The sequence below is a fragment of the Melanerpes formicivorus genome, unplaced genomic scaffold (assembly GCF_026170545.1).
Source record: "Melanerpes formicivorus ecotype bairdi unplaced genomic scaffold, bMelFor1.0.p_v2 SCAF_14, whole genome shotgun sequence".
Lineage (NCBI taxonomy): Eukaryota > Metazoa > Chordata > Aves > Piciformes > Picidae > Melanerpes > Melanerpes formicivorus.
The window spans coordinates 86397-203346 of record NW_027142366.1 but is presented as its reverse complement, the minus strand read 5'-3'; the positions used below and the strand labels follow the sequence as shown (position 1 = coordinate 203346).

The 116950-nt window shown below is 57.1% G+C and overlaps 5 protein-coding genes and 4 long non-coding RNA genes across 16 annotated transcripts in view; 6 read left to right on the top strand and 3 right to left on the bottom strand.

Moving 5' to 3' along the window:
• Window positions 1-1184: 1184 nt before the first annotated feature.
• Window positions 1185-34624, bottom strand: LOC137445061 (caskin-1-like). 3 transcript variants are annotated; one of them, XM_068146462.1, is made up of 22 exons: window positions 34388-34624; window positions 19464-19515; window positions 16390-16487; window positions 16138-16283; window positions 15949-16044; window positions 15551-15681; window positions 15361-15469; window positions 14996-15104; window positions 14793-14887; window positions 14591-14708; window positions 12556-12771; window positions 9920-10027; window positions 9637-9755; window positions 8679-8766; window positions 7020-7117; window positions 6477-6587; window positions 6058-6159; window positions 5462-5600; window positions 4732-5373; window positions 3271-4629; window positions 2770-3169; window positions 1185-2159 (listed from the first exon to the last, which is right to left on the bottom strand). In XM_068146462.1, exons 1-22 carry the CDS (start codon window positions 34479-34481, stop codon window positions 2063-2065), a joined length of 4527 nt encoding a protein of 1508 aa, XP_068002563.1. In that variant the 5' UTR covers window positions 34482-34624; the 3' UTR covers window positions 1185-2062. The 3 variants fall into 3 exon arrangements, with proteins under 3 accessions (XP_068002563.1, XP_068002561.1, XP_068002564.1); XM_068146460.1 differs by having other exon boundaries at window positions 3271-5373; XM_068146463.1 differs by lacking the exon at window positions 12556-12771 and having other exon boundaries at window positions 3271-5373.
• Window positions 34625-37241: 2617 nt separating this feature from the next.
• Window positions 37242-46588, bottom strand: LOC137445058 (hexosaminidase D-like). 4 transcript variants are annotated; one of them, XM_068146454.1, is made up of 15 exons: window positions 46548-46588; window positions 41115-41341; window positions 40810-40906; window positions 40420-40657; window positions 40166-40275; window positions 39775-39862; window positions 39528-39692; window positions 39252-39435; window positions 38963-39034; window positions 38653-38857; window positions 38490-38572; window positions 38220-38298; window positions 37889-37990; window positions 37666-37755; window positions 37242-37561 (listed from the first exon to the last, which is right to left on the bottom strand). In XM_068146454.1, exons 3-15 carry the CDS (start codon window positions 40902-40904, stop codon window positions 37342-37344), a joined length of 1731 nt encoding a protein of 576 aa, XP_068002555.1. In that variant the 5' UTR covers window positions 40905-40906; window positions 41115-41341; window positions 46548-46588; the 3' UTR covers window positions 37242-37341. The 4 variants fall into 4 exon arrangements, with proteins under 4 accessions (XP_068002555.1, XP_068002554.1, XP_068002557.1 ...); XM_068146453.1 differs by lacking the exon at window positions 46548-46588 and adding an exon at window positions 44391-44479; XM_068146455.1 differs by lacking the exon at window positions 46548-46588 and adding an exon at window positions 44391-44479 and having other exon boundaries at window positions 37482-37561; window positions 37674-37755.
• LOC137445059 (target of rapamycin complex subunit lst8) lies at window positions 46573-53475 on the top strand. Of its 2 annotated transcripts, XM_068146458.1 has the most exons (8): window positions 46575-46895; window positions 47181-47232; window positions 47335-47497; window positions 47588-47663; window positions 50366-50518; window positions 50683-50807; window positions 51761-51924; window positions 52748-53475. In XM_068146458.1, exons 1-8 carry the CDS (start codon window positions 46767-46769, stop codon window positions 52864-52866), a joined length of 981 nt encoding a protein of 326 aa, XP_068002559.1. In that variant the 5' UTR covers window positions 46575-46766; the 3' UTR covers window positions 52867-53475. The 2 variants fall into 2 exon arrangements, with proteins under 2 accessions (XP_068002558.1, XP_068002559.1); XM_068146457.1 differs by having other exon boundaries at window positions 46573-46895; window positions 47181-47497.
• LOC137445060 (BRICHOS domain-containing protein 5-like) lies at window positions 53468-59524 on the bottom strand. Its single transcript, XM_068146459.1, has 6 exons — window positions 59489-59524; window positions 57640-57771; window positions 56654-56806; window positions 55626-55733; window positions 54423-54576; window positions 53468-53714 (listed from the first exon to the last, which is right to left on the bottom strand). Exons 1-6 carry the CDS (start codon window positions 59522-59524, stop codon window positions 53620-53622), a joined length of 678 nt encoding a protein of 225 aa, XP_068002560.1. The 3' UTR covers window positions 53468-53619.
• A 2904-nt stretch (window positions 59525-62428) lies between these two features.
• On the top strand, window positions 62429-78829 carry LOC137445057 (uncharacterized). Its single transcript, XR_010988327.1, has 9 exons — window positions 62429-62585; window positions 63825-63903; window positions 71498-71659; window positions 71753-71831; window positions 73563-73724; window positions 73818-73896; window positions 75628-75789; window positions 75883-75961; window positions 78183-78829. It is a non-coding gene; the product is annotated as an uncharacterized lncRNA (long non-coding RNA).
• A 1655-nt stretch (window positions 78830-80484) lies between these two features.
• Window positions 80485-89909, top strand: LOC137445540 (uncharacterized). 2 transcript variants are annotated; one of them, XR_010988423.1, is made up of 7 exons: window positions 80485-80565; window positions 82833-82911; window positions 84643-84804; window positions 84898-84976; window positions 86708-86869; window positions 86963-87041; window positions 89263-89909. It is a non-coding gene; the product is annotated as an uncharacterized lncRNA (long non-coding RNA). The 2 variants fall into 2 exon arrangements; XR_010988422.1 differs by lacking the exon at window positions 80485-80565 and adding an exon at window positions 81410-81600.
• A 2601-nt stretch (window positions 89910-92510) lies between these two features.
• On the top strand, window positions 92511-101010 carry LOC137445539 (uncharacterized). The gene is made up of 7 exons (XR_010988421.1): window positions 92511-92701; window positions 93934-94012; window positions 95744-95905; window positions 95999-96077; window positions 97809-97970; window positions 98064-98142; window positions 100364-101010. It is a non-coding gene; the product is annotated as an uncharacterized lncRNA (long non-coding RNA).
• Window positions 101011-103541: 2531 nt separating this feature from the next.
• Window positions 103542-112757, top strand: LOC137445056 (uncharacterized). Its single transcript, XR_010988326.1, has 8 exons — window positions 103542-103678; window positions 104911-104989; window positions 106721-106882; window positions 106976-107054; window positions 108791-108952; window positions 109046-109124; window positions 111346-112118; window positions 112642-112757. It is a non-coding gene; the product is annotated as an uncharacterized lncRNA (long non-coding RNA).
• A 974-nt stretch (window positions 112758-113731) lies between these two features.
• LOC137445517 (uncharacterized) overlaps window positions 113732-116950 on the top strand; it is a 6190-nt gene continuing 2971 nt past the window's right edge. Inside the window, exons 1-3 of the mRNA XM_068147364.1 lie at window positions 113732-113773; window positions 114935-116072; window positions 116430-116525. Of these exons, the coding sequence (XP_068003465.1) occupies window positions 113732-113773; window positions 114935-116072; window positions 116430-116525 (1276 nt within the window). The remainder of the gene's footprint in view (window positions 113774-114934; window positions 116073-116429; window positions 116526-116950) is intronic.

The following is a 116950-nucleotide window of genomic DNA, read 5'->3' as shown; positions in this document are numbered from 1 at the left end:
AGAAAGTCTCTTTTTTTGCTATTTAAAGCCATTTTTAGTCTTTTTAATTTTTTTAACCATTTTTTATTTTTCAAGTATTTTTTATTACCTTTAAGGTCTTTTTAAAGTATTTTTGGGGTTTTTTTTAACCTTTTTTAATTTTTAAAGTGTTTTTTTTAATTTGAAAAGTCTTAAATTATTTTAATAATTTGACTTTTTAAAGTATTGTTTTGGTTTTTTAAAATCTTTTTTTTTTTTCACTTTTAAAGTCTTTGTTTGTTTGTTTGTTTTAAAACTGAAGTATTTTTTGTTGTTTTTTCTGTTTGTTTTTAAAAGAAATGTCAAAGTTGTGCCAAACACATCTGGATCAGCGACCACAGCAGGGAAGGAAGAGAGAAAGGGGGAAAGGGAGAGGAGAAGGAGGGAGGCGGAGAAGAGACCAACTCTGTACACCTCCAGAAAAGAAAGGAACCAGCAACACTTTGGAGTTTGGAAACCACAAGCCAAAAAAAGAACACCCCCCCCCAAAAACTCCAAACCTAAACCCAAACCAACCTGCACTCATCAGGACTGGAGTGATTGAACCGGACTGGTTTACACAGGAGCCTACCACAGGGCACAGTGCCCGCAAGGATATGTGCCCGCACCCTCCAGGGCACAAAACGAGACCCACGCCCAAGAGACACCAAAAACTCCTTAAAGAGTAAGAAGCTAACCCACCTCTTCCCAACCCAAAGATACCCCAAAAGAAATGAACACCTCCAGGTGAAGAATTGCCAAAATAAACCAAACCAACCACAACAAAAGCCCAACCCCAAGCTTCCCTAAAACAAGGCACATCCTCTTGAGTTCTTAAGGGTGTTGAAAAGAAAAGACACCAACAGTGAATCCCAGGGGAAAGGGAACCTCTTGCACCCTACCTTCCACCCAGAGACAAGGTGAAATATTGTGCTACTCTCAGAGTGAGTTTGCCACAAGACACACAGCTTAGTTATACTCTAATAATCTTTGTTTTCTCTCTTTGTCTTTTTGTTTTCTTTCTCAAGCTAAAATCCAGTTTCTTCTTGATTTCCTTTAAACCTCTTTATATATTCACTAATATTTTTAACTCTCTTTTTTTTAAATATATATTTGTTAAAGTTTCTTTTTATTATTTTGGTGCTAAGGGAGGGGGAAAAAAAATCTGCTTTATATCTTAGTTTTGTGTTATTTCTTTCCCCCCTCCAATAAATTAATACATTTTTATAGCTTTTCACTGTCCTCTCCTACCCAGGCAAGGAGGGGACTGGGCAGGGGCACAGCCTGGTACCCCCCTGACCTGCCCCAAAACAGTGCATTCGCTCCCCAAATTTGCAACCAACACAAACAAAATCTCTTCCCCAGCCCAAGGCTCAGTCCCCACCATGAGGACCTTCCAGCACCATGGGGATCTCCCCTGCCCCCAGTGGCCAGCAGCCCCCCAAACCTGGTGTGACACCGCAGTCGGACCCCTGTGCCTGGCCCTGCCCACCCCCAGCCAATGATGATAGAGGAAAAAAGAAGAAAAAAAGAAAAAGTACCAAGGAAAATTGAAAAAAAGGAGAAAATAAACCCAAATGCAGTTGCCCACCTGGCCCTGCCACCGGCATGGCCATGGGCCACAAGTGGCCACTGCCAGGGCCACCACATTGGGCAGGGCTTGTGCTACATTCACAGCCACCCGTGGCTCCAGGGCCAGCAGGGCACAGGTGTGGTGGCCGTCAGACAGGTAGGTAAAGAGGACGCACCCCACCCCCCACCCCCCACCCCCCATCCTGGAGCCCTAGCAGCTGGTGGGGGCTGTCTGGTGTTGCTTTGTTTCTTCTGGTGTTGGAGTTGAGTACTATTTTTTGCTTCTCAAAGGGAGTTCTGCCGGAGCCGAGTCCGTGAGCACAATCCTGAGGTATCTTCTTCTTTGTGCAAACCCCGAGGGGACATCCAGGACGAAGGGACGGTTGTACAAAGGGGACAAGGAGGAGGAGGGCAGTGGGGCAGGGTGGGGGTCGTGGATCGTTGTGCCCTTGTGCCCACGTAAGCCCTGAGGTTCGCGGGGCCCTGCTGCCCCTCACTCCAGCATGGCATCCAGTTGGTCTGCCAGGTCATCAAACATGCTGCCAATGTCGTCCAGGATGCTCACGGTGCTCTTTGACTCCACAGCCGAGCTGGGAGAGGGGCAGGGATGGGTCAGAGCTGTGCATGGGATGGTGGCACCACACGGTCCCCTATGCCCTGTGCCACAGCCTGCATGACCCCCTCTGTCCTGCAGTGCTCAGCAGCATGTCGCCAGTGTCATGTCCCCCCTGCCACCACACAGCTCCATAATGCTCTGGATCAGTTTCCCCAAGACAGGTCCCAGCACACCTGCATGCCCGTATCCCCTTGCTCGTGCTGCTGCAGCAGGGTGTCTCCCAGGATCCCCTCCCCTGTCCAGGTCTAGCCAGAAGCTCACAGACTGGTTGGGGTTGGAAGGGATCTTAAAGATCATCTAGTTCCTAGTCCATGCCATGGACACCTCCCACTAGCCCAGGCTGCTCAGGGCCTCATCCACCCCAGCCTCATCCACCCCCGAGGAGGGGGCATCCCTGGCACATCATCCATGATGCTCTAATATCTCCCCAACATCACCCAGCACAGCCTCACTCCCACCATGGTGACACAGCCCAACAATTGCCCATGATGCTGGTGCCCTCCTGACCCACCCCAGGCATCGTGGTGGCACAGCACATATCTGTACCATCCCCAGGGACCACAACCCACCCAATGCCCACTTACTCTGCCGCTTGATTGTCCTCCTGCTTGATCTTCTCCTCCACAGCCTGCAGTGCAGCAGCCAGGGAGGCGCTGGTCTCCTCCAGCTTCTGCTGAGCCAACTCAGGGCCAGCGGTGTCAAGGGAGGGTCCAGCCATGGCTGAGCGTGGCGGCTTCACCGGCACCTGCTGGGGCTGGGCGCCGGGCGAGAGGGGCTTGGCGGGGCTGGAGCAGAGCGAGGGGGGCGTGCTGGACGGCTTGGTGGCGGTGGTGGCACCCAGCTGCCGGGCAGGGGATGGGGCCGGCGTGGAACTGGCACTCACCGACTGCATGGCAGCGTGGGGCTTGGGGGGCTTGGGGGCCGTGGGAGGCGGCACGGGCTTGGGCGACACTGGGGGTGGCGTGCCATGGACCCGCTTCACCTCTGCAGAGAGAAGGGAGATAGGCAGAAGGGTAGCAGGGACAGTGGGACCTCTCGGGTCCACCCAGGGCAGGTCACATCCTGGGGGTTGGTGGGGCACCTACCTGGGCTGCCAGGGCTTGGGATGGGCACCTTTTTGGGGGTGGGTGCTGGTTGCCCAGGGACCTTCTGGGGCGGTGGCGTCAGCACGGGCTTAGGAGACACCGGTGGCTTGAAGGGCTTCTTGGCCTCGGCAGGCGGCGGGGTGTAGTCGGGGCCATCGGGGCAGGCGGCAGGTGGTGGGGTGGGGGGTGGTTCAGCCCCGCTCAGCTCGGAGCCTGGGCGCCGCTTGACAGTGCCAGTGCCGTTCTGGTAGACAATGAGCGGGGCCGGCTCCAGCGCCGGTTCCTTGTCCTTGGCCTTGGGCCGGCGCTTGACAGTGTCAGACTCAGTGAGGACAAAGCGGACGCCGTCTTGTTGGCTCTGCCTGGCCCGGATCCGCCGCTTGAGCGTGGCGCTGGCCTCCACCTTGCCCAGGTCCCCTTGGCGGTGGGTCGGGGACAGTCCCTCTCCCGAGTCCCCCCGGGCTGGGCACAGGGGCCGCGGTCGCTGCTTGATGGTGAGGTTGCCCTCCTCAGCAAAAGGGATGCCATCAGGGGAGCCACCGCGCTCGACCCGCAGCCGTTCACCGGGGCCGTCGGTACCCGGCCCCGACCGCACGCTGTCAGCTCGCTCGCGGCGAGCGGCGGCCACCAGCCCAGTGACGGGGCCGCTGATGGTCCGGCGCCGGTTCACCACCTCACCGTCCAGCCCTATGGCCTCTTTGTGCTTGACAGTGGCCAGGACAGTGGCCACACGGGCACGCTCGGGGCTGCCCGCAGGAGCGCCTGGCTGCAGGTAGTAGCCATCGGGTGCCTTGGTTGGCCCTGGCCCCACAGCCACATGTGGCTTCTGCAGTGCCAGCGCCCGAGCACCGCCACCAATGGAGGACATCTCCAGCATGGCAGCAATGCTGCGCACACTGCCGGCACTGCCCGTGTCCACGCTGCCACCCAGGTCACTGGCACGTCGCTGCTCCTGACGACTCTCCTCAGCGACAGGTGGCCCTGTGGCCACCTCACTGTCACCCTCCTTGGGGAAGTCCTCGGCCATGCCAGCACTAGAGATGGCAGAGCTGGAGCGTTTGGGAGGGGGTGGTGGAGGGCCTTTCTTCTTGGGGCGGACAGCAAAGGACTGGCTGCGGTTGACGTTCTTATCACTGCCGGCAGGTGCCCGCACCGAGTGGCTGCGGCCCACGCGCCGCTGGACGGTGGCATAGGGCCCTGCGTCGGGCACCAGCAGCTCGTCCCGTTCCTGCTCACTGTCGGAAGCAGCGTAGCGGTTCAGGCTGTGTGCCCGCTTCTTCGGTCTCCCTGGCTCCTCCTCACCCTCGCCTGCTGGCGGTAGGCACAGCACTGGCACTGAGACAGGCAGGACAGGAATCCCTGCGGGTGTCCCCTCACCCTCAGCAGGCTGCGGCAGGACATAGGCGAAGCCACGGTGGGTGGGTGACTGGGGCAGGGAGCGGGGCGAGGCGGGACGCTCACCTGGTGGCAGCAGCTGTGGGGTGGGCTTCACCTTGGCAGTGGCGTGGGGCACCAATGGGCCCTGTGGCGAGGGGGGCCGTGGCTTGCCAGGGGTTGGTGGCGGTGTCAGCTGCCCAGTTGCAGGTGGGAAGGGCTGCCGCGGTTTGCCAGGCACTGGTGGCACGCTGGCACGCTTCACAGGGTGGCCATGCCGAGGTGGGCGCCCCTCCTTGGGTGGTGCAGGCGTGCCCTCACCAGCTCCCTCTGCCAGGTACTCCTGGCTCTTGGAGATGGCAGTGGCTGAAGGTGCCCGTGGGCCATCACCCAGCAGCTCCTGTGAGCTGCTCATCATCCTGGCACGGCCGCCCAGACCCGGTGGTGAGCGGTAGCCAGGGGCCACGGAGTTTGCCACCTTCTCGGGGGCCTCCTCGGGGGCTTCTCCTGTCATGGCCACCTGCAGCTCGCTGCTGAGCTCACTGTCCTGGAAGGTGGTCATCTTGGGTGACTGGCACTCAGGTGGCTCTGGTGGCGGGGACTCAATGGTCAGCACCTCCGGGCCTGCTGCCCCTTTCCTCTTCAGTGTGCCCGGCTCGTACTTGCCCAGCTCTGCGCGCTGCAGCTCTGCCAGCTTCTTCACTGCCAGCATCAGCTTCTTCTGGTGGCCTGGGGATCATGGGATGGTGGCATGGGACATCAGCACTGCCACTGGGGGCGGGGGCCACCACAGCCAGAGCCTGGCACAGGACCTTACCCAGTTTGGTGATGCCAATCTCCTGCAGGTCCTCCCAGGTGATGTCGGTGATGAAGTCGATGTTCTCGTAGCCATTCTCCACCAGTACCTTGTAGTACTGGGACAGGCCGATCATGGAGAGCCACAGCGCCAGGTTGGCCTAGGGAAGGGGCAGGGGGCACAGCTCAGTGCCAGCTGGCAGCAGGGCTTGGCTCTGGCACCTCAGTACCCATGCCATGTAGTGATGCCACTTTACTGGGGACAACCTCAGATGAATCCCCTTGTCCTGACACTGTTCCAGTGCTCCATAAACACCTGGGGTCATGCTCAACCCGATTCCCATGGGAAGCTCCTTGCTGTGCCAGCCAATGGGGCAGGAGGGATGTCAGGGGACACCATTTCATGCCCACGAGGTGACAGTTTGCACCAGCATGATGGTCTACAAGCTGCCAGGAGGGGACATGTTGGAACTGCTGGATGTGGAAATGATCTGTCCACCATGTGCCAGCTCCCATGCCCACCCCTTGTGCCACCCCCCTCTGGAGGGGACAGGGCACAGGGGACTAGTTGCCACCCTGGACCTGGCTTTGATGTGCCCAGTGCCACAAGGCTCTTACCGGCTTGTACTCGGGCAGCCACTCGGGGATGCTGAGGTTGTTGATCTCAGAGGCAATCTTCTTCCTGTGCCCTGGCTTGGTGACACCGATGGCCGTCAGGTCCTGGGGCAGAGAAGGGAGTCAGTGCAACCCAGTGCTGGCTGTGCCTCCCTTACCATGGTATCAGCCAGCCTCAGTGTCCCTATGGGTTGTTGCCCCATGAAAGGGCTCTCGGGCTCTGGCACAGGGTGCCCAGGGAGACGCTGGAGTCCCCATCCCTGAAGGGGTTTAAAAACTGCTTGGATGTGGTGCTGAGGGAGGTGGTTCAGTAGTGGTGGATCAGCAGCAGTGGTGGGCTGTGAGCTATGGGAGAATGGTTAGACCTGAAGAACTCAAAGGTCTCTTCCCCTCTCGACAGCTCCACGGTGCTTTGGCCTCACCTCGGGCGTCATGCGGCTGATGGTGGTGATGTCGTAGCCAGCGTTGAGGAAGTTGGGCGCATAGAGCTGCAGCTGGAACTTGCAGAGCCACTGGTACACGGCCTCCGAGCTCTGGGGTAAGAGGGATGGCAGCTTGGGGTGACCCTGAGGACAAGGAGCTATCCCTTGGGCTGTCCCCACATCTATCCGTGTGCCAGCATCAGGTTACAGCTAGAAGCTGGCGCTGCATGGGAGCATGGCCCCATGGCTTGGGGCACCCTGCACATATCTGTCCTCTGGGGAATGCAGGGAGCTGGTGATAGGAAGCTGGGGAGTTGTTGGCTGTAGGGATGATTCATGCCACTGGCTCATCACATGGCACCGCATCCCATGGGCACTGCCATTGTGGCTAGAACCCAGAACCCTACCAGACTTGGTGGCCATAGCATGAGGCTGAGGCTATGGCTGCAGAGGGGTGGCCCCACTGCATGGCTGTGTCCATGCCACCCCAACACTATGCTCCACCATGGGGGCTCTCAACACCACCCCAGTGCTCCCACTCACCTTCCCCTCTGATGGTGGCTCCATCTTCTTCAGCTGGGGCTCAGCGGGGGGCTGAGTGGCATAGGGGGAGCTGGCCATGCTCTGTGATCGTGATGAACCTGCTGGAGGGGCAGCAATCAGCAGGGCACAGCCATGGCCCCCAGGCTGGCGGGGCCAGGGCAGGCATGGGAGAGGGACACCTGCCCCAGCACAGCAGATTGGAACACCTTTGGGTGCTCTGGACACCAGGAGTGATTCCCTGGGATGAGCAGGGGTAGTGCAGGGCACCATGCCCAGGCACAGCCACCAAAGTTGTAGCCCCCATCCCTGAGTCCTGCAGAAGCTGGCCACACTGGCATGGGGCTCTACTGGGTCTCCACCATCATGGTCTACACAGCTCCTAGATGCCATGGCACTACTGAGGCAGCCTGTGCTGCTGCCATGCCTACCCACCCAGAGCCTGGTAAGTTCCTAGTCCTGGCAGGGTGCCACAATACCCTCCATCCAATGTGGCCCCAGATGGAGTGACCCAGCCAGACGTCTCCTCTGGAGCAGGTTTCCTGACTGCCTCCCTGGCCAGGCAGCACCTGCCCAAAACCCTGTCCCCACTCCTCCAGCTGTGCCATCAACCCATGCCAGGGCTCACCCACCCACTGTGCCCAGGAGAGAGAGCCCCAGCTGGGGTGGGAAGGCTGGCATGAGCTGCCTCATCCCTTGGGACTTTCACACAGAGCACCCATCCTCCAGCTGGTGCCTTTGCCAGACATGGCAGGGATGGGTGACAAGGGCTGCACAGAAATTTGTCTTGTATTTCAGATCAGAACCAGTGAGAGCAGCCCCTGCCCCCCCTGACTACTGCACCCTCCATCTGTGCACATCCAATGTGTCTGTGTGTCTTCCCCCACTGTGTGTGTGTGCATCCTCCTGGCACCTGCAGCCTGCTTGTGTGGGCATCCTCCTCTCATGTGCCTCCCTCTGCCATGTGCATCTCCCTCACATCTGCAGCCCACTTGCATGTGCACCTCCCAAGCATCTATTTGTCCCCCCCACAAGCCCATCAACGTGTGCAAACCCCTCCCCATCTGTGCATCCCTCCTTTCATGTCTGCATCCCCCTCGTCCCTGGCTGTGCATGCCCCTCCTCATGTCTGCACCCCCTCCTCATGTTTCCATCCTTTCTGCCTCTGCATCTGCACAGCCCAGGCATCCTCTGCACCGTGAACATTCTCCTCTTGTGCGCATCTCCAATCTGCCAACCCCCCTACCCAGCGTATGCCACCCCCTCAGCATGGGCAACCCAAGTCCCTCACCCGCAGTCCCCTGGGTGGTACTGGTGGCAGTGGGGGGACCCCCAGCTCAGGCTCCGGTGAGGCTGGCAAGGTGCCAGGGAAGGAAAGGGACTGGGGAGGAGCGTTGGCGGCCCCCTCCTCAGCTCACCCATGCCAACCACCCCCCATCCCCACACCCCTCCGTGGGGTCCCCACTAACCGAGGCAGGAGAAGGCCTGGCAGCAGCTGAAAGGCGAGAGAGTCATTTTTTACCCCCACGTTTTCTTTCTGGCGCCGGGTGCCGTGGCAAAAATAAGGGAAAAAAAAAGGACAAAATCCCTGGATCCGCAGCTGGCCCCGTGGCAGTGCCAGGGCTGCTTGCTGGCTCCCGGCAGCCGGCTGGTGGCACCCACCTGCGGGGATGTCCTGCGCCTTGGCCGGCCCATCGCCCACGGAGGACTCTTGCGCAGAAGCCTTCTGGGAGAGAACCGTTGCCAGCAGCTGAAAAACACCCCGGGAATGGGGCGGGGGGAGAGAGAGCAGCAGGAATGAGGCGGGTGGCTGGTGGGTGCCAGGGTGCCCAGGGTGCCAGGGTGCTGCGGTGGGTGCCGTTCTGCCAAGGCAGGCAGCAGAGTCGGTTTGCAGCAGGCAGAGCGGGAGCAGCACAGATGGTGTTTTGCCGGCAGCAAGAGCCCACAGCACCGCGGCACCCCAGATCCAGCCTGGCGCATGCCTGGCATGGGCTGCCAGGATAACCTGCAAAGTAGAGCACGCACCCACCCACCCATAAAACAAAGCCCCCCATGGCCATCAGCACAGTGTTTGGCTCATGGGGAGCCCAGTGCCCATCCTACACTGGCATAGGGCAGACAGGATGCCAGGGAAGGTGGGCTCATGGGTGCTTCAGCCTGGGCACAGGACTGTAGGTAGGGCAGAAAGAGCAGAGGGTTTCAGGGAGCAGTGGGCAGGGTGCAGGGTATAAAGAGCAGAGGGGGGCAGAGTGCAGGGGGCTGTGTGCTAGCAGACAGCAGCAAGCAGCATGCTGGTGGCAGCGTGCAATGCAGTGGCAGCATGCAGTGCAGTGGCACCCTGCAAGCAGCAGCAGGGACATTGGCACACAACCTTGGTTGGACCATAGCCATGCTCATGGGCAGCTTGTGCCCTGCTCTGCAGCCTGGCAGGACGCTGTGTCATGGGCTGAGCCTGAAGGGGACATTCTGGTGGCCACTGTGACAGCCACTATGGTGGCACACTGGGTGCTGGGAAGACCTCACAACACCTGGCCCACCATTACTCCTAGCAGAACCCTGTGCCAAGGCAGGACCCAAGTGTCACCAGAGAGTGGCATGGCTACCTCAGGGCTCATCTTACCTTGACACCTTCAGAGCCAGCATGCAGAGCATGTGCCCCGCTGCCCACGCTCTGCCCACTCCCTGAGCTGCGGGCAGAGGCCACGCTGCCCGTGCTGCCCAGGCTGCTGCGGTCACCACCTGTGCAGAGAGAGAGGAGATGCCATTATGACACCCAGCCCCATGGCCAGGGCTGGAGGATGCCTTGGTGCAGCCACAGCCCACCAGAGCCGCCACTCCAAGGTGTGACTCCAAGGCACAGGAGGGTGCCAGTAGCGTGTGCCAGCAGCGTGTGCCAGCCCTACCTGCAAAAGGTTTCCGCAGCACCCAGATCTCCTCGGCAGGTGCTGGCACAGCCGATCCACTCTGCGGCGGCGAGATGTGGGATGGGCTTGTGTCGGCCCCACGGGACCCTTGGTGGCAGAGCAGAGAGCAGCCATCAGGCATGGGGCCTCTGCATTGGGGTGGCACAGGGCAAGGTGACCCACAGCCCCCCAGCGCCTGTCAGTGCTGCACACATGGAGAACCCCAATGCAAAGGTGTGAGGTCCCCAGTCACAGCCATGCCCAGGGATGCCAGCACTGTCCCAGAGGTCCCAGGAAGCTGGCACAGGGTGACAGTGAGCAGGCCTGGCACCCCATGCTGCCACCTACCAGTCAGGGATGGACCCATGGCAGAATGTCCCAGTGTCCTGGCTCAGCACTGGAGGGGACGGGGACCTTGTCGTCCCCGTGTGGAGCAGGATGGGGACACAACCCAGTGTGGGGGAGGGAGCAAAAGGAGTTGGGCAAGCTCAGGCAGTGGGCACTGGGGTCCCCACCCTACTGTGCCACATCCAAGGCAGTGCAGGTCATGTCTATCAGCTGCCTGCAGCCATCTCGGGGAGGACACAGGGCGATGTGGTGCCAGGCACCAGCTGCTGAACCCCCAGGCTCCCCAGGATGCCCCATGGGTGACACAGCAGTGTGTGAGAGGACCCAGCCCTATCAGTGGGGTACAGCTTGAGGGTCACCCCTGAAACACTGCTCCTTCACCAGCTCACACTGCTGCCCACCATGTCCTGCTCCTGCACAGCACTGAGCACAGGGCTCAGAACAGTACCAGATGAGGTGGACAACAGACCTGTGAGACCTGGCACTGCCATGGCATTAACACAGCACTGTCATCAGACACCATGCAGCCTGGCTTAGCACCAGCCATGGGACACCATCACCTGGTACGGGGCATTGCCGCCCTGCTGCTGCCCAGACTGGTTTCATCCTGTTAATAGCTGGATTGTAGCAGGGGGTGGATGAAGCAAAGTGAGGAGTGCCACCACAGGAACGGCCATGCCACCATCGTGCTGGGATGTCCCTGTGCCCTGTGTGCCATGGTCACACCAAAAGGAGCCCATACTGCTCGGGCTGCTGAGTGACTCAGCGAGGAGAAACAGCCCCAGGGAGAAGCTTTGCTCCCTCATGCCCATCACCAGTGTGGCCATCCCAACGCTTTCCCAACACACCCACTGCCCTATCATCACCAGGGCACATGCAAAGACCTCCAGTCCCACAGAGGTGGTGGCAGCCCCTGCGGGCATGGCACAGGCTGCACCGCTGCCAACCCTCTGTCAAATATCTGCTCTCCGGGAGCTCCCAACACATAGACCTGCAGCATTTGTCACCTGCCTGTGCCATGGGAACAGTCCATAGGGTTTAGCTGGGCACTGCCAGCCCCAAGAGCATCCCCCAGGAAAGCATGTCTGGCATCCCAGCCCCTTTCTGAGCCCTGACCGAGTTAGAGCAGCTCGATGGGCATCAAACCATCAAGTGCTGCCCAGCCCTGCCCCATGGCACAGAGCCTGGAGGGTATTTTTTGGGAGTTCTCAGGCAGTCAGAGCAGGGAGAAGAGTAGTGACTGTGGGCAGAGCACAGAGAGCCAGCAGCATGGTGTTGCCCCACAGCCAGGGACAGCAGGGTGGTGAGGATGGGATATTGGTTACCCAGAGGTGGTTGATGCCCCATCCTTGGAACCATTCCAGGTCAGTTTTTTTGGGGTGCTGAGCAGCCTGGCTAGTTGCAGTTGTCAAAAAGGTGTTAAAAAGATGAGTATATGTGGAACTTTGGGACATGGTCTGGTGATCATGGAGGTGTTGGGTAGAAGGCTGGACTTGATCACAGAGGTGCTTTCCAACCTTAATGATTCTACGTCCCTGCTCACTGGACTAGATGACCCTTAAAGGTCCCTCCCAATACAAACCAGTCCCCTTCCTGGAGGTGTTAAAGGCCAGACTGGATGAGCTCTTGAGCAGCCTCGAGTAGTGGGTTGTGTCCCTGTCTGTGGCAAAGAGTTGGAAGCCGATCTTCTGTAAGGTCTCTTCCAACCCAAACCATTCTAGGAGTCTATGATTTTGTGATTGCAGGATTTTGCACTAGATGACCTTCAAAGGTCCCTTCCCACCCAAGCCAGTCCATGATTCCACGATGTGCTGGTGGCAGAGCCATTGGCCACACAGCTCTAGAGTGGTGCAAGGGAGGGGGCTGATGGCATGCAAGATGTGCATGCCCCTGCCCACCCCGTGTGCCCAGAGAGGTGGGAGATGTCCCCATACCTGGAACCATCCCAGGTCAGGTTCTCTGGGGCTGTGAGCAGCCTGCTCTAGTTGCAGATGTCCCTGCCGACTGCAGTGAGGCTGGACTGCATGACTCTTAAAGGTCTTGTCCCCTCCAAACCAGTCCATGATTACAAGGGGGTTGAAGCAGGTGTGCTTCAAAGGTCCCTTCCAACCCAGCCCAGCCCAGCCCATGACTCTGTGGGTCCATGCACACACATGCATGCATAGCCTGCAGCCAGACCATGGCAAAGGCAAGGGGGGTGGAGGGGTAGGGGGAGGGGGAGGAAGAAAAGACTCAGTAAAGGCAAAGAAAAGAAAATGCCTGGGGGCACGAAGCGAGCGGTGAACTACCTTGTCCGTAAGGCGGCTCGTTGGCACTGCTAGGGGAGAGCCTGTGATAGCCAAAGGAACTGAAAAGAGTCTGATGGGAATGTGGTGGTGGAGGTGGAGGTGGAGGCAGGGAATGGAACGGATGGGACGAGGCGTCACCGTTTAGCACAGCAGCCCCGAAAGCCGGGAGCGGGGTCTTTTGGTAGTGGTGGGGGATTGTTACAGTCTCCCACGAACCTGATAAATAAAACAAGAGACAAAATGAAAAGGGTCCAAATGATAGAGACAACGCTCAGCGCCACCAAAAAAAGAGAGGAAAGGGAGGGGGTAAGGAGAGGGAGGAGGGAGAGGAGAAAGAGGAGGCAGTGGGAGGGGGGAGAGGGAGAGAAGGGGAAGAGGAGGGGAGGGGAGGGGAGGGGAGGGGGAAAGGTTCGGAGAGGAGAGGTTCGGAGAGGTTCGGAGAGGTTCGGAGAGGAGGGGAGGGGAGGGGAGAGGAGAGAAAGAAAAGAGAAAAAAAAGAAAAGAGAAGAAACTAAAAAAGCAAAGAAGAGAAAAGGAATGGGGAAGCAGCAAACAAACCAAAACAAGCAATCAAAGGAAGGTGGAGAAGCCAGAGCCGAGACCCAACCGATGCAGAGCGGAGGAGCAGCAGCTGAGCTCAGCACAGCCTGGGACAGTGTACAGCCCATGGGCACATCCCACAGACCCACCATGGCACAGACACTGGGACAGCCCCATGCTGGAGGCAGCAGCAGCTTGTGAGGCTCCCACAGCCAGGCTGCTGTGGTCCTGCTCCCCCCCATCAAGGCACATCAAGGGGCTGCAGGCACAGCTGAGTTGGGAGCTGCAGTGCCAGCACCCCCTATACCCAGCTGGCCAAGCCCTGGTGCAGCATCTGCCTCCAGCCCATGCTGCCACCCTGCTTCACAGGGCCCAGGGCTTCAGATGATGGAATTGCTACCAAACCCCACACCCTGGCAAGCACCACTGCAGACCCACAGATCTCAGCCCTGTGCTACCAGCACACAACCCACACGTGGAGGGCAGCTCTACCCCTGGCCATGTGGCACATGGCACCTCCAAAGCTTCCACAGCCAGTGTGGTGGTGCCCAGCAGCCAGCAGGCCTTCATGGGATCCCCTAGGATCTTGCCCAAGTGCTGCCATTCCCTGCCTGTGCCCCAGCAACACGTGGGACTAGGCAGCATGTGGCTGCTGAGGAAAGAGATGGGTCACTGTGAGCACCAACACAGCTCCTGGTACTGGACACAGCCATGGACAGCCCTGGGGGACCATGCACCCCACTGGGAGCCCACAAGGGTGGGAACGGTGACAGGGACAGGCACTGCAGGACAGGGGAGCAGCATCTGATCCCTGAGACAGCCCCTGACAGGGAGAGGGTCCCTGTGAGGCAACTCCAGGTCCCTGGTATGGGTGCCCAGCCCCCATGCTCAGATCCTGAGCACCAGATCTTGTGGCCCCACCACTGCTCCATACTCCTGAGACCCCAGTGACACCCCCAGCTGTCCCCATGCACCGACCTCCCAGCACCATAAATGCTTCCCCCAGCCCCAGGGATACCCTGTGAGCACCCTCGGGCTGCTGCCACTGATCCACATGGGTACCAGGTGGGCAACAACCTCACATGCACAATGGGAACAGGGACCTCACACACTTGATGGAGACACCAACCCCACGTTTGATGAGGACACCAGCCCCACACGGACAATGGAGACTCCAGCCCCACACACACCATGGGGACAGCAGCTCCACACAGAAAATGGAGACAGGGTGACCCCCCCGCATGCCTGATGGGGACACCAACCCTGCACACTCCATGGGGAGAGCAGGGCGTTCCATGGGCACCTACCCCAAACACTCAAGAGCACCATCCCCATGCCCATGGGGAGGACACCAACCATGCATGATGGGGGCATCACCCCCATTTGGCTTCACCCCATTGACACCCTAGACCTAAACGGGGGGGCCCTGTGGGGTGCAGGTTTGTGAGCAGCCCCTCAGGAGGAGGTGGAGGTGCAGGGGACCAGGATTATTTGCCTGTTCGTTTGCTTATGGCCTCCACCAAGCTGGAGGGGAAGTAGCCCACACGGTCGTTGCCAGTCCGGTTGTCGTGGATGCAGCCCTTCCAGCGCCCGTCTGCATGCTGCTCCAGCACCTGTGGGCAGGAGCCAGGGTCAGGGGCTGGCAGTGCCAGCGGGGTGCACCCGGTGCCCATGTGTCCCCCAGCAGTGGCACTCACAGTGATGATGTCCCCAGCTCTCACGTTGAGGCTTGTCAGGTCATAGTTGTTGCAGTAATCCTTGACAGCCCGGACCTGCAGCGCGGCCGAGGCGTCTGCGGGGACAGAGCGGGAGTGTCACCGCTCATTCACCGCACAGGGCATTGCACTCCCCAGCCTGGCATCCCCACCCCAGCTTCCCCATGATCCCCTGGCCCCCCTACCCCGCAGCATCTGCTTGATCTCCTTGCTGGCTTGGCTGGTGGTGAACTGGTTGACGATGTCCAGAGCTGTCTGGTTGTAGGTGTTCCTGACATGGGCATTGATCCCGCTCTGCAATGGTGTGGAGAGGGCTTGGGAAGAAGCTGCCCCTCAAACCCCACCACCCCAGGACCCCCAAGACCACCCCACACTCAGCAGCTGAAGGGCACAGCTCATTGTCTTGGTGTGCACCAACCTTGGGACCCTCACTCCATTTCCTGGGAGAGGGGCACATGCTGCTCCACAGGCCCCAGCCATGGGCTCCCTCCCTTCCCATAGCCCCACTGTGGTCTGGGGGTATCTAGAGGGGTGTCGGGGGGGCTCTTACATCCAGCAGCAGCCGCACCACATCCGTCTTGCCACAGAGAGCTGCCTCATGCAGTGCTGTGCCCGCCTTGGTTTGTCGGTTGATGTCAATGCCAGCCTGCAGCAAGAGCCTGCAGGCAGCAGTGGAATCATCAGGGATGGGAGGCTGGGGGATTCCTGGCACTGCCCACCCCCCTGCCCGTGGTACCCACCGGATGATGTCAATGTGGCCGTTCTTGGCGGCGAGGTGCAGGGGGCTGGTGCCATTTGGGTCGGTGGTGTCGCCCGGCTTGGGCTCCAGCAGCGCTGCGCACATGTTGCTGTTCAGGAGCAGTTGGACCACCTGGCTCAGCAAACACAGAGCAGGGCTGCAAGGGTGCCTCTGCCAGGGCTGTGTCCCCACTGCCCACCTCTCCTCCCTGCTCTTGCCCCTCCTCCCAGAGCTGGAGCTTCCCAGCAGTGCTGGCATTGCAGGTCTCCAATGCCAACCCTCCCAGCAGCTACCCCATGCCCACCCTAGGCTGTTCCAGGAACCTTGCTGTGCCCCCAACCCCTTCCCAATCTCACTCTTGGGTCAAGGTGGGGATTTCATGGCACTGTGAGGGCTTACCCCGACCCGGCCGAACTCGCATGCCAGGTCCAGAGGGGTCTTCCCCGAATTGTCCATGATGCAGGGGTTGGACTGGTGCTGCAGGAGCATCTCCGACTGCAGAAGAGGGAGAGACCAGCTCGGTGAGGGCAGGGGCAGGGAGGGTGGCACAGCCCCCTCCATCCGCTGCTGCCACCAGCCCCACCATACCACATCATAGTGCCCATGCTGCGCTGCCAGGTGCAGGGGGATTTGCCCCTCATCTGATGGGATGTTCACAGAGGAACCTGCTTTCAGCACCATCTTCATGGGCTCCCTCTTGCCTTGCCAAGCTGCGTAGTGCAGGGGCCGCATTCCTGCAGGTGGACAGGATGGGGACATCATGACCACTCAGGCACACCAATGCACCCAGCCAAGGCCTATAGAGGGGTGGGGGGCCACAGCCAGGACCCTGGGACTCACCTTTGTTGTCCTTGATGTCCACTGCAGCCTGTGCCTCCAGCAGCAGTGAGATGAGCTCTGTGTTGCCGTTGAGTGCTGCATGGTGCAGAGCTGAGAACCTGGGGAGCAGCCATGGTGTCAGGGGTCCCATGTCCCTGTCCTCTCCAACAGCCCACGCCCAGCAGCATGGCCACAAGCCTCTACTCACTACAGCACCTCAGGGCACCCGCTCTGCCTCCTGCAGCCCCCCAAATGCCAGTGTCCCCAAGATCCCAGGGTCACAGCAGCTATACATCCCTGCCACATGGGCACAGGATCAGCCACAGCATGCAACAAGGGCCAGAGGGTGGGATGTGCCAGGGTGGACATGGGATTGCTCCCCAGCCCCACTTTATTTGGCTTTCTTGGGGGGGGCTACAGCCACAGGATAGACCCTCCCCTGCAGCCTGTGTTGGAGGAGGCAGGGCTGGGGATACCCCTAATGCCACAGGCCCTGAGGTGCTTTTTCTTGGTGGTGGTGCACCCTCAAGCTTCCCAACCTGCCTCATGCAACCAGTTCCATCCCATCCATTTGATCATGTTCATGGGATGGAGATGGCCCCAAAGGACCCTCAGCTTTCACTAGGGCAGGCGTAGATTGGACATTAGAAGAAATGTCACTGAAAGGGTTCTCAAACCCTGGAACAGGCTGGCCAGGGAGGTGGTTGAATGCCCATCCCTGTAGGTGTTTCAAAGAGGCAGAGATGTGGTGCTGAAGGCCATGGCTTAGCACCAGCCTTGCTAGAGTTAGAGAGTGGTTGGACTTGATGATCTGAAAGGGCTTTTCCAACCCAAACCGGTCTGTGATTCTATAAGCTGGGAGCATAGGCTGACCTGGAGATGCTGGTGCAAGATGGATACAGGGGGGTTGGACTGGATGATCTCCAGAGGTCTCTTCCAACCCCCACCATGCTGGGATTCTGTGAAATGCTCCCTGGAGATGCTGGGACTCCCTGGGGCTGGAGGTGATGGGATGAGCAAGTACTTGGTGGGGAGGTCCACTGAGGGTGGGGGTGTGCCAGGGTGCTGCTCTTCCCAGTGACCCACTTCTCCCAGCCTGGCTCCAGCAATATGACCAGAGGCACCAGCACAGGGGAGCCCAAGCTGACAGATGGAATCCCCCAACCCCACACCCCACTCTGGGATGGGCCAAGCCAAGAGGCTCATGACTAGAAAGCAGACCAGGAGCTGACCTACTTGCTGCTCCCAGCAGTGGCATCCACCACACGGCTGTGCTTGTGCCTGTCACCTGCTGCTCCAGGCCGCAGTCACACACAGCATCCCTGTCCCATCCCCTGGGCCACCTCGGTGTCACCAGTGCATGGGAATGGGCTGCAGACCTTAGGTGGAACCTCCCACAGCTGCCCCGTGCCCAAGAGAAGGAAGGTGGGGTGGTGTTTCATCTGTCCCCCATCACTGGGACACTCAGCTGATGGGGAACACATATCCCAGCTGGGGAGCATGATTTGGCCACCACATTCCCCTGTCCCCCAACACTGGGACACACAGCCAGGCTGGGGGAATGTGCCAGCTGGGGAGCAGGCTGCAGCCGCCACGTTGTCCACAGAGCTGGCAGCATGGAGCAGCGATGTGAGCAGACAGCTCAGCACAGAAGGCTGATCCCCAATGTCTGCCTGGGAAATGTCAGCATTTTCTGCTCCAGCACCCTGCTCAGACCGACTCAAGATGGTGCCAATTGCACCCTGCCCCCGCTGGGCTGCCTCAGGGGCTTCCCCTGGCACGGCACAGCCAGGCACAAAGGCCAGGCACTGGGCAGGGCACCATTCCCTGGACAAGTGCAGGGACTCCAGCGTGGCATCCACTAACCAGGCCAGGAATCAGTGAGCAGAGCAGAGATAGGGAAACAGGCAAAACCCCTGGGCTGGCTGAGCTGGCACAATGGTGGGTGGTAGAGCAGAGCACACGTGGAGTGCCCCACACATATGCAGCATGAATCCTCTCCAGGAGCAGCAGTGGAGGTTGCCCCCCTGCTGCAGAGCTGCTCCTGCACTCCCAAAAACATCCAGGAGCTGCAAGGATACAGAATCCCATCATGGTGAGAGCTGGAAGGGACTTCTGAAGATCATCCAGTCCAACCCCCTGCTCAAGCAGGGCACCCACAGCAGCTTGCTCAGGATCACAAGGTGCAGCTGAGGTTGGAAGCTCTCCAGAGAAGGGGACTCCACAACCTCTCTAGGCAGCTGGCTCCAGGGCTCAAACAACAGGTACAAAGAAGCCAACCCAGCTCCAGTCTGTATGCTCCCATCTCTTGATCTTGACACTCAGTTCAGCATTTCCTCAAGAGAAGCTAGGCCACAGTAAAGCACTGCTTCACAAGTTTGCTCTAGAAGCCAGAGGGTCACCTCTCATTTCCTGATACATTTCATAGAATTATGGACAGGTTTGGGTTGGAAGGGACCTCAAAGACTATCCAGTTCCAACCTCCTGCCATGGGCAGGGACAGCTTCCACCAGCCCAGGCTGCTCAAAGCCTCATCCTGCCTGGCCTTGAACACTTTCAGGGATGAGGCATCCACAACCTCCCTGGGCAACCTGTTCCAGTGTCTCCCCAGCCTCACTCTAAAGAATTTCTCCCTAATGTCCAATCTAAATCTCCTCTGCTTTAGTTTCAAACCATTTCCCAAAAGTCACCACAAGCCTTTACCAGAAGTCCCTCCCCAGCTCTCCTGTAGCCCCTTCAGGTACTGGAAGGCTGCTCTAAGATCTCCCTGGAGCCATGTCTTCTCCAGCCTGAACAGCCCCAACTCTCTCAGCCTGTTCCCATAGGGGAGGTTCTCTAGCCTCTGATCGCCTTTGTGACCTCCTCTGGACCCTCTCCAGAGGAGACAGTTCCAGGTCCTTCTTTCTGCTGGGGGCCTCAGAGCTGAACACAGTGCGCCAGGTGGGCTCTCACCAGAGCAGAGGAGCAGAGGGGCAGAATCACCTCTCTTGACCTGCTGGCCATGATGCTTTTGACGTAGCCCATTTTGAGCACCCCTTACCCCTTTGCACATGCCCCCTTTTTTGTGCAGACACTGACACAGGGCTCCCACTCACCCATCGGTGTCTTGGAAGTTGACATTGACTTTCTTTGCTGATCCGAGGAGTTCTGGAAGAGAGGGAAGGGGACAGCAGATTAAGAGTGGCACCAGAAGCAGCCACGGCACAGACCTAGAGTGTGCCAGGGAGATGACAAGGCTGCAGATCCAGCCCTCCCTTCCTACCAAGGACTGGGCTCCTTGCAGCTCTGCAGCTGGGGCACAGCATGGTGCCATGCAGAGCTGCCTGAAGGAGGAGGGCTTAGGCTGAAGGGGCCCTGCTGATGGTGGCAGGGCCCAAGGACCTCTCTTGGCACCAGGATCCCCATCTACCCAAGCTGTGGTGGGTTTTCCTGGGGCTCTCTTCCAGCTCTTTTGTCTTGTTGGGACTCCAGTATTGCCCCAGTGCCACACCAAGCTGCCAGACCAGGCTGTTTCAGCAGAGCGGGTAGCCCCAGCATGTCCCTGAAGCCCCTTGCCTGGCATTGCCATGCTCCCACCCCACATTTGCCACCGTGGGAAAATAAACCTCCTCAGGGCAATCCAATTAGCACCAGGAGGAAGGATGGAGCCAGATCTACAGAAGATTTACCTGAAAAATGCCACTCAGGCTTTGCAGGGAGCCTGCACTTCTCGCAGCGGGGAGCCTGAGCAGTAGGAAGAGGAGGGTGGCAGCATCATGGCAGAGCCCTGTCTTGGGGACTCATGCAGCTGCCCCTGTGCCCACCACAATGAATGGCACCATCACAGTCCTGAGCCTGAGTGTCAGGGGAAGAGGTAGCAGTCCTCACCCTCACAACTCAGCTGGATGTGTCGAGGGGACAAGAATGTTTGGGACAAGCATGCTGGGGGCAAACATGCTAGGGACAAGCTGGTTGGAAGGGGCTACTTCAGGCAGGGAAGGGAGATCCAGGACCAGAAGGATGCACAAGGAGGGGGACCAGGACCCCCCCAGTGTCTCCAAGGCATGGGGAGGGACAGGGCCACCACAGGGTCCCCTGGCCATGGGGAGGGACAGAACCACTGTAAGATCCCCAGGGTGCAGGGAGAGACATGGCAACAGGGGGACTCCTGGGCATGGGGAGGGAGAGGACCACTGTGGGGTCTCCAGGGCAAGGGGAGGGCCAAGACACCACAGGGTCCCCCCATCTAGCCCCAGCTGACCTCTCTTCCAGCAAACAAACTGCCACCAGCCCTCATCCCACGTGCCAGGCAGCCTCCCCTGCCCTGTCACCCTGTGCTCTTCATTGAACACATTAACAAACCACCCCAGCAACAAAACCCAGGCAACAACCCCCCACATCCCACCCCAGAGAAGGACTGGACGTTACTGGTGGGCAGAGCCCACATCCCCAGGACTGACCGCAGCAAATGGTGCCAGGCAGGTCCCCACCATCCCTGAGCTCTCAGCAGGGTCCCCAACAAAGGTGCCATTCAGTGGTGGTGGAGAGGAGCCCAGGGCTGCTTCCGCTGCTACCCAGCGCCAAGAAGCAGCTCCCAGAAGGGGGTCGAGCCACCCCCCAAGGATACCAATGCCCAGTGGACAAAAGGAACGAACGGGCGCAGGAGCGGCACCATGCCCAGCACTGGCACCGATCTCCGGCCCCCAAACAGGCCCCACTCCAGCTAACAGACAGACAGACGGATGTCAGCAGGTCTTCAGTGCTTGGCCTTTCCCACGGGTTGCTGTTGGGATGGGACAATGCCTGGGGATCGGCATCGAGAAGCGCTGTCAGCGTCACCGCTGCACCCCTCAGTGCCGATCCCCAAGGACACAAACTGGCATCAGCAAATCTCTCCTCCCTGCACCTGCAGGAGAGGCTGAGGCTGCCAAAATCTCTTTAGCACTTCCATCACTACCCGTGCCAAGTGCTTAGTCAGTGACTTCCAGCCACACAGAGGTTTTGACTTTCCTTAAAGCACTGCCAGTGGCCACCAGCCTGCTCAGTGCCCAGGTAGGGCTGCAGTGAGCTCAGTCCTCCAGTATGGCTTCAAAGTTCTGCTGGGAACAGGTTTTTTGGGTCTGATGGGATCCCACAACCCACTCTGGGGAGCAGTTGGGTGTTCTCATGGCTTCCTGGGGGCAACATGGTGAGGTGTGAGTGGTAGTATGCATGGTGGCATGGTGGTTGGCACCCCCATGGAGTGAGGCCAGTGCCCCAGATGGTATAAACTGCTGTGGCACCATCAGAGATTCAACCCCATGTCTGTACCAGCACCAGAGCCGTCAAGAGGTGGTGGCTTTGCGTGGGCAGTGGGTAGGCCAGAGAAGGCAGCACTTGCCATGCCAACCAGCACCACCAAAGCTTATGAGGGGCTGCAAGCAAAACCCTTGTGCCATGGCCCCAGTAATTAACCCCCTCCTGTAATGGCAGCCTGGCATGGGGTGCAACAGAGCTATCTGTTCCAAGGGTGCAGCACCACAACTGGAGCCTGGAGACCAACTGGGCCCTTGGCATGGCCCTGCTGGGTGCTCATGGACAGAGAGAGCGGGATGAGCACCCCAATATACCACTGGATCCAGAGCCATCTTAGCCCCACTGCTGCCATGTGGGACTTGCAGCCTGTCTGGAAGAGCTTGGTAAAGGCTGGGAAACACCTCAAAAAGTTTCCCACTAACAAGGGAGTGAGGGAAGGGAGCCAGGAATGCTGCCAATTAACAATACCAGCCACAAAAGGAGACTGGCACAGCAGGGAGGAGAGCAGGGGTCCTGCACTACCATGCTGCCAGCAGGCATCAAGCATGTCCCTGCTCCCTATTGGGATCACCAAAGGGGTGAAGGAGGGCACTGAGCACCATTAAGCACCTAACAGTACCCAAGGAGAACCATCCTGCCTGTGCAGACGTAGATGCCAGGGCCACCAGGCAGACATTGCAGCACAGCAATGGTGGTACCCCTAGCACTGGGGCACTTGCTCAGACCACTTGAACCTCATCATTGACCTCAGAACAGCCTAGTATCATAGAATGGGTTGGGTTGGAAAGGACTTTAAATTTCATCCAGTTCATAACCCATGCCATGGGCAAGGCCACCTCCCGCCAGCCCAGGTTGCTCAAGGCCTTATCCAGCCTGGTCTTAGACACTTCCAGGGATGAGGTGTCCACAGCCTCCCAGGCAACCTGTTCCAATGTCTCACCACTCTCCCTGGAAAGAATTTCTTCCTCATCTCCAGTCTCAATCTGCCCTCTTCCAGCTCAAAACCATTGTCTCTCATCCTGTCACTCCCAGCCCTTGTCCAAAGTCCCTCCCCTGCTCTCTGGGAGCCCCTTCTGCTGCTCTAAGGTCTCCCTGGAGCCTTCTCTTCTCCAGGCTGAACAGCCCCAACTCCCTCAGCCTGTCCCCATAGCAGAGGTGCTCCAGCCCGCTCATCATCCTTGTGGCCTCCTCTGGATAATCTCCAATAGCTCCATGTCCTTCTTGTGTCAGGGGCTCCAGAGCTGGATGCAGTGCTCCAGGTGGGCTCTCAGCAGAGCAAAGGGTCAGAATCTCCCCCCCCTTTTTGCTCTCCACGGGATGCTCAGGTGAGGGTTGTGCCACATGGGAGCACCACAGCCCCGCTCACAGGGTTCCCCGTGGCTCCTGGAGCACCCTACACCCATTAAAATCCAAAGTGGCCTGATGGTGCTGAGCTGGGTCAAGCAGGATCACATGACCAGACCCAGCCAAAGGGGGACCTGCTGTGCAGTGGGATCCAGTGAGCCCCAGCACCACCAGGGCTGGATCCAGCTCCTGCCTGCTGCAGACACCGACCAGAAGCCACATCTGCCACGGGTGAATGCCATTGCAGAGAGCTGGGCACAGCCACTGCTCCCAGAAAAGCCTTCTCTGAAACTCGAGGAGCGGAGTGCACGCTTGAGTTCAGCATAGCACAGCAGCTACTCGCCTGCTCCCTCAGCCCCTGCCACGCACCAGCCCCGGGCGGACACTGCCGCACAGGCGATGCACGAGCTGGCTGCACGTGCAGGAATAGGAATGGATGGGGAAACTGCTCTACATGACCCCAGGGGCTGGCCATGTATCACCCTGACCCCCCTGTAATCTGCCTGCCTGCTGCTCTGGGCATCCTAGGGCACCCTATTTGGAGACATCCCATGCCCAGCTCTGGCTCTGGGCATCCAGAGCATGCTGTAGGGAGACTCCAGTGCCCAACCATGGCTCCAGGCATCCCAATGCACTCTTAATGGAGATCTCAGTGCCCAGACACTGCTCTGGGCACCCTAGTGCACCCCATGGGGTGACTTCCATGCCCAACTGCTGCTCTGGGCACCCTGATACACCCCATGGGGAGACCCCCATGCCCAGACACTGCTCTGGGCACCTGGTACATGTCACAAGGAGACCTCCATGCTCAGCCACGGCTCTGGGCATCCTAGTACACATTATGGGGTGACCCTTGTGCCCAACCATGACTCTGACACATACTAGCGCATATCCCAAGGAGACTCCCTTGTCCAATCACAGCTCCAGGCATCCCAGTGCCACGAGATCTCCATGCTCAGCTGCTCCAGCCCTTCCCTTGCACTCATGCCCAAGGCCACAGCCCCACATGGTGGGACCCCTCTTCAGTGCTTCCAAAGCTCCTGGCTGGGAGCTCCTCTCCCCACACAGCACCAAGTGCCAGACCCCAGCATCTGCAGCCTGTGCAGCACCATCAGTGATCGATACCCAGCTGGGGCTCGGGGACTCCTGGCCAAGCCCCCGCTGACAAAGCACATCCTCACCCAGCTCCCCACCGGGCAGTGCTGTGCCAGCTCAAAGGGAGCAGATGGCTCCAGCCTCCACAATAGCAACATATACTTAATGAAGAGAAAACCATCTCTGACCCACCCCCCCGCCACAAGCTTGGTGGTGGTGAATGAGCCAGGGCAACACCACCACCCCCCAAATACTCCTCCCTATCCCTTCCATCACCCCACACATCTCCAGCCCCACCATCCTTGCTGCTTCCCCCATCCCATATAGGCAGCAGGATCCCTGTATGTGCCCCTCCTCCCTGCCAAAGCTTGGTGGCAATGTGAATGAGCCAGGGCAACCCCAACCCCACCCCCACATCCTCCTCCTCATCTCTTCCATCATCCCACTGTGGCGGTTCCTCTCCTCTCCAGCCCCATTATTCGTCACCCCAAGCCCAACACAGACAGCAAGATCCTTGCATGTGACCCCCCAAAACCCCACTGGGACACCCCCCTGCAGCAAGTAGGATGGCACCACGAGGAAGACATTGAAGGCTTTTAGAGGAGTAAGGAGGGGAGGATCCTGCAGTGGCATCACCGTGAGCTGCCGGATAAAGGAAGCATCCAAAATAGCTGCTCTTAATTATATCCTTGCTGACGAGCTCCACACAAATGATAGCCTTGTTCCTTACAGTGGAGATGTTGGGGGGTGGGATGTCCGCACTTTGGGGGTCTTCAGGGTAGCATGAGGATGGGCAGAGCGCATGGCCATGCCACCCTGGAGACCCCCAAGGAGCCTGGGTCAAGTGCTAATGCCCAGGTGATGTCTGGACGCTAACAAAGCTGTTGTCATCCTTGCATCAGTTGGGAATGGATAAATAATGGACTGGGAAGAGGATGGGCTATACCGGGAAGTCCATGGGATGCTGGTTGCACCGAGAAGGCATTGCCTTGGGTAAAGAGCTGGTTGGGATGGGTTGGAGATGTTGAAGACCAGTGTCCACCACAGACAGTTATTTCAGTGCTCAGTATCGCTGGATACTCACGGTCCATCACAGCTGGGCACACATCACAGCTGGGTATCGCAGTGCCCAGCACAGCTGGACACACACTGTTCAGCACAGTTGGACACCCAATGTTAGCCACATCTGGATACCCACTGTCCACAATATCTGGATACCCCAGTGCCCATCACAGATGGATACTTGCTGTCCACCACACCTGGACACTCCAACAGCCATCATAGCTGAATGTCCACTGTCCAACACATCTGGATGTCCTGGTGCCCAGCACAGCTGAATATCCACTGCCCATCACATCTGGATACTCCAGCACCCATCACAGTTGGACACTCCATCAACCCACCACAGCTGGATACTCCCTTGCTCAACACAGATGGACACACACTGCTCACTGCTGCTGGACATGCCAGTGCCCATCTCAGCTGGATAACAACTACCCATCACATCTGGACACCCATTCTCATCACAGTTGAATTCCCACAGCTGGATACTCCATTACTCAACACAGTTGGTGAACACACGCTGCTCATCACATCTGGACACACATTCCCATCACACCTGGACACCTCCTCACTCATCATCACATCTGGGCACCCACAGCTGGCTGCCCCACTGCCCATCACCAGCCACTGCCCCAATCCCAAGGCTGTTTTGGGGGTGCTGGCCCAGTGCACCAGCTGGTGCTGTGGATACTCCAAACACATGCCCCTCATGACCAGAGTCTCCCCAGGGCAAAGCAGAAAAACCTGCACTCCAGGCTGGCTGAGCAGGCTGAGGCAGCCTGAGTCACGGTGCTGCAGCAGCGTGAGGTTGTCCCCTGGGGCCAGCATCAAGACACTTAAATGCAGCTTTCAGGAGGCAACAGGGACTCTGTGATTTCTTCCTTTGAAAAACATAAAGAAACTTCTCCAGCCCAAACAAGGATGAGGGGCTGACCCCGCAGGCTGCAGGGGATCATAGGAAACATAGAATGGTAGGAGTTGGAAGGGACCTCTGGGGATCATCCAGTCCAACCTCCTGCTGAAGCAGGGCACCCACAACAGCTTGCCCAGGAGCGCAATTGCCAACTGGGCTGGAAGCTTTCCAGAGGAGACTCCACAACCTCTCTGGGCAGCCTCCTCCAGGCCCTAAGCACCCTCACACCAAAGAAGTTTCTCCTCATGCTCAGGTGAAACCTTCTGGATTGCAGTTTGTGCCCATTTGCCCTTGTCACAGGACACCATTGAAAAGAGACTGGCCCTTTCTTCTTGACATCCTTCAGATACTTATAAATACGTTCTGAATGCTGGTATGGGGCACATGGGTGCACCTCATGCAGAGCTAACCTAGTAAATAAAGCCTGGGGCAGGAGCTGGCCAAGAAACCCAGCACCCCATGGTGCTCACCAGCAGCCTCCACGAGGGTCCCTACTCTCTGTATGCTCACCTGACCTTTGCCACATGGTGCCCACCTGAGCACCAAGCAGATTCCCTCAGTGAAGCCCCATCCCCCCAGCACTGCAGCGTCTCCCCCAATCCTGGTCTGGGCTCACAGCCCCCCAGATCTATAGAAGTGAAGACCCCAGACCTCCTGCCAAAGCTGCTGACCCCTGAGGAATGCCACACTGCAGTGCCATGCGAAGGCTGCCAGTGACTCAGTCCCTGCAACCAGGGATGCAGGGAAGCTGGCAGCAGGAATAGACATCGGCTCTGGCCCCACAGGTGGGATCAAGGTGCCATGATGTTACGGTCACTGCCAGGATGGATGAGCAGTGCAGGGATGTGCAGCCAAGCGATGCTGATGGCCTCACACTGCTCCTGAAAGCATCACTGCAGGGGAAGGGCATGGCTGACAGGACCCACCCCATGGTGGGCACAGGGAGGGGGCTGGCAGATGCAGCACAGGATCACCTGCCCCATCCCCAGCAGGAGCCAGGGCTTAAGGAGAGGCATCCCCAGGATCAGCAGCCCAGAGATGAGCTGCAGAGCTCACAGCCCGGGAAGGTGCCACAAACAGCCCATCTGCAATGCAGGAGCTGGGCATCCACTGCTTTGTCTGCTCCATCAGCCATTCACCAGAACCCACAGATACTTCAGTGAGAGACAGCATGAAGCTGAGCTCCCAGCAGCCACATCTGGAACAGATCAGCCAGCTGCTGCCATTGCCACCACTGCCAAGAGTCATCCCAGCCCCACACCAGGCTGGGCACCAGCAGTGTATGGAGATAGCCACCAGCATATGGATGCACAGGGAGGATGCACATGGACACACAATCCACACGGGCATACCCATGCACACAGATGCACAAGGCACACCACACGCATGTATGCACAGGGCATACAATGCACGTGGGCACATAGATGCAGAGGCACACAAAACATGGATGCTCAGGGGTACATGCATGCACACGGGCACATGGACGCACACAAGGGCATGTGGATGGAGAGGGGCACACACAGGTATGCTGACAGAGCAACTAGCCACCAGCACACACAGTGCTTGAAGAAGATATGCCCATGGCAGCCTCTTGGGCACCACCTGCAACCTACTCCATCTCCAGCTGAGAGAGACCATGGCAAGGCATGGAGATGGGGTCTCATCATCCCACTGTACCACAGGGGCACCCCAGCCCCACAACCACCTCGATCCGCTTGGCTCTCACCACGCCGCCATCAGTGACCTTGGGTGAGGCCCAAGGAGACCCTGACAGAGCCAGTACTCCCACCAGCCCCTCTCCCATCCCACCTGATGCTGCCCTGGCTGGCTGGCTCATGCTGGGCACCAGCATCCATCTCTCACCAGAGCAGGCCCAGCAGCATGGGGCTGTCTGGCTGTGCCAAGGCATACACTGCATCCTTCAGTTCCCATTCCTCAGGCTGATTGGTCCTGTCGCTGCAGAGCCCAGCGTTAAACACCTCATTTTCTACTCCCATCTTCAGTTGGGAAAATACTATTAACATTTCATTAGGGCTTAAAGATCCCTCTCAGCTTGGCACCAAGAGCTGCCTCACTGGCAGGATCACTCCTGTGCCAGGCAGCATTGCTCCTGCTCTGAGGAAAGGGGACCAGAATGGTTTGTCCCACGTGTCCAGGTTGTGGGACAGGATGGAAACCTGAAGTGGGCATCAGTGCTGCATAAACCTCAGTGATCAGCCCTGCACAGCTCATCCTCATGGCACACCTGGCCACAGGCAGGGCACAAAGCGGCGATGGCACAGCAGATTGGCGCAAGCCCAGATGGGTTTTACCTCTCAACACCTTTCCCTCACCCAGCAGGAACAATATCAGCTCCTAAATACCAACACTCCTTGGAAAGGTGAAATGGATATAAACTACAGCCCAGGAGATTCCACCTCAGCATGAGGGTCACAGAGCCCTGGAGCAGGCTCCCCAAAGAGGTTATGGAGTCTCCTCCTCTGGAGACTTTCAAGACCCACCTGGATGCATTCCTGTGCAACCTGGGCTGGATTCTATGGTCCTGCTCTGGCAGGAGGTTGGTCTCAATGATCTTCTGAGGCCCCTTCCAAACCCTAACTCCCTGTGAGCCCATGAAAGGCACCTTTTGCTGCTAGCCGGTGAGGCACAGTGAGTGGGGGGCAGGGGCTGGTCACAGCCTTTCCCAGCACCTGGAAAGGGGAGGCAATGGTTAATGGGATCAAAGAGCAGGGGAAAGGAGCCAGACATCAGTTTGGCTACTAGAAACCACCATGGGCTGGCAGTGAAGAGGCAGCTGCAGAAGAGGGCTCAGTGCTCAGCACCCAGCCCTGCTGCACCACTGGCACCCTCAGGTGCAGCCTGGCCCTACTGCACCTCCATCTGCTCCCTGGGAGCATCACCCCATCACAGTGCACGGGTAGCAAAGGAGCACCCTAAAACCTGGCAGCAAGATCCTCGTGCAGGAAAAGGCTGGAGCTGATGGCACCAAGAGAGCCTTGGGCACTAGGAGCCACCCACTGCTGGCAAAGGGCTATTTGATGTCAAAGCAGGTCAGTTTGGGACTACCATGAGAAAAATGAGGCCAGCAAGTGTGGCACTGGGAGCAGAGATGCCAGCCCATAGTCCCACTGTTCCTCAGTGGTACCAACAGCTCTGGGTCCTCTGCAGCACCCTTCAGTGGGCAGGGACCACATGGCTGGGTGGCAGGGGGCAAAGGAGGGTTTTGCACCAACTCCAGTGCAGTTTGGAAAGAGGCAAGAAAACATAAAGAAAGGAGATATCACCCCAGGCTGAGCAACAATCCCCCTCTGGAAGGAAACTTGGCACACGCCAGCCTGTGCCAGCCTGCCAAGTCCTGCTGGGAGCAAGCTTCACATGCGGGCAAGAAACTCCAGTAGGAAGTTCAGAAGGGACCTGCTGAGACACCGTTCGTTAAGCGTGGCAGTGGTGGGAGCTACTCAACCCTGACCACCACCACTGACAGCCCTCAGGCCCCATGCCTGGGACACACCAACAACGCTCCATGCCAACATTGCCCGAAGCCAGCATCACCCCAGCACATCCCCTTGTCATTGAGCCATTAAACCATGCCAAGAGAATCAAGGGACCTGCAGGAGCAGTGCCTGAACATGGAATGGGGGATGTGTGGGGACTCAAAACCTCTTTGCAGCCCCCCAGCCCTTTCCTCCCTCTCCAGCCACCCTGCCTGGCACTGACGGCACAAGAGGCTGATTGCACTCTGGGGTTCCAGCATCCTAGTGAGCACCATCTGCTCCCTGGGATTCCCTGGCATCAAGAAGGGTGCTGCCCCAGCTCCCATGACCATGGCACAGCAACAGGAACCATGAGAGGTGGCTGCCATCCGGGGAAGTTTCCTGCATTAGCAGAGGGCCGGGGCAAAGCGGGCAGCTCTGGCAGCTGCCAGCCACGCGTGCCCTGGGCACTGCACCACAATTGGATTTGCAGCTGCCCTGCCTTTTACTGCATGGAAATTGAATTGTGAAATGTCAAAGACATTTCCTAACTGCGCCATATTAGCTCTGTTTTATTAAATACTGTTATCAGAGGAGATTATTAATGCAATCAAGTGTAGGCACAAAAAACAACAGCCCCAGAATGAACTGGGCACTGCATGGCAGAGCACATTGCAAGGCAGGGAGCCCATGTCCCCACGGGGGCTGGTTTCTGCATCCTGCTACCCCTGCATCCCACTGTCCATGCATGCTGCTGCCCCTGCATCCTGCTACCTCTGCATCCTGCTACCTCTGCTTCCAGCTGCCCCTGCATCCTGCTACCTCTGCATCCTGCTACCTCTGCTTCCAGCTGTCCCTGCATCCTGCTACCTCTGCATCCTGTTACCTCTGCTTCCAGCTGTCCCTGCATCCCACTGTCCCTGCATCCCACTGTCCCTGCATCCAGCTGCCCATGCATCCAGCTACCCCTGCATCCTGCTACCCCCACATCCTGCTACCTCTGCATCCTGTTACCTCTGCTTCCAGCTGTCCCTGCATCCCACTGTCCCTGCATCCAGCTGCCCATGCATCCAGCTACCCCTGCATCCTGCTACCCCCACATCCTGCTACCTCTGCTTCCGGCTGTCCCTGCACCTAGCTGTCCCTTCATCCTGCTACCCCCTGCTACCCCTGCTTCCAGCTGTCCCTGCATCCCACTGTCCCTGCATCCCACTGTTCCTGCATCCTGCTACCCTTGCTTCCAGCTGTCCCTGCATCCAGCTGCCCATGCATCCAACTGTTCCTGCATCCTGCTACCTCTGCTTCCGGCTGTCCCTGCACCCAGCTGTCCCCACACCCTGTAGCACCACCGAAGCAGTGATCCCACCTGGCTGCTGTGGCTCCACTCACATCCCAGGCTGTGGCCAGGGCAGTGCCAATGGTTCCAGTGGGGCTGGGGTACCTCACCATGCAGAGCAGGACCCACTCCCTGAACACAGCAGCAGGGCCAGGGCTGGCTGGGATAAGCCCCAAAACGCCAGAGCGGCTGCCAGCAACACACAGGATGCAGAGCACTGTGCAAGTGGCAACCCAGGGCAAGGGCATCCCTTGAGCTGCCCATACCTTGGTGTCCACACCTCCTGGGCCACAGGCTGAGGTGGGTTACCTTGGCATGGCAGGGTGCAGAGGGTGCAGGGCTCCATGCCCAGCTCCTGAGCACAGCCAGGCAGCATGAGTCACCCAGCCCCAGGCACCCTGGAGCGAGGTATCCAGAGCTCCAGTGGCACATGAGGGCGCAAGTCCAAGCAACAATCCAGGACGCCAGGATGGCACTGAGGACCAGGCACAGGGTGGGCAGCACAGCTCCACGGGACACAGCCCCAGCTCCCATCCTCATAGCCGGGCTCTGTCACACTGCGTGCTCACCTACCACTGTGGTGCCACATGCTGGGACATCTCCTTTGCCCCATGAAGCCATCATGCATGGAAGCACTTTGCAAAGCCCTTCAACCTGATGGGAGGAGAAACTGGGGCAGAAGAGCCTGGCCCTTGGGTTGAGGTCCCTCCCGTGGCACCACCCTCCTGTGGTGCCATGGGAGCTGTCTCTCAAGGAGGCAAGCCAGTGGTGGCACCACCCTCACTGAGAAGGAGCCTGCTCATTCCAACACACTACATCCGAGGAATTGTGACTCCTCTGAGTGGCATGCTGCAATCCTGGCACCCACTGCCTGGGATGAGGATGGCACAGCAGGTGTGGGTGCTGTGGGGGAGAGGGGAAACCATCATGTCACTACAATTCTTCGAGGTAGCACTGGGGAAGAAGGGGACGGGGTGGAAAGAGTTTGCTGCCAAATCCTTGCATCTGATTTGCGTAACTTTCAGACAACCTCATCAATTATGGATGCCCGGGAAGCGGGCACGCTGTGCGTTGCGGCCGGCTCAGGCCCCACAAACTCCCTACTCCACAGGCTAAATTGGGCCCCACATTGCCATGGCAACCCCGTGGTAATTCACGCAGGGATTTTTTTCCCAATCTCATTTCTGAAAGCCCACATGAATAGGATATTATCCAAATAACACAGCTAAGGTGCCAACCTTCCTGGCACTGTGCAGCACGGGGACAGCCGGAGGCACGTGTGGGATCAGCATGTGGAGGGGACATGGGGACAGTCCCTGCTCAGTGCTCTCCCATCATCTCATGCCACGGGGCTCCTCCAGCCCTCCTGTCACCGCTGGAGGTGCTTGTGTACCCAAAACCACGAGCATGGCACCCACTGCCAGGCAGAAGAGGAGGATCCTATGGGGAAATGGTACCAGAGCAGCCTGGCACCAGTACCAGGAGGTCTGGCAGAGCTGGAGACAAGCAACCCAGCTGGGACATAGGGCAAACATCCAGGTCCAATCCCCCCAGTGCCAGGGGAATCTCCCCAGTGCCAGGCTTGGCTTCACTGGGTGTCCTTTGTCCCTCACTTGCAAGCCTGGCATAGGGAGCACTGCTGGGCCCCATGGTCATTCCACCTGGCGGTGCCCGGGAGCTGCAGGGCTCTGCAGTGGGAGATGCAGCAGAGCAAGGCTGGGAAGGAGGGATGTGGGAGGATGTGGTGATGGTGGCACTCCAGCACCACTGGCCGTTGCCACAGCAACCCCAGCTGTGCACCCAGGCCAGAGGGGATGGGAGAGGGGTGTGGGGGAATGGCCTGGAGGCCTCGTCCCTCTCCCCATGCCCTCTGAGATGTTATTGAAATGGAAGCCCCTGGATCAGGTTGGGATGAAGGCGATCCATGCTGGAGCCTCTTCCCTCCTTGCAAAGGCCCTCAGCAGAGACAGCAACATGGCACTGGGAACATGGGGGACATCATGCTGGCCTGGCATGATGTCAGGCACCCGGACATGAGGGACACTGTGAGAGCCCTGCACAAGACTGGGGAGATGGCGGATGCCACACCAGCCCTGCACTACAGTGGAGACATGGGGGATGCCACACCAGTCATGCTGGGCACCAGTCATGGGGGCAATGTTGTGCCAACCCTACACAGCACCACAACACAAGGTACATTATGCTAATCCAACATGGTACAAGGGACACTGCACTGGCTGTGCGCAGCACTGGGGATGTGGTGGATGCTACACCAGCCATGCCGGGCACCAGGACGTGCTGGGCGTCAGGACATGCCACGCTGGCCCTGCTCAGCCAGGAACACTCATGCATCACCAAGGATGGGGGACACCACAACAGTGCTGCACAGCTTGCAGGGACACAGGGATGCCCACTTTTGGGGAACACTGGGCCCTGAACAGAGGGTCGCACGGTGCTGTGGCAGAGAGTCCACACGAGTCTTCCCCATGGTCTCTGCCCATGCCTAGGGACAGTCCCCAGCCCTCTGGGTCTGCTCCCCGTACACCAGGCCTGAAACCTGGGGCTGCATCAGCACCATGAATAATTCAGTCCTGGGTGGAACACCTCAGCAGAGCAGCTATATCCTACAGGAGGGCAGAACATACAGCTCCACAGGCAGAGCCATACGGGTATAGAGCCCCACAGCCTTCCACCCGGGCACACGCAGCTGGCAGCAGCCACACAGAGCCGTGCAAAGCTCGCTGCAGCAAGGCACCCAGGGAGATACCCCAGGAGCTTCATCCAAACACCCCCACAGGCAGGAACACGGGCACTGCCACATCCAAACACACATATGCCAGGGTACACACCACCACGCAAACACCACCGCGCACCCAAACACAGCCACCACACACGCACACCCGCCACGCACGTACACGCCGGTGGGTGCAGGCTCCCGCTGCACGCCCAGGGGCCAGGCACACACGCTCCACGCAGATGTCCCCCAGCTCTGCCCACCCGCAGCCCCGTGCCCTCCCCTGTACCCATGCCCATGCCCAAGCCAAGCCCACCCCACACCAGCCTGCATTGGTCCGGCTCCCCAGGGCTGCTCCCGAGCACTGGGCAAGGGCAGCCCCATTGCACCGGGGCACTGCACTAGGACCGGCGGGGTGATCCTGTGCAGCACCGAGCACCCCAGCAGTGCCCAGGGATACACTGGGGCCGACGGTCTGACCCTATTAGGCTTCTCCCCGTCGCCGAGGAGCCACCTGGGGTCCCCGGCACGTCTCCAGCCCCCAGCCGCATCGCACCGCACCGCACCAGGGAAGGGCCAGGGGATGCTCCGGGTCCGGGCAGGGCTACATCCCAATCGGGCCCCGGGAGCAAGGAGAGGGATGCAGGTCCCGAAACTGCCGCGCCCGTTACAGCGATGCTGGCCCCCGTGTTCTGCCCCCGCAAACCCTCCCTCCCATCTCATCCCGCCGTTACCGGCAACCTCCGGCCCGGCCCGGCCCGACCCGGCCCGGCCGCCGCCACACTCACTAGCTTTGCCGGGCTTGGGCCTCTGCAGCAGCTTCTGCACGGCTACGATGTCCTCCGCCTTCACCGCCTGCACCAGCTCCTGGTCCTTGCCCATAGCTCCACGGTGCCGGGGCTACCGGCTGCGGGCTCACGGCCCGAGCATCCTCCGTGGCGCGGCGAAGGATGGGCGGGAGGCTCGGTACGGCACCGTGCGGCTCTGTACTGCTCGGCACAACACGGTACAGCTCGGTACGGCACGGCTCGGCGCGGCGCGGCACGGCTCGGCGCGGGCCCCCCCCCCCGCCCAGCCCGCTCCGGAGACGGGGGCGGCGGCGGCGGCAGCGGCGGCGGCGGCAGCGGCGGCGGCGAGCGCCCGGGGCGGGGCGCGGCGGGGCTGGGCTGGGGGGGAGCCGCACCGGGAGGGCAGTGGAGGGAGGAGGAGGAGAAGGAGGAGGAGGGAGAGGTGGCCGCCCCGGTGGTTGCGGGCGGGGCACGGGGATCTCCCTCCCCGGTGCAGTGGAAGGTGCCGATGCCCCCAGGGGACGCCCCGGAGGGCGCTGCCGCCGTGATGTGTGTAATGAGCTGGAGGGTCTCAGCGGAACGGAGAACTGCCGGGAAAAGCGGAGAGGAAGGCTGATCGTGGCCTCTCCTTCCTCGAGGAGGATTTTGAGGCGACAGTGATCCCATCCCTCCGGGGGAGAGGAGATGGGGCTGGGGCACCCAGTCCCCCATCTACATCACTCTGACCCCCACTTGGGACACACAAACCTCACCCGGGACTCCTAGATCCATAGTTGAGGAATACAGACACCATCCAAGTCACTCAGACCCCTATGCAGTACACACAAAACCTCACCCAGGGCACCCTGACCCCCACCCACGGCACCTAGACACCCAGTCAGAGCACCCAGACCCTAGCTGAGGAACTCAGACCTCCATCCAGATCACTCATGGTGCTCAGACCCCACTCAGGACACCCAAAACCTCTCTTGGGGCCCCAAGACCCCCATTCAGGGCACCCAGACACCCACCCGTGGCACCCAGATCCCCACCCAGGGCAGCCAGTGCTCCCCAGACCAGCTTCAAAGTCCCTTTATCAGTTCTGGTCCTACCACTCTGCCTGGTCCTTGCAGTCCGCAACCACTTCCCCATGATGGCTGATAACGGGAACCAGCAGGCAGCAACTTTTCAGTTTCTTTAAATAAACTCCTTACTGACGCCAAATTTTTCCAGTTCTGTAGCACAATGGCAGCTGATGTTTGTCCCCTTCCACTTTTTCATGGCTTAAAGGAGCAAGATACTGAAGGTGTGGAGGTACCTGGCTGGGCTGAGTATGCTGAGACAGGTGGGATATGGGGCAAGGTGTTACTGGGCTAAATAGTGTAACCAGCATCTGCCCAACATCACCCCAAATTTCTGCTTCCCAAGGTGAGTTACTGATAGAAGTCTTGTGCCAGCTTCAGCAAACCAGCCATGGGGCAGCCCCTAACACCCTCCAGAGCCCCCATCTCCAGGCTGAGGCAGCCCCTCCCCACCCCAGGCCAGAGGGATCTATCTCATCTCCCCACCCCCACTTTCCAATCCAGGACATTTGGGTTGCCAGCGTGAGACGCCACCTAATCTGCTCTTTAATCCAGCAGCATGGCTGTGTGCAGCTGCCCGGGGGGCTGAGCTGCTGCGGGGCTCCCTGGACTGGGGGCTGGGGCTCCACAGGCACAGGTCAGGGCCTTCCTTCACATCTGCCACCACTTGAGAACAAATAAAGCTCCTCAACAAAGCTCCCTTTGTGCCCCACTGCTCTCTCCTGCTGGGCTCCTTCACCCAGTGCCAGCACTTGGGGACCCAGCAGGGCCCCAATGGCCACAGTGGGCAGCAGGACTGTTGTGGTTGTGCCAGGCCATGGGGCAGCAGGGCTGTGTGGGGCTGAGCGGCATGCACAGCCACTGTCCCTCCTCCTGTCTTGCAGAAGGAGTTCCAAGTCTTGCATTTCTGTGGCTCGCTGCAGCGTCTTGCCAAGTCGGGTTGGTCTTTGCAGAGCAGAAGAATGTGTGGTGAAATGTCCCTGTCACTGCCCTGTGCATGCTGAGAAGAAACCGGTGCCTCCAATGGGCGGAGCCGCAGGCACTGGGCACGGAGGGGGTTAGTTTCACCTCCCCTTGCCACAGGGATGGGCATTGAGGAGGAGTGGGCACGTGGAAACCTTTGCTTGCAGGAGCTCGAGGCGCTGTGGGCAGCAGGAATGGGGCTTGCCCCACACAGGGGTGCCTCTCCTGTCCTCCCACCATGGCTGCCTTTGTCATGGGTACAGGCAAAGGACCATGCACAGCTGTGGTGGCAGGGTGGGGTGGGAACACGCAGGCCCCCAGCTGCCGGGTTAATGGAGAGGACAGAAGAGATGAAAGCAGCGTTTGGAGGCTAGCTCAGCTGGGCCCCCTTCCAGCTACCAGGGACATGTGGTGGCTACTGCTGAAAGCAGACACAAGGCTGGGAATGGGTGGTAGCTAAAGTACGGCAAGGCCCCCCCACATCCCGCAGTGCACTGCCCCATCCCGGTGCCAGCCCTTGCCCAGTGGCACAAAGCACCCACGCCACACTGGATCTCATCTTCCACCTAGGGCACAGTCACCCTTGAGGGCAGCATAAGGCACACAAACACCCCCACGGGCACTGCATGACATGGGCTGCCCTCTCCCTGCAGAGGGAGAGGCTCCTGCTCTCCCTGCTCTCTCCCATCATGGTTACCAAACCCTCCAGCTCCAGCAGGGCAGGAGCAAGTGCCCCAGGAGCTGCTGCAGGACAGACCCCTCCAGGTCCCCCTCACCTGGTAGGGCAGAGCCCTGGCCTCCTCCAGCACCCAGCAATACTATGAAAATACTTTATTGAGGAGGTGGGGAGTGCAGGATCCCTGTCCAGTACGAACCAGCAGCAATGCGGTGACACACGCAGACGCATGACGGTGGCACTTGACGGCCACCTTAGAGGGACAGCAGGAGCTGGGGGGACCGTGGCCCCTGTGTCGCCTTGGGCCGGCCGTTGAGGCGGATGATAGCCTGGTAGTCCTGCACCAGGTCCTGCAGCTGGTCCAGGTAGGGGCTGACATTCTCCTCCATCCACTCCTCCACCGTGTCAGGGAAGTAGACCTTCTCCAGTTGATCACGCAGGTCATGGACAAAGCTCTCCCAGTCCTCATGGAGCCTAGTGGGGGGAAAGCAGGCGGTCCAGCTCCTTCCTGTGAGCCTGGGACCTCTCCCAGCCCTTCACAGGCACTCAGGGGGGTTTGGACTCCCAGCACCACGTACTTCAGCACCTTGCTGCCGAAGCTCTCCATGTTGCGGGGGTTTCCAAACCGGTGCTTCCGATGATAGGGGCTGAACCAGCCCTTGATGGCACTGGAGAGGCACAAGGGGAGTGGGAGGCATGGGGGCCATCCAGGAATGGGGATCTGCATGCTGGGCAAGTCCCCTTTCCATGGAAAAACTTGCATTTTTGAACTAGTCAACCCTGCTGTCCCCCCTCCGTTACCTGTCCTCCTCCAGGGCTTTAAGGATGCTCTCCTTCAGATGGTCATTAACCTGCTGGACCATATGGTAGATCTCTGCACCTGGAAACATTCCCCTGCCCTCACTGGGGAATGAGAGAAGGAAGTGAGAGTCCAACATGTGGGGTGCACCAACCATGCCAGAGCTCTGTGCTGGGTGAACCCCAGCACCCCACCCATCCTTGTCCCAAGTGGGTCTGGGACTGAGGCATTTGGGTAACCAACTCCCTGCTCCCTCTCTGTGCATCCCTTCTGATGCAGCTGGAATGGCAGTGCCACGGATGCCCCCTGCATGGCCAGGGCTGTGCCACGCACCACATGCTCTGCTCCAAATGCATGCTCTGGAAGCCCAGTGAGTCCAGGACCTTCCTCTTCGTCTCTTCAGTGAAGCCCCCTGAGGAGGACAAGGAGAGAGGCAGAACTCGGGCCACCCTACCAGAAGGAGCTTGCCCCTGGCTTCACCACACCCCCAAAACCAGGGGAGATGAAGGTCTCCTTCCCTTGTCTCCCACCCCTCTCCCAGTATTCCCAGGGTGGGGACACAGGACCAAGCTGATCCAGTATGGCAGCAGAATGGTGGCTCACCATTCACCAGAGTCTGCAAGGAGATGGCCAGGGAAGGGATGCCAACAGGCAGCAGCTCACAGAGCACCGAGTAGTGATCGTACCTGCAGAGCAGGGCCAGCCATGACATCATCGGCCAGGCTGCATGGGCACTGGAGAGGGCAGGGCTCCCACCACCCCTCACCTCTGCCAGCCAGTGAGGACAATGCCCTGGAAGCGAAGTGGGGCCAGCTGTGGCAAGGCCTTCATCACCTTCAGCCAGCTCAGGTGGTTTTTCAGGTGGTAGCTCAGTGGAGGCCAGGTCTGCGCTGGTCCTGTGGTGCCCTTGAAGGCACTGGCAAACCACACTGCCTTGAAGCCACTCTCTGCATACTTGGTGAGGAATGGCCCTGCAGGACAGGCACAAGCCACCAGTGCTATTGTCCCCATGGGGATGGGGGGGCATTGGGGAAGTGTTTCCCTGCCAGCTTCAGAAGCCTGGCACATCACCTTACCAATCTGCTCAGCATCAAAGTCAGGCGCATAGAACCACACCACGGGTGAGACCAGCTTTGCTATCCCAGACTCTGTGGGGTGAGCAAGGGGTTGGGATGGTGGCACTGGTGCCAGCAGCAGGAGAATGCCTAGGGCTCCTCATGACCACCCCCAACAAGACCTGAGTCCCCTCAAGACCAGTCTTGGGCTCTTGCTAGGCACTGGGCACAGCACCTGCCAGGGTGGCCACATAGATGAGTGCTGCTGAGATGCCCAGCTTAGGTGCCACTGCTGTCCCCATCCTCTCACCCTGCAGAGCTCCCACGTTGATCTTCCTCAGCATGTCGTCCCACATGAGTGCCTGCAGCCCCCAGTACTGTGTGGAGATAAAGCCCAGCACCTCCTGGATGTGATTCAGGTACATGGTCCCTGTGTCACCCTTGTTGCGGCTCATCCAGTTTTTGGAGTCTATCCCCTCCCCAAGATGGAAGACCTGGATTTTGGGTAAGGAGGAAGCTCAGCACCCCTGGGAGCATCCCTGGTGCCTAGGGTGAGGGCTGGGGTCCCTGCACAGCCACCACCCACCTCATCTGCTCCAATGTGGATCCAGGTGGAACGCCTATGCTTCTCAATCACCTGTGACAAGATGCTCTTGAGCAGAGACAGAGTGTCAGGGACGTGGGGGTTGAAGGTGTTGGGGAAGCGCTCGACCTCCCGCAGGTGCTGGTACTTCTGGTGCTTGAGGATGAACTGCATGAGATGAATCATCAGGGGGACTTCCAGAACGAAGCCCACACGATGCAGGATGAGGAGCAGGGTTGGGATCTCCTACCTCCACATGCCCAAAGGTCTGCACCAGGGGAACCACCTCCAGCTTGTGCAGCTCGGCCAGCTGTTGGATTCGCTCAATGTCCTCCTCACTGGGAGGGCAGGGACAAGCTCACCAGGGGATGTCAGATGGAACAGAGGGCAGAGCATGAGGGCACTCCCTCCTTCTCCTCTGGCACCCTGCCTGCATGGCCCCAGCCACCCCACGCCTGTGTGGATTTTACTATGGGGACAAAATATTGACCTGGTGGGGCAGGGTGTTGCCCTGCCAGTGGCACAGCTTAGCACTCTAACCATGCTTATCTCAAGCATGGGTCCAGGTGGGTCACACCCAGCCCCTGGCACTGCAGGGCCTGCTGGGCTCACGGCCAGCTCAGTACACAGCCCTGGCTCACCTGTAAGCAAAGGGGGACTTGAGGATCTCCAGGTCTCCCTTGAAGGGGAACATGTCCTCGTACTCGATGAGGACGCCATTGGCTCCCAGCTGGGACAGGAGGGGGAAGACCTGTGGCAAGGGCAGGGTGGGTTCAGCTAGCAGGGACAACACAGTCCCCAGAGGCTGGTGGGGACAATTAACAGGTTGATCCTTGATATATCCTCTTGGTGCATCCCTCCCCGGCATGTCCTCCCTATCCCTGGGCATCCTCACCTGCTCCAAATAGGAGACCCTGGGTGCAGCTCCCTTGAGGTCCAGGTGGACCAGCCTCATCTCTGTGGCACTGAAGTCCCTGGTGATCTGCTGGCCAGGTTCTCTCCTCAGGGCCACTACCTTTGCTGCGGAGAGCTCCAGAGCCTGGCTCTGGGGGCCAGTGTCCTGGCTGCTGTCTCCCGTGTCCCCCCAGAACCTGCTGTCCTTGCTGATGTGCTTGTGCAGCTCCAGGGTAAGGCTGCAGGGAGTGGAGCAGGGCTGGGGGTACTGCAGGGCACCAGCTGCTGCCCAGCACTCGTGTCCCCTGCACAGGCACAACCAAGGGTATCCCCACACACCCCAACCCATCTGAGGCCCCAGTCCACACCTGGAGTCCTAGTGTCACCTCACCTGTCACGGAAGAGGAACTTGATGCCAGCCAAGGCTATGAGGAGCAGCACGACGAGGCGCAGCAGGTTCAGCCTGTGGCTCCTCTGGAAGGCCATTTCTGGGGGGTATACACAGGGGCCTGGCTGTGTGGCAGCACCCTGAAGTGACCCTGAGTACAGGTGACCCCATACAGCTCCACAAACCATGCCCTGCTCCCCTGAGCAGGGCAGCAGGAGACCCAGAGAAAGAGGGCATAGACGAGACCCCTCCTGACACCCTTACCCCCACTGGGGACATGGACAGAGATTCCCCATGTCCCCTCCTACCTCATGCGCCCCAGCGTGAGAGCTGGTGGCCAGACCTGACTCTGTCTCTGCCTGCAACCTCCACGGACTCTGCCGGAGCCAGAGCAAACAAGGCGGTGGCCACAGGGCACGTCCCCAGGGCACGTCCCCAGCAGAGGAACCCCTCGAGTTGCTGTGTCACAGGGTGGCTGGGTGGGGTGGCATCACAGGGCAGGCACAGTGCTGGTCAGGCACAGGAGGCGATGTCCCTGTGGGAAGAGGAGAGGTGGTTGGGGACCACTTGGGGTTGCTAAAATCCATTTCAAGTCCTATATTCCTAAACCAATTTGAAGAACTCCTGAGGTGGAGATTTACCAATTTAGATGAAAGTGATCCCAAACTAAAAGGCCATCTCTGTGGAGCATAAGCTGGCACTGCCTCTTCCCTGGTCCCCACCACAGCCACAGCTTGGGGGATTGCACCCCCTGTTTGGGTGCAGGCTGGCTGGGTGAGCAGCCTCAACATCAACACCCACAGCAGATCCCATGCAGCCAGCATGAGCATGAGATGCTTCACCAGGCCAGACACTTGCTGGACACAGCACTGGTGGCACTGTCACAACTGGAGGCACTTCCACTACCAGGGTGACCACTCCTGTGCACTCCAGGGAGCAAGCAACCTCTGCAGCCCCAACACGACCTCCTGGGAAAACACCACGGTGAGGAGAACACCAAGGGCCCCCCACATTCCTCTCTCCTGCAGCATGCTTAGATCTCCTTCTCACTCACAGCCCTGCTCCTGGGTGACTTGTGGTGACATCAGGTCCCACACCAGGAGCTCAAAACCACCCTGCTGTGGGCAGCACAACTCCCATGGTACAATAGGCAGTACTGGAAGGAAGGAAGCTGCACACGAGAAGTGCCACCATCACTTCTGCCCTTTTTTCTCCTTTTTAGGCATTTATAGTGGGGCAGGGATGGGGCAACACATCAACACCCCCAGCCTCCCAGACTGGCAGCCTTTGTGAGCCCTGGCCCAGCTGCCACCAGCCCTTTCAATGAGTTGGCACCAAAACACACCAAAGTTCAGGGTTAAATTCAGCTTTGGGAGCTGAAAAGCAGATTTTGGTGGCTGTAGGGCACACGAGCAGCTCAGCTGATAGCAGCCAGAGCAGTGGCACCAGGGCAGAGCCACCCCATGCCCCCAGCTCTGAATTAGCCCTTTCTCCAGACACGGCCCTAATCCCTCTCAACAGCTCCTCCTGCACCCTACCAAGGGGCACGGAGCAGGCACAGCGCTAATGTGGGATGCGGTGTCAACCAGAGTACAAGGTCTCAACCAAGCCACATCATGGGGCAGGGCAGTACCATCCCCAGCCCTGCTCCATGCTCATCCCTGCTCCATCCTCATTCCTGCTCCAGCCATATCTCTGCTGCATCCCAATTCTTGCTGCATCCCCATTCCCGCACCGTCCTCATCCCTGCTCCATCACCACTCCTGCATCATTCCCATCCCTACTCCATCCCTATCCCTGCTCCATTACCCTGCTTCATTCCCATCCCTGTTCCATCCTTGTCCCTGCTCCCTCCGCATCACCCAGTACCCTCTGGTACCCAGTGCCCCAGGGCCCATGGACTGGAGGTAGGGCAGGAGCCTGCTTTGGGGACAGGTCATGCCCATGCTGGTCCCCGTGCTCATGTCCCTGCATGGACAAGATTCCTGGCACCCTCACCACTGCCTGCCATCCCTGCTGTGCTTCCACCCTGCCCATTCCTGGGTGCTCCTGCCAGAGTTGGCACAGCCCAGCAGCTATGTATATGCCAGGCTGGGGACAGCTGCCAGCCCAGGGCTCACCTCTGCTGGGTGAGGACAGGGTGCTCCATGGGCACCCAGCAAGGCCATAAATATGTCAAGTTCTAATCAGGATGCCATGGGCACACAACACCTGCTCAGAGAGGGGTAAATATTTGGACAGACACTGCCAGCCTGCCAGGGCCTGGCACTTTAATATCTGTTATGTTCTTTAAATAGAAAACAGGCTTCCAGAGCATCCCTGGCACAGCCCAGATGAGCACAAGCTGGTGATGGGTATGGCACCAAGGGATGACAAGGAGCAGCCACAACCCTGTGCCAGTGGGAGATCCCCTCACAGTGAGGCTGATGGATGCTGTCCCTTGAACCTGGCATCTCACTGCCAGCACTGGCTCTGTTTATTAATGTGGCATCTTCCTCTGTCAGCCCTTCAGAGATGGCACTGGCCTGGTCCCCAGGAGGCTCAGAAGAGCCCACAGCTTCTCACAACCAGCTAGCCTGGGTCAGCAGCTGCGGAGCAAGAAGGCAGTCTGGTCTTTGCCCTCCTCCCTGGCACCACAAACCCTACATGCGGTCTGCTGCCAGCTTCCTGAAACCAGTCCAATTCCCCAGAGGGCACTGAGCACACCAGGCAAACTGAGACCTAAGTCTGGAGCAAGCAGGATGACGAGGAGGGCAAGATCCAGGTGCCCCCGGGGTAGCAGGTGCCACAGCAGGCCACGTGCCAAGAGTGAGGGCTTTGGGTGCCACCACGGTGTTTGGATGCCACCCAGCTGTGCCCACCACCCTGCCCCAGCATTCCTCAGCCATTGCCATGTCAAATTCTCCCATTGGCATGAACATGGAAACAGTGATGCTGCTCCATGCACACTTCTGGGCACACTCACACCCTTCCAGAGCTTTCTTTGCTCAGCTTAGCCAAGGCTGTGCCCACCCCTTGTACCCAGCATGTGTCACCCTCCCAGGGTGAGCTGTCCCTTGGTGCTGCAGCCCATGGCTGAGGGACATGCATGGGGCAGCTATGGACACTCCTCACCCCCCCCTGCCCACCGTGGGGCTGCAGACCCTGGCCCCAGGACAGAGACAAGCCCACGCCCCTCCTGGGGGTGTTTTGACACACACAGGGCACACCCTGAGCAAGGGGGAGGGGGCTTTCCATACCCCACTCTTCCCACTGTGTTTCTGGGCATCATTGGCACCCCACAAGCCTGGAGGTCCCCATGTTTCCCGGCACTCCCGGGTACCCCTCGAGCATCCCTGGCACCCTCCAGATCCTGGTGGGCAGCACCGGTGCACACTGCGACGCCAGGCCTCCCTGGGACACTGGCCACCCCTGCATCCCCCTGTGCATCCCTGCGGCAATGGGAATCCTTTCGGGCATCGCAGCGGCATCTGGCCTCCCTGCGGCCCTGGTGCCCACTGCAGCACCGGGCATCCCACCAGACATCCCTGAAGCCCAAATCCCCCCCCGCGGCCCCAAGCATCTACAGCTCCCCCGGCTCTTACCGGCAGGTGCGGGGCCGCCGCGGGCATCGCCGGGAGCGGGCGCGGGCACGGAGCGCAGCCGCCGCCGCCGCCGCCGCCGCCGCCGCCGCTCTTAAAGGGCCCGGGCGGTGTCCGTACTGCGGGCACTGCAGGGCCAGGGCCAAGCGGGAAGCGCGGGGGATGCTCCGGTTCCCGGCAACCACCGGGCGCCTGGGTGGCACCTGCCCCGTCGGCCTGGCCGTGGCCGCTGTGTGTCTGGTGGTACCTGGTGTGTCCTTAATGTGTGACCCATATACCTGGTGCGTGCCCAGTGCCCACTGTGTCCTCGGTGTCCCTGGTGTGTGTTCGGTGTGTGGCTGGTGCCTGATGCCTGGCGTATCTGGTGCCTGCCCGGCGTGTCCCTGGTGTGTGCCCCAGTGTGCCTGGATTGTGCCCAATGCCCACTGTGTACTTGGTGTCCCTGGTGTGTTCAATGTGTGGCTGGTGCCTGGCGTGTGCCTGGTGCTCCCAGTGTCCCCGATGCCTGGTGTGTGCTTGATGCCTGATGTGTGCCCAGTGTGTCCCTGGTGTGTGCCCCAGTATGCTTGGATTGCTCCCAGTGGTCTATATATCCCCAGTGTGTGCTCCCAGTGTTCGCCCATTGTGTGCCTGGTACCCATTGCCTGGTGTGTCCCCAATGCCCACGTGTCCCTGGTAAGTGCCAAGTGCATGCTCAGATTGCCTGGTGCCCATTGTGTCCCTGGTGTGCCCAGTGCTTGACGTGTCCCTCACGTGTGTCCTTTGTGCCTGGTGTCTGCCCAGTGTCCATGCATCCCTGGTGCCCCCGATTTGTGCCCTATGCCCAGTGTGTTCACAGTATCACCAAGGTTGGAAGAGACCTCAAAGATCATCAAGTCCACCCTGTCACCACAGACCTCACGACTAGACCATGGCACCAAGTGCCACTTCCAATCCCCTCTTGAACACCTCCAGGGACGGTGACTCCACCACCTCCCTGGGCAGCACATTCCAATGGCTAACAACTCTCTCAGTGAAGAACTTTCTCCTCACCTCCAGCCTAAACTTCCCCTGGCACAGCTTGAGACTGTGTCCTCTTGTTCTGGTGCTGGTTGCTTGAGAGAAGAGACCAACCCCCTCCTGGCTACAACCTCTCCAGGTAGTTGTAGAGAGCAATGAGGTCTCCCCTGAGCCTTCTCTTCTCCAGGCTAAGCAACCCCAGCTCCCTCAGCCTCTCCTCACAGAGCTGTGCTCCAGACCCCTCCCCAGCCTTGTTGCCCTTCTCCCGACACCTTCCAGCATCTCAATGTCTTTCCTAAACTGAGGGGCCCAGAACTGGACACAGGACTCAAGGTGTGGCCTAACCAGTGCAGAGTACAGGGGCACAAGCACTTCCCTGCTCCTGCTGGCCACACTATTCTCGATGCATGACAGGATGCCACTGCTGGCTCATGTTCAGGCAGCTGTCAATCAGCACCCCCAGGTCCCTTTCTGTATGGCAGCTCTCCAGCCACTCCGACCCCAGCCTGTAGCACTGCATGGGGTTGTTGTGGCCAAAGTGCAGCCCCTGGCACTTGGACTTGTTGAATGCCATCCTGTTGGACTCTGCCCATCTGTCCAGTCGGTCGAGGTCCCTCTGCAGAGCCCTTCTACCCTCTAACTGACCAATATCTGCTCCCAACTTGGTGTCGTGGGTGTTCCCAGTGCCCGGTATGTCCCCAGTGCTCTGCTGGTCCTCGATGCCCCATGTGTGCCCAGTATATCCCCAGCGTGCCCTTGGCGCGTCCAATGTGGCCCTCATACCCTTGGTTTGCCTGGTTCCTGGTGTGTGCCTGGTGCCCAGTATGTTCTCAGTGCACTCCCCCCTCCAGTGCCTGATGTCCGCTCTGTGCCCGGTATATCCCAAGTACCACCTCCGCCAGTGCCTGATGCCTGGTATATGTCCAGTGCCCGGTGGGTGCTCGGTATCCGGTGTGTCCCCGGTTCCCATCGGTGCCTGGTGCTCGGTGTGTGCCCAGTGTCTCTGGTGTCCCCAGTGCCCGGTGCGTCCCCGGTGCCCCTCGCACGGTGCCCCTCGCCCTCCTTTCCGCACCCCTCGCTGCGCCCCCTGGCGGCCCCGCTGGGACCCGGCTCCCCCTGCTCCGTCCCCACTGGTCTCGCCTCCCCTCTCGTCGCACGCACATGGTACCGCCCTCCCTGCGCACTCCTCACGCGCCGCTGTCGGCCCCGCCCCGGGAGGTCGCGCGCCGCGGCGCCCGCTTCGCGCACACCAGCGGCGCCGGTAGCGGGAGAGAGCGGGGACGGGGCTCCGCGCTGCTAACCCTGCTGCTACGAGCAAGGAACACCGGCGTGGGACCGGAACCGGAAGAACAGGAGGCCTGAGCGGGCCCCGGCGGGACCATGAACGCAGCGCAGGGCACGGTGGGCAGCGACCCGGTCATCCTGGCCACGGCCGGCTACGACCACACGGTGCGGTTCTGGCAGGCGCACAGCGGTATCTGCACCCGCACCGTGCAGCACCAGGATTCCGTATCCCTCACCGCCAGGCCGGGGGACTACCGGGGCCGGGAGGGACGGAAGAGGCCTACAGGGGAGGGGGGGGGGGTGGCAAGAAAAGCCTGAGCAGGCCGAGGGGAGATGGAGGGAAGTCAGGGTGGAGGTGGGAAAAGAGGAGGCCTGGGGGATCAGGGGAGGCCTGTGATCACCCCACAGATACAGTGAGCTCGGTGTCACACCGCACGTTTGGGAGCACTCAGTGCCACCGGTCGAGCCTCGTCTGCTGCTTCCTTTTACCGACCTTAACCTGACCCGCAGCAGGTGAACGCTCTGGAGATCACGCCGGACCGCAGCATGATTGCTGCTGCAGGTGAGACACGCTTCCCCCCCCCAGCTCCCCACCGTGCCAGGCACGGTTGGCCCTGGCCACGGGGGACGTTGGTCACTCTCGCGACCCCGGTGGCTGCTGCAGGCTACCAGCACATCCGCATGTACGACCTCAACTCCAACAACCCCAACCCTGTCATCAACTACGACGGCGTGAGCAAGAACATCACCTCTGTGGGCTTCCATGAGGACGGGCGCTGGATGTACACGGGCGGGGAGGACTGCATGGCCAGGATCTGGGACTTGAGGTGGGCAAAGGCGGCTGGACCACCCCCTCCACCAGCACCCCAGAGGTGGTGGAGCTGATTGCAAGTGCTTCTCTTCACTCTTTCTCACAGGTCTCGTAACCTCCAGTGTCAGCGGATTTTCCAGGTGAATGCTCCTATTAACTGTGTCTGCCTCCACCCCAACCAGGTGAGCACCAGTCTCCTGCATGGCCTCCCTTCTCCTCCATTATCCGAGCTTTTACATGATCTCCCAGCTTATGCTTTACTGTGGTTCCTCCAAGTAAACCTGAGGGACTGCAGAAGACTCCCTTAGCAAAAGATCTGGGGATGGTGGCCTTACTGGTGGCACAGACCCACAAGCTCTTGGTGGCATTGCTGGATACACCCAGGCTGCCCCACACCAAGCTGCTGGTGCTGTGAGCTTTGGGTTGGTGTTGGAACACCCCTACGTGGTTATGCTTGTCTGGCCTGGCCTGTAGGAGGGGACAGTCACAGAATCAAAGAATAGTTTTGGTTGGAAAAGATCTTCTGCATCATCCAGTCCAACCATTCTCTAACTCTACCAAGCCCGGTGCTAAACCGTGGCCCCCAGTGTCAGATCTCTGCAGCTTTGAAACACCTCCAGAGATGAGGATTCAACCACCGCCCTGGGCAGCCTGTTCCAGTATTTGAGAACCCTTTCAGTCAAGATTTTTTCTTCTAAAGGTCAACCTAAACCTTCCCTGGTGTGTCTTGAGGGGCCTTTGGGGTTATCTGCATCCCAAGGGATGTGATGGGAGTGGAACTGGTTGCATGGGGCAGTCTGAGAAGGTTGAGGTGACACCACCACCAAGAAAAAGCATCTCAGGGCCTATGGCCCCTGTCACCTTCCGGACTTTGGTCAGATTTGCTGGAGATTCAGCATTTGGCTCAGAAGCTGCTTTTGAGGGGTGAGGCTGAGGAGCTGAGGTATGAGGATGAGAAGCAGGGGGATGAGGCTGAGGAGCAGAGTGATTCATAGATTCATAGAATGGTTTGGGTTGGAAGGGACCTTAAAGATCATCCAATTCCAATGCCTCTGCCACGGGCAGGGACACCTCCCACCAGCCCAGGTTGTTCAAGGCCTCATCCAATCTGGCCACGGACACCTCCAGGGAGGAGGCATCCACAGCCTCCCTGGGCAACCTGTTCCGGTGTCTCACCACCCTCCCTGGAAAGAATTTCTTCCTAACCTCCAGTCTCAGTCTTCTCTCTTCTCATGAAGTTGGTGTTTAACTCTCAGCCCATCAGTCCAGCTCACTCAAGCCTTCAACTGAAGGCAACCTCAAGGGTTGAGGCAGCAATGCCATTGCTAAACTAGAGACTTCAGTCTAAGGGATGTCCTCTGGCAGAGGTGGTGCTAAACCTTCCTTTCACCCACAACCTTTCCAGGACCCAAGTCACTCTGCAGTTGCTCTGCAGCCATGCTGATCCAGTTATCCCAGAGGGATTTCTCCTGGCTTGTGTAAATCCATGATGGCTTTAGCAATTGCACTTAACCCTGGTGGCGGAGCCTCCATCTCTGGAGACATTTCAAACACATCTGGATGTGTTCCTGTGTGACCTTCCCTAGGTCACCCTGCCTTGGCAGGGGGCTTGGACTCAATGATCTCCAGAGGTCCTTTCCAAGGAAGCTCTCCCATGCTCTGATTCTGTTAAGGGGTGGGGGGGTGGGGCAGGGAGGAGGAGGATTGAGGCATCCAGAAGATGCTTCTGCACTGTGCAGGAAGCTAAATATATCAAGTGATGATCATCTTCCTCAGAAGCAGCCTTTGCTCACAGGTATAGGATTAGCTCTGCCTGATGACCTGATCTCCTCTAGGGACCCTGATAAAGTCATGGACAGCGCAAGACTGTCGATAAAAGCCCTGGTTCTGGTGGAGAGCTGCCAGCATTGTCCTCTGCTCTGAGCATGAGATTGCAGCCAGAACTCCTGCCCTTCAGCTGGCTTTTGTCCTTCCCCTGAGAAAGGGAGACAGAAAACCCCATTTAGGCTCCTGGTTTTCAGTTATCTGTGCACTCTTGAGTGCTTCAGTTGTTCACTGGCCAAGCTGCTTCTTAATGCCAGCTTCTCAGATGTGCTGAAAACCACTTGGCTTCTGTGGGTAGTGTTTGGAGCTCGAGCTGTGCAGTGATGCTGGAAACCAGGCAGCTGCTGCCTACTCTGGGCTTTACCAAATGAACAAATACTTCTGTGAAGGTAAACAGGCTTCGGACAGAGTCCAATGTGAGATCAGTTTTGGGGCCCTCACTCCAAGAAGGATACAGAGGGCCTGGAGCAGGTCCAAAGAAGGGCAACAAAGCTGCTGAAAGGTCTGGAGAACAGGGCTGGGGAGGGGCATCTGAGGGAGCTGAATAAGAGGAGGCTGAAGGGAGACCACCTGGCTCTCTACAACTCCCTGACAGGAGATTGGAGCCATGTGGGGGTTGGTCTCCCTAGTATCAGATATAGAACAGGAGGAAATGGCCTGAAATTACGCCTGGGGAGGGTTAGGTTGGAGATTAGGGAAAATTTTCCTGCGAGAGTGGTCAGGGATTGGAACAGGCTGTCGAGGGAGGTGGTGGAGTCCCCATCCCTGGAGGTGTTCAAGAAATATGTGGCCGTGGCACTTTTGGGATGTGGTTTGATGTCCATGGTGGTGTTGGGTTAATGGACGGTCTTGATGACCTTAGAGGGCTTTTCCAACCCGAACCCTTCTATTATCAGGAATCTGCATGAGGATGCTCCTGCTGTAGGCCCAAACCAGCACAGTGCTGTGGAGATTGAGGCTTAAAACCACAGCAAGGCTCCAAGTGGTGCTCCATAGGCACTATCTTGAGGTGCTGCTTGGACGTTCTCTTTAGAGAGATGCAGCTGCTCTTTCCTTGCAGGCAGAGCTCATTGTGGGTGATCAGAGTGGAGCCATTCACATCTGGGACCTGAAGACTGACCACAATGAGCAGCTGATCCCAGAGCCTGAGGTGTCAGTGAACTCGGTCCACATCGACCCCGATGCCAGCTACATGGCAGCTGTCAACAGCTCGGTGAGCTCTGATGGCTTCCAGCATGCCCATGGGCTTTGTGGTGCTGGTCTGTGCCTGTGGGCTCTGCAGCCACCAGCTTTGCCATGCTGTGGGTGGATGTGAAAAGTCCAGGCTGCTTTTGAGTGCTTCACCAGCCCCAGCCACAGGTGCCCCTTTTGCTGCAGGGAAATTGCTACGTATGGAACCTGACGGGTGGCATTGGAGAGGAGGTGACCCAGCTGATCCCCAAGACCAAGATCCCAGCACACAACCGCTACGCCCTGCAGTGCAAGTTCAGCCCTGACTCCACGTGAGTGCCTGCCAGCCCCTTGCCTCCCTGCCAGGGGACAGACTGGCACTGGTGCCCAGATGTTGCTCCAGCTGTTGGCTCAAGCTGCCTCCACACTGCCCTGTAGGAGCCCAAGGGAGGAGTGGGACAGGAATGAGAGAATCCCAGAATCATTTTGGTTGGAAGAGAACTATAAGACCAAGTCTATCCCTTAACCCACCACTCAGCCATGGCCTTCAGCACCACATCTCCAGGGCTTTGAAACCACTCCAGCAATGGGGACTCCACCACTATCCTGGGCAGCCTGGGCCAGGCCTGGACAACCCTTTTGGGGATGGAATTATTTCCCGTGTCCAACCTGAACCTCCTTTGGGACAACTTGAGGCCATTTCCTCTTCTCCTGTCATTTGTTCCTTAGGAGAAGAGCCCAACTCCCACCTGGCTCCAGCCTCCTTTTGGGGAGCTGTAGAGATCAATGAGGTCTCCCCTCAGCTTCTTCTCCAGACTAAATGCCCCCAGGTCCCTCAGCTGCTCCTCCCCAGCCCTGTTCTCCAGACCCTTCACCAGCTTTGTTGCCCTTCTCTCAACCTGCTTCAGCCCCTCAATGTCCTTCTTGGAGCGAGGGTCCCAAAACTGAACCCAGGCTTGGAGGCATCAAGGCATAGGACATGCTGGCACGGGGGTGCTGTCAGTGACATCCCACCCTCATGCTCTGTGCTCTCAGCAGACTTTGCGGCCGTGAGCTGCTCTTCTTAACAGCTGGGATTGAATTGATCTCAGGGAGCAAAGTGCTCTTCATGTGCTCTTTCAGCAAGGCTCTTCAGCTTGAATGTCTCAGAGCAGGTGGTCCAGGTGGAGATCAATGTGATTACAATGAACACAGCTTTCCACTTCCTTACTGTTCCACATTTAACGAGAGGCCCTTGGGCACACAGTGTGACTAATAAGGTTGCCCTCATGTCTCTTCCTTGCAGGCTTTTGGCTACGTGCTCTGCAGATCAGACCTGCAAGATCTGGAGGACTTCAAACTTCTCTTTGATGACAGAGCTGAGCATTAAGAGCAATAACCCAGGGGAAACATCTAGGGGCTGGATGTGGGACTGCGCCTTCTCAGGGGACTCCCAATACATCGTCACAGGTGAGGCTCCGCTGCTCTCCTGCCCTTAGCCCACCACTTGATGTGGGCAGCAGCAGCATGGGACTTCCTAGTTTCTCTGAGACACTTCCAAACCCTCCTGCACCACTGGATATGAGGGCAGAGCACCCAGCTTCACACCCACAGCACAATTCACTGATTCCTCAGGCATTTTCCCTGAGCTGCGGCAGAGAGATGATCTTCACGTGCAGCTCGTTTCACCCGTGAGCGATGCTGCTTCACTGTTTGCAGCCCAGCAGTCCCTTCAGAACATCCAGGCTGTCATTTTCACGCTAACTTCTCTCTAAAATAAGTAAAACCTTACCTAACATAGAGCTGCTGCTCTGCATAGCTCCTCATCAACCCACAGCTCTAACAGCTGTTGATGGAAGCTGGAGAAAGTCTTTGTGTAGTCAGGGAAGGTGTAAAGAGGAATGAAAAGTGCTCTGCTCCTCTGGAGAAGACTGAGAAGGAAGGAGTCTTACTGATATTTACAAATACCTGAAGGGTGGGGGGCAAGGGGCCAGGCTCTCTTCAGTGGTGCTCTGTGACAGGACAAGGGGCAGTGGACACAAACTGGAACCCAGGAAGTTCCACCTCAAGATGAGATGAAACTTCTTTGGTGTGAGGGTGACAGAGCTCTGGAGCAGGCTGCCCAGAGAGGTTGTGGAGTCTCCTTGTCTGGAGAGCTTCCAAACCCACCTGGATGTGTTCCTGTGTGACCTGCTAAAGCAAGATTGCCTAGAGCAGGGGGGTTGGACTTGGGTGATCTCCAGCGGTTCCTTCCAAGCCTTACCATTTCATGATTCTTTTCACTGTGTTCCAGCCTCCTCTGATAACCTGGCCAGACTTTGGTGTGTGGAGACAGGAGAGATCAAGAGGGAGTACAGCGGCCACCAGAAAGCAGTTGTGTGCCTTGCTTTCAACGACAGCGTGCTGGGATAACACGGGTGGGAAGGAGAGGACCTCTGCTTGTCCCTTGTCTCACAGCAGCAAACACCTGCTCTGGAGCCCGAGACACACACTTGCAGCCAGTCCCTCTGACAGAGAGGGCTCGAGTTCTGGCAGGAGCAGCTGCTCTGCCTAGGGTGACACCAGGCTTCAGCTCCGGGCAGAACTGATACGTGTGCCCTCTAAGGGAGGACAGAAGGGAAGGGGAGAAGGGGGCGTGAGCCCATTGGAAGGAGCTGGGTAGGGTTCAGCTGGAGGAATCCCTGTGGCATGGCTGCTGACAGCTTTGTGATGTTATACCCCTGAATTGGGGACAAAAAGTAAATCAGCCTTTCTGAATGGTGGGCAGAGGCTGAGCAAGGAGAGGAAAGGCAGCTGCTGTTTTGGTTTGCAATCCCTTTATTCAAAGTGTACGTCACTTGGAGGGCTGCAGTCCTACAAAGCCACCCACCCCCATGGGGTTTCACAGCTGTGTATGGAAGGGGGCAGACAGCTGTGAAATGTGAGCTGCTCCACACGATTCCTCTAGGCCTGGATCTCCTACTACCTACGGATAAGGTGCAGCCCTAGAGCAGAGCTGCAAATAAAGTGTCTGGACCGACAGTGCCTAGCAGGGTCCTGGTGTTTTCCTCAAGTCTCCTGGTTTGGGGATAGTGTAGCCGTGTTACCTTCCTTGTAGAAACCAGAGGCTTTCCAGGAATCCAGTTCAAGTATGTAGGGCAGCAAGGACACCCGTGGTGGTGGGACTTACTCGGGGAGGTAATAGAAGCAGATAGAGACACAAATGTTGCTTGGAAAACAGATGTCAATGCACAGGTAGATCAGGCGTTGCTTCCCTGGACCTGCCAAATGAGCAAGGACAGCAGCAGGATGAGAGGAAAGCTCTGCAGTGCCTGGAGAGCCTCAGGGAACGGCCTTGCTCATTAAAGCTGGCGTGGGAGAGCAGGGTGACCTCAGCAGCCCGCTGAAGGTGACAGATGTTAAGGCAACAGTGCGGTGGGGAGCTGCTCTTTGTTGGGGTTGTGCTGCACTGCCTGGGGAAGGGAGCTCACAGCCTTTCCCAGGTGGCATCATGAGGCACTGCAAGGTGGGTACAGTGGGTTGTGGGTACAGGCCAGGCTTGGGGATGGCTGAGCAGTGGTTTGATACTGAATTAGAGTCACCTGTCCCCTGGTCCTGGGACATGCAGCAGAGCCTGCTCTCCACAGCTACCTGAAAGGAGGTTGGAGTGAGGCTGATGTTGGCCTCTTGTCCAAGTAACTAACAAAAGGACAAGAGGAAATGGCCTCAAGCTGCACCAGGGGAGGTTTAGGTTGGATATCAGGAAAAATTTCTTCAAAAGTGGTCAGGCGTTGGAACAGGCTGCCCAGGGAGGTGCTAGAGTCAGCATCCCTGGAAGTATTGAAAAAAACGGGTAGATGTGGCTCTTTGGGACATGGTCTGCTGGGCATGGTGTTGGGTAGAAAGTTGGACTCGATCTCAGAGGGCTTTTCTGACCTTGGTGATTATATGATTCTCTTTCCTTTTGCAAAGGGACATGTCCAACCTACCTTCCCCTCTCCTGACCCAGAAGATGGATGTCTGCTCGCACAGGGTCTGCACAGCCTCCCCCAGGCGTTTGGGGTCCACCTTGTCCCCTGCCAGAATGCCCAAGAACTCCCGGTAGTACTCGGTTTTGTTACTCTCTGGCAGCAGCTGATGAGCCTGAAAGAAATCTCCCTGTTAATTCCTCTCAGGGCTCTTTGCTCCTCTTGGCACTGCTCTTCAGCAGTGTTCTCACTTTCAAGGCACCCAAGGAGCACTTCCCACCCCAGCACAGCAGCTGCCCCATTGCACCAGGTTGCTGGGATGCTCGTGCCGCACCCCAGCCATGGTGACCCACAGCAGCCCTGTTCCCTGCATACAGCACTGAAGAGGTAATGCAGGTCAGTGTCCTTCAGCCTCATGGTGGCTGGGACAGGACAAGGCTTAGCTGAGGTTCTTCAGGCCCTGTTTGATGGCCATATGGGCTGCCGGAAGCCCTGGCACCACCAAGTCATTTACTTCCATGAAGGAAGCTCAGAGCAGGGCAGATGCTTTCTCTTTGCGTCCCTTTCTCCTCTTGTGGGTGCTGTGTTCTTGTACCCTTCTGCCTTTAAAACCCTGCTCACCCTTTCCCAGCTGGGTGGGAGCAGCAAAAGAAGGACAAGGAACCTCCAGGAGCCCCTGAGGAAATGGAGAACAGATGGCAGGGGAACAAAAACACAGGGCCTTGCCTTCCTGAAACAAAATCTGTCCCATGCATCCATTAACATTTTTTTCAGAGGGTCCTGGAGAGGTGATTTCCTTCAGCCTTTTCCCCTGGGAACTGCTATCAAACCCTCTTTGTTTTTTGTTTCTCGGATTTTTGAGCAGGGAACAGAATCCACTGAGTGTGGGTCCCATGTGAGCTCTCCTATTCACCTCTGGGGGGGACAGCCCCCTACCCTGACCTGCAGCTCTGCTGGTTCTCACAGACGAAAGCATCTCAGCTGCTTTGAGCTCAGCAGAGCTCTGCTCTTCCATGACACCAGCCCCCAGCAGTGAACACATTTCCTTAGCTCCTATCCCCCAGCTGGGAGAGCTCCTGCCCTCATTTAGCCACACTTGGGATGCTGGTGTTCAGTCACCCAAGTCCACGCAGGAAAGGGTCTTCAGCAAGCCCCCATGCAAAGCCCAGGTCATCACCCACATCCTCTCAGCCACCCAAGGGAATGGCCACAGCAGCTGCTCACTGTCTGCTCAGACATGATGAGTGATGTTTGCAGAGTCTGGAGGTCCCAGGAGTCCATCCTCCTCAGGTAGCATGTGTGCTGCTCCACGGGCTTGTAGCACACATAGCCCTGCAAAGCAGAGCATGGCCTGTGAGAGCAAACCCCCCAGTATGGACATCTCTCATCCTGCCTTGCATTACCAAGTGCTGGGTCCTGCACTTGGGAGATAACAAGCCCATGAACCCTCCAGGCTTGGGGCAAAGTGGCTGGAAAATGCCCAGCAGAAAAAGACCTGGGGGTGCTGGTGGAGAAGAGCTAAACATGAGCCAGCAGTGTGCTCAGGTGGCAAAGAAAGCCACCAGCATCCTGGCCTGGATCAGCAATGGTGTGGCCAGCAGGAGCAGGTAAGTGGTCCTGTACTTGGCACCGATAAGACCACACCTCAAATCCCGGGTTCAGTTTGGGCCACTCCAAGAAGGACATTGAGGAGCTGGAGCAGGTTGAGAGAAAGGCAACAAAGCTGGGGAAGGGTCTGGAGAACGGGGCTGGGGAGGAGCAGCTGAGGGAGCTGGGGGTGTTCAGCCTGGAGAAAAGGAGGCTGAGGAGAGACCTCATTGCTCTCTACAACTCCCTGAAAGGAGGCTGGAGCCACGTGGGTGGGTGATCTCTTCTCCCAAGGAACGGGTAAGAGGATGAAGAAGTGGCCTCAAGCTGCCCTGAGGGAGGTTTAGGTTGGGCATGAGGAACATGCCCCATCCCTGGATGTGTCCAAGAAACCTGTGGCCATGGCACTTTGGGACATGGTTTAGTGGCCATGGGGGGGTTGGGCTGATGGTTGGACTGGATGATCTTAGAGGCCTTTCCTATGTTTCCATGATTCTATGATCTTCCTTTACTAGAAGTACACAGAGAGGAGCCAAACAGCAGCTGGTGAAGTTTTCCATGGTCTACACTTCCTTCTCCCACCCTAGCAGCTCTTCTCTCAGCAGCCTGGGCTCCTCTGCTCATTTCCATGCTACAGAGGCAAGTAACTGTCACAGCACACTCACGTTCCTGCTGTCATAGAGCACCACGGTGCTGCGGTTACTCTGGGAGGTAATGTAGTAAGTCACAGTGCTCCTGGCCTTGTCCACCAAGGCTGTCTGGTTCCTCAGTGGGGCCTGCTGCTCCTGGAGTGTTAACCGGATGAGCTGAGAGCCAGCCTGGGCACAGAAAGGAAAGAAAGGTGTTCAGTACTGGTATGCAGCTGGTGAAGGGCCTGAAGAACAGGTCTGGTGAGAGAACTGGGGCTTAGTCTGGAGAAAAGGGGGCTGAGCGGAGACCTTCTGGCTCTCTGCAACTCCCTGTAAGGTGGTTGGAGCCAGGTGGGGTTGGTCTCTTCTCCCATGGCACACGTGATAGGACAAGACAAAATGGCCTCAAGTTGTACCAGGAGAGGTTTAAGTTGGACATGAGCAACAATTTCTTCCCCTTCATAGTTGTCAAGGCCTGGCCTAGGCTGCCCAGAGCAGTGGTGGAGTCCTCACACCTGGAGAGGTTTCAGAGCTGTGTAGATGTGGTGCTGAGGGCCGTGGTTTGGTGGTGACCCATCAGAGCTGGGTTCAGGGTTGGACTCAATGAGCTCAAAGGTCTCTTCCAACCAAAACCTTTCTGTGATTCTCTGATCTCCCCACCAACACCCACACCCAGACCCTTCACTGTTTCATCTGAATGATTCAGCAACAGAGAAGCAATCTCTGACCCAGTGGAGGGGAGCACATGTGGTAGGACAAGGGGTGGTGGTTCAAACTAAGAGAAAGATTCAGACCGGAGAGAAGGAAGAGATTTTTCACACCGAGAGTGGTGAGACCCTGGCACAGATTGCCCAGAGGTTGGGTGATGTCCCATGCCTAGAACCATTGCAGATCAGGTGGTTTGGGGCTCTGAGTAACCTGCTCTAGTTGCAGATGCCCCTGGTAACTGTAGGGAGGTGGGACTGGATGGGCTTTAATGGTTCCTTCATCCCAATCGAGTTTGGGATTCTATGATTCCTTACCTGGCCAGAGCTGGGGGAGAAGCTGAGAATCCCTAGGACGCTGATGCCAACAACTGCAAAAAACAAGGCAGCGGACAAGATGATCCAGAAGGTCCTGGAGGGAGCTGTGAGGTGAGCTGCAGCCCTCCTGTCCTGGGAGCCAAGGCAAGAGGAGGGAAAAACAGGGGTTAGACCCAACCCTTCTGCTGGTTATTCTTTACCATCGAGTGCAATTCCTTCTCATGACACAAAACATTGTGCAGACTACTGGGATTTGAGGGCAGAACCACCAAAACACTGCAGCAGCCCTGGAATAACAGCACTTAAATCCCACACCAATGGAGTTTCAGATCCAACATCCCAGTAACCAGCACTCCCACAGCCAAGTACTTTTCTCCTGCAGCCAGAGAAGCACATCAAAGCCACCAAGGAAGGGCTGGAACAAGAACAGGGGCTGCTGCTGCTTGCTCTCAGGCAAGAAATTATTTTGCTCTGCAGCAAAGGTCCCCAGGAGGACCAACAGCATTTGAGACAGGCTTTGGACAGTGGCTTTGCCCCTTCCTGGATTCCTTTGCCTGTTTGGACACGCTTTATTTGCTTGGACAGTCTGAGAGAGTTGGGGCTGTTTTGACAAGGGCTGGGACTGGCAGGACAAGGGGGAATGATTTGAAAGTAGAGCAGGAGAGACTGGACATAAGGAAGAAATTCTTTCCAGTGAGGGTTGGGAGACAGGGTAACAGGCTGCCCAGGGAGGCTATGGATGGCCCCCTCCCTAGAGGTGTTCAAGGCCAGGTTGGACAGGACCTGGAGCAGCCTGCTCTAGTGGGAAGTGTCCCTGCTCATGGTGGGGAAATTGGAACTGAATGATCTTTAAGGTCCCTTCCAACCCAAACCAGTCTATGCATCAGGTCAAGTTCTCCATGCAGACCAAGCTGTTACTTGAAGCAAAAGAAGCTTGGCAGTCCTTGAGTGGCTCTGTTAAAATTTAATTAACAATGAAATTTAACTCAATGGCACATCAAATAATTTTTACCAAGCACAAGGAAGGTGCTTGCAGTCAGCTCAATTGTACAGTCCACATTTAAAAGAGTAAAAGTTTCTCCATCCTCTGAACACAGAGAAATTTGATGCCTGTGGTTAGATCTGCTACAGCCACACCAGGAAGGGTCTTCCCAAGCCTCCAGGTTGAGGATCTTTTGTGGTCATTGCTTTTGTTTTTGATAATACACAATTCCCAGATATATTCCACCAGAGAAGCACCCACTCTAGCAAATTGAAAACTGCCCATTGCTGAGATCTTACCAATTCAAACAGGCAGAGCTCAAGTCCTACAGAAAACAGAACCCTAACAAGATTCCCTCAGGTGGGAAAGGTGCAAATAAGGCAATCCAGTGAGTCTTGTCCTTCAGCAGGTCACAGCTCACGCTGCTGAGCTTCTCTGTGGCTTACAAGTAAGGACTCTCTGGTGCCTCTGACCCACCCGCCCTGCCCTGCCTTGCTACACGATGGGTTTATGCCATAGAGTCTTAGAATTGTTTGCTCTGGAGAAAACCTCCAAGGTCACGCAGTCCAACCTTCAACCCAACATCACCATGGCCATTTAAACCTCGTCCCCCAGTGCCGTGGCCAGAGGTTTCTTGAACGCCTCCAGGGATGATGACTCCATCACCTCCCTGGGCAGCCTGTTCCCATCCCTGACCAATGCTGAAAATCCACCTGAGAGTTAGGAACAGAACTGTGGGGTGATGAGGTTAGAGGTGAACAAAACCTTACCAGGATCCACAGGGACATCAGGAGCTCAGCCCCTCAAAAGAGGACTCAAACAAGCACAGAACAGGGATCCGCAATAGCCAGAGGCCCAGATACTCACTGCAGAGGCATTGCTGGTGCTGCTCCCGCCCTCCATTCTCCCCTTCGGACCAGGACCTGGCTGCTGTGGCTCTGGCTCTGCCTTCTGACAGCGCTCCCACTGTGCATGATCCCAGCTCCAGCATACCTGGGACACCTAAGTGTGCATCCCTGACACATAAACCCCTGTCCCTCACAGCCAAAGGGCTTCTCAGCCAGCAGCTCCTCAGGTCAGACCCACAGCAGGGTGAAACCTTAGAGCTGCCACCTGGGGAGAGGAGAATTGGGGCAGAAGGTGGGGTTTGTGTGAGGCCCCAGGCTGCTGAGAGATGCTGTCAGGGCACAAACCCATTCTTCCTGCTCACCTTGTGAGATGGATGAGGGGGGTGGCTGGGTGACAATGGTGGGCTTTGTCCCAGCCCTCCCCGCTGGCTGTCCCCAAGAGCGGGACTGGGTGAGTCTCATTAGGAGATACAATGAACAGAGCAAAGTAGCAGCCTGCCCTTGTCAGCAGTGATTTCTGCATTTCAGCATGGGCTGTGTGCTGCTGGAGCTCAGTGGGCTGGAGCCAGCTGCGAAGCCTGCAGAGCTGCCCCATGAGCCTGACTGCACAGAATCACACAATGTTAGGGGCTGGATGAATCCTCAAAAGATCACCCAGTCCAATTTCCCTGCCAGAGCAGGAGCATCCAGGGCAGGTCACACAGGAATGCTTTCAGGTGGGTTTTGACTATCTTCAGAGAAGGAGACTTACAACCTCCCCGTTCCAGTGTTCTATCACCCTCACAGTGACAAACATTTTCCCTCATGTTTCCGTGGAACTTCCTATGCCTCAGCTTCCACCATTGCCCCTTGTGCTGGCATTGGGCATCACTCAGCAGAGCCTGGCTCCATCCTCTTGGCACTTACCCTGCACGTCTTTATAAACATTAATGAGGTCACCTCCCAGGCTGCTCCTCTCCAAGCTACAGAGCCTCAGCTCCCTCAGTCTCTCCTCATGAGGAAGATGTTCCACTGCCACTTTTGTGGCTCTGCAATGGATTCTTTCAAGCAGTTCCCTGAAGTCCTCCCTGAACTGAGGGGCCCAGAACTGGACAATATTCCAGATGTGGCCTCACCAGGGCAGAATAGAGGGAGAAGAGACCCTTCTGATCCACCCCAGGAGGCCTTTGGCCTTCTCAGCCACAAGGGCGCATTGCTGGCTCCTGGGCATCCTGCTGTCCACCAGGACCCCCAGGTCCTTTTCCCCTCCACTGCTCTCCAACAGATCAGGCCCCAGCCTATCCTGCTCCATGGGGGTGTTCTCTCTCAGATGCAAGACTCTACCCTTGGCCGTGTTGGGTTTCAGTCAATTTGTCCCTGTCCAGCTCTGCAGCCTGCCCAGCTCTGCCTAAGCGCAGCACAGCCCTCCTGTGCCAGCCACCCCTCCCAGTCTGGTGCCATCAGCAAACTGACCGACAGTACCCTCATCCAGGTCGTTGCTGAATATATTGAACAGCTCTGATTCCTCTACTGATCCCTGAGGGACTCCACTAGACACAGGCCCCCAACTAGACTCTGTCCCATTGACCACAACTCTCTGACTTCTTTCCTTCAAGCAGTTCCCATCTACCTCACTTCCCGATTATCCAGACCACCCTGCCTCAGTTCAGCTGTGAGGATGCTGTGGCAGACAGCGTCAAATGCTTTCCTGAGATCAAGATAAACCACATCCACTGCTGTACTATCACCCATCCACCTGCTTATGTCCTCACAAAGAGCCATCAGCTTGGTTAAACTTGACTTCCCCTTGGTGAAATCATGCTGACTGTTCCCATGGACCTTCTTATCCTCTGTATGCCTAGAAGCAGTGCCGAGGATAAGTTGCTCTATCACCTTTCCAGGAGTGGAGGGGCGGCTGACCAGTCTATAGTTACCTGGGTCCTCCTTCTTACCCTTTTGGAAACCTGGAGTGATATTTTCCCTCCTCCAGTCTCCAGGCACCTCTCCTGTCCACCATGACTTACCAAAGATGATGGAGAGTGGTCTGGCAATGGCCTCTGCTAGCTCCCTCAGCACCTGCAGGTACACCCCATCAGGGGGTGAATCAAAGGGAGTGGGGGGATTCTGGGTGGTCTGATTATGCCACGTGGGGCAGGGGGATGATGCAGCAGAAGTGCAGATGAGCGAGGGGCACCCCCCCCCCCCCCCCCAAAATGCTGAAAATTCTCGGAGAGGATCAGAAAATATTAAAAAATGTAAATACTGGTGTGAGGCGATCCAAAGAAGAACCTCTCATTTTCATCTAGAGAGTGAGGAATTGGATTAAGAGATATGTAAAAAAGCTTTTGAAATGACCCCGTGCCTCCTGTCTTTTTTACAGGCTTAGATAATTGGGGGGGAAAAAAAAAAGGCCACACAGGTGTTTGAACTATAAGCAGAGCCCATGTCTGTACAAAGTAAAAGCGGGGGCTTGTGTGCGTTGTGGGTTTTAACGTAAAGAGAAGACATTCTGAGCAGGGGCGGGCCGAGCCGAGCCGAGCAGAGCAGCTGCCCACGTCCAGGGAAGTGCTCAGTGCTGCCCCCGCGTGTGTACTGATCGGCACTGCAGCCGTGCCGTCGCGTGTGCCGCCCCGTGGGAGCTCAGTACTGCAGCCTAACTGCGCTGAATGCTCGAAATGCTCGAAAACTATTAGGGGAAGGGGGAGGAGAGAGCGTGACTCGAGCGTCGCTATGGATACGGCGCCTGCGCCCTAGCCCGGCTCTGCTCGCGCCAGGGGGGCAGCGTCCCGGTGGTCGCTATGGATACGGCGCCTGCGCCCTAGCCCGGCTCTGCTCGCGCCAGGGGGGCAGCGTCCCGGTGGTCGCTATGGATACGGCGCCTGCGCCGCAGCGGGTCCGGTCCCGCGCACGCGCCCTCCTCGCGGGCTGCGCCCCGCTTTTCTGGCCGGGGGGGCGGGCGCCGCGCTGAGCAGCTTTGGAGCCGGAGCGGTGGCGGAGAGCCCTGATTCGGCGCCTGACGCCGTTCTGTGCCCCAGGGTGCCTGCGAACCGCCGTCCTTTGGCGGGGCAAGGGGGCCTGGCGCATTCGGGGAGCTTGCAGTGCGGTTTCCGGTGTCGCTGCCGGCCCTGGACTCCCAGGTGTGTTCCTTCCGGCGTCTGAAGGTGGTCTGGGGCCATCGGCAGGGCTTTTGGGGGTGACGGAGGAGGTCTGGGGACACCTAAAAGGGTCTGGGGATACGTAAAGTTCTCGTGGGACCATCTGAAAGGGTCAAGGGTCGTGGGGAGGCAGCTGGGCACCTCCGACGGACCCTTTGGGAGGTCTCTGCAGGCTCCCGTGGGAGCTGGGGGTGTCTCGGGGTGGGTTTGGGTTTGGGTTTGGGTTTGTGCTGCAAACAGCGTTGATAATGACTTAGAGAAAGACACACAAGAGACTCAGTAAGTCTCTTGTATCGTGCTTCTATTCTGGCGCCTGACACAGGTAGGATCATTTCAAAAGAGCTGTGTGTCTTCAGAGAGGTTTGGGCAAACTTTTATACAAAAAGTTATCTGTCTATAATGACAGAGGTCCAGATGCTTCCTATCTATACAAAGCTTATCTATCTAAAAGAGCAGAAGTATACATATCATGCAGGTGTCCTTTGTCTCATACAAAAGAGCATCTTGTCCAAGACTAACAGAAGTGAATCACTGACAAATCCTGTTATTCCTTCTCTATCCAAAGGCTGTCTGCCAACCCCTCTCCCCCTCCCTGCGTCCCAGCATTTCAGCTAACAAGCGGAAAATTCTTATCAACTCTGTGGTTCTGTTAATGAGACCTTTCTGTTCATCAATTCCCCCCTTTCTCACAGCCAACAGTATATTCCTATACTATATTTTCTTAAGGCAAACTTTGGACCCAGGCTTTCTGAGCTATCTTTCCCATGCTGACAATTGTGGAAGTTACTCTCAGATGTAGTCACCCAGTCTGATGCCCCCCAAGTCCAATTCATTGAGGCTTCCCCAAATAAAGGGGTCCTCATTTGGCCTCGAGGAAGTTCAGTGCATATCCAACAGTTAGAGAGATTAGTTTGCAAAGCCAATTCTTGCCTAACGTGTAAGTACATATTGCCTTCCCATCCCTCAATTTCCTTGCTGTGCTGCAAAGATTTTGAGAGGAATTTCTAGGTATTAACTACAGCCAGGGCAATCCTTCAAGTGCCCTAGGAATGCGGTGAAAACCTTTTGGGAATTGTTCCTGCTCTGTTACTCCTCAAGCTATGAGGAGCTCTTCAGGGCAGCTCCAAGGTTAGGTTTGGAGTCTCCTGGAGTCGCACACAGAACGAGTCTCACGATTCCAGTGGTCTAATTTCACAGCTGCATTTTCTTCTCTCTGCCTAGGTGACAGGACGACCTCACTAATGAAGAGAGATAGCCTGAGCTCTGCAGGAACCTTGAACCCAAGCAGCCAGTGCCTTCTGTGAGTACAAGCTGTCCTTGCTCAATGTGGAACTAGTTGAGAGCTGAAGCCAGACCACACCATAATTCCCTCAGCTTCCTCTTCTGCACATTAAACAGTCCCAGTTCCTTCAGCCACTCCTCGTAAGGCTTGTTATCCAGACCCCTCACCAGCTTTGTGGCCCTTCTCTGGACTCACTCTCTCACAAGGGGTGTCCTGGGGAACACCACTTGTGCCCGGCCGGCCACCGGCTGGGTTTAACTCTGTTCCCCACCGCTCTCGGGGTCCGGCCATCCATCCTGTTCTGCTGTCCAGCAGTCCCTTTGAAAAAAAATCCATCTGAAAAAAGAAGTAGCAGAGAAGGAAAGCTGAAGCTGCAAAGATTGCAGTCCCCTCAGTTCTTGTGGTACCCGCTGTGAGATCCTAAGCCACCTGAACTGAGCCGGTCAGGCAGCCAAGCTAGTGCAGCAGTGTCTTCTGGAGAGTTGATAGGAGCCAGTTCTGTGGGGTTTGTTGAAGTGAGTGGCCAGTCGTTCTACATGAACAATTGTCTTAGTGCTAGCAAGTAGGAGGCTCTGAAGTGTGGTACTTTGAATGCTCCATTTATACTTGCCCTTCAGGAGGAGCCAGCTCTTTCATTGAAGGATCTTCCTGAGGTGTCCAAGTACAATTTCTGTTGACACTTTTCAGCTCTTACATCCAGGTTGCTGACAGAGGATGTTGGGTTTGTGGGCGCTGGCAGCGACAGTTTTCCAAAGAGGAGCTCTAAGGCCAGCTGCAAGGTTAGGTTTGGATTCTCCTGGGGTGCCTGTGCTTGAAAGCCCCCCAGAGGCCGTGCAGAGTGGTGCTCGCAGTAGCTCTGTGCAAGTTTGCCATGGGCTCAGGAGGCCAGTATCTAGAGAGAGGGAAGGACAGAGACACTTCTAAGACAGTTTTAAAGAAATAATTATGAGAAGAGGCAAATTAATTCTGGGGACTCATGTGATATATCTGTTTAAGAGAAAAAAAAATGAAGGAGGTTTCTGACCATAACCAGGCTGACAAAGCACAGTAATGTGGTTTCCTATGGGATTCAACTCCTCCTGCATTGCACAGGACACTTCAACAGCTGTCCTGACAAGCTCTAAGTAATGAACTTAATCCACCCTGTGCAAGCAATGGGGCAAAAGATTACAAAATCCATGTATGCAATTGAGACGTGTTACATTGGGACGCCCAGGATACAGCTCATCAAGCTCTCCTAGTTTTTAGACGCAAGATGGAAGAAGGAAGGGGGAAGACAGAGCAGAAGGTCTATTTAAATATGAAACTCCTAGGCTGAAAGAAAAGAAAAACATTTTAAAGAGCACTCAGTGAGACTCTGTCACCAGCATAGCTAATCACAGAATCACTGAGTGTTAGGGGTTGGAAGGGACCCCAAAATAGCATCCGGTCCAACCCCTGTGCCAGTGCAGGATCACCTGGGGCAGGTTTTGAATGTCTCCAGAGACTCCACTAACTCTCTGGGCAGCCTGCTCCAGGGCTCTGGCACACACAGTGAAAAGGTTTTCCCTTCTGTTCCTGTGGAACTTCCTCCTTTTATTCGTCGGACACAGCGAAGCCGCTGGGTCGTGTTGCTGCGGCAAGGTGACCCACCCTGTAGTTGAGGGCCTGGGTCTGTGCCTTCATGGCAGCCTGTTCCCTTGGCACCCTGTCAGCTTAACAGCCCTGTACTCGGGGTCTGTGTGACGAGTTGTGGAGCCCTCCATCCCCCTTCTGTCCCCAGCAGCAGCCCAAGGTCCCTGTAAGCAGGGCTGGGGAGGCTGCTTTAGGCAGCTAACAGGAACCAACCTTGCCTGGCCCTTAGGGGGCTGAGGTCAGTCCCTGGGCTCCTGAAGAGGTGGTGTTGCGCTGCTGCCAGGAGGGCCGGCCCGTAGGTGGGGCACGGGCCAGAGCCTGTGGCTCTCTGTGGGGCTTTTTGGGAGTGCTGCTGAGGCCTCACTCTGTCCTGTTGGCATCCTTTGTCAGGGTAGCCAGATCCTAGGCCTGATGTCTATCGTTAGCTCAATCGCAGAATTTCCTCGTCTGCTGTTCCTGTCCGTAAATTTTTGCCAGTGCTTCTGTAATAAAAAGGTTTTTATTTCTCCTGTAACTTGCAAGCTGGTGACCTCCTTAGGAGCACCACTGTGTTGTTCACAAAGTTCTTTGCTGTTGCAAAGCTGGGAGAAGTGTGAGGTTCAGCTGATGAAGTTTCTCTCTTTAGAAGTGTCTGCTCAGCCGTCCTCTTCCTGGATCTCGGAGCTTTGTCTCTCCCTGTTTGCGGTGCCCCGACAAGGACTTGTGCCGACACATCCTCGGGAAGCTGAAACCACCAAAGGGTTTAATGGGTTTGAGACAAAATTCACCCAACTCCTTCTGCGGTGGTGTATGGGAAAGAGTCGGTAGGGGAAGCCGCAGGACAGCCTGCAGCAAAGCTCAGGACTTGTTCCCTCGCCTCTGCCTTCTGCACGTCTCCTCGTCGGCCGCCTGTAAGCGAGACGCTTCACCAGCTGGCTTGTTTGAATTCAGCAAAGTTATGGCATGGAAGTTATCTGGTAGGAGTCGTTGCTAAACAGATGTAGTTGAAGCTTTGTATCTTCCGTTCTCTCTACTAGTTATTCTAATCTTGCCCTGTTGGTTTAGCCCATCAGTTTTCATGTTCTCTTCATCTATTAGTAGCAGAAGAAAGGGCCCCTTGATTCCAGTATTTCTTGCTGTAGTTCAGAGGTAGAGTTGGCTTTCCCTCTGACCTTTTATACTTTTACTTTGTGTTAAGTGGAACCCAAAACTGAATAGGATACTTTGTGTAAAGCTTGAGCAGCCCTTAACTTTCGAATTATTATACTGCATGCACTAGTGCTTTGCAACATTCACAGGACTGTGGTGGTGTCAGATAGTTCACTTGCATTTAGTTCCTCAGGGGCCAGGCCTTCCTTTGGGCTGATAGTCTTGGCCAAAGCTGCAATGTTCAGTCCTTGCTGTGAAAGGCAGGAGGTGCTGGCTGGGCAGTTTGCTTTATTTTGTGCCTTTTTGGGGGTGAATCAAAGGGAGTGGGGGGATTGTGGGTGGGCTGGTCCTGCCACGTGGGGCAGGGGGCTGCTGCAGCAGAGGAGCAGGTGAGCGAGGGCTGGGGTCCCCCCCTAAAGTGCTGAAAATTCTCCGAGGGCACCACAATATCTTTAAAAGTGTAAGTACTGGGGTGAGGCGAGGCGGAGGCAAACCTCTGGTTTGCAGCTGGAGAGGGAGAGCTTGGAGTGACTGGTGCGTAAGAAAGCTTTGGAAACGACCCCTGTCTGCCCTCTCTGCTTCTAAAAGGCTTTTAGCATTGGAAACTAAAACCCACGTGGGGGCCCGGGTGCTGCCCACGCCCAGGGAGGTGCTCAGTGCTGCCACCCGGTGTGTAACGGCCGGCAGTGCAGCCGTACCGCGGCGTGTGCCGCCCCGGGGGAGCTCAATGCTGCCACCCTGTGCGTAATGGCCGGCAGTGCAGCCGTGCCGCGGCGTGTGCCGCCCCGTGGGAGCTCAATGCTGCCACCCTGTGCGTAATGGCCGGCAGTGCAGCCGTACCGCGGCGTATAGCGCCCCGTGGGAGCTCAGTGCTCAACCCTGTGTGTAATGGCCGGCAGTGCTGCCGTGCCGCGGCGTGTGCCGCCCCGGGGGAGCTAATTTCTGCAGCCTAACTGCGCTGAATGCTCGAAAATTCTTAGGGGGAGAGCGGAGAGCGGAGAGCTTGACTCGAGCGTCGCTATGGATCCGGCGCCTGCGCCCTAGCCCGGATCTGCTTCCCAGTCGCTTCCAGTTCTCTGCCAGTCCTTTGGTGGGAGGAAACTGTTGGGACCGGGAGGGCACCGGGAGGAGGCCATTACTGTGTAGTTTGGTAATACCGACGGCTGCAGCTGGTGCTGAGCTAAACAGAATGATCACAGAAGGCTTTTGCTCTGAAGCCAGAGCTGCCTGCTGGCGGAACGAACGTTTTTCTGACAGCTCTTGGAGGAACATTTCTGTACAGGTGTTCCCCAGGGCTCCTCAGCTGCTCAGAACTCAACGTGTTGTCTTGGAGGGGAATAAAACCCATGGAAAGCTGAGAGTGAGGTGACAACGCAGGCACCGCCCCCCCCGGCGTGTCACCGTCCCCCCAGCGTGGCACCGCCCCCTCAGCGTGTCACCGCCCCCCTCCAGCGTGTCACCGCCTCCCCCAGCGTGGCACCTCCCCCCCAGCGTATCACCGCCCCCCCCAGCGTGGCACCGCCTCCCCCAGCGTGTCACCGCCCCCCTCCAGCGTGTCACCGCCCCCCTCCAGCGTGTCACCGCCCCCCTCCAGCGTGTCACCGCCCCCCTCCAGCGTGTCACCGCCCCCCCTCCAGCGTGTCACCGCCCCCCTCCAGCGTGTCACCGCCCCCCCTCCAGCGTGTCACCGCCCCCCTCCAGCGTGTCACCGCCCCCCTCCAGCGTGTCACCGCCCCCCTCCAGCGTGTCACCGCCCCCCTCCAGCGTGTCACCGCCCCCCTCCAGCGTGTCACCGCCCCCCTCCAGCGTGTCACCGCCCCCCTCCAGCGTGTCACCGCCCCCCTCCAGCGTGTCACCGCCCCCCTCCAGCGTGTCACCGCCCCCCTCCAGCGTGTCACCGCCCCCCTCCAGCGTGTCACCGCCCCCCTCCAGCGTGTCACCGCCCCCCTCCAGCGTGTCACCGCCCCCCTCCAGCGTGTCACCGCCCCCCCCCACCGTGGCACCGCCCCCGCCCAGCGTGTCACCGCCCCCCTCCAGCGTGTCACCGCCCCCCAGCCTGAACCCCACCCCCCAGCATGGCACCGCCCTCAACAACATGGCGCCAGATGCTTTCAGGGTTGTGGCTGGTAGAGGTTGCAGCTCTTCTGCTGTGTCCCAGGTCAGTGCCAGTCTCTGCTGCTTTGTGGGGTTTCTCTATAGCAGCCGCTGGAGGTGCGCGGGGCTTGGGGGGGGTGGCCACCGGCGGGGCAGCGCGGGGCTTTTGGGGGGGGGGGGGGGCGTGTCCGGGCTTGGCCGGTGGGGCTCTGCCGGGGTGGCGGCTGCTGCCTCAACCGTACCCAGAGGCCCCGTGGGAGCTCAATGCTGCCACCCTGTGTGTAATGGCCGGCAGTGCAGCCGTGCCGCGGCGTGTGCCGCCCCGGGGGAGCTCAGTGCTCAACCCTGTGTGTAATGGCCGCAGTGCAGCCGTGCCGCGGCGTATAGCGCCCCGTGGGAGCTCAGTGCTCAACCCTGTGTGTAATGGCCGCAGTGCAGCCGTGCCGCGGCGTGTGCCGCCCCGTGGGAGCTAATTTCTGCAGCCTAACTGCGCCGAATGCTCGAAAATTCTTAAGGGAAGAGCGGAGAGCGGAGAGCTTGACTCGAGTGTCGCTATGGATCCGGCGCCTGCGCCCTAGCCCGGCTCTGCTCGCGCCAGGGGGGCAGCGTCCCGGTGGTCGCTATGGATACGGCGCCTGCGCCCTAGCCCGGCTCTGCTCGCGCCAGGGGGGCAGCGTCCCGGTGGTCGCTATGGATACGGCGCCTGCGCCGCAGCGGGTCCGGTCCCGCGCACGCGCCCTCCTCGCGGGCTGCGCCCCGCTTTTCTGGCCGGGGGGGCGGGCACCGCGCTGAGCAGCTTTGGAGCCGGAGCGGTCGCGGAGAGCCCTGATTCGGCGCCTGACGCCGTTCTGTGCCCCAGGGTGCCTGCGAACCGCCGTCCTTTGGCGGGGCAAGGGGTCCTGGCGCATTCGGGGAGCTCGCAGTGCGGTTTCCGGTGTCGCTGCCGGCCCGGGACTCTCAGGTGTGTTCCTTCCGGCGTCTGAAGGTGGTCTGGGGCCATCGGCAGGGCTTTTGGGGGTGACGGAGGAGGTCTGGGGACACCTAAAATGGTCTGGGGATATGTAAAGTTTAGTGGGGCCATCTGAAAGGGTCAAGGGTCGTGGGGAGGCAGCTGGGCACCTCCGTCGGACCCTTTGGGAGGTCTCTGCAGGCTCCCGTGGGAGCTGGGGGTGTCTCGGGGTGGGTTTGGGTTTGGGTTTGTGCTGCAAACAGCGTTGATAATGACTTAGAGAAAGACACACAAGAGACTCAGTAAGTCTCTTGTATCGTGCTTCTATTCTGGCGCCTGACACAGGTAGGATCATGTCAAAAGAGCTGTGTGTCTTCAGAGAGGTTTCGGCAAACTTTTATACAAAAAGTTATCTGTCTATAATGACAGAGGTCCAGATGCTGCCTATCTATACAAAGCTTATCTATCTAAAAGAGCAGAAGTACACATATCATGCAGGTGTCCTTTATTGTATACAAAGGAGCATCTTGTCCAAGACTAACAGAAGTGAATCACTGACAAATCCTGTTATTCCTTCTCTATCCAAAGGCTGTCTGCCAACCCCTCTCCCCCTCCCTGCGTTCCAGCATTTCAGCTAACAAGCGGAAAATTCTTATCAACTCTGTGGTTCTGTTAATGAGACCTTTCTGTTCGTCAATTCCCCCCTTTCTCACAGCCAACAGCCAACAGCCAACACTTGGCACTGGTTAGGGCACACCTTGAGTCCCGTGTCCAGTTCTGGGCCCCTCCGTTTAAGCAAGACGTTGAGTTGCTGGAAGGTGTCCGGAGAAGGGCAACCAAGCTGGGGAGGGGTTTGGAGCACAGGCCTGTGAGGAGAGGCTGAGGGAGCTGGGGTTGCTTAGCCTGGAGAAGAGGAGGCTCAGGGGAGACCTTCTTGCTTTCTACGACTCCCTGAAGGGAGGTTGTAGCCAGGTGGGGGTTGGTCTCTTCTTCCAGGCAAGCAGCACCAGAACAAGAGGACACAGTCTCAAGCTGTGCCAGGGGAGGTTTAGGCTAGAGGTTAGGAAGAGGTTCTGCACAGAGAGAGTGATTGCCCATTGGAATGGGCTGCCCAGGGAGGTGGTGGAGTCACCATCTTTGGAGGTGTTCAGGAGGAGACTGGATAGGGTGCTTGGTTGCATGGTTTAGTTGATTAGGTGGTGTTGGATGATAAGTTGGACACGATGATCTTGAAGGTCTCTTCCAACCTGGTCCGGTCCATTCCATTCCAATCAACTAAACCACGGCACTGAGTGCCTCATCCAGTCTCTTTCTAAACACTTCCAGTGATGGTGACTCCACCACCTCCCTGGGCAGCACATTCCAAAGGCCAATCTCTCTTTCAACCTGCTCTATTCTATTCTATGAAGACCTTCTTCCTAACATCCAGGTTTAATTGGTGAGAGCAACAGACTTGGTTGCTGCCACCCGCTGCTAAGGGGTCTGAGTGGCCCCCAAATGGGGTTTGGAGGCAGGTAGAGGTTTCTTTTGGCAGGTGAAGGGGTTTTGTGGGCATCTAGAAGGGGTGTGGAGCCCCCTGAAAGGGTCTGGGATAGTGTCAGGGGGTTCTGGGCTGGTCCACCAGCGGGTCTGGGGACATTAGAAGCGTCTGGGGGTACCTAAAACGGAGCTGGGCGTATCAGATGGGGGGTTTGGGTGCCTCCAAAGGGGTTTTGTGGGCATCTAAGTTGGGGAATCTGGGGGGGTCCTGAAGGAGTTGGGGGGTTCTCCTCAAGCTATGAGCAGACACACAGACAGTTGTTAACGGACTTTCTTTGATCATTCCAGGTCTGGTGTGCTGGGACTGGCAGGATCTTCCTGAGCTGTCCACGTACAGTTTCTGTCGACACTCTTCAGCTCGTACATCCGGTTTGCTGACAGAGGGTGTGGGGTTTGTGGGGCCCGGCAGCGAGACTTTTCCAAAGAGGAGCTCTTAAGGGCAGCTCCAAGGTTAGGTTTGGAGTCTCCTGGAGTCGCACACAGAACGAGTCTCACGATTCCAGTGGTCTAATTTCATAGCTGCATTTTCTTCTCTCTGCCTAGGTGACAGGACGACCTCACTAATGAAGAGAGATAGCCTGAGCTCTGCAGGAACCTTGAACCCAAGCAGCCAGTGCCTTCTGTGAGTACAAGCTGTCCTTGCTCAACGTGGAACTAGTTGAGAGCTGAAGCCAGACCACACCATAATTCCCTCAGCTTCCTCTTCTGCACATTAAACAGTCCCAGTTCCTTCAGCCACTCCTCGTAAGGCTTGTTATCCAGACCCCTCACCGGCTTTGTGGCCCTTCTCTGGACTCACTCTCTCACAAGGGGTGTCCTGGGGAACACCACTTGTGCCCGGCCGGCCACCGGCTGGGTTTAACTCTGTTCCCCACCGCTCTCGGGGCCCAGCCATCCATCCTGTTCTGCTGTCCAGCAGTCCCTTTGAAAAAAAATCCATCTGAAAAAAGAAGTAGCAGAGAAGGAAAGCTGAAGCTGCAAAGATTGCAATCCCCTCAGTTCTGGTTGTAGCCAGGTGGGGGTTGGTCTCTTCTCCCAGGCAAGCAGCACCAGAGCAAGAGGGCACAGTCTCAAGCTGTGCCAGGGGAGGTTTAGGCTGAATGTTAGGAAGAGGTTTACAGCTTGGCCAAAGACTCTTCTGATCCCTGTCTTCTGGTTGTGACCAGCAGCGTGCACGGGTGGCCAAGAAGGCCACTGGCAACCTGGCCAATATCAGGATCAGAGTGGCCAGCAGGAGCAGGGAGGTCATTCTGCCCCTGCACTTGGCACTGGTTAGGGCACACCTTGAGTCCCGTGTCCAGTTCTGGGCCCCTCCGTTTAAGCAAGACGTTGAGTTGCTGGAAGGTGTCCGGAGAAGGGCAACAGAGCTGGGGAGGGGTTTGGAGCACAGGCCTGTGAGGAGAGGCTGAGGGAGCTGGGGTTGCTTAGCCTGGAGAAGAGGAGGCTCAGGGGAGACCTTCTTGCTTTCTACGACTCCCTGAAGGGAGGTTGTAGCCAGGTGGGGGTTGGTCTCTTCTTCCAGGCAAGCAGCACCAGAACAAGAGGACACAGTCTCAAGCTGTGCCAGGGGAGGTTTAGGCTAGAGGTTAGGAAGAGGTTCTGCACAGAGAGAGTGATTGCCCATTGGAATGGGCTGCCCAGGGAGGTGGTGGAGTCACCATCTTTGGAGGTGTTCAGGAGGAGACTGGATAGGGTGCTTGGTTGCATGGTTTAGTTGATTAGGTGGTGTTGGATGATAGGTTGGACACGATGATCTTGAAGGTCTCTTCCAACCTGGTCCGGTCCATTCCATTCCAATCAACTAAACCACGGCACTGAGTGCCTCATCCAGTCTCTTTCTAAACACTTCCAGTGATGGTGACTCCACCACCTCCCTGGGCAGCACATTCCAAAGGCCAATCTCTCTTTCAACCTGCTCTATTCTATTCTATGAAGACCTTCTTCCTAACATCCAGGTTTAATTGGTGAGAGCAACAGACTTGGTTGCTGCCACCCGCTGCTAAGGGGTCTGAGTGGCCCCCAAATGGGGTTTGGAGGCAGGTAGAGGTTTCTTTTGGCAGGTGAAGGGGTTTTGTGGGCATCTAGAAGGGGTGTGGAGCCCCCTGAAAGGGTCTGGGATAGTGTCAGGGGGTTCTGGGCTGGTCCACCAGCGGGTCTGGGGACATTAGAAGCGTCTGGGGGTACCTAAAACGGAGCTGGGCGTATCAGATGGGGGGTTTGGGTGCCTCCAAAGGGGTTTTGTGGGCATCTAAGTTGGGGAATCTGGGGGGGTCCTGAAGGAGTTGGGGGGTTCTCCTCAAGCTATGAGCAGACACACAGACAGTTGTTAACGGACTTTCTTTGATCATTCCAGGTCTGGTGTGCTGGGAGTGGCAGGATCTTCCTGAGCTGTCCACGTACAGTTTCTGTCGACACTCTTCAGCTCGTACATCCGGTTTGCTGACAGAGGGTGTGGGGTTTGTGGGGCCCGGCAGCGAGACTTTTCCAAAGAGGAGCTCTTAAGGGCAGCTCCAAGGTTAGGTTTGGAGTCTCCTGGAGTCGCACACAGAACGAGTCTCACGATTCCAGTGGTCTAATTTCATAGCTGCATTTTCTTCTCTCTGCCTAGGTGACAGGACGACCTCACTAATGAAGAGAGATAGCCTGAGCTCTGCAGGAACCTTGAACCCAAGCAGCCAGTGCCTTCTGTGAGTACAAGCTGTCCTTGCTCAACGTGGAACTAGTTGAGAGCTGAAGCCAGACCACACCATAATTCCCTCAGCTTCCTCTTCTGCACATTAAACAGTCCCAGTTCCTTCAGCCACTCCTCGTAAGGCTTGTTATCCAGACCCCTCACCGGCTTTGTGGCCCTTCTCTGGACTCACTCTCTCACAAGGGGTGTCCTGGGGAACACCACTTGTGCCCGGCCGGCCACCGGCTGGGTTTAACTCTGTTCCCCACCGCTCTCGGGGCCCAGCCATCCATCCTGTTCTGCTGTCCAGCAGTCCCTTTGAAAAAAAATCCATCTGAAAAAAGAAGTAGCAGAGAAGGAAAGCTGAAGCTGCAAAGATTGCAATCCCCTCAGTTCTGGTTGTAGCCAGGTGGGGGTTGGTCTCTTCTCCCAGGCAAGCAGCACCAGAGCAAGAGGGCACAGTCTCAAGCTGTGCCAGGGGAGGTTTAGGCTGAATGTTAGGAAGAGGTTTACAGCTTGGCCAAAGACTCTTCTGATCCCTGTCTTCTGGTCGTGACCAGCAGCGTGCACGGGTGGCCAAGAAGGCCACTGGCAACCTGGCCAATATCAGGATCAGAGTGGCCAGCAGGAGCAGGGAGGTCATTCTGCCCCTGCACTTGGCACTGGTTAGGGCACACCTTGAGTCCCGTGTCCAGTTCTGGGCCCCTCCGTTTAAGCAAGACGTTGAGTTGCTGGAAGGTGTCCGGAGAAGGGCAACAAAGCTGGGGAGGGGTTTGGAGCACAGGCCTGTGAGGAGAGGCTGAGGGAGCTGGGGTTGCTTAGCCTGGAGAAGAGGAGGCTCAGGGGAGACCTTCTTGCTTTCTACGACTCCCTGAAGGGAGGTTGTAGCCAGGTGGGGGTTGGTCTCTTCTTCCAGGCAAGCAGCACCAGAACAAGAGGACACAGTCTCAAGCTGTGCCAGGGGAGGTTTAGGCTAGAGGTTAGGAAGAGGTTCTGCACAGAGAGAGTGATTGCCCATTGGAATGGGCTGCCCAGGGAGGTGGTGGAGTCACCATCTTTGGAGGTGTTCAGGAGGAGACTGGATAGGGTGCTTGGTTGCATGGTTTAGTTGATTAGGTGGTGTTGGATGATAGGTTGGACACGATGATCTTGAAGGTCTCTTCCAACCTGGTCCGGTCCATTCCATTCCAATCAACTAAACCACGGCACTGAGTGCCTCATCCAGTCTCTTTCTAAACACTTCCAGTGATGGTGACTCCACCACCTCCCTGGGCAGCACATTCCAAAGGCCAATCTCTCTTTCAACCTGCTCTATTCTATTCTATGAAGACCTTCTTCCTAACATCCAGGTTTAATTGGTGAGAGCAACAGACTTGGTTGCTGCCACCCGCTGCTAAGGGGTCTGAGTGGCCCCCAAATGGGGTTTGGAGGCAGGTAGAGGTTTCTTTTGGCAGGTGAAGGGGTTTTGTGGGCATCTAGAAGGGGTGTGGAGCCCCCTGAAAGGGTCTGGGATAGTGTCAGGGGGTTCTGGGCTGGTCCACCAGCGGGTCTGGGGACATTAGAAGCGTCTGGGGGTACCTAAAACGGAGCTGGGCGTATCAGATGGGGGGTTTGGGTGCCTCCAAAGGGGTTTTGTGGGCATCTAAGTTGGGGAATCTGGGGGGGTCCTGAAGGAGTTGGGGGGTTCTCCTCAAGCTATGAGCAGACACACAGACAGTTGTTAACGGACTTTCTTTGATCATTCCAGGTCTGGTGTGCTGGGACTGGCAGGATCTTCCTGAGCTGTCCACGTACAGTTTCTGTCGACACTCTTCAGCTCGTACATCCGGTTTGCTGACAGAGGGTGTGGGGTTTGTGGGGCCCGGCAGCGAGACTTTTCCAAAGAGGAGCTCTTAAGGGCAGCTCCAAGGTTAGGTTTGGAGTCTCCTGGAGTCGCACACAGAACGAGTCTCACGATTCCAGTGGTCTAATTTCATAGCTGCATTTTCTTCTCTCTGCCTAGGTGACAGGACGACCTCACTAATGAAGAGAGATAGCCTGAGCTCTGCAGGAACCTTGAACCCAAGCAGCCAGTGCCTTCTGTGAGTACAAGCTGTCCTTGCTCAACGTGGAACTAGTTGAGAGCTGAAGCCAGACCACACCATAATTCCCTCAGCTTCCTCTTCTGCAGATTAAACAGTCCCAGTTCCTTCAGCCACTCCTCGTAAGGCTTGTTATCCAGACCCCTCACCGGCTTTGTGGCCCTTCTCTGGACTCACTCTCTCACAAGGGGTGTCCTGGGGAACACCACTTGTGCCCGGCCGGCCACCGGCTGGGTTTAACTCTGTTCCCCACCGCTCTCGGGGCCCGGCCATCCATCCTGTTCTGCTGTCCAGCAGTCCCTTTGAAAAAAAATCCATCTGAAAAAAGAAGTAGCAGAGAAGGAAAGTTGAAGCTGCAAAGATTGCAGTCCCCTCAGTTCTTGTGGTACCCGCTGTGAGATCCTAAGCCACCTGAACTGAGCCGGTCAGGCAGCCAAGCTAGTGCAGCAGTGTCTTCTGGAGAGTTGATAGGAGCCAGTTCTGTGGGGTTTGTTGAAGTGAGTGGCCAGTCGTTCTACATGAACAATTGTCTTAGTGCTAGCAAGTAGGAGGCTCTGAAGTGTGGTACTTTGAATGCTCCATTCATACTTGCCCTTCAGGAGGAGCCAGCTCTTTCATTGAAGGATCTTCCTGAGGTGTCCAAGTACAATTTCTGTTGACACTTTTCAGCTCTTACATCCAGGTTGCTGACAGAGGATGTTGGGTTTGTGGGCGCTGGCAGCGACAGTTTTCCAAAGAGGAGCTCTAAGGCCAGCTGCAAGGTTAGGTTTGGATTCTCCTGGGGTGCCTGTGCTTGAAAGCCCCCCAGAGGCCGTGCAGAGTGGTGCTCGCAGTAGCTCTGTGCAAGTCTGCCATGGGCTCAGGAGGCCAGTATCTAGAGAGAGGGAAGGACAGAGACACTTCTAAGACAGTTTTAAAGAAATAATTATGAGAAGAGGCAAATTAATTCTGGGGACTCATGTGATATATCTGTTTAAGAGAAAAAAAAATGAAGGAGGTTTCTGACCATAACCAGGCTGACAAAGCACAGTAATGTGGTTTCCTATGGGATTCAACTCCTCCTGCATTGCACAGGACACTTCAACAGCTGTCCTGACAAGCTCTAAGTAATGAACTTAATCCACCCTGTGCAAGCAATGGGGCAAAAGGTTACAAAATCCATGTATGCAATTGAGACGTGTTACATTGGGACGCCCAGGATACAGCTCATCAAGCTCTCCTAGTTTTTAGACGCAAGATGGAAGAAGGAAGGGGGAAGACAGAGCAGAAGGTCTATTTAAATATGAAACTCCTAGGCTGAAAGAAAAGAAAAACATTTTAAAGAGCACTCAGTGAGACTCTGTCACCAGCATAGCTAATCACAGAATCACTGAGTGTTAGGGGTTGGAAGGGACCCCAAAATAGCATCCGGTCCAACCCCTGCGCCAGTGCAGGATCACCTGGGGCAGGTTTTGAATGTCTCCAGAGACTCCACTAACTCTCTGGGCAGCCTGCTCCAGGGCTCTGGCACACACAGTGAAAAGGTTTTCCCTTCTGTTCCTGTGGAACTTCCTCCTTTTATTCGTCGGACACAGCGAAGCCGCTGGGTCGTGTTGCTGCGGCAAGGTGACCCACCCTGTAGTTGAGGGCCTGGGTCTGTGCCTTCATGGCAGCCTGTTCCCTTGGCACCCTGTCAGCTTAACAGCCCTGTACTCGGGGTCTGTGTGACGAGTTGTGGAGCCCTCCATCCCCCTTCTGTCCCCAGCAGCAGCCCAAGGTCCCTGTAAGCAGGGCTGGGGAGGCTGCTTTAGGCAGCTAACAGGAACCAACCTTGCCTGGCCCTTAGGGGGCTGAGGTCAGTCCCTGGGCTCCTGAAGAGGTGGTGTTGCGCTGCTGCCAGGAGGGCCGGCCCGTAGGTGGGGCACGGGCCAGAGCCTGTGGCTCTCTGTGGGGCTTTTTGGGAGTGCTGCTGAGGCCTCACTCTGTCCTGTTGGCATCCTTTGTCAGGGTAGCCAGATCCTAGGCCTGATGTCTATCGTTAGCTCAATCGCAGAATTTCCTCGTCTGCTGTTCCTGTCCGTAAATTTTTGCCAGTGCTTCTGTAATAAAAAGGTTTTTATTTCTCCTGTAACTTGCAAGCTGGTGACCTCCTTAGGAGCACCACTGTGTTGTTCACAAAGTTCTTTGCTGTTGCAAAGCTGGGAGAAGTGTGAGGTTCAGCTGATGAAGTTTCTCTCTTTAGAAGTGTCTGCTCAGCCGTCCTCTTCCTGGATCTCGGAGCTTTGTCTCTCCCTGTTTGCGGTGCCCCGACAAGGACTTGTGCCGACACATCCTCGGGAAGCTGAAACCACCAAAGGGTTTAATGGGTTTGAGACAAAATTCACCCAACTCCTTCTGCGGTGGTGTATGGGAAAGAGTCGGTAGGGGAAGCCGCAGGACAGCCTGCAGCAAAGCTCAGGACTTGTTCCCTCGCCTCTGCCTTCTGCACGTCTCCTCGTCGGCCGCCTGTAAGCGAGACGCTTCACCAGCTGGCTTGTTTGAATTCAGCAAAGTTATGGCATGGAAGTTATCTGGTAGGAGTCGTTGCTAAACAGATGTAGTTGAAGCTTTGTATCTTCCGTTCTCTCTACTAGTTATTCTAATCTTGCCCTGTTGGTTTAGCCCATCAGTTTTCATGTTCTCTTCATCTATTAGTAGCAGAAGAAAGGGCCCCTTGATTCCAGTATTTCTTGCTGTAGTTCAGAGGTAGAGTTGGCTTTCCCTCTGACCTTTTATACTTTTACTTTGTGTTAAGTGGAACCCAAAACTGAATAGGATACTTTGTGTAAAGCTTGAGCAGCCCTTAACTTTCGAATTATTATACTGCATGCACTAGTGCTTTGCAACATTCACAGGACTGTGGTGGTGTCAGATAGTTCACTTGCATTTAGTTCCTCAGGGGCCAGGCCTTCCTTTGGGCTGATAGTCTTGGCCAAAGCTGCAATGTTCAGTCCTTGCTGTGAAAGGCAGGAGGTGCTGGCTGGGCAGTTTGCTTTATTTTGTGCCTTTTTGGGGGTGAATCAAAGGGAGTGGGGGGATTGTGGGTGGGCTGGTCCTGCCACGTGGGGCAGGGGGCTGCTGCAGCAGAGGAGCAGGTGAGCGAGGGCTGGGGTCCCCCCCTAAAGTGCTGAAAATTCTCCGAGGGCACCACAATATCTTTAAAAGTGTAAGTACTGGGGTGAGGCGAGGCGGAGGCAAACCTCTGGTTTGCAGCTGGAGAGGGAGAGCTTGGAGTGACTGGTGCGTAAGAAAGCTTTGGAAACGACCCCTGTCTGCCCTCTCTGCTTCTAAAAGGCTTTTAGCATTGGAAACTAAAACCCACGTGGGGGCCCGGGTGCTGCCCACGCCCAGGGAGGTGCTCAGTGCTGCCACCCGGTGTGTAACGGCCGGCAGTGCAGCCGTACCGCGGCGTGTGCCGCCCCGGGGGAGCTCAATGCTGCCACCCTGTGCGTAATGGCCGGCAGTGCAGCCGTGCCGCGGCGTGTGCCGCCCCGTGGGAGCTCAATGCTGCCACCCTGTGCGTAATGGCCGGCAGTGCAGCCGTACCGCGGCGTATAGCGCCCCGTGGGAGCTCAGTGCTCAACCCTGTGTGTAATGGCCGGCAGTGCTGCCGTGCCGCGGCGTGTGCCGCCCCGGGGGAGCTAATTTCTGCAGCCTAACTGCGCTGAATGCTCGAAAATTCTTAGGGGGAGAGCGGAGAGCGGAGAGCTTGACTCGAGCGTCGCTATGGATCCGGCGCCTGCGCCCTAGCCCGGATCTGCTTCCCAGTCGCTTCCAGTTCTCTGCCAGTCCTTTGGTGGGAGGAAACTGTTGGGACCGGGAGGGCACCGGGAGGAGGCCATTACTGTGTAGTTTGGTAATACCGACGGCTGCAGCTGGTGCTGAGCTAAACAGAATGATCACAGAAGGCTTTTGCTCTGAAGCCAGAGCTGCCTGCTGGCGGAACGAACGTTTTTCTGACAGCTCTTGGAGGAACATTTCTGTACAGGTGTTCCCCCGGGCTCCTCAGCTGCTCAGAACTCAACGTGTTGTCTTGGAGGGGAATAAAACCCATGGAAAGCTGAGAGTGAGGTGACAACGCAGGCACCGCCCCCCCCGGCGTGTCACCGTCCCCCCAGCGTGGCACCGCCCCCTCAGCGTGGCACCGCCCCCTCAGCGTGTCACCGCCCCCCTCCAGCGTGTCACCGCCTCCCCCAGCGTGGCACCTCCCCCCCAGCGTATCACCGCCCCCCCCAGCGTGGCACCGCCTCCCCCAGCGTGTCACCGCCCCCCTCCAGCGTGTCACCGCCCCCCTCCAGCGTGTCACCGCCCCCCTCCAGCGTGTCACCGCCCCCCTCCAGCGTGTCACCGCCCCCCTCCAGCGTGTCACCGCCCCCCTCCAGCGTGTCACCGCCCCCCTCCAGCGTGTCACCGCCCCCCCCAGCGTGGCACCGCCCCCGCCCAGCGTGTCACCGCCCCCCTCCAGCGTGTCACCGCCCCCCAGCCTGAACCCCACCCCCCAGCATGGCACCGCCCTCAACAACATGGCGCCAGATGCTTTCAGGGTTGTGGCTGGTAGAGGTTGCAGCTCTTCTGCTGTGTCCCAGGTCAGTGCCAGTCTCTGCTGCTTTGTGGGGTTTCTCTATAGCAGCCGCTGGAGGTGCGCGGGGCTTGGGGGGGTGGCCACCGGCGGGGCAGCGCGGGGCTTTTGGGGGGGGGGGGGGGGCGTGTCCGGGCTTGGCCGGTGGGGCTCTGCCGGGGTGGCGGCTGCTGCCTCAACCGTACCCAGAGGCCCCGTGGGAGCTCAATGCTGCCACCCTGTGTGTAATGGCCGGCAGTGCAGCCGTGCCGCGGCGTGTGCCGCCCCGGGGGAGCTCAATGCTGCCACCCGGTGTGTAATGGCCGGCAGTGCAGCCGTACCGCGGCGTATAGCGCCCCGTGGGAGCTCAGTGCTCAACCCTGTGTGTAATGGCCGCAGTGCAGCCGTGCCGCGGCGTGTGCCGCCCCGTGGGAGCTAATTTCTGCAGCCTAACTGCGCCGAATGCTCGAAAATTCTTAAGGGAAGAGCGGAGAGCGGAGAGCTTGACTCGAGTGTCGCTATGGATCCGGCGCCTGCGCCCTAGCCCGGCTCTGCTCGCGCCAGGGGGGCAGCGTCCCGGTGGTCGCTATGGATCCGGCGCCTGCGCCCTAGCCCGGCTCTGCTGGCGCCAGAGGGGCAGCGTCCCGGTGGTCGCTATGGATCCGGCGCCTGCGCCCTAGCCCGGCTCTGCTCGCGCCAGGGGGGCAGCGTCCCGGTGGTCGCTATGGATACGGCGCCTGCGCCCTAGCCCGGCTCTGCTCGCACCAGGGGGGCAGCGTCCCGGTGGTCGCTATGGATACGGCGCCTGCGCCGCAGCGGGTCCGGTCCCGCGCACGCGCCCTCCTCGCGGGCTGCGCCCCGCTTTTCTGGCCGGGGGGGCGGGCACCGCGCTGAGCAGCTTTGGAGCCGGAGCGGTCGCGGAGAGCCCTGATTCGGCGCCTGACGCCGTTCTGTGCCCCAGGGTGCCTGCGAACCGCCGTCCTTTGGCGGGGCAAGGGGTCCTGGCGCATTCGGGGAGCTCGCAGTGCGGTTTCCGGTGTCGCTGCCGGCCCGGGACTCTCAGGTGTGTTCCTTCCGGCGTCTGAAGGTGGTCTGGGGCCATCGGCAGGGCTTTTGGGGGTGACGGAGGAGGTCTGGGGACACCTAAAATGGTCTGGGGATATGTAAAGTTTAGTGGGGCCATCTGAAAGGGTCAAGGGTCGTGGGGAGGCAGCTGGGCACCTCCGTCGGACCCTTTGGGAGGTCTCTGCAGGCTCCCGTGGGAGCTGGGGGTGTCTCGGGGTGGGTTTGGGTTTGGGTTTGTGCTGCAAACAGCGTTGATAATGACTTAGAGAAAGACACACAAGAGACTCAGTAAGTCTCTTGTATCGTGCTTCTATTCTGGCGCCTGACACAGGTAGGATCATGTCAAAAGAGCTGTGTGTCTTCAGAGAGGTTTGGGCAAACTTTTATACAAAAAGTTATCTGTCTATAATGACAGAGGTCCAGATGCTGCCTATCTATACAAAGCTTATCTATCTAAAAGAGCAGAAGTACACATATCATGCAGGTGTCCTTTATTGTATACAAAGGAGCATCTTGTCCAAGACTAACAGAAGTGAATCACTGACAAATCCTGTTATTCCTTCTCTATCCAAAGGCTGTCTGCCAGCCCCTCTCCCCCTCCCTGCGTTCCAGCATTTCAGCTAACAAGCGGAAAATTCTTATCAACTCTGTGGTTCTGTTAATGAGACCTTTCTGTTCGTCAATTCCCCCCTTTCTCACAGCCAACAGTATATTCCTATACTATATTTTCTTAAGTCAAACTTTGGACCCAGGCTTTCTGAGCTATCTTTCCCATGCTGACACTTGTGGAAGTTACTCTCAGATGTAGTCACCCAGTCTGATGGCCCCCAAGTCCAATTCAATGAGGCTTCCCCAAATAAAGGGGTCCTCATTTGGCCTCGAGGAAGTTCAGTGCATATCCAACAGTTAGAGAGATTAGTTTGCAAAGCCAATTCTTGCCTAACGTGTAAGTACATATTGCCTTCCCATCCCTCAATTTCCTTGCTGTGCTGCAAAGATTTTGAGAGGAATTTCTAGGTATTAACTACAGCCAGGGCAATCCTTCAAGTGCCCTAGGAATGCGGTGAAAACCTTTTGGGAATTGTTCCTGCTCTGTTACTCCTCAAGCTATGAGGAGCTCTTCAGGGCAGCTCCAAGGTTAGGTTTGGAGTCTCCTGGAGTCGCACACAGAACGAGTCTCACGATTCCAGTGGTCTAATTTCATAGCTGCATTTTCTTCTCTCTGCCTAGGTGACAGGACGACCTCACTAATGAAGAGAGATAGCCTGAGCTCTGCAGGAACCTTGAACCCAAGCAGCCAGTGCCTTCTGTGAGTACAAGCTGTCCTTGCTCAACGTGGAACTAGTTGAGAGCTGAAGCCAGACCACACCATAATTCCCTCAGCTTCCTCTTCTGCACATTAAACAGTCCCAGTTCCTTCAGCCACTCCTCGTAAGGCTTGTTATCCAGACCCCTCACCGGCTTTGTGGCCCTTCTCTGGACTCACTCTCTCACAAGGGGTGTCCTGGGGAACACCACTTGTGCCCGGCCGGCCACCGGCTGGGTTTAACTCTGTTCCCCACCGCTCTCGGGGCCCAGCCATCCATCCTGTTCTGCTGTCCAGCAGTCCCTTTGAAAAAAAATCCATCTGAAAAAAGAAGTAGCAGAGAAGGAAAGCTGAAGCTGCAAAGATTGCAATCCCCTCAGTTCTGGTTGTAGCCAGGTGGGGGTTGGTCTCTTCTCCCAGGCAAGCAGCACCAGAGCAAGAGGGCACAGTCTCAAGCTGTGCCAGGGGAGGTTTAGGCTGAATGTTAGGAAGAGGTTTACAGCTTGGCCAAAGACTCTTCTGATCCCTGTCTTCTGGTCGTGACCAGCAGCGTGCACGGGTGGCCAAGAAGGCCACTGGCAACCTGGCCAATATCAGGATCAGAGTGGCCAGCAGGAGCAGGGAGGTCATTCTGCCCCTGCACTTGGCACTGGTTAGGGCACACCTTGAGTCCCGTGTCCAGTTCTGGGCCCCTCCGTTTAAGCAAGACGTTGAGTTGCTGGAAGGTGTCCGGAGAAGGGCAACAAAGCTGGGGAGGGGTTTGGAGCACAGGCCTGTGAGGAGAGGCTGAGGGAGCTGGGGTTGCTTAGCCTGGAGAAGAGGAGGCTCAGGGGAGACCTTCTTGCTTTCTACGACTCCCTGAAGGGAGGTTGTAGCCAGGTGGGGGTTGGTCTCTTCTTCCAGGCAAGCAGCACCAGAACAAGAGGACACAGTCTCAAGCTGTGCCAGGGGAGGTTTAGGCTAGAGGTTAGGAAGAGGTTCTGCACAGAGAGAGTGATTGCCCATTGGAATGGGCTGCCCAGGGAGGTGGTGGAGTCACCATCTTTGGAGGTGTTCAGGAGGAGACTGGATAGGGTGCTTGGTTGCATGGTTTAGTTGATTAGGTGGTGTTGGATGATAGGTTGGACACGATGATCTTGAAGGTCTCTTCCAACCTGGTCCGGTCCATTCCATTCCAATCAACTAAACCACGGCACTGAGTGCCTCATCCAGTCTCTTTCTAAACACTTCCAGTGATGGTGACTCCACCACCTCCCTGGGCAGCACATTCCAAAGGCCAATCTCTCTTTCAACCTGCTCTATTCTATTCTATGAAGACCTTCTTCCTAACATCCAGGTTTAATTGGTGAGAGCAACAGACTTGGTTGCTGCCACCCGCTGCTAAGGGGTCTGAGTGGCCCCCAAATGGGGTTTGGAGGCAGGTAGAGGTTTCTTTTGGCAGGTGAAGGGGTTTTGTGGGCATCTAGAAGGGGTGTGGAGCCCCCTGAAAGGGTCTGGGATAGTGTCAGGGGGTTCTGGGCTGGTCCACCAGCGGGTCTGGGGACATTAGAAGCGTCTGGGGGTACCTAAAACGGAGCTGGGCGTATCAGATGGGGGGTTTGGGTGCCTCCAAAGGGGTTTTGTGGGCATCTAAGTTGGGGAATCTGGGGGGGTCCTGAAGGAGTTGGGGGGTTCTCCTCAAGCTATGAGCAGACACACAGACAGTTGTTAACGGACTTTCTTTGATCATTCCAGGTCTGGTGTGCTGGGAGTGGCAGGATCTTCCTGAGCTGTCCACGTACAGTTTCTGTCGACACTCTTCAGCTCGTACATCCGGTTTGCTGACAGAGGGTGTGGGGTTTGTGGGGCCCGGCAGCGAGACTTTTCCAAAGAGGAGCTCTTAAGGGCAGCTCCAAGGTTAGGTTTGGAGTCTCCTGGAGTCGCACACAGAACGAGTCTCACGATTCCAGTGGTCTAATTTCATAGCTGCATTTTCTTCTCTCTGCCTAGGTGACAGGACGACCTCACTAATGAAGAGAGATAGCCTGAGCTCTGCAGGAACCTTGAACCCAAGCAGCCAGTGCCTTCTGTGAGTACAAGCTGTCCTTGCTCAACGTGGAACTAGTTGAGAGCTGAAGCCAGACCACACCATAATTCCCTCAGCTTCCTCTTCTGCAGATTAAACAGTCCCAGTTCCTTCAGCCACTCCTCGTAAGGCTTGTTATCCAGACCCCTCACCGGCTTTGTGGCCCTTCTCTGGACTCACTCTCTCACAAGGGGTGTCCTGGGGAACACCACTTGTGCCCGGCCGGCCACCGGCTGGGTTTAACTCTGTTCCCCACCGCTCTCGGGGCCCAGCCATCCATCCTGTTCTGCTGTCCAGCAGTCCCTTTGAAAAAAAATCCATCTGAAAAAAGAAGTAGCAGAGAAGGAAAGCTGAAGCTGCAAAGATTGCAATCCCCTCAGTTCTGGTTGTAGCCAGGTGGGGGTTGGTCTCTTCTCCCAGGCAAGCAGCACCAGAGCAAGAGGGCACAGTCTCAAGCTGTGCCAGGGGAGGTTTAGGCTGAATGTTAGGAAGAGGTTTACAGCTTGGCCAAAGACTCTTCTGATCCCTGTCTTCTGGTCGTGACCAGCAGCGTGCACGGGTGGCCAAGAAGGCCACTGGCAACCTGGCCAATATCAGGATCAGAGTGGCCAGCAGGAGCAGGGAGGTCATTCTGCCCCTGCACTTGGCACTGGTTAGGGCACACCTTGAGTCCCGTGTCCAGTTCTGGGCCCCTCCGTTTAAGCAAGACGTTGAGTTGCTGGAAGGTGTCCGGAGAAGGGCAACAAAGCTGGGGAGGGGTTTGGAGCACAGGCCTGTGAGGAGAGGCTGAGGGAGCTGGGGTTGCTTAGCCTGGAGAAGAGGAGGCTCAGGGGAGACCTTCTTGCTTTCTACGACTCCCTGAAGGGAGGTTGTAGCCAGGTGGGGGTTGGTCTCTTCTTCCAGGCAAGCAGCACCAGAACAAGAGGACACAGTCTCAAGCTGTGCCAGGGGAGGTTTAGGCTAGAGGTTAGGAAGAGGTTCTGCACAGAGAGAGTGATTGCCCATTGGAATGGGCTGCCCAGGGAGGTGGTGGAGTCACCATCTTTGGAGGTGTTCAGGAGGAGACTGGATAGGGTGCTTGGTTGCATGGTTTAGTTGATTAGGTGGTGTTGGATGATAGGTTGGACACGATGATCTTGAAGGTCTCTTCCAACCTGGTCCGGTCCATTCCATTCCAATCAACTAAACCACGGCACTGAGTGCCTCATCCAGTCTCTTTCTAAACACTTCCAGTGATGGTGACTCCACCACCTCCCTGGGCAGCACATTCCAAAGGCCAATCTCTCTTTCAACCTGCTCTATTCTATTCTATGAAGACCTTCTTCCTAACATCCAGGTTTAATTGGTGAGAGCAACAGACTTGGTTGCTGCCACCCGCTGCTAAGGGGTCTGAGTGGCCCCCAAATGGGGTTTGGAGGCAGGTAGAGGTTTCTTTTGGCAGGTGAAGGGGTTTTGTGGGCATCTAGAAGGGGTGTGGAGCCCCCTGAAAGGGTCTGGGATAGTGTCAGGGGGTTCTGGGCTGGTCCACCAGCGGGTCTGGGGACATTAGAAGCGTCTGGGGGTACCTAAAACGGAGCTGGGCGTATCAGATGGGGGGTTTGGGTGCCTCCAAAGGGGTTTTGTGGGCATCTAAGTTGGGGAATCTGGGGGGGTCCTGAAGGAGTTGGGGGGTTCTCCTCAAGCTATGAGCAGACACACAGACAGTTGTTAACGGACTTTCTTTGATCATTCCAGGTCTGGTGTGCTGGGACTGGCAGGATCTTCCTGAGCTGTCCACGTACAGTTTCTGTCGACACTCTTCAGCTCGTACATCCGGTTTGCTGACAGAGGGTGTGGGGTTTGTGGGGCCCGGCAGCGAGACTTTTCCAAAGAGGAGCTCTTAAGGGCAGCTCCAAGGTTAGGTTTGGAGTCTCCTGGAGTCGCACACAGAACGAGTCTCACGATTCCAGTGGTCTAATTTCATAGCTGCATTTTCTTCTCTCTGCCTAGGTGACAGGACGACCTCACTAATGAAGAGAGATAGCCTGAGCTCTGCAGGAACCTTGAACCCAAGCAGCCAGTGCCTTCTGTGAGTACAAGCTGTCCTTGCTCAACGTGGAACTAGTTGAGAGCTGAAGCCAGACCACACCATAATTCCCTCAGCTTCCTCTTCTGCAGATTAAACAGTCCCAGTTCCTTCAGCCACTCCTCGTAAGGCTTGTTATCCAGACCCCTCACCGGCTTTGTGGCCCTTCTCTGGACTCACTCTCTCACAAGGGGTGTCCTGGGGAACACCACTTGTGCCCGGCCGGCCACCGGCTGGGTTTAACTCTGTTCCCCACCGCTCTCGGGGCCCGGCCATCCATCCTGTTCTGCTGTCCAGCAGTCCCTTTGAAAAAAAATCCATCTGAAAAAAGAAGTAGCAGAGAAGGAAAGTTGAAGCTGCAAAGATTGCAGTCCCCTCAGTTCTTGTGGTACCCGCTGTGAGATCCTAAGCCACCTGAACTGAGCCGGTCAGGCAGCCAAGCTAGTGCAGCAGTGTCTTCTGGAGAGTTGATAGGAGCCAGTTCTGTGGGGTTTGTTGAAGTGAGTGGCCAGTCGTTCTACATGAACAATTGTCTTAGTGCTAGCAAGTAGGAGGCTCTGAAGTGTGGTACTTTGAATGCTCCATTCATACTTGCCCTTCAGGAGGAGCCAGCTCTTTCATTGAAGGATCTTCCTGAGGTGTCCAAGTACAATTTCTGTTGACACTTTTCAGCTCTTACATCCAGGTTGCTGACAGAGGATGTTGGGTTTGTGGGCGCTGGCAGCGACAGTTTTCCAAAGAGGAGCTCTAAGGCCAGCTGCAAGGTTAGGTTTGGATTCTCCTGGGGTGCCTGTGCTTGAAAGCCCCCCAGAGGCCGTGCAGAGTGGTGCTCGCAGTAGCTCTGTGCAAGTCTGCCATGGGCTCAGGAGGCCAGTATCTAGAGAGAGGGAAGGACAGAGACACTTCTAAGACAGTTTTAAAGAAATAATTATGAGAAGAGGCAAATTAATTCTGGGGACTCATGTGATATATCTGTTTAAGAGAAAAAAAAATGAAGGAGGTTTCTGACCATAACCAGGCTGACAAAGCACAGTAATGTGGTTTCCTATGGGATTCAACTCCTCCTGCATTGCACAGGACACTTCAACAGCTGTCCTGACAAGCTCTAAGTAATGAACTTAATCCACCCTGTGCAAGCAATGGGGCAAAAGGTTACAAAATCCATGTATGCAATTGAGACGTGTTACATTGGGACGCCCAGGATACAGCTCATCAAGCTCTCCTAGTTTTTAGACGCAAGATGGAAGAAGGAAGGGGGAAGACAGAGCAGAAGGTCTATTTAAATATGAAACTCCTAGGCTGAAAGAAAAGAAAAACATTTTAAAGAGCACTCAGTGAGACTCTGTCACCAGCATAGCTAATCACAGAATCACTGAGTGTTAGGGGTTGGAAGGGACCCCAAAATAGCATCCGGTCCAACCCCTGTGCCAGTGCAGGATCACCTGGGGCAGGTTTTGAATGTCTCCAGAGACTCCACTAACTCTCTGGGCAGCCTGCTCCAGGGCTCTGGCACACACAGTGAAAAGGTTTTCCCTTCTGTTCCTGTGGAACTTCCTCCTTTTATTCGTCGGACACAGCGAAGCCGCTGGGTCGTGTTGCTGCGGCAAGGTGACCCACCCTGTAGTTGAGGGCCTGGGTCTGTGCCTTCATGGCAGCCTGTTCCCTTGGCACCCTGTCAGCTTAACAGCCCTGTACTCGGGGTCTGTGTGACGAGTTGTGGAGCCCTCCATCCCCCTTCTGTCCCCAGCAGCAGCCCAAGGTCCCTGTAAGCAGGGCTGGGGAGGCTGCTTTAGGCAGCTAACAGGAACCAACCTTGCCTGGCCCTTAGGGGGCTGAGGTCAGTCCCTGGGCTCCTGAAGAGGTGGTGTTGCGCTGCTGCCAGGAGGGCCGGCCCGTAGGTGGGGCACGGGCCAGAGCCTGTGGCTCTCTGTGGGGCTTTTTGGGAGTGCTGCTGAGGCCTCACTCTGTCCTGTTGGCATCCTTTGTCAGGGTAGCCAGATCCTAGGCCTGATGTCTATCGTTAGCTCAATCGCAGAATTTCCTCGTCTGCTGTTCCTGTCCGTAAATTTTTGCCAGTGCTTCTGTAATAAAAAGGTTTTTATTTCTCCTGTAACTTGCAAGCTGGTGACCTCCTTAGGAGCACCACTGTGTTGTTCACAAAGTTCTTTGCTGTTGCAAAGCTGGGAGAAGTGTGAGGTTCAGCTGATGAAGTTTCTCTCTTTAGAAGTGTCTGCTCAGCCGTCCTCTTCCTGGATCTCGGAGCTTTGTCTCTCCCTGTTTGCGGTGCCCCGACAAGGACTTGTGCCGACACATCCTCGGGAAGCTGAAACCACCAAAGGGTTTAATGGGTTTGAGACAAAATTCACCCAACTCCTTCTGCGGTGGTGTATGGGAAAGAGTCGGTAGGGGAAGCCGCAGGACAGCCTGCAGCAAAGCTCAGGACTTGTTCCCTCGCCTCTGCCTTCTGCACGTCTCCTCGTCGGCCGCCTGTAAGCGAGACGCTTCACCAGCTGGCTTGTTTGAATTCAGCAAAGTTATGGCATGGAAGTTATCTGGTAGGAGTCGTTGCTAAACAGATGTAGTTGAAGCTTTGTATCTTCCGTTCTCTCTACTAGTTATTCTAATCTTGCCCTGTTGGTTTAGCCCATCAGTTTTCATGTTCTCTTCATCTATTAGTAGCAGAAGAAAGGGCCCCTTGATTCCAGTATTTCTTGCTGTAGTTCAGAGGTAGAGTTGGCTTTCCCTCTGACCTTTTATACTTTTACTTTGTGTTAAGTGGAACCCAAAACTGAATAGGATACTTTGTGTAAAGCTTGAGCAGCCCTTAACTTTCGAATTATTATACTGCATGCACTAGTGCTTTGCAACATTCACAGGACTGTGGTGGTGTCAGATAGTTCACTTGCATTTAGTTCCTCAGGGGCCAGGCCTTCCTTTGGGCTGATAGTCTTGGCCAAAGCTGCAATGTTCAGTCCTTGCTGTGAAAGGCAGGAGGTGCTGGCTGGGCAGTTTGCTTTATTTTGTGCCTTTTTGGGGGTGAATCAAAGGGAGTGGGGGGATTGTGGGTGGGCTGGTCCTGCCACGTGGGGCAGGGGGCTGCTGCAGCAGAGGAGCAGGTGAGCGAGGGCTGGGGTCCCCCCCTAAAGTGCTGAAAATTCTCCGAGGGCACCACAATATCTTTAAAAGTGTAAGTACTGGGGTGAGGCGAGGCGGAGGCAAACCTCTGGTTTGCAGCTGGAGAGGGAGAGCTTGGAGTGACTGGTGCGTAAGAAAGCTTTGGAAACGACCCCTGTCTGCCCTCTCTGCTTCTAAAAGGCTTTTAGCATTGGAAACTAAAACCCACGTGGGGGCCCGGCTGCTGCCCACGCCCAGGGAGGTGCTCAGTGCTGCCACCCGGTGTGTAACGGCCGGCAGTGCAGCCGTACCGCGGCGTGTGCCGCCCCGGGGGAGCTCAATGCTGCCACCCTGTGCGTAATGGCCGGCAGTGCAGCCGTGCCGCGGCGTGTGCCGCCCCGTGGGAGCTCAATGCTGCCACCCTGTGCGTAATGGCCGGCAGTGCAGCCGTACCGCGGCGTATAGCGCCCCGTGGGAGCTCAGTGCTCAACCCTGTGTGTAATGGCCGGCAGTGCTGCCGTGCCGCGGCGTGTGCCGCCCCGGGGGAGCTAATTTCTGCAGCCTAACTGCGCTGAATGCTCGAAAATTCTTAGGGGGAGAGCGGAGAGCGGAGAGCTTGACTCGAGCGTCGCTATGGATCCGGCGCCTGCGCCCTAGCCCGGATCTGCTTCCCAGTCGCTTCCAGTTCTCTGCCAGTCCTTTGGTGGGAGGAAACTGTTGGGACCGGGAGGGCACCGGGAGGAGGCCATTACTGTGTAGTTTGGTAATACCGACGGCTGCAGCTGGTGCTGAGCTAAACAGAATGATCACAGAAGGCTTTTGCTCTGAAGCCAGAGCTGCCTGCTGGCGGAACGAACGTTTTTCTGACAGCTCTTGGAGGAACATTTCTGTACAGGTGTTCCCCCGGGCTCCTCAGCTGCTCAGAACTCAACGTGTTGTCTTGGAGGGGAATAAAACCCATGGAAAGCTGAGAGTGAGGTGACAACGCAGGCACCGCCCCCCCCGGCGTGTCACCGTCCCCCCAGCGTGGCACCGCCCCCTCAGCGTGGCACCGCCCCCTCAGCGTGTCACCGCCCCCCTCCAGCGTGTCACCGCCTCCCCCAGCGTGGCACCTCCCCCCCAGCGTATCACCGCCCCCCCCAGCGTGGCACCGCCTCCCCCAGCGTGTCACCGCCCCCCTCCAGCGTGTCACCGCCCCCCTCCAGCGTGTCACCGCCCCCCTCCAGCGTGTCACCGCCCCCCTCCAGCGTGTCACCGCCCCCCTCCAGCGTGTCACCGCCCCCCTCCAGCGTGTCACCGCCCCCCTCCAGCGTGTCACCGCCCCCCTCCAGCGTGTCACCGCCCCCCCCAGCGTGGCACCGCCCCCGCCCAGCGTGTCACCGCCCCCCTCCAGCGTGTCACCGCCCCCCAGCCTGAACCCCACCCCCCAGCATGGCACCGCCCTCAACAACATGGCGCCAGATGCTTTCAGGGTTGTGGCTGGTAGAGGTTGCAGCTCTTCTGCTGTGTCCCAGGTCAGTGCCAGTCTCTGCTGCTTTGTGGGGTTTCTCTATAGCAGCCGCTGGAGGTGCGCGGGGCTTGGGGGGGTGGCCACCGGCGGGGCAGCGCGGGGCTTTTGGGGGGGGGGGGGGGGCGTGTCCGGGCTTGGCCGGTGGGGCTCTGCCGGGGTGGCGGCTGCTGCCTCAACCGTACCCAGAGGCCCCGTGGGAGCTCAATGCTGCCACCCTGTGTGTAATGGCCGGCAGTGCAGCCGTGCCGCGGCGTGTGCCGCCCCGGGGGAGCTCAATGCTGCCACCCGGTGTGTAATGGCCGGCAGTGCAGCCGTACCGCGGCGTATAGCGCCCCGTGGGAGCTCAGTGCTCAACCCTGTGTGTAATGGCCGCAGTGCAGCCGTGCCGCGGCGTGTGCCGCCCCGTGGGAGCTAATTTCTGCAGCCTAACTGCGCCGAATGCTCGAAAATTCTTAAGGGAAGAGCGGAGAGCGGAGAGCTTGACTCGAGTGTCGCTATGGATCCGGCGCCTGCGCCCTAGCCCGGCTCTGCTCGCGCCAGGGGGGCAGCGTCCCGGTGGTCGCTATGGATCCGGCGCCTGCGCCCTAGCCCGGCTCTGCTGGCGCCAGAGGGGCAGCGTCCCGGTGGTCGCTATGGATCCGGCGCCTGCGCCCTAGCCCGGCTCTGCTCGCGCCAGGGGGGCAGCGTCCCGGTGGTCGCTATGGATACGGCGCCTGCGCCCTAGCCCGGCTCTGCTCGCACCAGGGGGGCAGCGTCCCGGTGGTCGCTATGGATACGGCGCCTGCGCCGCAGCGGGTCCGGTCCCGCGCACGCGCCCTCCTCGCGGGCTGCGCCCCGCTTTTCTGGCCGGGGGGGCGGGCACCGCGCTGAGCAGCTTTGGAGCCGGAGCGGTCGCGGAGAGCCCTGATTCGGCGCCTGACGCCGTTCTGTGCCCCAGGGTGCCTGCGAACCGCCGTCCTTTGGCGGGGCAAGGGGTCCTGGCGCATTCGGGGAGCTCGCAGTGCGGTTTCCGGTGTCGCTGCCGGCCCGGGACTCTCAGGTGTGTTCCTTCCGGCGTCTGAAGGTGGTCTGGGGCCATCGGCAGGGCTTTTGGGGGTGACGGAGGAGGTCTGGGGACACCTAAAATGGTCTGGGGATATGTAAAGTTTAGTGGGGCCATCTGAAAGGGTCAAGGGTCGTGGGGAGGCAGCTGGGCACCTCCGTCGGACCCTTTGGGAGGTCTCTGCAGGCTCCCGTGGGAGCTGGGGGTGTCTCGGGGTGGGTTTGGGTTTGGGTTTGTGCTGCAAACAGCGTTGATAATGACTTAGAGAAAGACACACAAGAGACTCAGTAAGTCTCTTGTATCGTGCTTCTATTCTGGCGCCTGACACAGGTAGGATCATGTCAAAAGAGCTGTGTGTCTTCAGAGAGGTTTGGGCAAACTTTTATACAAAAAGTTATCTGTCTATAATGACAGAGGTCCAGATGCTGCCTATCTATACAAAGCTTATCTATCTAAAAGAGCAGAAGTACACATATCATGCAGGTGTCCTTTATTGTATACAAAGGAGCATCTTGTCCAAGACTAACAGAAGTGAATCACTGACAAATCCTGTTATTCCTTCTCTATCCAAAGGCTGTCTGCCAGCCCCTCTCCCCCTCCCTGCGTTCCAGCATTTCAGCTAACAAGCGGAAAATTCTTATCAACTCTGTGGTTCTGTTAATGAGACCTTTCTGTTCGTCAATTCCCCCCTTTCTCACAGCCAACAGTATATTCCTATACTATATTTTCTTAAGTCAAACTTTGGACCCAGGCTTTCTGAGCTATCTTTCCCATGCTGACACTTGTGGAAGTTACTCTCAGATGTAGTCACCCAGTCTGATGGCCCCCAAGTCCAATTCAATGAGGCTTCCCCAAATAAAGGGGTCCTCATTTGGCCTCGAGGAAGTTCAGTGCATATCCAACAGTTAGAGAGATTAGTTTGCAAAGCCAATTCTTGCCTAACGTGTAAGTACATATTGCCTTCCCATCCCTCAATTTCCTTGCTGTGCTGCAAAGATTTTGAGAGGAATTTCTAGGTATTAACTACAGCCAGGGCAATCCTTCAAGTGCCCTAGGAATGCGGTGAAAACCTTTTGGGAATTGTTCCTGCTCTGTTACTCCTCAAGCTATGAGGAGCTCTTAAGGGCAGCTCCAAGGTTAGGTTTGGAGTCTCCTGGAGTCGCACACAGAACGAGTCTCACGATTCCAGTGGTCTAATTTCATAGCTGCATTTTCTTCTCTCTGCCTAGGTGACAGGACGACCTCACTAATGAAGAGAGATAGCCTGAGCTCTGCAGGAACCTTGAACCCAAGCAGCCAGTGCCTTCTGTGAGTACAAGCTGTCCTTGCTCAACGTGGAACTAGTTGAGAGCTGAAGCCAGACCACACCATAATTCCCTCAGCTTCCTCTTCTGCACATTAAACAGTCCCAGTTCCTTCAGCCACTCCTCGTAAGGCTTGTTATCCAGACCCCTCACCGGCTTTGTGGCCCTTCTCTGGACTCACTCTCTCACAAGGGGTGTCCTGGGGAACACCACTTGTGCCCGGCCGGCCACCGGCTGGGTTTAACTCTGTTCCCCACCGCTCTCGGGGCCCAGCCATCCATCCTGTTCTGCTGTCCAGCAGTCCCTTTGAAAAAAAATCCATCTGAAAAAAGAAGTAGCAGAGAAGGAAAGCTGAAGCTGCAAAGATTGCAATCCCCTCAGTTCTGGTTGTAGCCAGGTGGGGGTTGGTCTCTTCTCCCAGGCAAGCAGCACCAGAGCAAGAGGGCACAGTCTCAAGCTGTGCCAGGGGAGGTTTAGGCTGAATGTTAGGAAGAGGTTTACAGCTTGGCCAAAGACTCTTCTGATCCCTGTCTTCTGGTCGTGACCAGCAGCGTGCACGGGTGGCCAAGAAGGCCACTGGCAACCTGGCCAATATCAGGATCAGAGTGGCCAGCAGGAGCAGGGAGGTCATTCTGCCCCTGCACTTGGCACTGGTTAGGGCACACCTTGAGTCCCGTGTCCAGTTCTGGGCCCCTCCGTTTAAGCAAGACGTTGAGTTGCTGGAAGGTGTCCGGAGAAGGGCAACAAAGCTGGGGAGGGGTTTGGAGCACAGGCCTGTGAGGAGAGGCTGAGGGAGCTGGGGTTGCTTAGCCTGGAGAAGAGGAGGCTCAGGGGAGACCTTCTTGCTTTCTACGACTCCCTGAAGGGAGGTTGTAGCCAGGTGGGGGTTGGTCTCTTCTTCCAGGCAAGCAGCACCAGAACAAGAGGACACAGTCTCAAGCTGTGCCAGGGGAGGTTTAGGCTAGAGGTTAGGAAGAGGTTCTGCACAGAGAGAGTGATTGCCCATTGGAATGGGCTGCCCAGGGAGGTGGTGGAGTCACCATCTTTGGAGGTGTTCAGGAGGAGACTGGATAGGGTGCTTGGTTGCATGGTTTAGTTGATTAGGTGGTGTTGGATGATAGGTTGGACACGATGATCTTGAAGGTCTCTTCCAACCTGGTCCGGTCCATTCCATTCCAATCAACTAAACCACGGCACTGAGTGCCTCATCCAGTCTCTTTCTAAACACTTCCAGTGATGGTGACTCCACCACCTCCCTGGGCAGCACATTCCAAAGGCCAATCTCTCTTTCAACCTGCTCTATTCTATTCTATGAAGACCTTCTTCCTAACATCCAGGTTTAATTGGTGAGAGCAACAGACTTGGTTGCTGCCACCCGCTGCTAAGGGGTCTGAGTGGCCCCCAAATGGGGTTTGGAGGCAGGTAGAGGTTTCTTTTGGCAGGTGAAGGGGTTTTGTGGGCATCTAGAAGGGGTGTGGAGCCCCCTGAAAGGGTCTGGGATAGTGTCAGGGGGTTCTGGGCTGGTCCACCAGCGGGTCTGGGGACATTAGAAGCGTCTGGGGGTACCTAAAACGGAGCTGGGCGTATCAGATGGGGGGTTTGGGTGCCTCCAAAGGGGTTTTGTGGGCATCTAAGTTGGGGAATCTGGGGGGGTCCTGAAGGAGTTGGGGGGTTCTCCTCAAGCTATGAGCAGACACACAGACAGTTGTTAACGGACTTTCTTTGATCATTCCAGGTCTGGTGTGCTGGGACTGGCAGGATCTTCCTGAGCTGTCCACGTACAGTTTCTGTCGACACTCTTCAGCTCGTACATCCGGTTTGCTGACAGAGGGTGTGGGGTTTGTGGGGCCCGGCAGCGAGACTTTTCCAAAGAGGAGCTCTTAAGGGCAGCTCCAAGGTTAGGTTTGGAGTCTCCTGGAGTCGCACACAGAACGAGTCTCACGATTCCAGTGGTCTAATTTCATAGCTGCATTTTCTTCTCTCTGCCTAGGTGACAGGACGACCTCACTAATGAAGAGAGATAGCCTGAGCTCTGCAGGAACCTTGAACCCAAGCAGCCAGTGCCTTCTGTGAGTACAAGCTGTCCTTGCTCAACGTGGAACTAGTTGAGAGCTGAAGCCAGACCACACCATAATTCCCTCAGCTTCCTCTTCTGCAGATTAAACAGTCCCAGTTCCTTCAGCCACTCCTCGTAAGGCTTGTTATCCAGACCCCTCACCGGCTTTGTGGCCCTTCTCTGGACTCACTCTCTCACAAGGGGTGTCCTGGGGAACACCACTTGTGCCCGGCCGGCCACCGGCTGGGTTTAACTCTGTTCCCCACCGCTCTCGGGGCCCAGCCATCCATCCTGTTCTGCTGTCCAGCAGTCCCTTTGAAAAAAAATCCATCTGAAAAAAGAAGTAGCAGAGAAGGAAAGCTGAAGCTGCAAAGATTGCAATCCCCTCAGTTCTGGTTGTAGCCAGGTGGGGGTTGGTCTCTTCTCCCAGGCAAGCAGCACCAGAGCAAGAGGGCACAGTCTCAAGCTGTGCCAGGGGAGGTTTAGGCTGAATGTTAGGAAGAGGTTTACAGCTTGGCCAAAGACTCTTCTGATCCCTGTCTTCTGGTCGTGACCAGCAGCGTGCACGGGTGGCCAAGAAGGCCACTGGCAACCTGGCCAATATCAGGATCAGAGTGGCCAGCAGGAGCAGGGAGGTCATTCTGCCCCTGCACTTGGCACTGGTTAGGGCACACCTTGAGTCCCGTGTCCAGTTCTGGGCCCCTCCGTTTAAGCAAGACGTTGAGTTGCTGGAAGGTGTCCGGAGAAGGGCAACAAAGCTGGGGAGGGGTTTGGAGCACAGGCCTGTGAGGAGAGGCTGAGGGAGCTGGGGTTGCTTAGCCTGGAGAAGAGGAGGCTCAGGGGAGACCTTCTTGCTTTCTACGACTCCCTGAAGGGAGGTTGTAGCCAGGTGGGGGTTGGTCTCTTCTTCCAGGCAAGCAGCACCAGAACAAGAGGACACAGTCTCAAGCTGTGCCAGGGGAGGTTTAGGCTAGAGGTTAGGAAGAGGTTCTGCACAGAGAGAGTGATTGCCCATTGGAATGGGCTGCCCAGGGAGGTGGTGGAGTCACCATCTTTGGAGGTGTTCAGGAGGAGACTGGATAGGGTGCTTGGTTGCATGGTTTAGTTGATTAGGTGGTGTTGGATGATAGGTTGGACACGATGATCTTGAAGGTCTCTTCCAACCTGGTCCGGTCCATTCCATTCCAATCAACTAAACCACGGCACTGAGTGCCTCATCCAGTCTCTTTCTAAACACTTCCAGTGATGGTGACTCCACCACCTCCCTGGGCAGCACATTCCAAAGGCCAATCTCTCTTTCAACCTGCTCTATTCTATTCTATGAAGACCTTCTTCCTAACATCCAGGTTTAATTGGTGAGAGCAACAGACTTGGTTGCTGCCACCCGCTGCTAAGGGGTCTGAGTGGCCCCCAAATGGGGTTTGGAGGCAGGTAGAGGTTTCTTTTGGCAGGTGAAGGGGTTTTGTGGGCATCTAGAAGGGGTGTGGAGCCCCCTGAAAGGGTCTGGGATAGTGTCAGGGGGTTCTGGGCTGGTCCACCAGCGGGTCTGGGGACATTAGAAGCGTCTGGGGGTACCTAAAACGGAGCTGGGCGTATCAGATGGGGGGTTTGGGTGCCTCCAAAGGGGTTTTGTGGGCATCTAAGTTGGGGAATCTGGGGGGGTCCTGAAGGAGTTGGGGGGTTCTCCTCAAGCTATGAGCAGACACACAGACAGTTGTTAACGGACTTTCTTTGATCATTCCAGGTCTGGTGTGCTGGGACTGGCAGGATCTTCCTGAGCTGTCCACGTACAGTTTCTGTCGACACTCTTCAGCTCGTACATCCGGTTTGCTGACAGAGGGTGTGGGGTTTGTGGGGCCCGGCAGCGAGACTTTTCCAAAGAGGAGCTCTTAAGGGCAGCTCCAAGGTTAGGTTTGGAGTCTCCTGGAGTCGCACACAGAACGAGTCTCACGATTCCAGTGGTCTAATTTCATAGCTGCATTTTCTTCTCTCTGCCTAGGTGACAGGACGACCTCACTAATGAAGAGAGATAGCCTGAGCTCTGCAGGAACCTTGAACCCAAGCAGCCAGTGCCTTCTGTGAGTACAAGCTGTCCTTGCTCAACGTGGAACTAGTTGAGAGCTGAAGCCAGACCACACCATAATTCCCTCAGCTTCCTCTTCTGCAGATTAAACAGTCCCAGTTCCTTCAGCCACTCCTCGTAAGGCTTGTTATCCAGACCCCTCACCGGCTTTGTGGCCCTTCTCTGGACTCACTCTCTCACAAGGGGTGTCCTGGGGAACACCACTTGTGCCCGGCCGGCCACCGGCTGGGTTTAACTCTGTTCCCCACCGCTCTCGGGGCCCGGCCATCCATCCTGTTCTGCTGTCCAGCAGTCCCTTTGAAAAAAAATCCATCTGAAAAAAGAAGTAGCAGAGAAGGAAAGTTGAAGCTGCAAAGATTGCAGTCCCCTCAGTTCTTGTGGTACCCGCTGTGAGATCCTAAGCCACCTGAACTGAGCCGGTCAGGCAGCCAAGCTAGTGCAGCAGTGTCTTCTGGAGAGTTGATAGGAGCCAGTTCTGTGGGGTTTGTTGAAGTGAGTGGCCAGTCGTTCTACATGAACAATTGTCTTAGTGCTAGCAAGTAGGAGGCTCTGAAGTGTGGTACTTTGAATGCTCCATTCATACTTGCCCTTCAGGAGGAGCCAGCTCTTTCATTGAAGGATCTTCCTGAGGTGTCCAAGTACAATTTCTGTTGACACTTTTCAGCTCTTACATCCAGGTTGCTGACAGAGGATGTTGGGTTTGTGGGCGCTGGCAGCGACAGTTTTCCAAAGAGGAGCTCTAAGGCCAGCTGCAAGGTTAGGTTTGGATTCTCCTGGGGTGCCTGTGCTTGAAAGCCCCCCAGAGGCCGTGCAGAGTGGTGCTCGCAGTAGCTCTGTGCAAGTCTGCCATGGGCTCAGGAGGCCAGTATCTAGAGAGAGGGAAGGACAGAGACACTTCTAAGACAGTTTTAAAGAAATAATTATGAGAAGAGGCAAATTAATTCTGGGGACTCATGTGATATATCTGTTTAAGAGAAAAAAAAATGAAGGAGGTTTCTGACCATAACCAGGCTGACAAAGCACAGTAATGTGGTTTCCTATGGGATTCAACTCCTCCTGCATTGCACAGGACACTTCAACAGCTGTCCTGACAAGCTCTAAGTAATGAACTTAATCCACCCTGTGCAAGCAATGGGGCAAAAGGTTACAAAATCCATGTATGCAATTGAGACGTGTTACATTGGGACGCCCAGGATACAGCTCATCAAGCTCTCCTAGTTTTTAGACGCAAGATGGAAGAAGGAAGGGGGAAGACAGAGCAGAAGGTCTATTTAAATATGAAACTCCTAGGCTGAAAGAAAAGAAAAACATTTTAAAGAGCACTCAGTGAGACTCTGTCACCAGCATAGCTAATCACAGAATCACTGAGTGTTAGGGGTTGGAAGGGACCCCAAAATAGCATCCGGTCCAACCCCTGCGCCAGTGCAGGATCACCTGGGGCAGGTTTTGAATGTCTCCAGAGACTCCACTAACTCTCTGGGCAGCCTGCTCCAGGGCTCTGGCACACACAGTGAAAAGGTTTTCCCTTCTGTTCCTGTGGAACTTCCTCCTTTTATTCGTCGGACACAGCGAAGCCGCTGGGTCGTGTTGCTGCGGCAAGGTGACCCACCCTGTAGTTGAGGGCCTGGGTCTGTGCCTTCATGGCAGCCTGTTCCCTTGGCACCCTGTCAGCTTAACAGCCCTGTACTCGGGGTCTGTGTGACGAGTTGTGGAGCCCTCCATCCCCCTTCTGTCCCCAGCAGCAGCCCAAGGTCCCTGTAAGCAGGGCTGGGGAGGCTGCTTTAGGCAGCTAACAGGAACCAACCTTGCCTGGCCCTTAGGGGGCTGAGGTCAGTCCCTGGGCTCCTGAAGAGGTGGTGTTGCGCTGCTGCCAGGAGGGCCGGCCCGTAGGTGGGGCACGGGCCAGAGCCTGTGGCTCTCTGTGGGGCTTTTTGGGAGTGCTGCTGAGGCCTCACTCTGTCCTGTTGGCATCCTTTGTCAGGGTAGCCAGATCCTAGGCCTGATGTCTATCGTTAGCTCAATCGCAGAATTTCCTCGTCTGCTGTTCCTGTCCGTAAATTTTTGCCAGTGCTTCTGTAATAAAAAGGTTTTTATTTCTCCTGTAACTTGCAAGCTGGTGACCTCCTTAGGAGCACCACTGTGTTGTTCACAAAGTTCTTTGCTGTTGCAAAGCTGGGAGAAGTGTGAGGTTCAGCTGATGAAGTTTCTCTCTTTAGAAGTGTCTGCTCAGCCGTCCTCTTCCTGGATCTCGGAGCTTTGTCTCTCCCTGTTTGCGGTGCCCCGACAAGGACTTGTGCCGACACATCCTCGGGAAGCTGAAACCACCAAAGGGTTTAATGGGTTTGAGACAAAATTCACCCAACTCCTTCTGCGGTGGTGTATGGGAAAGAGTCGGTAGGGGAAGCCGCAGGACAGCCTGCAGCAAAGCTCAGGACTTGTTCCCTCGCCTCTGCCTTCTGCACGTCTCCTCGTCGGCCGCCTGTAAGCGAGACGCTTCACCAGCTGGCTTGTTTGAATTCAGCAAAGTTATGGCATGGAAGTTATCTGGTAGGAGTCGTTGCTAAACAGATGTAGTTGAAGCTTTGTATCTTCCGTTCTCTCTACTAGTTATTCTAATCTTGCCCTGTTGGTTTAGCCCATCAGTTTTCATGTTCTCTTCATCTATTAGTAGCAGAAGAAAGGGCCCCTTGATTCCAGTATTTCTTGCTGTAGTTCAGAGGTAGAGTTGGCTTTCCCTCTGACCTTTTATACTTTTACTTTGTGTTAAGTGGAACCCAAAACTGAATAGGATACTTTGTGTAAAGCTTGAGCAGCCCTTAACTTTCGAATTATTATACTGCATGCACTAGTGCTTTGCAACATTCACAGGACTGTGGTGGTGTCAGATAGTTCACTTGCATTTAGTTCCTCAGGGGCCAGGCCTTCCTTTGGGCTGATAGTCTTGGCCAAAGCTGCAATGTTCAGTCCTTGCTGTGAAAGGCAGGAGGTGCTGGCTGGGCAGTTTGCTTTATTTTGTGCCTTTTTGGGGGTGAATCAAAGGGAGTGGGGGGATTGTGGGTGGGCTGGTCCTGCCACGTGGGGCAGGGGGCTGCTGCAGCAGAGGAGCAGGTGAGCGAGGGCTGGGGTCCCCCCCTAAAGTGCTGAAAATTCTCCGAGGGCACCACAATATCTTTAAAAGTGTAAGTACTGGGGTGAGGCGAGGCGGAGGCAAACCTCTGGTTTGCAGCTGGAGAGGGAGAGCTTGGAGTGACTGGTGCGTAAGAAAGCTTTGGAAACGACCCCTGTCTGCCCTCTCTGCTTCTAAAAGGCTTTTAGCATTGGAAACTAAAACCCACGTGGGGGCCCGGCTGCTGCCCACGCCCAGGGAGGTGCTCAGTGCTGCCACCCGGTGTGTAACGGCCGGCAGTGCAGCCGTACCGCGGCGTGTGCCGCCCCGGGGGAGCTCAATGCTGCCACCCTGTGCGTAATGGCCGGCAGTGCAGCCGTGCCGCGGCGTGTGCCGCCCCGTGGGAGCTCAATGCTGCCACCCTGTGCGTAATGGCCGGCAGTGCAGCCGTACCGCGGCGTATAGCGCCCCGTGGGAGCTCAGTGCTCAACCCTGTGTGTAATGGCCGGCAGTGCTGCCGTGCCGCGGCGTGTGCCGCCCCGGGGGAGCTAATTTCTGCAGCCTAACTGCGCTGAATGCTCGAAAATTCTTAGGGGGAGAGCGGAGAGCGGAGAGCTTGACTCGAGCGTCGCTATGGATCCGGCGCCTGCGCCCTAGCCCGGATCTGCTTCCCAGTCGCTTCCAGTTCTCTGCCAGTCCTTTGGTGGGAGGAAACTGTTGGGACCGGGAGGGCACCGGGAGGAGGCCATTACTGTGTAGTTTGGTAATACCGACGGCTGCAGCTGGTGCTGAGCTAAACAGAATGATCACAGAAGGCTTTTGCTCTGAAGCCAGAGCTGCCTGCTGGCGGAACGAACGTTTTTCTGACAGCTCTTGGAGGAACATTTCTGTACAGGTGTTCCCCAGGGCTCCTCAGCTGCTCAGAACTCAACGTGTTGTCTTGGAGGGGAATAAAACCCATGGAAAGCTGAGCGTGAGGTGACAACGCAGGCACCGCCCCCCCCGGCGTGTCACCGTCCCCCCAGCGTGGCACCGCCCCCTCAGCGTGGCACCGCCCCCTCAGCGTGTCACCGCCCCCCTCCAGCGTGTCACCGCCTCCCCCAGCGTGGCACCTCCCCCCCAGCGTATCACCGCCCCCCCCAGCGTGGCACCGCCTCCCCCAGCGTGTCACCGCCCCCCTCCAGCGTGTCACCGCCCCCCTCCAGCGTGTCACCGCCCCCCTCCAGCGTGTCACCGCCCCCCCCAGCGTGGCACCGCCCCCCTCCAGCGTGTCACCGCCCCCCAGCCTGAACCCCACCCCCCAGCATGGCACCGCCCTCAACAACATGGCGCCAGATGCTTTCAGGGTTGTGGCTGGTAGAGGTTGCAGCTCTTCTGCTGTGTCCCAGGTCAGTGCCAGTCTCTGCTGCTTTGTGGGGTTTCTCTATAGCAGCCGCTGGAGGTGCGCGGGGCTTGGGGGGGTGGCCACCGGCGGGGCAGCGCGGGGCTTTTGGGGGGGGGGGGGGGGGGCGTGTCCGGGCTTGGCCGGTGGGGCTCTGCCGGGGTGGCGGCTGCTGCCTCAACCGTACCCAGAGGCCCCGTGGGAGCTCAATGCTGCCACCCTGTGTGTAATGGCCGGCAGTGCAGCCGTGCCGCGGCGTGTGCCGCCCCGTGGGAGCTCAATGCTGCCACCCGGTGTGTAATGGCCGGCAGTGCAGCCGTACCGCGGCGTATAGCGCCCCGTGGGAGCTCAGTGCTCAACCCTGTGTGTAATGGCCGCAGTGCAGCCGTGCCGCGGCGTGTGCCGCCCCGTGGGAGCTAATTTCTGCAGCCTAACTGCGCCGAATGCTCGAAAATTCTTAAGGGAAGAGCGGAGAGCGGAGAGCTTGACTCGAGTGTCGCTATGGATCCGGCGCCTGCGCCCTAGCCCGGCTCTGCTCGCGCCAGGGGGGCAGCGTCCCGGTGGTCGCTATGGATCCGGCGCCTGCGCCCTAGCCCAGCTCTGCTGGCGCCAGAGGGGCAGCGTCCCGGTGGTCGCTATGGATCCGGCGCCTGCGCCCTAGCCCGGCTCTGCTCGCGCCAGGGGGGCAGCGTCCCGGTGGTCGGTATGGATACGGCGCCTGCGCCCTAGCCCGGCTCTGCTCGCGCCAGGGGGGCAGCGTCCCGGTGGTCGCTATGGATACGGCGCCTGCGCCGCAGCGGGTCCGGTCCCGCGCACGCGCCCTCCTCGCGGGCTGCGCCCTGCTTTTCTGGCCGGGGGGGCGGGCACCGCGCTGAGCAGCTTTGGAGCTGGAGCGGTCGCGGAGAGCCCTGATTCGGCGCCTGACGCCGTTCTGTGCCCCAGGGTGCCTGCGAACCGCCGTCCTTTGGCGGGGCAAGGGGTCCTGGCGCATTCGGGGAGCTCGCAGTGCGGTTTCCGGTGTCGCTGCCGGCCCGGGACTCTCAGGTGTGTTCCTTCCGGCGTCTGAAGGTGGTCTGGGGCCATCGGCAGGGCTTTTGGGGGTGACGGAGGAGGTCTGGGGACACCTAAAATGGTCTGGGGATATGTAAAGTTTAGTGGGGCCATCTGAAAGGGTCAAGGGTCGTGGGGAGGCAGCTGGGCACCTCCGTCGGACCCTTTGGGAGGTCTCTGCAGGCTCCCGTGGGAGCTGGGGGTGTCTCGGGGTGGGTTTGGGTTTGGGTTTGTGCTGCAAACAGCGTTGATAATGACTTAGAGAAAGACACACAAGAGACTCAGTAAGTCTCTTGTATCGTGCTTCTATTCTGGCGCCTGACACAGGTAGGATCATGTCAAAAGAGCTGTGTGTCTTCAGAGAGGTTTGGGCAAACTTTTATACAAAAAGTTATCTGTCTGTAATGACAGAGGTCCAGATGCTGCCTATCTATACAAAGCTTATCTATCTAAAAGAGCAGAAGTACACATATCATGCAGGTGTCCTTTATTGTATACAAAGGAGCATCTTGTCCAAGACTAACAGAAGTGAATCACTGACAAATCCTGTTATTCCTTCTCTATCCAAAGGCTGTCTGCCAACCCCTCTCCCCCTCCCTGCGTTCCAGCATTTCAGCTAACAAGCGGAAAATTCTTATCAACTCTGTGGTTCTGTTAATGAGACTTTTCTGTTCGTCAATTCCCCCCTTTCTCACAGCCAACAGTATATTCCTATACTATATTTTCTTAAGTCAAACTTTGGACCCAGGCTTTCTGAGCTATCTTTCCCATGCTGACACTTGTGGAAGTTACTCTCAGATGTAGTCACCCAGTCTGATGGCCCCCAAGTCCAATTCAATGAGGCTTCCCCAAATAAAGGGGTCCTCATTTGGCCTCGAGGAAGTTCAGTGCATATCCAACAGTTAGAGAGATTAGTTTGCAAAGCCAATTCTTGCCTAACGTGTAAGTACATATTGCCTTCCCATCCCTCAATTTCCTTGCTGTGCTGCAAAGATTTTGAGAGGAATTTCTAGGTATTAACTACAGCCAGGGCAATCCTTCAAGTGCCCTAGGAATGCGGTGAAAACATTTTGGGAATTGTTCCTGCTCTGTTACTCCTCAAGCTATGAGGAGCTCTTCAGGGCAGCTCCAAGGTTAGGTTTGGATTCTCCTGGAGTCGCACACAGAACGAGTCTCACGATTCCAGTGGTCTAATTTCATAGCTGCATTTTCTTCTCTCTGCCTAGGTGACAGGACGACCTCACTAATGAAGAGAGATAGCCTGAGCTCTGCAGGAACCTTGAACCCAAGCAGCCAGTGCCTTCTGTGAGTACAAGCTGTCCTTGCTCAACGTGGAACTAGTTGAGAGCTGAAGCCAGACCATACCTTAATTCCCTCAGCTTCCTCTTCTGCAGATTAAACAGTCCCAGTTCCTTCAGCCACTCCTCGTAAGACTTGTTATCCAGACCCCTCACCAGCTTTGTGGCCCTTCTCTGGACTCACTCTCTCACAAGGGGTGTCCTGGGGAACACCACTTGTGCCCGGCCGGCCACCGGCTGGGTTTAACTCTGTTCCCCACCGCTCTCGGGGCCCAGCCATCCATCCTGTTCTGCTGTCCAGCAGTCCCTTTGAAAAAAAATCCATCTGAAAAAAGAAGTAGCAGAGAAGGAAAGCTGAAGCTGCAAAGATTGCAATCCCCTCAGTTCTGGTTGTAGCCAGGTGGGGGTTGGTCTCTTCTCCCAGGCAAGCAGCACCAGAGCAAGAGGGCACAGTCTCAAGCTGTGCCAGGGGAGGTTTAGGCTGAATGTTAGGAAGAGGTTTACAGCTTGGCCAAAGACTCTTCTGATCCCTGTCTTCTGGTCGTGACCAGCAGCGTGCACGGGTGGCCAAGAAGGCCACTGGCAACCTGGCCAATATCAGGATCAGAGTGGCCAGCAGGAGCAGGGAGGTCATTCTGCCCCTGCACTTGGCACTGGTTAGGGCACACCTTGAGTCCCGTGTCCAGTTCTGGGCCCCTCCGTTTAAGCAAGACGTTGAGTTGCTGGAAGGTGTCCGGAGAAGGGCAACAAAGCTGGGGAGGGGTTTGGAGCACAGGCCTGTGAGGAGAGGCTGAGGGAGCTGGGGTTGCTTAGCCTGGAGAAGAGGAGGCTCAGGGGAGACCTTCTTGCTTTCTACGACTCCCTGAAGGGAGGTTGTAGCCAGGTGGGGGTTGGTCTCTTCTTCCAGGCAAGCAGCACCAGAACAAGAGGACACAGTCTCAAGCTGTGCCAGGGGAGGTTTAGGCTAGAGGTTAGGAAGAGGTTCTGCACAGAGAGAGTGATTGCCCATTGGAATGGGCTGCCCAGGGAGGTGGTGGAGTCACCATCTTTGGAGGTGTTCAGGAGGAGACTGGATAGGGTGCTTGGTTGCATGGTTTAGTTGATTAGGTGGTGTTGGATGATAGGTTGGACACGATGATCTTGAAGGTCTCTTCCAACCTGGTCCGGTCCATTCCATTCCAATCAACTAAACCACGGCACTGAGTGCCTCATCCAGTCTCTTTCTAAACACTTCCAGTGATGGTGACTCCACCACCTCCCTGGGCAGCACATTCCAAAGGCCAATCTCTCTTTCAACCTGCTCTATTCTATTCTATGAAGACCTTCTTCCTAACATCCAGGTTTAATTGGTGAGAGCAACAGACTTGGTTGCTGCCACCCGCTGCTAAGGGGTCTGAGTGGCCCCCAAATGGGGTTTGGAGGCAGGTAGAGGTTTCTTTTGGCAGGTGAAGGGGTTTTGTGGGCATCTAGAAGGGGTGTGGAGCCCCCTGAAAGGGTCTGGGATAGTGTCAGGGGGTTCTGGGCTGGTCCACCAGCGGGTCTGGGGACATTAGAAGCGTCTGGGGGTACCTAAAACGGAGCTGGGCGTATCAGATGGGGGGTTTGGGTGCCTCCAAAGGGGTTTTGTGGGCATCTAAGTTGGGGAATCTGGGGGGGTCCTGAAGGAGTTGGGGGGTTCTCCTCAAGCTATGAGCAGACACACAGACAGTTGTTAACGGACTTTCTTTGATCATTCCAGGTCTGGTGTGCTGGGACTGGCAGGATCTTCCTGAGCTGTCCACGTACAGTTTCTGTCGACACTCTTCAGCTCGTACATCCGGTTTGCTGACAGAGGGTGTGGGGTTTGTGGGGCCCGGCAGCGAGACTTTTCCAAAGAGGAGCTCTTAAGGGCAGCTCCAAGGTTAGGTTTGGAGTCTCCTGGAGTCGCACACAGAACGAGTCTCACGATTCCAGTGGTCTAATTTCATAGCTGCATTTTCTTCTCTCTGCCTAGGTGACAGGACGACCTCACTAATGAAGAGAGATAGCCTGAGCTCTGCAGGAACCTTGAACCCAAGCAGCCAGTGCCTTCTGTGAGTACAAGCTGTCCTTGCTCAACGTGGAACTAGTTGAGAGCTGAAGCCAGACCACACCATAATTCCCTCAGCTTCCTCTTCTGCAGATTAAACAGTCCCAGTTCCTTCAGCCACTCCTCGTAAGGCTTGTTATCCAGACCCCTCACCGGCTTTGTGGCCCTTCTCTGGACTCACTCTCTCACAAGGGGTGTCCTGGGGAACACCACTTGTGCCCGGCCGGCCACCGGCTGGGTTTAACTCTGTTCCCCACCGCTCTCGGGGCCCAGCCATCCATCCTGTTCTGCTGTCCAGCAGTCCCTTTGAAAAAAATTCCATCTGAAAAAAGAAGTAGCAGAGAAGGAAAGCTGAAGCTGCAAAGATTGCAATCCCCTCAGTTCTGGTTGTAGCCAGGTGGGGGTTGGTCTCTTCTCCCAGGCAAGCAGCACCAGAGCAAGAGGGCACAGTCTCAAGCTGTGCCAGGGGAGGTTTAGGCTGAATGTTAGGAAGAGGTTTACAGCTTGGCCAAAGACTCTTCTGATCCCTGTCTTCTGGTCGTGACCAGCAGCGTGCACGGGTGGCCAAGAAGGCCACTGGCAACCTGGCCAATATCAGGATCAGAGTGGCCAGCAGGAGCAGGGAGGTCATTCTGCCCCTGCACTTGGCACTGGTTAGGGCACACCTTGAGTCCCGTGTCCAGTTCTGGGCCCCTCCGTTTAAGCAAGACGTTGAGTTGCTGGAAGGTGTCCGGAGAAGGGCAACCAAGCTGGGGAGGGGTTTGGAGCACAGGCCTGTGAGGAGAGGCTGAGGGAGCTGGGGTTGCTTAGCCTGGAGAAGAGGAGGCTCAGGGGAGACCTTCTTGCTTTCTACGACTCCCTGAAGGGAGGTTGTAGCCAGGTGGGGGTTGGTCTCTTCTTCCAGGCAAGCAGCACCAGAACAAGAGGACACAGTCTCAAGCTGTGCCAGGGGAGGTTTAGGCTAGAGGTTAGGAAGAGGTTCTGCACAGAGAGAGTGATTGCCCATTGGAATGGGCTGCCCAGGGAGGTGGTGGAGTCACCATCTTTGGAGGTGTTCAGGAGGAGACTGGATAGGGTGCTTGGTTGCATGGTTTAGTTGATTAGGTGGTGTTGGATGATAGGTTGGACACGATGATCTTGAAGGTCTCTTCCAACCTGGTCCGGTCCATTCCATCCCATTCCAATCAACTAAACCACGGCACTGAGTGCCTCATCCAGTCTCTTTCTAAACACTTCCAGTGATGGCGACTCCACCACCTCCCTGGGCAGCACATTCCAAAGGCCAATCTCTCTTTCAACCTGCTCTATTCTATTCTATGAAGACCTTCTTCCTAACATCCAGGTTTAATTGGTGAGAGCAACAGACTTGGTTGCTGCCACCCGCTGCTAAGGGGTCTGAGTGGCCCCCAAATGGGGTTTGGAGGCAGGTAGAGGTTTCTTTTGGCAGGTGAAGGGGTTTTGTGGGCATCTAGAAGGGGTGTGGAGCCCCCTGAAAGGGTCTGGGATAGTGTCAGGGGGTTCTGGGCTGGTCCACCAGCGGGTCTGGGGACATTAGAAGCGTCTGGGGGTACCTAAAACGGAGCTGGGCGTATCAGATGGGGGGTTTGGGTGCCTCCAAAGGGGTTTTGTGGGCATCTAAGTTGGGGAATCTGGGGGGGTCCTGAAGGAGTTGGGGGGTTCTCCTCAAGCTATGAGCAGACACACAGACAGTTGTTAAGGGACTTTCTTTGATCATTCCAGGTCTGGTGTGCTGGGACTGGCAGGATCTTCCTGAGCTGTCCACGTACAGTTTCTGTCGACACTCTTCAGCTCGTACATCCGGTTTGCTGACAGAGGGTGTGGGGTTTGTGGGGCCCGGCAGCGAGACTTTTCCAAAGAGGAGCTCTTCAGGGCAGCTCCAAGGTTAGGTTTGGATTCTCCTGGAGTCGCACACAGAACGAGTCTCACGATTCCAGTGGTCTAATTTCATAGCTGCATTTTCTTCTCTCTGCCTAGGTGACAGGACGACCTCACTAATGAAGAGAGATAGCCTGAGCTCTGCAGGAACCTTGAACCCAAGCAGCCAGTGCCTTCTGTGAGTACAAGCTGTCCTTGCTCAACGTGGAACTAGTTGAGAGCTGAAGCCAGACCATACCTTAATTCCCTCAGCTTCCTCTTCTGCAGATTAAACAGTCCCAGTTCCTTCAGCCACTCCTCGTAAGGCTTGTTATCCAGACCCCTCACCGGCTTTGTGGCCCTTCTCTGGACTCACTCTCTCACAAGGGGTGTCCTGGGGAACACCACTTGTGCCCGGCCGGCCACCGGCTGGGTTTAACTCTGTTCCCCACCGCTCTCGGGGCCCGGCCATCCATCCTGTTCTGCTGTCCAGCAGTCCCTTTGAAAAAAAATCCATCTGAAAAAAGAAGTAGCAGAGAAGGAAAGTTGAAGCTGCAAAGATTGCAGTCCCCTCAGTTCTTGTGGTACCCTCTGTGAGATCCTAAGCCACCTGAACTGAGCCGGTCAGGCAGCCAAGCTAGTGCAGCAGTGTCTTCTGGAGAGTTGATAGGAGCCAGTTCTGTGGGGTTTGTTGAAGTGAGTGGCCAGTCGTTCTACATGAACAATTGTCTTAGTGCTAGCAAGCAGGAGGCTCTGAAGTGTGGTACTTTGAGAGCTCCATTCATACTTGCCCTTCAGGAGGAGCCAGCTCTTTCATTGAAGGATCTTCCTGAGGTGTCCAAGTACAATTTCCGTTGACACTTTTCAGCTCTTACATCCAGGTTGCTGACAGAGGATGTTGGGTTTGAGGGCCCTGGCAGCGACAGTTTTCCAAAGAGGAGCTCTAAGGCCAGCTGCAAGGTTAGGTTTGGATTCTCCTGGGGTGCCTGTGCTTGAAAGCCCCCCAGAGGCCGTGCAGAGTGGTGCTCGCAGTAGCTCTGTGCAAGTCTGCCATGGGCTCAGGAGGCCAGTATCTAGAGAGAGGGAAGGACAGAGACACTTCTAAGACAGTTTTAAAGAAATAATTATGAGAAGAGGCAAATTAATTCTGGGGACTCATGTGATATATCTGTTTAAGAGAAAAAAAAATGAAGGAGGTTTCTGACCATAACCAGGCTGACAAAGCACAGTAATGTGGTTTCCTATGGGATTCAACTCCTCCTGCATTGCACAGGACACTTCAACAGCTGTCCTGACAAGCTCTAAGTAATGAACTTAATCCACCCTGTGCAAGCAATGGGGCAAAAGGTTACAAAATCCATGTATGCAATTGAGACGTGTTACGTTGGGACGCCCAGGATACAGCTCATCAAGCTCTCCTAGTTTTTAGACGCAAGATGGAAGAAGGAAGGGGGAAGACAGAGCAGAAGGTCTATTTAAATATGAAACTCCTAGGCTGAAAGAAAAGAAAAACATTTTAAAGAGCACTCAGTGAGACTCTGTCACCAGCATAGCTAATCACAGAATCACTGAGTGTTAGGGGTTGGAAGGGACCCCAAAATAGCATCCGGTCCAACCCCTGCGCCAGTGCAGGATCACCTGGGGCAGGTTTTGAATGTCTCCAGAGACTCCACTAACTCTCTGGGCAGCCTGCTCCAGGGCTCTGGCACACACAGTGAAAAGGTTTTCCCTTCTGTTCCTGTGGAACTTCCTCCTTTTATTCGTCGGACACAGCGAAGCCGCTGGGTCGTGTTGCTGCAGCAAGGTGACCCACCCTGTAGTTGAGGGCCTGGGTCTGTGCCTTCATGGCAGCCTGTTCCCTTGGCACCCTGTCAGCTTAACAGCCCTGTACTCGGGGTCTGTGTGACGAGTTGTGGAGCCCTCCATCCCCCTTCTGTCCCCAGCAGCAGCCCAAGGTCCCTGTAAGCAGGGCTGGGGAGGCTGCTTTAGGCAGCTAACAGGAACCAACCTTGCCTGGCCCTTAGGGGGCTGAGGTCAGTCCCTGGGCTCCTGAAGAGGTGGTGTTGCGCTGCTGCCAGGAGGGCCGGCCCGTAGGTGGGGCACGGGCCAGAGCCTGTGGCTCTCTGTGGGGCTTTTTGGGAGTGCTGCTGAGGCCTCACTCTGTCCTGTTGGCATCCTTTGTCAGGGTAGCCAGATCCTAGGCCTGATGTCTATCGTTAGCTCAATCGCAGAATTTCCTCGTCTGCTGTTCCTGTCCGTAAATTTTTGCCAGTGCTTCTGTAATAAAAAGGTTTTTATTTCTCCTGTAACTTGCAAGCTGGTGACCTCCTTAGGAGCACCACTGTGTTGTTCACAAAGTTCTTTGCTGTTGCAAAGCTGGGAGAAGTGTGAGGTTCAGCTGATGAAGTTTCTCTCTTTAGAAGTGTCTGCTCAGCCGTCCTCTTCCTGGATCTCGGAGCTTTGTCTCTCCCTGTTTGCGGTGCCCCGACAAGGACTTGTGCCGACACATCCTCGGGAAGCTGAAACCACCAAAGGGTTTAATGGGTGAGAGCAAAGCTCAGCTGTGTGCTGAAGCTGCAAACCTTGCCCAGAAGGCTGTCCCCGGCTCGGGGTGATAAAAAGAACAGGAGCGTAGCCGCTCGGCTGTCTTTCCTTCTGTGATGCCACAGGGGGGTGGGCGAGGATACAGCAGAGGAGCAGTGAGGGAGGGGTGAGGGCAGCCTCCCACAAAGGCTGCTTGCAGACCTGAAATGCCAAATGTTTGAAATGCCAGGACGTTCTTGGAGGGGAGGGAAAGCCCCGGGAAAGTGTAAGAGTGAGTGTGAGGTGTTCCAGCCGAGGAACAGCGCTGCTGCTTATTGAGACATTGCAGAAGGGCAGTGATTTGTGTGCAGAAAGGCCTTGACGTGCCCCCCCTCTGTTCTGTAGAAAGGCTTCTAGAGGAGAAAAGCACATCCTGAGCAGAGCCACGGGGGGGTGTGGGGTGTGGTTTGAAACAGAAATAGCAACTGTCTCTCAATTAAAACAGTGGATTGTCTTTCATGTGTGTGTGTGGTGTGCTGTTTTTTCATTGAATGGAAAAAGCTCTGCAGGGAGACCAGCTGATCTGCTCCCGAGGCACAGCAGCACCGGACCTGCTGAGCGTTGGGGGCCTGTTAAGGAGGGTCTGCTGTCATCTGAAGTGGGCTTGGGGGTATGAAAGGGGAATTTGGGGGCATGTGAAGGGTTCTGGGAGCATCTAGAGGTGTCTGGGGACCTCTGGAGGGGCTCCTGGGTCATGTCTGGAGGGTCACGGAGGAGTGGGGGGGTCTGTGCCTCAGTGTGGTTTCGGGGTCTCTGTGTCAGGTCCCCACAGCGTGTGGGTTGCTGTGTGGCATTGCTGGAGTCTCGGTGTCCCTAGCGCCCCTGACTCTTCTGCTCACTGCTCCCACCTTGTGGGCACGGCCAGGTACTGCTTGCTGTCGCCTGCTGCCAAGGGTGTGAGTGGCCTCTGAAGGGAGGCGCAGAGAGGTATTCTGGGGCATCTAGAGGGGCTTTGTGGGCATCGAGAGGTGTCTGGCGGCCTCTGGAGGGTCTCCGGGGGGGTCTCTGGAGGGTCCTGAAGCAGCTGAGGGGGCGGGGAGTGGTGGTGTTGTGTTAGAGGTCTCTGGGGGGTTCCAGGGTTTGGGGTCCCGCAAGATTGGGGTGGTCTCACTCCGGTATTGGGTGTCCTGCAGTCCCAGGACCCCCCAGCCACATCTCCCCCGGCATCTCAAGGCGAGCTGCGAGCACCTCAAGGGCCTTAGAGGGTGAGAAAGGAGGTCTGGGGGCATGTAGACGGAAGTGAGGGCATCAAGACTCTCCCCGTGACAGCGCCTGCCCTTCCCAAGACGGCACCGCTCTCCCCGTGACAGCGCCTGCCCTTCCCAAGATGGCGTCGCCCTCTCCGTGACAGCGCCTGCCCTTCCCAAGATGGCGCCGCCCTCGCCTTCTCGGCTCCGACCTAGCCAGCGTAACTATCGTCCCGTCTGCTTTCTCCGCTCCGCATCAGCTCAGTGTAGACTCTGCTGCTCTCTGGAGTTGTTTTGTCCCTGCTGCAGGACTCTGCCACGGGTCTGGGGGTGGGCAGCAGCGAGGGGGGGGGCAAGAAACACCAGCAGCGAGGGGGGGTGGGTGTCGATTTGCCGCGGTCGGGAGCAGTCTGCTCCCAGTTCACGAGCTGTTCTCCTGTCTCTCCCAGCTCTTGCAGGCTGACCCCAATGCCCCCAGACTCGCCCAGCGATCCCAGGGTGAACCCCGCAGCACCCAGATTCGCCCAGCGATCGTCACGTGATTAGGGGCCACGCAAAGGAGGGGCGGGGAGCAGAGAAAGCGGCGGCGGCGCTGTGAGGGATAGGAAAGGGAAAGGGTGGGAAGGGAGCTAGAGGGGAGGGGGAGCGGGGAAGACCGCGCAGGTTACGTCACTGGAGGCGGGGCTTGAGGAAGGCAATAGGATGGCTATGGGGGGCGGGGCTGGAGGACTGGAGGCGGGGCTAGAGGGCGGCAATAGAATGGCTAAGGGAGGGGGGCGGGAACGAGAGGGCATCTGCGTCACAAGGGGGCGGGGTTTGAGTGAAATAGGATGGCTATGGAGGGGGCGGGGAAAGGGCTGAGGGAGGTTGCAGGAGGTGGGACTGGAGGACTGGAGGCGGGGCTGGAGGGCGACAATTGGATGGCTATAGGAGGGGGCGGGGCTGGAGGAGGGCAGCAGGATGGCTATGGGGGGGCGGGGAATAGCGCAGACTATGTCACGGGGGGCGTGGCCTGAGCAGCTGGGGCAGAGAGGCGATGGCTGCTGATTACGTCAGAGCAAGGGGGCGGAGCGCCCAGGTGGGAGGGGGGAGGAGGGCACCAGGGCTGCCCCGCGCGGTGATGTCAGAGAGTGGAGTGGGGCCGGCTGCGCCACGTGGGCCACGGGGAGCGCGGGAAAGGGATAACGGGAGGGGAGAGGAGGAGGAGGGGAGGGAGGGAGAGGCTGGGGGGGGGTCATTAGTGGCCACCGTAGCTCATTAGTGGCCACCCAAGCTCGATACTGGTCCAGACTCGTCCAGACTGGTCCAAACCGGTCCAGACCGGTCCAAGCCAGTCCAGACCGGTCCAAACCGGTCCAAGCCGGTCCAGACCGGTCCAGACCGGTCCAAACCGGTCCAAGCCGGTCCAGACCGGTCCAGACCGGTCCAAACCGGTCCAAACCGGTCCAGACCGGTCCAAGCTGGTCCAGACCGGTCCAAGCTGGTCCAGACCGGTCCAAACCGGTCCAAGCCAGTCCAAGCCGGTCCAGACCGGTCCAAACCGGTCCAAACCGGTCCAAGCCGGTCCAGACCGGTCCAAACCGGTCCAAGCCGGTCCAAGCCGGTCCAGACCGGTCCAAACCGGTCCAAAGCGGTCCAAGCCGGTCCAGACCGGTCCAGACCGGTCCAAACCGGTCCTAACCGGTCCAAACCGGTCCAGACCGGTCCAAGCTGGTCCAGACCGGTCCAAACCGGTCCAAGCCGGTCCAGACCGGTCCAAACCGGTCCAAACCGGTCCAAGCCGGTCCAGACCGGTCCAAACCGGTCCAGACCGGTCCAAACCGGTCCAAGCCGGTCCAGACCGGTCCAAGCCGGTCCAAGCCGGTCCAGACCGGTCCAAGCCGGTCCAAACCGGTCCAAGCCGGTCCAAGCCGGTCCAGACCGGTCCAGACCGGTCCAAGCCGGTCCAGACCGGTCCAAGCCGGTCCAAGCCGGTCTGGACCGGTCCAAACCGGTCCAAACCGGTCCGGACCGGTCAAAACCGCTTGAAACTGGTCCAGACTGGTCCACACCGGTCCAAAACACTCCAGACTGGTCCAAACCGGTCCAAACCAGTCTACACTGGTCCAAACTGATCCATACTCTTCCAAACTGGTCCAAAACGGTCCAGACTGGTGCAGACTGGTCCAAACTGGTCCAGACTGGTCCAAACTGGTCCAAACCAGTCCAGACTGGTCCAAACCGGTCCAGACTGGTCTAGCCCTGGCTCCATACTGGTACATACTGGTACATACTGGTCCCCCCTCTCTTCCTCTCCCCTCCCTTCCCCTTCCTTATTCCTTTCCCGCCCTCCCCTCCCCTTTTGCCGCCCACCCCTAACCCCTTTCCCGCCTTTGCGCTTTCCCCTCCCTCCTATTGGCCGCACCGCGCCAGAAGCTCCCTCCCCCTTTTAGCTTGGTGGGGGGAGGGGGCATGGCCAGCCACCCGCCTCCACTTCACTCCCTCCCTCCCTTATTTGGGGGGGGGCGTGGCCAGCCCCCCACCTCGCTTCTTCACTGCCCTCCCTTTGTGGGTGTGGCCAGCCGCCCTCCTCCGTTTCACTCTCCCTCCCTTATTTGGGAGGGGGCGTGGCCAGCCAGTCCCATCGCAGTGCACTCCCAGTCCTTCCCATTCTCTCCCAGTTCCCTCCCATTCCCATTCCACTACACCCAGTTCCTCCCTGTCCTTTCCCACTCCCTTTCCATTACCCTTCCAGTGCCCTCCTAGTCCCTTCACTGTTCCCTACCAATTCCCTCCCAGTTTCCTCCCACTCCCTCCCAGTCCCCTCCAATTTCACTCAGGTCCTCCCAGTTCCCTCCAAGTCCCCTTCCAGTTTGACCCAGGCCCTTCCCAGTTCCTTCCCAGTCCCCTCCCATCCCTCCCATTCCCTACCACTGCCCTCCCTGTCAATCCCAGTCCACCCAAGCCCCTAACAGTCCATCCCAGTCCCTTTCATTCCCTTCCCAGTTCACTCAGTCCCATCCCAATCCCCTCCCTGTCCCTTCCCTGTCCCTTCCCAATCCCCTTACTGTCCCATCCCACTCCATCCCAGTCCCTGCCAGTCCCTCCCAGTCCATTCCCACTATGTCCCCTCCCTGTCCCTCCAAGTCCCCTACCATACTGTCCCACTCCCTTCCCAGTCCCCTCCCAGTCCCTCCCTGTTTATTCCTGTCCCTCCCAGTACCTCCCAATCCCTTCTAATCCTATCCCAGTATGGGAGGAGACCAGTAGGGACCAGGAGGCACTGGGAGACATACCTGGACCAGCTGGAGGCATTGCTGGAGCCCTGGGAGACAACTGGAAGCAGCAGGAACTCAACTGGGAGCACTGGGAACAACTGGGAGAGCACTGTGAGCACTGTGAGTATCTCCACATAACCCCCAGTGCCCCCCTCAGCCCCTCCAGACCTCCCCAAAGTCTTTCCAGAGTCTCTGAGTTCTTCCCAGTGCCATTCAGAGCCCTTCCCAGTACCTCCCAGTTGACCCTTAGAATTTTCCCAGTGCCCCCTCACTCTCCCCCAGTAACCCTCCCTGCCCCAGATCCTTCCACAGCCTCCCAGTGCCCCCCCAACTCCCTTCCAGAGACCTTCCACAGCCTCCCAGTCCTTCCCAGTACTGTCCTGAGACCCTCCCAGTGCCTCCCAGTCCTTTCCCAGTCTGGGAGGAAGCTGGCAGGGGCTGAGAGGCACTGGGAAGGACTGGGAGCCATACCTGCAGCACCTGGAGTCAGTTCTGGAGCCCTGGGAGACAACTGGAAGCAGCAGGAACTCAACTGGGAGCACTGGGAGGAACTGGGAGAGCACTGGGAGCACTGTGAGTATCTCCTCATGACCCCCAGTGCCCCCGAGCTCCTCCAGACCCCCTCCAGAGTCATTCCACAGTCTCTGAGTTCTTCCCAGTGCCATTCAGAGCCCTTCCCAGTACCTCCCAGTTAACCCTTATAGTTCTCCAGCGCCCCCTCACTCCCCCCAGTAACCCTCCCCCCCCAGATCTTTTCACAGCCTCCCAGTACCTCCCAGTGCCCCCCCAGAGCCCTTAACAGCCTCCCTGTCCTTCACAGTACTGTCCTGAGCCCTTTCCAATTCCCTCCCTGATCCATCCCACTCTATCCCAGTCCCTTCCAACTCTTTTCCCTTCCCATTCCCTTCTTAGTTCCCTCGCAATCCCCTCCCACTGGCTCCCCACTCCCCTCCCAGTCCCGTCACAGTGCACTCCCAGTCCTTCCCAGTCTCTCCCAG

What these genes read in the sequence shown, in the direction of transcription:
- LOC137445058 (XM_068146454.1), bottom strand. Translation starts at nt 40,904, where the DNA reads ATGGCCTTCCAGAGGAGCCACAGGCTGAACCTGCTGCGCCTCGTCGTG. An exon ending in AAGTCCCCCTTTGCTTACAG is followed by an intron (nt 39,863 to 40,165) that starts GTGAGCCAGGGC and finishes CTGCCCTCCCAG; the next exon opens with TGAGGAGGACATTGAGCGAA. An exon ending in CTTTGATGCTGAGCAGATTG is followed by an intron (nt 38,858 to 38,962) that starts GTAAGGTGATGT and finishes CCTGTCCTGCAG; the next exon opens with GGCCATTCCTCACCAAGTAT.
- LOC137445059 (XM_068146457.1), top strand. Translation starts at nt 46,767, where the DNA reads ATGAACGCAGCGCAGGGCACGGTGGGCAGCGACCCGGTCATCCTGGCC. An exon ending in CCGTGCAGCACCAGGATTCC is followed by an intron (nt 46,896 to 47,180) that starts GTATCCCTCACC and finishes CCTGACCCGCAG; the next exon opens with CAGGTGAACGCTCTGGAGAT. An exon ending in TCTGCCTCCACCCCAACCAG is followed by an intron (nt 47,664 to 50,365) that starts GTGAGCACCAGT and finishes CTTTCCTTGCAG; the next exon opens with GCAGAGCTCATTGTGGGTGA.
- LOC137445061 (XM_068146460.1), bottom strand. Translation starts at nt 34,481, where the DNA reads ATGGGCAAGGACCAGGAGCTGGTGCAGGCGGTGAAGGCGGAGGACATC. An exon ending in GAGCTGGGGACATCATCACT is followed by an intron (nt 14,709 to 14,792) that starts GTGAGTGCCACT and finishes TCCTGCCCACAG; the next exon opens with GTGCTGGAGCAGCATGCAGA. An exon ending in AGCCACCATCAGAGGGGAAG is followed by an intron (nt 6,588 to 7,019) that starts GTGAGTGGGAGC and finishes CTCTTACCCCAG; the next exon opens with AGCTCGGAGGCCGTGTACCA.
- LOC137445060 (XM_068146459.1), bottom strand. Translation starts at nt 59,524, where the DNA reads ATGGAGGGCGGGAGCAGCACCAGCAATGCCTCTGCA. An exon ending in TGCTCTATGACAGCAGGAAC is followed by an intron (nt 55,734 to 56,653) that starts GTGAGTGTGCTG and finishes TCTGCTTTGCAG; the next exon opens with GGCTATGTGTGCTACAAGCC. An exon ending in TCATCATGTCTGAGCAGACA is followed by an intron (nt 54,577 to 55,625) that starts GTGAGCAGCTGC and finishes GATTTCTTTCAG; the next exon opens with GCTCATCAGCTGCTGCCAGA.